The 144179-nt window shown below is 40.5% G+C and overlaps 1 protein-coding gene across 2 annotated transcripts; it reads right to left on the reverse strand.

Moving 5' to 3' along the window:
* Positions 1-4703: 4703 nt before the first annotated feature.
* On the reverse strand, positions 4704-115686 carry ZNF608 (zinc finger protein 608). Of its 2 annotated transcripts, XM_025389282.1 has the most exons (10): positions 114975-115686; positions 112856-113944; positions 70057-70312; positions 17439-17526; positions 14506-16960; positions 12043-12460; positions 11314-11486; positions 9060-9213; positions 6948-7029; positions 4704-5711 (listed from the first exon to the last, which is right to left on the reverse strand). In XM_025389282.1, the coding sequence occupies exons 2-10, from the start codon at positions 113759-113761 to the stop codon at positions 5705-5707; spliced, it is 4539 nt and encodes a 1512-aa protein (XP_025245067.1). In that variant the 5' UTR covers positions 113762-113944; positions 114975-115686; the 3' UTR covers positions 4704-5704. The 2 variants fall into 2 exon arrangements, with proteins under 2 accessions (XP_025245067.1, XP_025245068.1); XM_025389283.1 differs by lacking the exon at positions 114975-115686 and having other exon boundaries at positions 113185-113287.
* Between the last annotated feature and the right edge of the window lie 28493 nt (positions 115687-144179).

Genomic DNA, 144179 nt, shown 5'->3' on the forward strand with positions numbered 1-144179 from the left:
CGTTATTTGCCCCTCTGAAATAAGCACTTTAGCAAAGGAAAATCTTGTCGATTCCCTAGGGAGTGTATTATCCCTTCTCTGAAGCAGTATAGCATAGTGGTTACGGTCCTGTCACTCACATAGTGGTGTGAACTTGGGCAAATTACTTTAGCTTGGTGCCTCAGTTTTTCCAGCTCTAAAATGGGAATAGTAATTGGGTGGCTATGAGAACTAAATGAGTTGTCACATGTGAAGTGCAAAGCAAATATACTATAATTTTGATGATGGTCATTATACCAGTTGTAATATTTTATATTATACAGTAGAACTATTATACTATTATTATTGTGTTAATAATACTGCCCAGGCAGAAAGGAATTTGTGTTGGGTGGTGTGGCAGGCAGAGTGGTAGCCCCCAAAGATGTCCATGTCCTAATCCCCAGAATCTGTGATTCTGTTGTTATATGGCAAAGTGGAATTAAGATTGTAGATGGAAATAAAATTGCTAATTGGGTGACAATGAGACAAGGAGATGATACTGGATGATCTGGATGGACTCTATCTAACCAAAGATCATTATAAGAGGGTGGCAGGAGAGCCAAAGAAGACGTGATGATAGTATGAAAGTAAAAGAGAAAAAAATAACACTTCCATAAATCAGTAGAAATTTGGGTCAATAAGTAACAATTCTCATTCCCCAACTTTTCTGACTAAAGAAATCACGGTTGGTTGAAACACTGAAGGTAAATAAATAACTTCCAAAGTTTCCAATAGTTGAAAGGAGGAATAGTGCCATGTTAAGTCTCCTTGCCTGAAATTGGGGGGTGTGAGGGTGACACCCTTGAAAGTTCTAGGGGTCATGATTTAGTTCCATAAGAATTTAGTTTCTTGCAGAGGTGGCCAACAGCCTTCGTGCTGCATGTCAACTTTGGTCTGTTTTTTAGGGGCTACTGGGAAAGCTGTACTGAGGAAGTTAAGAGGTCTCACACACATTCAGGTGGAGAGAACGCTGCAATGATTAGCCACGTCTGTTATGGACACAGGAAAGAAGCTTTGTTCCATTGTACTACTTGCCATTCCAGGTATTACCGACAGGGACATGACAACAGCTGGCCAAGGGTCAGGCCAGTCTGATCAGACCTAAACCTAGACTTGTCCATGGGTGTTATCGTGCCATGTGCTCTTGATAGCCCTGGACACTTTAACTTTCTCCATATTGCAGATTTTGATGTTTCCTTTCATTTTATTTTCAAATGTCTAAGTGAAAAAAAAAAAAAAAAAAAAAAAAAACTTCACTGAAATGTATAGTGTATGTGAGAATCTCTCAAAATTTGTTCCTGTATATGAAAGAAATGCCTCTTCCTGTGTGAAGAAAATCTGAGTTCCATCCCAGCAGCTCAATTAAGATTTATCCATTTTTTCCACGTTTTCCACAGACAGCCTTCATTCCAGAAAAAATAATATGTATTTTTAGTGGGCTAGCGTTGCTAATTGACATGCTGTGAAATGAATCTGGCCCTCAGATGTGGTTTTAAAATTGAATTCATCTTCAACCTAAAAGAACTACTGATTATTATGTTAAAATCTGGGTCATCCAATTCTTTTTAAAGAGGTGGAGGTCTGGTCCAACTTTATCCACATTGGTCGAATGAGTATCCCCATTCTATTTACATTCTAGTTACAAGGAACCATCGATGGCTTTCCTATCTCTAAAAGCAACAAAGAACAATAGAACTCAGCACTCTACCTGTGGGGCAGGGCCTAGGCATGAGTTCTAAATTTCATACGACCTGTTGGTTGTCACAATTTGTTGGGGAGGTTGCTACTAGCATCTCCAGAGTAGAGGTCAGGGGTACTGCTAAATATACTACAATGCACAGAACAGTAAAGAATTATCTGGTCTCCTATGTCAATAGTGCCAAGGTTGAGAACTCATCCCTTGCTTAAAAGAGTGATTTTGTCAAGAAAAATGAAAAGTCAGACTGGGGGCTTTGCTTTGTTTTCTCTTCTAAAGTTAACTGAAAGTAAACAACATTTATGACTCAGGCTACTGCAAGAAGCAGGGAATGGATGACTGTGGTTAGTGACAAAAACAATAATAAATGGCTTTGCCTGTCTTGTCTCTTTTTCAGAGTCAGGGAAGGAATGAAATGACCAGTAATTATCATTTAAACTGCTGTTTTTATCCTGCATCAATCAGAGCCATTCATTCTGGTTACTCACAGACCCTTGGGCTGAAACCACACTAAATCAGGGTCACAGCCAGTGTGAATGTATAAGGCCACACTTTTTACTCTGCAAGTGTTAATGACCTGGGCTGAACAGCAATGGCAAGTTTCCATGAAAAAGCCATCTGAGATTGTAATCTAGGAATGAATGGTTCTATACGGAGCCTATTACCTGGTTTTTAATATTCTGTATTCAACGGGACCACAGCTGTAAACAACTCTTCACTCCCATTTCTCCATGAAGTTAATTTGCACTGTGTCAGCACTGCAGGCTTTTTGCATATGTTCAGGACAAGCTGATATGAGCAGGCCTGGAATGAGTAATGTTTAGTAAAATCAATAAACCCTATTATTAGTCACTAAAGGGACTGATTTTATGTCTATAAAAGTAAAACAATTAGAACGTATTAATGGCAGATTCATCATAGTAATATAATGGAGCCAAGTATGCTTGTCTTTGGGGACTCTTTAATTTACCATTCGGTACTGACTATATACTCAGCCAGAGAAATGGCACACATAATATAAATAAGCCCTGGCCTTTGGCAATTCATATTGCCATCAGTAAAGACAACACTGTAACAGTAAGAGGAAGAAACAAAACTTCATTTAGGGATTAATGTAAACCGGTCATGAATAATGTTCCAGTAAAAGCCTAGGGGAAGAGCCTATTCAAATTGCAATGTGCTTTTGGTCATATATCTCTTTGTATTTATCAGCATTCCTGTTTATTTTTTTTATTTTTATTTTTTTAAATTTATTTATTATTATTATACTTTAAGTTGTAGGGTACATGTGCATAACGTGCAGGTTTGTTACATATGTATACTTGTGCCATGTTGGTCTACTGCACCCATCAACTCGTCATTTACATCAGGTATAACTGTTTATTACAGTAGCAGAGTTAAACATGGTCCAATGCAGCTATTTATAACCTATTTACTTAACCACCTAATTAGAAGTGATTTTAAAAAGCCTGGTATGTAATAAACATACATCTAGTCATTTTGCAACTGAAAGGGAAGATTGACTTCCATATATATTATTAAGAGCAAGAAAATCATCAGGAGTCCAGAGTATCACCCAGCTACCAACAAGAACATGAAAATTCAGCTGGTGAAGATGTAAGTTGACCTTAGTTCTGCTTCTGTGCTTTGACAGTTAAGGGGTTGGTCAAGAACTGAATCAGCATGTAGGCAACCAACAGATGCCAACTATATTCTGAACAGAGAAAACATACTTGCTTAACTGGTATAAGAAAATTACCTCAAGTCTTCAAGGAGAATCAAGATGTCGTATAAAAATGAAAAAGCTTTGATAGCTTAAAAATGATGAAAAATATGTGAAATACTCTTATGTGTAGGATTAAACACCATAAACAATGTTCTTACAAATGACAACTTGGATGAAATTCAAAAGAAAAACTGAAAACTAACAGAAAAGTATCTTCCTCCTGAACTCTATTAAGAACATAGACTAGACGTGTAAGTCAAGCAGCAAAGGCAACACTTTAAGGTGGTCTTTCAAAATCAAGGGAAACATTTCTTTTTGATTGCAAAATTCTATTCATTTGCGACGCAAAGGCCTCTAGGTAGAACTAACCAAATTACACCAAGACAAATTCTGTCAGCTTAAAGAACTTTTTAGTAAACCACGTGGTAGCACTGTCATTAGCAATTACAGTAAAATAATAAAAACTTACAGCTGGAATGAAGCACTGAAATCAACCAGTCCAAACATACAACGCACACTCCCACCTTGGGGCTTCAGTAGTTGCTTTTCCACGTCACTGCAGTGATGTTCCCCCAGATGTCTGCATGGATCCCTCCCTCATCTCTTTAGTGGCCACTCTGTTTACAGTTACAAACTCCAGCACACATTCACTATGCCCCACTCCCATGCTTCGTTTCTCTTCATTGCATTCATCAACCATCTAACATGCTTTATATACCAGATATTTTATGATATGTTTATCCCACCACCAAAAAATGAAAGCTCCATGAAGACAGGAATTTGTGTCTGCTTTATTTACTGCAGTATGCCAGAACCCTGGGCAGTGCTTGGGATAAAGCAGGCACTCAGTAAGTGTTTATTCAAAGCAAAGAAGGGAGAGAAGAGGCAGTTAAAATTTGGCATAAAATATTCTAGTAAATCAATGTAATGACAGCTAACTAACTAAATGACTTTTTACATATTTTCCCTATTATCCACATGTCATAACATTTGCATCTTTGAAGTATCATTCCATACCACAGAAACCTGTATCTACTAATTTCCAGTGATATCGTACTCCATGTTTAGGGTAAATACCCTGTAAATGGGAATACATTCACCAAATTAAATACACTATTTGGTTGTTATACTTATGTATCCTATAAGAAAAGTTAATATCTGTTTACTGTATCTTATGCATTGGATATTAATAATATTAAGAAACCCTTTCTTGAAAATTAGAATGACTATCAGGCAGAAAATAACATGAGACAGACAAGAAGCCATTATTTAAAAAAAAAAAAACTTTTTAATTCTGATTGCCAAATTATTTAAGGCAGGTATAAAAAAGGAAAGCATTCAATATACATTTTACATAAAATAAACTAGATTACAGCATAAAACAAGTAACCAGGCAATGGCGTTAAAGTCTCTCTCCTCTAAAACTGGATAATTGTAAACATTAAAAAAAAAAAAAAAAAAAAAAAAAGACTGTAGAACTATTCAAGTAATAGAACAATCACAGATGTCTCTGGTACGCAGGCTATTGGGTTATTTGCCATTCAAGATTATCAAAAAATGACACCTCATTATTCACAGATGCTCATTATTTCCCCATTTTAATCTTTACATTATGTACAACACAGTTTTTGTGGTACTGGCAACCCCATGCCTTCCAAAAGTACTTTTTCCACAATACACAAGTACAAACAGTGACTACAGGAACATTTTACACTGATGCGTCTTTAACAGGAGCCACCAAATAGACATCTAAATTGTACCAAAGTGTCATCATCACAGTTAGCCTTTCTGAGGGGCTTATGGGAAATATGTGAAGGATATGCAAGGTTCAGGCACACTGATACATAACATTATTTATTTACAATTTTAAAGGAAAAGGAAAAGAAAGTAAGTAGCCTTTTGTGGCTAACACTTTTCAACATGACAAATACATTTTTAATTTCCTTTACTGAGTGGTTTGCGACATGGCAGCAGACCCTGTGTGTGCGAGCCTGGTTACTGATACAAAAAGTAAAGAATATATTTATATTTTTATATATATATATATGTATATATACAGATATGTATACGTATATATATATAAAACAGAAGTTTAATTACAGCAACATTTGTTACTCTGTGATAAAATCTGTAATTTACAAAAATGAAATGACTGGTTTTTGCCTGCCATTAAGGCATTTCAAATTAACACCATGGAACTGATGTCTGTATAAAGCGCTTCCCCATGTGATCCAGTCACATGACAATGTACATTTCCAATCTTGTTATTCTCTGCAAAAGAAAAGCAAACCTTAGCACACGATTCTATCAACACTTTGTTTGTTTGTTTGTTTTTTGAGTCGGAGTTTGCTCTTGTTGCCCAGGCTGGAGTGCAATGGCTCGATCTCGGCTCACGGCAACCTCCGCCTCCTGGGTTCAAGCGATTCTCCTGCCTCAGCCTCCCAAGTGGCTGGGATTACAGGCATGTGCCACCACGCCTGGCTAATTTTGTGTTTTTAGTAGAGAGGGGGTTTCTCCATGTTGGCCAGGCTGGTCTCGAGCTCCCGACCTCAGGTGATCCGCCCGCCTCGGCCTCCCAAAGTGCTGGAATTACAGGCATGAGCCACCGTGCCCAGCCAACGGTTTTGTTTTTTTTTTTTTAAATTTTGAGACAGAGTCTCACTCCATCACCCAGGCTGGAGTGCAATGGTGCAATCTCGGCTCACTGCAACCTCCGCCTCCTGGGTTCCAGCAATTCTCATGCCTCAGCCTCCCTAGTAGCTGGAATTACAGGCGCACGCCACCACGCCCAGCTAATTTTTGTATTTTTAGTAGACACGGGGTTTCACCATGTTGGCCAGGCTGGTCTGGAACTCCTGACCTCAGGTGATCCACCCGCCTTAGCCTCCCAAAGTGCTGGGACTACAGGCATGGGTCATCACGCCCAGCCTCTGTCAACATTTGTGACTGTAAGCCTGAAAACCATAAGACTAATAAGACTTATTTTAATTTCATTCAAATGTAGAATTCAATTCCAGAGAAAGTGAATAAACACAAAGTAATGATATGCATTGTGAAAAATATTAATTTTATAATACTAATAATTTAATTCCTTTAAATCATTTTCCTTCTTAAAACTTAGGGAATAATTTAAAATATCAAAGAACAAACATTACCTTTAGTATTATGAAAATAAATGTCTCCATTTGCGACTTTATCTTTAAACATAATAAAACAAAGGGAGTCATGGTGAATTATTTTAGCAATGTTGTAAGGATAACCCAAGAAAATTTCAACTGCCTAAAAAACTAATCAGTTAATTACTAATCTACGTAACCCTTACAGAATGGGGTTCGTGGAATTTAAGTTGCATGTGAAGCAACTTACACTGGCATAAACAAACACATTCATTACAAGGATATAAAACCCAAGGAGTTCAGTTTTTGGTCTAAAAATCCTGTACTTGCTTCCTCCCAACCATTAAGATATTTCTATCTAGAACTAATTAAAAATGTAGAGGATATTTACCTTCTTTGTCCAGGAAACATTCCAGATGCAGATGCCTGGGCAGCCACCTGCTGTGAGGCAACAAGGGCAGCAGAGGTCAAGCCTAATGGGGAAAAAAATGTAGAGTGTCTGTGATCTTTAGAAGGATAAGAGTAGATACAGGCCCGGTGGGGAAGGGCCACAGACCCAGTAGCAGCACGGTGTCCTCTCCTGAACACACACATGAACTCTTTCATGCAGCAAGGACACGGTACAAACCATGTGGTCTATCCGCTATCTATCCTTTCTTGAATACTCTGCAGTTTTCTTAATAGCTATTCGAAGGAGATACAGCATTCCATCTCTCCAGCTCTGCATGGTGCTAAATGGTTTGCATGCATTCCTGAATAGGAAGCTCAAGAGAAATAATAGATGCCAGGTAACAACAGGAATCAAAAGTCACAGTGAATTACAGAAGCGGCATGCTATTTGCCTAGAATACAATACTTCCATAATAATTGTTATCACTTTAACATTTTCCCCAGTGACTGAACACAACGCGTCCCATAAGATACACAGAATCAGTAAATCAAACTTAGAAATGCTCTTCACTTTCACCCTGCAAGATGAAGGTAGCAGTCAGAGACTTAATAGCTCCAAATGGCATGATGTTGCCTAACAGAGAATTCTTTTAAATTCTATAGAAGACAGTCCTGGGGAAAAATAGAGTAAACAAAGGCAAACCTAGGGAAGATAACTGTCTCTTTCTATGTCTTTTATTTGGATATATTTTCTTTTCCCAGAGGTAACTTAAGACAGTACAATAACAATAATATTATCTTAAAAGAGATAATTATTTTCTTCTCATCTATACTTTATTTACATATAGGTATAAGGTGTTAGACTAGAAATAAAACCTTTCTCTTCCAAGTACTTACCACACTCAATACAAACTGTTTAAGAAATAGAAAAGCTCTCTTTAAACACCATTAGTTGACACCAACTAAAAAGACTTGAATAAATAAAAATGACCCCTTCACATTTGTATATCACTTCTCAGTTTTGGAAACACTTTCAAACATATTATCTTACTTTCTATTCACACAGCAGCATAAGAGGCAACTTGGCAAGTGCAATAGACTAACTTATGTCTCCTCAAAATGTTGAAGCTCTAATCCACAGTGTGATTAGATTCGGAGATGGGGCTTATAAGGGGGTAATTAAGGTTAAATGAGGTCATATGGGTGGGACCCTAATAGGGCAGGATTAGTGTCCTTATGAGAAAGCACACGAGGGCTCCCCCTGCCTCTTCCCCACCCACCAGCTCATGCACAAAGAAGAGGTCATATGAGCACACAGCAGGACAGCAGCTGCACACAAACCAGGAAGACAGGCCTCAGCAGAGGCTGGCTGTGCTGGAACCCTGATCTTGAACTTCCAGCCTCCAGAACTGTGAGAAAATAAATTCCTGTTGTTTAAAGCCATGCAATCTGGGGTATTCTAGCAAATTGTAAAGATGGTGCCATCACCCAGCCCCTATGAGATGACAAAGATGGGACAAATAATACATGCTCAACTAATGAACCACAAGGTGAAGATTCCCTGATATCAATCCTATGGCTTAAAACATGTTTCTCTTTCTCAATTCTCCCATTTAGTGAAGTCGCAGCAGTGAAGGGCTGTGAAGAACCCTTGAATGAGGTTATCAAAGTGTTAAACCTGATCACATTACTCCCATGATTTCCATGGGAAAAGAGCAACTTAAAAGGCATGCAGAAATCAGAACAAGTAATTTCACCAAAGCCTCCCACCATCCCTCCCTTTTTCTACAATTTCCCTGAAGTAGATATCTGATCTTCTGATTGTTATATTCAGTGCCCCAGACACTGGCCACCACCCTCAGTCTGTGAGATAACAGTAAGCCACCGATAACATCAACTGGTGACAATTATTAAGTGGTAGCCATTTCATGTCTCAATAGAATACAAAGATGAGGGAATAGCCTTAGCTGTGTCACTAGGAAATAAGTGTTAAAAACCCTCCTGAGAGCTAATGTGAACTCAAAGCTCAATATTTTTAAGATGTGAAATGCAATTTTAGCAACCGTTTTCCAAAGCAGAATGACAAAGACACAATAATGACAGAGCTGCTGACCTTGAAAAGGGTCATATTGACCCGGGATTAGCGGGTAACCCATGCCAACGTGGGTGTGGTGATGCGTGTGCAGGTGCCGCTGGCCGAAGGGGGAGTGGCGATCCCTTTCCCTTTCCGCCTCCCGTTCCCGCTCAGCTGTAGCCTTTTCCACAGGCTGCAACAAAAAAGAGAAATTTTCCCCCTTCACGCTCTGAAAATCAACTTATAAGAGTACTAAACCACCTTTGTCCCTTTGACAATATTGTGTTAATGTTTAAAAAGTAAATATAAAGATACAATCTTTAGTAACTAAAGAGAATTTCAAAAAAACATGCATTAGTTTCCGTCGGAATTAAGCCAACACAAAAAGAACTGCTCCACCCAAAATAAACCGAGTGACACCAATGTTTTCCTGAAATGACGGAAATAAGAGGGCTTCTCTCTATATTCATTCATAATTGCAGGTTAAGAATGTACCCAATTGCTTCCCATAAACAACTTTTAGAAAATAAGTAGTTTTGGAGATATCTTTAAGGTCAAGTTTTCTAATTACACTTGTATTTTATGGAGAGAACCTATCTCACAATTTTAAATGTGTCTGTATACATTTTGTTCTACTGAAAAAACATGCCCTAAAGTTATATGCCAATATAAAGCACAAGAAATCACTGTCCTACACCCACATTTTGAAGCTCTCAATTTTTGAACTCTCACAGAGAAGCTCCCATCTCCCCAAACCATAGTCTGGGGTAATGATGGTTTATTTCCTATGACTTTCTACCTTTAGAACCTAACCACCCTTTAACTAAAGTTATCCTTCTCACTTAAAAGAAATCCTTGTACTAAGAAGAAGGTCTCAGAAAGATTCCGAAATCACCTTTTCTAGTTTCTCTATAGAGTTTCTGGTAGACTCATACACATTGCAGATACTATTATTTTAATTTACTTTAAACTCTTTCCTAGCCAAGCACTATCCTATTTTTGTTTAGTCTCTCTTCACAACAGTCTCTAGGACTACAGCAGTCACCTTTTTTGGGGAACAGTCATCTTTCACAGACAAATATTTGTATTATTCAGCAGAGTTAAAGGGACATGACAAAGAGTTAAGGCCAGAAAACAGCAGACACAGCTCTCACCCCTAAGCCACATGACTTACTCTTGGAAATGAGCCTCACACTGTGCAAGGCTCAAATCTGTGCCTTATTACATGTCATGGGCACTCAGCTTTGCTCGTGATGAACCTCCAACCATGAACACTGGTGATGTGAATATGGAGGGTCAATTCAAGTAGGAGAAACCTCAAATCTCTCCAGAAGTCAAGCTAACAACAAAGACAAGCGATGCAGGTTGGGGAGCTTCTATTTACATCCATGCACATTGATGAGGAGCAGGACAGACTGCCCAGATGGGGCTACTGGCTCCCATCAGTTACTGCCATGTGATTTTGAACAAGATTTTCTATTGTCTTTTTTTTTTTTTTTGAGACAGAGCCTTGCTCTGTCACCCAGGCTAGAGTGCAGTGGCACAATCTCTGCTTACTGCAACCTCCGCCTCCCGGGCTCAAGTGAGTCTCCTGCCTCAGCCTCCTGAGTACCTTCGATTAGAGGTGCCCACCACCACCAGGCTACTTTTTGTATTTTTAGTAGAGATGGAGTTTCACCATATTGGCCAGGCTGGTCTCGAATTCCTGACCTCAAGTGATCTGCCCGCCTTGGCCTCCCAAAGTGCTGGGATTACAGGCGGTAGCTCACTCCCAGCCCAGATTTTCTATTGTCTTAAGAGAAAGAGGTCATCTGAATTTGTATGTAAAATATCTGATTTTTAAAAGCTGTCCCGCAAGAAAACACTTTTTGAAAAGCTTGATTTGCCCAAAAGGTCAACAGTTTGTAGCCTCTGACCTGCTTACTTACAAAAATTATATAAAATAGACTCCTCTGTTACCTAATTCCTCAATGCCTTATCAAACACATTTTACACCAAAAGTTGGTTCCTATGAATTTAAATTCCCACCTAACAACCATCCTCCTGGGTAAGCAAGGGATACTAGATTTCGCAACAGAAAAGCTAGCTACTGCCATACATGCTTTAACAATTTTCTCTCATGTGTGAAAGCATCTTACTTTTGAACGCTCCATTCTTTATGTATTAGGATAAAACAGCATCCTGAAATCACAGCTGGGTTCCGAAACCATTTATATTTCAAGACTGTTCTGTAGCTTGTTCCCCTTTCTCCCCAAAACACAGTACTTTTAAATAACAACAAAAGGAGGCTTACAGCAGGAGACTTGCTGCGGTATTGGTTAGCATGCTGCTGGAGCAAATCCAGTGCTTTAGATTCAGTGGTTGTTTTCGTGTTGATGCTAGGGCTGGTATTGACTTTCTCTGTCTCTTCTCTCCCTGACATCTTCCCATAAACAGGATAATGAAATCCTGGAGAGAGATAGGCCCCTGCAGATAAAAAACAAATGCCACATCAAGTTACAGGCTATATCTTTAAAAAAAAAAATAACTTGGGTTACATGAATTTGGAATAAGAGTCAAAGAGATCTTAAAATAGGGGGTTACATTAACAATGGGCTACATCATCATTAAACTGTATCTAGCTTCTGCAGTTTTCTTCTCCCAGTTAATTCATCCTGATGAAGGGAGGTTATAAACAGAATTGAGCTTACAGCCATTTCATACATTTACGTGTCTGCTTAAGTGAAAGGAATTGTAACTATAATGATTATGACAGTAAGTGCTTAGAATATTTTTATAGGCAATAAAGTATCTGTCAGCCTAACAGCTATAGCAGACCATCAGAGACTATGGAAACTATAGCTAAGGATTCCTGACATTTCATTTAAAAAACTTATATTAAATCAGTTTTATCTTTGGGACTTTAAACAGCATAAAAACAAGCAAAACAAATGTCACTCTTGAAGCTTCTAATTTGAGTTTTTAACAGCTAATATTTGAACATCGCCTCTTCCCTCCAATTGTCAGAACCGACAACACGTACCAGGATAACTGTGCATTAGGACGGGAGAAACAGCCCGGTATGCAGGATGGCTGGGGTCGTACATCTGTGGGTAAGGATAAGCATGCAAGTACTGTATGTATGACTGATGCTGACTCATGGGTGAAGAGACAGCCACTCTTGTTCCCCGAGAGTCCTTCCAGTTCACAGGAGTCTTTCGATCATCATTTTTCAGCTTGCTCTCCTCCATTGATTGAGAATCAGGACGCTTGGCCTCTTTGGGCTCCTCTTTAATGCTCGTTAATGATACAGGAAGGCTGGACACACCACTCTCTTTATTAGGAGTTTTCCTTGGACTATCCTCTTTTAATTTCTTCTCTCTATCAAGTTCTTCTGACTTTTGCTGATCCAGATATTTGGGCTGGTATACATAATGATGCCATGTTCTTGAATCTGGATCCTGATTTTTTTTTTTTTAAAGAAAAAAACCCAACAGATTTGTTTTAAAATTTCAATTTTAAAGAAAGCTTGTTAATAATCATGACAGGACTAGTACTCTTAATTTTAATACTAAGTTGACATTTATTTCTGTGCTAGACACTGTGCTAATTGTTTTACCTCCTTCTCTTACAAAGTAATAATGTCCCAGATAGGCGTTATTATTGATCCCTTGTACAGAAGACAAAACCAAGTGTTTAAAGTTCAAAGCAACGTCAAGGTCATGCTGCTGCCCAGTCGTGGAGCTGGGCTTCCAACTCGGGTCTGCTGAAATTCAGAGCTGGGCCCTTAATGTCATTCCTCAACACTAAATAATATCCTCAGACATATTTAATTCTACCTTCATTTGCCTTTTAATATCTCGCACAGGTAAAAAAGAATGTTAAAAACTCCAACTCAAGCTAATAATAGTAAATTTAAGTAATTGCTATAGCTATTAACATCACTTAGGAGGAAAAACTCTTGGTTTCCGAATACATTTTCCTCATCTACTGCAGCTGAGGCTTAATATATTGGCTCACTTCTCATTACGTGCTAACATCTTAATCAAAACAAATTTCAAAGTAATAGCACACATTATGGCTTCTGTATTGGAAAACAAAGCCATCTATAAAACCCCCAAAATTATATCATTCTTCTGTATCCCTGTGAAGTGACAGCCTGATTTTTGCCTCTGGAAGTGGGGAAACTGAGAATCCTAAATGGCCTTTGTGATCCCCATCCCATTCATGATAGAAACCCACTGGGGATTCAGGTTCTCAGAGAACATGCAAAGTTGTACCTAAGTAAATGTGTGTGTGGGTGGCAGTGGTGGGGGCTGGTGGTTCTTGCTCTAATGCACCAGGGAGTATCTAAGCATGGGGGTGAGGGTGGGAGTGGGGGTTTGCAGTGCTGGGAAATACCAGAATTAATGTTCACAGGGTTGCAGTGGGTCAGGATGTCTGAACCATGACAGAAGGTGCCAGTACATTTGTGGTTTCATGGTGACCAATTTTCAGGTGTTCTCAAGCTGACTGACCCCTGGGGCTCTGGGACAGCTGTTGAGGCCCGCCACCCAAACCTCCTCACCCTCCTCACAAACATTCAGCACTGAGCTCTGAGTTTTGGGGTACTCAACATAGAGAGTAAGGCTGAAATCTAGGCATCTCTGACCACAAGTGAAAGAAATTTGGGCCCCAAATTCTATTAAAAAGATTAATGGGAAATGTGAATTCAGGGACCCAGTTATTATTATCTTCCAAGAAGATGCTAGTAGAAATTTGAAAATGGAAAATAAATATTTTAGAGATGAGACTCAGAATCTCAGAGTTAGAAGGGAATTCAGCAGCCCCATTGTGGAATGCCCTCGCATTAGACTAAGAAATTAAGGGATCTTCGCCAGGCACGGTGGCTCACGCCTATAATCCCAGCACTTTGAGAGGCCAGCGTGGGCGGATCACGAGGTCAGGAGATCGAGACCATCCTGGCTAACATGGTGAAATCCCATCTGTACTAAAAAAATACAAAAAATTAGCCGGGGGTGGTGGCACATGCTTGTAGTTCCAGCTACTCAGAAGGCTGAGGCAGGAGAATCGCTTGAACCCGGGAGGCGGAGGTTGCAGTGAGCCAAGATCACGCCACTGCACTCCAGCTTGGGCCACAGAGCGAGACTCCGTCTCAGGAAAAAAAAAAAAAAAAAAAGGAAAAGGAAAAAGAAAAAAAAAGAAAGGAAGAAATTAAGGGACCTCATCAGAGTCACAGAGCAAGTCAGTGGCATGAAACACAAATCTGCAAAGCACATGTTCACAGTTCCTTTTACTATACAACATGACCAGAAAATAGTGATAATGCACATTTTAGAGCTACATAGTAACTCTTGAGAATCTTAAGATACTTTTCAAGAGCAGAGGAAAAAACTAATGTGGGTTTCTTTCCTGTGTCAGAAGTCTAACCAGATCAAGCCCAGACATGTATAATACAAGTCTCAGACTGCTCTGTCCCTGTTGGGGCCACGCTCCACAATCTTACTTGTTTAAATCTCGAGGTTGGGTCTACACCTGTCTGCTTCATAGAGTCCATGACAGACTTCATTTCTACAGCCTCCTTAATAAGCTGGTGGTTTTCCATCTGCTTAGCTTTGAAGCTGTCGGCCTGAAGCTGCTGCTGGTGACTGGAGAGAAGCTGTGATTTACCTGTCTCCTCAGTTTTATTAGGCACTGATGGCCCTAGTTTAGAATGGTTTTTGTTAGGCTCCGGAGTAGAGGGAGCTTTTGAGATTGTGGCCGATGGCATGTTTTTCTGTTTAGTTTCCTCCTTGCCCAGCTCTTTCAAGGGGAGCTCGCTTTTCCTTTCACAGTCTCCTCTCCCAGTCTGGGCCATTTTCTGCTCTGCCAGCCTCTGATCTTCATAGTACTTCTCATATTGCTGTCTATAGGCAGGGCTGGTGGCCATCAGAGACTTCTGGTCCATATAGAGTCCATAGGCATACTGGCCATAATAAAGTGACTGAGCCAGGGCAGGATGTCTTTGTGTGATCACCGATTGGTGCTGAGGCTGTAAGGATGCAGAATTGTGGTCCACTTTCTTAGAATCTAACTGCTCTGCCTTGTCTTTCTTTTCAGCATCTTCCTCAGACTCCTTCTTGATCTTCATTCCCTGCGTGCTCCCACTATTTCCAGCTGCAGGGGCGCCGACCTGCCCTGGATGCATGTAACTTGGAGAATAATAAGGATCATAGCCGTGGTAATAGGGAGAATGGGATTCTTTCAGTTGAGATGATTGTGCTGTAGTTGAAGAATGCCCTTTTACCACAGTGTCCTTACTAGAAATAATATCTGATGGGGAACTGGCCTTTGATCTCATGCCCTCTGACCTGCTGTCGGAACCACCATCGTCAGCAGCATCGGATATGTCTGAATAGGCCGGGCTGCTTGTCTTTGCAGCTGAACTCTCTGCCCCATTCTGGGTCAACACATGCAGAGGTGCGATTGGTGCCTGCCCGTTCACCAAAGTGCTGCATTCCATCCTCGAGGCGCTCCCTATGGAAGGGCTGGGAGCGTTGTCTGTGAAAGTGTAAACCTTATCGGCCTCAGCTTTGATACTGGCCATGCGGCTCTCCTGAGACTCGGACAGTCCATTTGCCAGCCCTTCATTCTTGTTGAGATGATCCTTTAAAAAATGCCCAGGTAAATCTTTGCTGGCCCCCTTGGAGTCCTCTAGTTTCCCCAGCTTGGCATCCATTTTTGGGCTTCCCGTCTCTTTCCCTTCTTTGTCCTTTAGCTTTCGCTTCTCCTTTTTCTTTTTGTCTTTGAGTGACACCAGAGCTGGGTTCACGGTGATGGGCTCTCCCATAATCGTGGGCTTTGGTTGAATGGGTTTTAACGGAGGACTCTTTGGTGTAGCCTGAACAACAGTTGTTGTGAGGGAGGGCAGTCCGGGTATTGTCCCAGTGGTGGTGGTTGTAAAGGTTGCAGTGGGTATAGCGATTAGCTGTGGCGGAGTGGGGGCTGGGGCAGGGGCAATGGGCCGGGCACTTTTCAGTTTAGAGAGGTTTTTGTCCATTTTGCAGTTGTTAGCCTTTTTGCCCTTTTCTTTATCTCCTAAACTTTTCTTGTCAATTAATCCTTCTGCTTCCAGCTTAGGCATCTCAGCAGCCAAACTGCCGTCTGCTGCTGAGCAACTGTCTAACGCAGCCGTCATGTTGGAGATCACTGGAAGGTTGTTCAGTTCATTGTTAAGGCCCTTCTTTTTGCCAGAATTCTTCCCAGCTTTAGCACCAATAATGGAACCTGGGCCATTGCTCATCAGCTCTCTCTTTCCCTTTGGGGTCCCAGGCGGGTTTCCAGCACCAGGGGATGCCGGTGCCTTCACCTGGTCATAAGCAGATACACTTGTGCTTGGCTCACTGCATTCAAGTGCCACATTACTCAATGCTTCCTCGCAGTCCGAGATCTTGTCCTCGCTGTCAGGCTCGAACTCCAGCTTGTTTTCTGGGTCTAAGTGTGCATGAGCCTGGTGGTACCTCAGGCCATTAATGTGCTTGTACTTTTTGTTGCAGTTCGGGTGGGGACAGTCGATTAACACTGGAGAAGAGCAGCCTTGGTCCAAAAAAGTAGTCTCTGGTTTCCCTTGAGGGGTAGTGGGAGTGCTTCTGGAATTTGTGCGGACACGCTTCCCAGGCTTATTGTCCTCAGAGCTGGAGTTCAGGTCCAGCTCCATTGGAGGCTTGTTTTTCCTTTTGTTGGTGGAGGAAGGGCTGGCTTTGATGTCCTCAGCAGCACAATTTGGGGGTGTCCTTCGTCCACTGGCATTGAGGCTGCCCCGCCTCCCTTTCCCATTGGCCCCCCCTCTGTTCTTGTTCTGCAGCCCTCTGGACTCCGTGAAGCTGGCCTCAGAGCCGGGGGCAGCAGCAGCAGACCTTGCTCTCTTCCCTCTGCCCCGGCCCCCTCTCATCTCCAGGTCACTTGTTGGTGACTCACAAAACCTATGGAAGCAAGTAACAGATGTGAAAATGAGCATCCCCAAAAGAGCCAAGTGAAATCACAAAGTACACAATGCAGCAAAGAGGAGTCAACACTCCAGTAGCTTAAGGGCTGGGCCCAGTCAAGGAAAAGACTGACGATTTCTGACACCTGCAAAAGAACAGGCTACCAAGGGCTTATATTCTTCCTCAGAAAAACCAAAGAAAAACAGCTCAAGTAGCTAGCTTCCAATCCAGTTCAAATTCCCACTTTGAGAAAAAAATGAAAACAAAGACAGGAGAGAAGGGGTGGGGAGTAGAGATCTTCTGACAGAAAAGAAATCTAGCATCTGCATTTTACTGCGTTCAGTCCTAAATTGCTCATTTCTCCTTTGCCTGGTTTCAATTACAGGCACACTTTTATGTATTATGAATCTCTCTCTATAGTTTCCCTGCAAAGAGAGGATGGGGGAAGGAGAGAAATAAAAGGCCTTGTTCCTACCTGGGAGGGGCCCAGTCGTGCTTGGTGCAGTCCAGTAGGGTTCCCACGTACGTTTTGTTCCTCCACGTGACATTGACCACTAGGACACCTGCAGGAGGCGGGGGATGAAAAAGGATCATAGTTACCACTGATTGCTATTATTTCCAGTTCACTTATTCATTCTTTCTTTCTTTCTTTTTCTTTTTCTTTTTTTTTTTTTTTTTGACAGCAAAGTTCTATTCTCATTTGCTTTCAAAAGCTGTGGTTTGCATTCTTCCTCTTTCTGGTTTCAGTGACCTCAAGTTAAAACCCACAGGAAATAATGTGTGTTGTGCATTCGTGCGCGTGCGCACGTGGTACAAAAGGGTGAGACTGTGTGTGAGAGTGTAATCAAGATACTGCTGACAGAAGGAAATGGTTTTTGCCATGTCCTGCTGTAAAACAGCAACACTCACCTCTTAATTTTTCTATTATTACACATAATTGCTTTCGTTTGGCAAGCAGCCAACATAAACTAGCGCCAGTTACCAGTGCTTAAACCAGAGGGTGACTGAAAGGAATCGGTTTTGTTTCCAATTCAACAATATAAAATGATGGTGATTTTTATTAAGAAAAAAAATTATGCAGGTGCATAAAAATAGGCATAGAGAGGAGAGTGGGGACTTAAGAGTCCAGATAGCAGACAATCAACTATTATTTCACTTCCCTAATCCTCCCCTCTTTGACTTTGTGGGACAATAATCAGCCTGGGTACCATATCTGTTTCAGTGTTTGGTCTTGTTTCATATTAAGGACTCCTAAAATAGCCCTCTTAAGAAAATAAATGTGCACAATAGATTTACTCTTGGGGTTATCTTTGGAATCAACTTTGGTAAGCATTTGCCTCAGAGGATTAGAAAAGAAATCTCAAAACTAACACACTTGTTTCCTGCAAGCCATTCTGCTTTTTCCAACTGCTTTTCAGACAGACAATTTAATTTAGCACTGCATCTGTGAATTACTAAACTTAAGTGTGCTTAGTATACCAAATGTCACAGAGAAACAAAATATAATATCCTCTTTATTTCTGAGAGGACAAATGTCAAATTTTAAAAAAAATCACTTCTTTAAAGCATATTTTAATAGAACCTTGATTTTGAGACATATATAAACTATCAGGGTAAAGACATAAAATATTTAATTGAGCCTTTGTTTTCTTTCTGCATCTACCCCTAGTCTTTCTTGGAAGCACCAGAAGACATTAGTCAAAGTCTATTTCTAGCTAGTTTGCTCACTTGCATGACCATTGCCATTGTGAATTTTACAGAAAACCTGTACTGGGTTCCTTTATGGTAAGGGAAACCTCACAAGGTAAGACTCATTTCCTTGGGAACCTTTTAACAGCAGGTAACATATTTGAATGGTTGGGACGCAGCCCCCCACGGCGCGCTGGAGAATGATTTCTTTCCAAAGTCTCAAAAGGAGATTTTAAAATTGTTTCCCATATGGTCTATGTTGCTATTACTTAGGCAACAGCTGAATTATTTACTCAGTGTTAATTCAGTCTATTGTAGCAATAGGCTAGCAGGGGAAAGGCTAGGATGGAGCAAAGCAAGTATTTCCTCAAATCATAGCTGATTCCAATGTAATTCCCTCAGGACATTTTTTTTTTTTTTTTAAGCCATTGAGTATAAAATTTCATATTGTGATGAGAATCCATGGCAATTAGGCATTTGGTCAAAATTTGCACAAGACAGAACAATCGGAGGAAAGGATTCTTTATGAGCACATCCCTTCAGGAAAGGGGAGGGAGTGGGAGAGGAGGCGAAGGGGAAGACTGAGCTGGTTTTCTCATCATCTGCTCTCTGGGGCACTGTGTGTGGTGTCAAAGACTTTTGCAGCTGCTTAAAATTCTTTAGCATGTCAGCTATATTTACAGTGCAGGAATAGATCTGTATTGCCAGAAGGTTACTGCATTTTAGCTTTAGATCCAATAGGCTGAATCACTGCGTTCCAGAGTCCCTGATGTAGCACAAATGTATAATTAAAATTGCTTGAAAGGAAACATGAAAGAAACAACAAACCCTCCATTCTTGCAGTAATAAAATTAAAAACAGGAAAAGTCTGCACAGACACTTAACATTTGTCTGCAGTGAAAGGCTTTTGTTATTGCTTTTCCCCTAAGGGTTTCGCGTTTCCAGCGAACGCTGGCCGCGGATTGGCCGGCGCCCGCTGCGAGCACTAGCGTCTGATTGGCTGGGACGAGGCGGCCGCCCGTAGCACAGAGGCAGCGGTCGGGGAGAGGCGAGCGTGGTGGAGGGAAAGGCACGCAGCCCCCACGGCGCGCAGGCCGTGCAGGGCGAGAGGGCCGCCCGCATTGCTCGGCTTCGTTGGTGCACGCGGGACACAGGCTCATTCGCATTAACGAGCCCGGCCGTGCCGTGAAAGCTTCGGTCTGTGTGACCATGCTGCGCTCCCCCCAGCACGCGGCTCCACACAGCACGCCGGCCCACGCAGAACCCTCAGAACGGAATTCACCTTTTCAAAACAAGCTCAAGGGAAACCTGGAGCCGGAAAAAGGGAAGGGACCCAGGGCAGGCAATTAATCACTGGCTATCTGGGACCACAGTTTGAAGCTGTCACAAAGGCTAATCTGCAGTTGCAACTTCCTCACTGTAAAATTATTCACATCTCCTGCTGCTCTTTCTGGAAGCCACACAAGCAGACCTCTTGTTGAGGTATAAGTGATGCCGTTGTTATTTGCACTCGGAAGGAATAAAGTCCTGGAAAGAAACGTCCATTTTCAACTTCAAAGGACCTAAATAAGTCACCCTTATTTTTCCAGAAGCACTCCGTATTTAAAATGCTAAAATTTGTTTTAAAACCCAAGGAGAATTTGAACAGTCTCCATCAAGCAGTGCTAATTAAGTATGTGTGCTTGTGTTTATCTTTCTTTATATGTACGAGCCGCTTCACAATGCCACAGAGTATTTAAATCTGCCTACAATTCATATCCGAATATATACAGGCACATGTTTACATAGCCAAATCTGCCACTCTATATTGGAATGAAGGCTTAAGGAATGTTTCTCATATAAACCACACAGTGTACTGTTTCTTTGTAAGAAGGTCTATGTTTAGACAACATCCCATTGTGAAGGGCCAAATATAAAGGTGGTGTTTAAGTTCTAAAACATGTAAATGATTTATCATTTTGCTGAAATCTCAAAATCTTGAACATTTTGTAACCCACAGTCATATAAAACAGACTACAATTACTGAAGGCATAAACGCCCATGATGAGAATCAGTTCTTTAAAAGTGCAAATTTGAATTTATAAATCTGGGCATAAAGTTCTATTTCTCACATATAAATTGGAAATAAGTGTACATTTACTCCAGAAAGATGAGTTTCTTTTCATGCACACTTACTCAAACATCTAGCCTGTGAGCTAGGTGTTGGGAACACTCTATACAGGTACTTGTCATCTTTATATTCAAGTATTCTACCAGGTTTATCATTCTCCCCTGTCCACCCATGGACTGGGCCTGGTCTTTGTCAGAGAGCTAATGCCCTATAACATGTTATACTTGAAAAATATCTGAGGCTTATTACTAATAAAGAATACAGCTGAAGAGTACAGTGGATAGTTTGAGTGTGTGCTGACCACACACAGGTTTCTTCTTTGTATTGTTAATACTTTGTCTGAGATGCTGCCCCCAAAGGCCTATTACCTACAGAACATTTAATAAGAACAAGGTCTTTATTATAAAACCTGAGCCTCTTACTTCCTCAAGCCAAAGAAGCCTGAGACCTCATAAGGATTTCAGTCAGTGTTCTGTTATGTAAAGGGTTTCCAGGAAGATATCAAGCTCAACACTTACTGTGTGTGTCTACAGGGTACACATTAGGTGCCTATTTGGTGCTATGGAATCAACCATGTTTTACTTGGAACTCCATCCAAACTCTGCACTTCAAGAGTCTGTGCATGAAAAGAACAGTACACAGGCATACACTGATGCACAAGTGGAAGTATAGTTCTGTCTATTACCTGCATTTTTACAGTAGGCCTCTTATGCTATCACATCAGGCTAGATCCTGGATTTCATGTTCATGGTGCCCACACCTAGACCAGTGATCCTAACCCTGCTCCCATCTGACTGGACCAGTGATGGGCACCTGGAGCAAAGGCAGCCAGCCCAACAGGGGCTTATGTTGGGAATCTGAATGAGAAATATGGAAGTTCCAGAGAATTGGCAATAGGAATAGAAGCCTAAAGCTTGAAAGGTACTACGAGGCGTAGAGAACCATTATGGGCCAAAGTTCCAAGGGTGCAATAGCTATGAGACCAGGAAGCCAACTGCACTGTTGGTGCAACACCCTCAGGACTTCGTGTGTGTGTGTGTGTGTGTGTGTGTGTGTGTGTGTGTCCCTTTTCCCTCCAGCTTCATCACTGATAGAAGATTTCACCAGCACCCACCCAGGACTGCCTAGTTATTTTCCAGCCCTCTTGTTAAAAAGTTGTTCCTTGTGTTAAACTAAATTGGTCTTTGAATACCTTGGTCCTGGCTGTGCCTCCTGATACCCTGCAGATGCAGTCCACCCATCATCTACTCAACAGCCTTTCATCCAGGCAAGGATAATGACCATGTTGGCATTCTCCTCACCTTCTGCTCACTCTCTCTCTCTTTTTTTTTTTTTTCCTATTTTTTTTTTAATGAGATGGGCTCTCAGTATTTTGCTCAGGGTGGTCTTGAACTCCTGGCCTCAAGCGATCCTCCCCGCTCAGCCCCCCAAAATGCTGGGATTACAGTATGACCCACCACATCCAGCCTCTATCTCTCCTTTACTCTCCAGCCTAGACAAGTTTCTTCAACCGTTCTTCATGTCACACTTTTAATTCCCCTAAAAGAAACCTTGAAGACGCCTTAGTCCAAATCCCTAGGGAAAGTTAAAGTTCCTAATGAATCAGAAATAAATGGAGACAAATGCAAAGGTTCTCACTTCTGTGAATCCTTGCCCTAGACACACACATACCAGGCACATGGCCAAAAGACGGCCATTCTCTCCTGGATCCCCACAGCACTGCATACACAGTTCTTGCCCTGATGGAAACTTACAAGCCATGTTTCCCTCCCCTTTCTGAGCCCACAACTAGACACCTTCCCATCCTCCGTATCAGTCTGATGCGGTCATGTGACTGAGTCCTATGGAAAGCAAGTGAGAGACCTGATCAATGTGGGCCACTTCCAGGCCTGGCCCATAAGAACCTCTCATCCCTTTCTGTCTGGCTGCAATGGAAATGGTTATTGTGATCTTGAAGCCCTCGGGATGAAGGTGGCAGAGTCTCCTTCATCTGGGATCCTGAATGACAAGGAGAACCTCCCAGGTCTGAACTTGAGGCTATTTGTCCTACTGTAATACATGGCCCCTATAATATTTTACTCTGCTTGTATACACAGTATGCCTATCTCTTCCAACTAGATGACACTCCTTGAAAATAGGAGCAGTGTCTGCATCCACAACCCCAGGCGGCACAGTGGCTACCTAACTGAGAATCATTAAACACCTAGGAACTAACTACACAGGGACCGACGAGAGAGAGTCTAGACTGAATCCTATTCAGTGACTTCCTTTTAATGCTAACTACCATCCTTTTCCAATAAGCATAATCTCCCACTAGTTTTATAGATGATAGACATTCTCTGCGAAGAGGCTTTGCTCCCAAGATGTTATAAATGTGGTTTATGAATTATTATTTCTGGTATTTGTGAAGCTGTTTCCTCAAGAACGGGGCAAATGCCTGATTTCCCAGTGGATCGACATAATTCTGTTTGTATTGAGTTTAAAGACTGTTTCAGAGTCTTTAAAGTGCCTCATCCCCGGGACAGAAGTCTTTGCCAAGCATCGCAAATGCTGAGTTTGGAATCAGACAGAAGTTTTTTTGAACTCTCTCAGACTACCACATCTGGATGGATTTGATGTGCACCCAGGCAGAAAACAGAAACCTCATTCGAATAACACCAAATGGTAACCCATTCATGCCATATGCCTTTAAAAAATAAAGTTTACACATTTCTTTCCTTTTGTATATATTTTTTCTAGTGAAACATTAGGGACAAAATGTCACAATATGCTGATTTCATGAGTACAGGATAAAATTCATATATTTCAGATATCATATTACCCTACAGTTTTACACAATGTGACTATTGTACAAGGTATGATTTATCACCATTTCTTTGTTCAGGACTCTCTGCCCCCATTATTTTGTTGTTGTCACTCTGTGGTATTCAATACTGGTACTTTTTAAAAGCTGAATCTTGTATAGTACAAGCTTCGCTGTTCCAGCCTCGAAGCTTAGAACCTTCAGACAGATCCTTCTTCAAATATAATTATTTGGGAAGATTTTAAATGTACAACTAAGGTTGCTCATAAAATACCTGCCAGCCAAAAATCATAGGGACTTTCCCATTACCTGTGCCAAGTATATATAGAGCACTAGGACAGGAAAAGTAAGTGTTGTCACATGACCATAAAATGCAGTATGTTTTTTTTAAAGAGCCCTACTGCTGGGCTGAATGTTTGAAGAGTCACTTTAACCACATCCTGTAATCAAACCATCTGGAACACAGTGCTGCGATTAGTCACCCTGAACATAGGGCTTTATCTGAACAAATAGTGTATGGCAATGGAGCTTGGGAGATAGGGCAGTACTAACAAAAGGAAGTGTAATGAAACACTTTATGCCCTAGTGTGCCGCCACCCCAGTCATAAACCCCAGAGACACACTGCTCTGGTGTTAATGTACTACTTTATGAAAGCACAGTGAGCTTAAAGATTAAAGGACTGAAGGACTAAAAATTGCTGGTTTGGATAGATCTTCTCTGTCAGCAGCTGGAATATGTTGGCATCACTCTATCTGCGTTAATTTTAACCTCTCAGATGACAGTTGAGCATTCCTATTAGGAGTTGGTGTTATTTTCAGGGCATTAGGAACAGGGTTTGTTTATGGGAGGGTGGTTATGATTCTTGATTTGCCAGAGGTTAATCTGAACACAGACTTTTTTTTGGTTCATCTAAACCCAATCCATATATAACAACAACAAAAGATGAAACCTTAAGCAATACCAAAAAGCAATGGGAAAATGCTGTTCTACTCTGCATTTTAAAACATGATAGTCTTTCTTACTTGAGTGTACTTATCTCTTTCAAAAGTACATTTGATCATTGGTATACAATCTATGGAGATCCTTTTTTAAAAAAAAACTGAAAGGATTTCCCCCTTAAATACACAGAATAAGCCCTAAACACACACACACACACAACACAGCTAAAGAAACCTTGTTTCCCCCACGGGCCTTATGGTTTAATACACAAAAGAACACAGCGCCACTTCCATCACTGTCACCTCCCCCGCAGCCTTTGTTCTGAGGCCTGATGAGCTGTATTGATTTGGGAAAATCATTGAGCTTCTTGGAAAACTAGACTCTCGCTTATTCACTGCCATCTATTTCTTTCCCATGAAGACAGGTGGTCAATATCCAGTTGACTGGTCAGCTAAAAGAAGCCCTAGCTGCTTTTTTCTTGCTTCCCTAGTAACATTATCCTTTCCCACTTCTAGAAGATATAATGGCCTGTTAAGGAGTCTTGTAAGAAAAGGGAGCAGAAATAAGACTTTAATAAGGCACCACTGGTAACACTAAAACGCTGTCCCATACGTTCACACGGGAGGCTGCACCGCACTTATAGATGGTGACAATAGTTTCACTGACCAAGTTTAAGCATCAGTGAAAACTCAGAGGGCCCAAGATATAACATGAAAAAAAATACTAAATCAAAACAGATCATTAGAGGCTGGGTGCAGTGGCTCATGCCTGTAATCCCAGCACTTTTGGGAGGCCAAGGAGGGCAGATCACGAGGTCAGGAGATCGAGACCATCCTGGCTAACGTGGTGAAACCTCATCTCTACTAAAAAATCCAAAAAAAAAAAAAAAAAATTAGCTGGGCTTGGTGGCGGGCACCTGTAGTCCCAGGTACTCGGGAGGCTAAGGCAGGAGAATGGCATGAACCCGGAAGGCAGAGCTTGTAGTGAGCCGAGACCGCACCACTGCACTCCAGCCTGGGCAACAGAGCGAGACTCCGTCTCAAACAAAAAAACAAAAAAACAAAAAAAAAACAGATCAGTAGAAATCAATTAATGTTTACTGTGGAAAGACATGCTTTACTTCTTTTAAATAATCAAAACATATGTTCCACCAAGCAAGTGTCCTAGTTATAAAATGTCACAGGTGTAATTATAGACATTTTAGGTAACAAAGAGCATCATAAAAAAAAAAATCACATGAAGATCTTTAGAAAGTAACTTTTAATCAGGAATTTTGATCAGTAACAAAAATATTTGCTTTTAAGTTAGGCAAACATGCATATCCTAAAGCAACATTGCCGTTGATGACTTGAGGCTAGCTTTAAAATAAAATAAAATATATGTACCGCACCATTCATACACAATATGTACCCCTTATTGTGTAGGCCGCTCCTCTAGTAGTTTCTGCTAAGGTTCACAGACTCCCTACTTTGGGGGCAGGCAGGCATAACAGGTTTGAGGTGATAGCGTTGGGGGAGGAGGGAAGAGGACAAGACTCCTGAGCTTGCTTCAACAAGGTCAGCAAGTCAGATATTTAACTGGGATGCATCAAAAGCCACCCCCTGTACCCCAAAAGGGATGGTCTTCATGCTGTGGTCCCTCAGGGCTCAGTCAACACACAGCCTGATGCAAGGGACAAAGAAGGACAGGAAGATGGAATCAAATAAAAAAATACAGTCTTCTGAGTCAGACATTTGGGGCAATTCAAATGCATAAACTGAATATGTACATGTGTAGAGTGTGTGTCTGTATACATTTTTACCAAGGGGTTTTATTTCTTGTCTTGAAACTTCCTAGTAAGTAGCTGCCTCCTCTGAGGCTTAGTGCCACCAAACTAAGCAACAGCATCACTCTGATTTCTAATGCCAAGTTTGAAACTTAATTTTTCTCCTGCTCCTTGTCAGGCACCACTGGTTGGTCTGAAATCTGATTAGTTTGGATGATGATTTCTCGTGTGGGGCAGGTTTCTCAAACCACCTCCTTTTTTAAAGCCAAATTTCCTCATTAGAGTAGCAGAATTCTTTCTCCTTCTCTTCCTCCTCCCTCTCTTCGTGGGAAGACAAAGGTTCAATGCCCACTGTAACAGAATTGACTCCCCTCCCCCAATCCAGTCTCACAAGCTTGTATCATTAGCTTGTTAAGACATATTTTTCTTCCTTTAAGTAAAAGTGTCAAAAAGTTTGGGAAAGGTGTTTTGTAATTATTGAACTAGGACTACTATGAGCCGTGATAATGACACAGATCTTATGGTATTACCCCCTAATGGTCGTTCCTTTCCTAAGAGTGTTATTTTAGGAGACAGCGATTACAAGTGGCCCTGGGCACATAGCACCGGGCCAGGGTGTCCCAAAATGAGAGGGAAACAGCTTTCACTCACTACCACTGTCAGACTCAGGATGTCACTGAAGATAAGCAACTGAAAGAATGCAGCCTTTCGAATCATTGGTCCCAGTCCTTTCCTGCACTTAATATTAATTACAGGATTTTTTTTTAAGTTAACGACTCAGATACCCAAGCTCTCCACGATGCCATTATTTCAACTAGAAAAAACAGGTAAAAAGAACAGCAAAACCAGACAAAAATAAATCATCCTTCAGGCAAAAAGTCCCCCTCCATGCCACTCACCGAAAAACAGAGTACTCTAAGGACCAAAAGCGGGTAGAAGGGTGTAAAATGCTCTGAAGTTGAAAAGTCATTAACAGCTATCTGCCACTTCCCTATTTTCTGTATCTGGCAGCATAGTCTGTTTCTTGCCCAATTTTTCCCCAGTGGCAGGAGCAAAGGAAGGAGGAGCAGGCAGGAAGGCAGAGTAATTACCAAGATGAATGAAACTGAAAGATGCAAAGGAAATAAAATGTAAGAATGAAAAATCTCATGCCTTGTGGGGAGGGATAGGCAAGGAAAAGGGAATAGGAGCTATCGTCTTCCGAACACCTCTCATCACCTAGTTTTCCTCACAAACCCACCACCTCTTGTAGATCAGTAGGTCATGGGTGATTTGCAGAATTCCAGGTTAAATGCTATTGAATTGCTTGTCAAAATATGTGTAATACAACTGTAGATTATAGGACTGTGTCTTAAAGTAATTTCTTACCATCCCCAGTCCTTGAGCTATAAGGAGACAGTGGGAACCAATTGACAATTATGCTCCACATCAAAAAGCTGCTACTGATCCATGTGTCTCACTGGGATTGAAGAGCCAGGCTTCCTATAAATTATGATGCTTTATTTAAAGTCAGAGCGCTTATTTGCTTTTGTGCCAGCTCTGGGCCCTTTTCATCTCTAGCTATACCGGGCCCAGGAGAGCACACATTCCTACCGCTCTGCTGGCCACCAGCTGTGTCCTCTGTAAATCATAAAACCTCTGAACAAGCTATTCTTTACAAAGGCCAACAACATTTACTGGAGATGATCACTCTGCTATTATTCCACTCACTGAAATTTAAAATAGCAATTTACAACAGCAGCCGAAAACAGAAGAACTGCCTCTCTTAACTCTGTGTGTGTGTGTCTGTGTGTGTGAATGGGAGGGATCTGCATGTATATGGCACACAAAGGGGTACATTTTGTGTGTCACCAAAAAGCCACCAACTTTGCCAATCTAGAAAAGAAACAAGGAATATGAATGTCAGAGAAACCAGGCTGTTTCACCTTTGGAGACAGGGTGAATGAGGCTTATGTTGTTGGCGAACCTCCCTGTTCTTCCTGGAGGTGGCCATGCCCTGCAGGCAGTGTGGGAAGTAGTTACCACACTCTGGTAGAGAAGCCACAGCATGTGGCTCAGGTTCAGAATGCAATAGGGAAAGCCGAAAGGATGAACTCTCATCAAGTTTAGTCTGCAGTCATTTCTGAGGAGTAGGAAGGAAGAAAAAATAAACAGTGGTCATCAAATGGCACACCCTAAGCACCTGAAAGCATGTCTCTGGAGACAGAGGCAGACCCACCTGTTCACAGCCAGCTTTGTAGCTGCTTCATCTTGAGCTGACCTAAACCTACCTGAGCCTCAGTTTCCTCATCTATAAAATGGGAATAATATGAATATTAAATAAGATGTGATTTATGTAAAGTATTTAACATGAGCATAAAGAAGCCACTCAGCATATGTACTATGGCGTCCTCATCTTTTAAACTCTCCTGTAATTCACCCAGATCTAAGCTGAAGAAGGGAAGGAGATGCCAAAATGCTATGAATTCCACACTCAGAAATGCAGCCGGCAGCAAGCCCTCCCACATTCCTTCCAGGTGAAGCAAACTCAGTTATGCGCATCTACACTAATTATCCCACACTGCTGGTGACCAGGCTTACTATAAAGGTGGCCTATCTGTCTTTTAGAATCTTAAGGGCTACCAATTCCAACCTGAGGGACTTCTTTTATTATTTCTATACCCACTACCAATTTCAACCCATGTAAAAGTTATCTTTCCTAACCCATCCATTGTTTAAAGCAAACATTTCCTCTGACTACTCAATAGTAAAGTCAACTGAGAAATGCAGTTCTAAATCACTGAAGCCTCATCTCTGGACTGTTTCAGGGTAAGGAAACCTCATTTCATGTTTTCAGGAACAGCTACAGCTAACTGAATGCCTGACATTGGTCTAAATTACAAAAGGCAAAATTAAAGCTCCCCAGTACCGTGACAACAGAAACGAGACCCTGGCTCTGGGGATGCAGATGGACGGAGCAGGTTAAACGTGAACTCATCTTTCCGGTTCCCACCTGGACCCACCAGTTTTCTTGACAGCACTCAGAGGCTGCCTTCCCACCCTCCCCCATTCCACATTCCAAAGTTCTTATCTTTCAGGGAAGAAAAAAGAAAAAAAAAAAGCCCCACAGAGTTACAAGTATTTCAATAACGTGCTTAGAGACCAGCTCTTTTCTGTAAACAAGCCTAATGAAGTGTGACTAATAGTGCTCTCCTCCAGCACAGGGAAGGTAAAAGGGCCTTTGTTAGCACTTACTGGAGCAAAGTCGTCATTTTGCTGGAGCAGAACAAAACTTAGCTGGTTATTGATTGACCAGCCTGCTCGGTGTCACTGCTTTACTGTCTATTTCTATATACTCTGTGTGTAAATACGTGTGTTTACGCAGACACGGAGATCGTCTGTACACACACAGTCACACACAGCCAGCTAACCGTTCTCTGCAAACAGGATGAAGGGTTCAAGGCATCTAACTGAAATCTAATTCCTCTCCGATATTTGTATCTCTTCTAGTCCTTGGTATCACCTAACATTTCTCTCCATGTTGTCAGTACCATGAACCTCAATTTCAGGGCCCGTAAACCGATGCTCCCCATGGACACTTAATAGTTTCCGAAGTCACTCTGATTTAACCTGACCTGGTTATTACATTCTAGAGGTGATTTTGTTTTTTCATGAATTCAAAATCGCTGCTGTTTCCTTTTCCCATTTCACTGATCAATTCCGAAACTCCTGAAATTTGGCTCCAGATGTTAACTGTTAAATAAATATTTCATGATTAAATTATCTTCTTCAATTAACATTTGTCTTAAGTATTATTAATATACACAGCAGCGATGTTAGCAGGAAGATCTGAAGTTGGCTCTGACTTCTTTCTTGGATGGCTGAGGAGGAATTCAAGTCAAAACCTGCTTTCCTTGCGAATCTGAGCACAAATTTCCGTATAAATTATTGACTGCACTTTGGCCTTGTCTGAAACATTAGCCCCACAGGCTGATAAGTTCTGACCCCAGGTGGCACATCAGCCCTCTCAGAAGAGGCAGGAACATTAGTGCTTCGCACTGGGGACTAAGGCGTGTGAGCCAATCAATCACACTCTCTGACAGCTTTTACTGCCTCTGTGCATTAGGCCCAAGTCAACCTCCAAGACTCCTATTGTTCACATTATTCTCTTATTCTCTGCTCTGATGAAGTTAGGGTTAAGTCCAAGGCTTTAGCGAGAGAAAGGCTATTGTTAGTAACTCAGTCTTTATTGACTCTGACCTGTAGGGCAGCCGACTTCAAGTCTTTTCCAGAAAGTAATGCACTGTTAATTGCTGCTCATTGTCAGGGTGTGTCTTTTACACCTCTCTTCACTGAAAGAAAACCTGACCAAATATTTCAGCATCCTCGCAGGTTGCCTTGTAATTCTCTCAAGAGTTACAGACACACACAGACACACAGACACACACACACACACAGACACACACACTTCTAGACAAAAATCTGATTTGTACTTGCCACGGTCCCTGAACCAGTAAATCTAATACCAATGCAAACAGAATGTTTGGCTGGACAATGCTAACACTTGGGGGTTGGCACTTGGAACAATAAATAAATTTTTTCATGGCAAATATCTGTGGGGATTAGTATATAGGGCAGGAAAATGCCTGATGGAAGAATGAGGTAGAAACCTATTTTTCCTTCTGATGTCCTTTGCTTAAAATAACTAAAGATCTTTTTCAGCGGAAACTGGTAGCTCTATTTGTGAGCAGCCAGCAACAGACTGGATAGCCTCAGGGTGAAGAGTACAGCATTCCACTCAGGCTTCCTTTGAAGAAATTCAGCACTCTAAAGGGGTGGCAGAATTATTGGTCCAAAGGCTTTCCGGTTTTCTTTGAAAGCGAAAACAGGCAGCCCATTATCTCTTCTTACCCAAACAGGCCTCTCAGGCGAGACAGGAGGGAAAGGCCAGTGGTGTGGCTGTAGAAGGTACACACCAGAGCATCCAGGTCTGTTGCTCACTGCACCAGGGACACAGACCCGGCCTACCACACAGCACGCACCAAACCCGCCCCACCCCACAAAACCTTGTTGTTCCAAGTGGTGAACGACAGGCTAGAATGTGAATGCTTCAAGGGCGAAAGCACATGTTGACATTTTGGAAATCAAATTTCTTGGGTTCAGGGAAAAAGCACAAAAATCAAATGATTTGGTTTTATACACAGCTTTCGATTGAGAAATTTTCAGCCACAAAAGACTGTGACATTTAGCCAAAGTATTATGCTATTAATACTTTATTTAGTACATCTCAGCATATGAATTAGTATATATGAATTAGTGCACACTTTCCCAAACCAGTGAGCAGAAAGCCATTTTAAATTCTGTTCCATTTGTGTGCTGGATAATGGATTGACTCTAAGATATGTGAAAGTAATACTAAATTTGATAAGCTTTCCAAAAAGGCGCTGGTTAGGAGAACAATGCTTTCTATCTTGATAAAGTCTCCTGGTGCGGCCGATTACATTTTCTGGTGCCATTCAGTTCAACTTAATTTTAATATTAGAGAGAATTAGATCGAGGAAACCTAAAATTTGCAATTAACCTTTTTCCTTTACATTGTAGTCCTGTATCTGCAGCTTAAATTTTTAACAAATCCTTAATTTTTAACAAACAAGAATGCAACATCACAGCACATTAAGCTCATAAATACAATGGGCTAACAGGGCCAAAACATATTTTGTAAAGTACGCAAAACAAAATGGAATAGCCTGTTCTTATATAAATGAGCTTTCTTGAGTAGTCCTATTTCTTACAGCCTAGAAATAAGTTAGGAAACAATTCAGAGGGAAAAAAACTAAAATATTCAAGTAGCTGCTGAAAAAAGACAGACTACAAATTTTAAGTCTTGAATTAATAAAGATGGAAACTGCAGGGGGTCAGAATTGAAATCACTAAAAATTGTAAGCCTATGGACAAACTGAACTCAAGACGTGCTCACTGAATCTTGGTAGAGTTGAATTTGGGGCCTCCTCTGAATCTTAAAAGAAGGCAATTTAAAACTAATAAGCATTATTTTACACACTAGGCAGTTAACATTTTTGTTACTGTCCCCAGGGGATAAAGACAGAAAGTAAATATTAGGAACATTGATTGAGTGCTTTGCTACATGTAGGTCGCAAGAATGAGTGTTTTTATACAGCTTATCTCATTCATTCCTCAGAGCCTGTGTGTCAGGTTCTTTTATTATTGCTGTTTTACTGATGAGCAAATTAACTCTTGGAAAGCTTAACTGGCTGACTTGCCCCAGGTCAGAAAGTCAGAGATTTGGAGCACAGGCAGTCTGACTTCTGATACCATACTTCTAAATGCACTGTATAAGTTTACATAAACGTATTTATAAATAACACAGTGTCATGAAGGAACTATTGTGCATGTATGGATGGGGACCCACACGGCTAAGGTCTTCTCAATGATGACAGTGGTATGCTGGAGGCATGTGCTGCAGGTGGCAAGCATCTCTTCTCAATATCATGTTCAGTGACATCACACTGGAAACTTGAAACTGACCACAGTGGTGATATAATCACCACAGAAAACAACAAATGTTACAAATCAGGGCTCTCCCACTGCAACTCCCACCCAAGTCAGTTGTTAAATACTTATTGGCACACCAATGGTTATAAATTTAATTTGCTGAACTGCCATGCTTCAATCACATGAAATATTAAAATAAATAAAAGTACAACAGAGTCAAAAGAGCTCCTGTATTATAATTATGTTCCCCAGTCAAATATAAAAAGAAAAACTGGAAAGGTGAAAATTGTTCATCAGTTGATTCTGATATCGCCTAAGTGAAGGAGCCCATCTCAGTTGGTTCTTTCCATTTTTAAAATAATCTAATAACGGTATAGCTGTAAACAATTTGGTTTCATGTATTTCTGTTTTTTATTAGAAATTTTTGTGGATAAGTAATCTCACAAGTTAAAGAAATCAGGAACCTTCCTCTGAGATTTCAGTAGCTATCCAGTTTTATTGAACTATTACAAAAGCAATTGATGAGGTACATTTGTCACTCACCTGATGCAGAAGCTCTAAACACAGCCCATAACGTGCCCAGCCACGGCAGATCCAGACTGTTGGCCTCTCCCACTACTCCTTGCAGTTTAATGAACAGTCATATCCAACAAATCTCCTCCCAATAGCCTGCCAGTGGTTATTCTCCCAGACTCTGGGCCCCAAAGAGAGATTTGTCATTGCTTAAAATAAATTTTACAGATGTAATAGATAAAGGCAATAAAGAAAACAGAGCTTTTATAAAACAAAGTTGACAGAGCAGAAAGCTCTCTCTCCATAATGGGCACGTACATTTGTGCGTACTAGGTTGCTTGTGTGTACCAAAGGGAAATAGACAATGAAGGTTAGGAGGCATGAAATGACAGCCTTCTTTGCCTTTCAGGGAACGTAAATTTTATTCACTGAATGTAAATCTTAAAGCCATAGTTTTCAATCTGCATGTGTGATCACCAGAAATTGATTTCAAAGAGATATAAAATTATTTAACGTGTTGCTTGGCAATGCAAATCCCAGGCTACATAGTCAAGATTGTCAATAGTAGAAAATTCAGATGATGTTTCCTGTTGTGATCCTTGTTGGGACAGATTATTTTCATCTGCCTTTTGGTGACTGCGCCACTACTGGATGCAATCCGTGTCCTCAAGTGGCCCATTGCTTCTAATAGGCACTTCCCTTGTACTAGCTGAAATACTAAAAGATAATTTTCTTTCCCAGTGTGCTTTAGGGTACCCTCATGCTCTCCAAATAATACAAATAGAGTAGTTTCTTTTAAAATGCCAGTTCTTTTTTTTTTTTTTTTTTTTGAGACGGAGTCTCGCTCTGTCGCCCAGGCTGGAGTGCAGTGGCCGGATCTCAGCTCACTGCAAGCTCTGCCTCCCGGGTTCACGCCAGTCTCCTGCCTCAGCCTCCCAAGTAGCTGGGACTACAGGCGCCGCCACCTCGCCCGGCTAGTTTTTTGTATTTTTTTTAGTAGAGACGGGGTTTCACCGTGTTAGCCAGGATGGTCTCGATCTCCTGACCTCGTGATCCGCCCGTCTCGGCCTCCCAAAGTGCTGGGATTACAGGCTTGAGCCACCGTGCCCGGCCAAATGCCAGTTCTTTAGGCTACTAGAAATCATGTACCTGGTTCCTAATACAAGGGAAAGAAATGGAAAGAAAAACACGTCAATTTTCTTGCCTTCATAATATAGCAAAGGCACATTCCCCACCCCAGCCCCGGAAGACTGGTAACTCAATTTGACTACTTTTATCACAACTCAAATGATCAAAATACAAACTGGGTTTACTCTGTGTGTGTGTGTGTGTGTGTATTTAATCTGTTTAACAATTTTGGTCTTTAATGCTTAACCCTAGTTAATTAAATTAGCCTATTTTTATGTAGAGATATATTTTAAAATAGAAACTTGGTAAATATGTAGAAATCCCAGTATGCAAACATATGTTCTATAAAATAGAACACAAAATATTAAAAACATTTAATAAAAATCGTCATTCTAAAAACACATGGTCACAATAACCAACAGTGTAGGTGCCTGGAATCAACATATGAGTAAATATGGTCAGTGCAGATGCAGAAGGTATCCTCGCGAGCAGCAGATTACAGAGATGTAAATTTTCATCTACTTAATATAAATTAGCAATTCAATTCAAAGTAAAAATGAACTGCCTGATCGCTGAGTGCAGGAAGTATTTAATATCAACTCTTCAAGATAACATCTACTTAGACTATATTCACAACCCCAGTCGTTACCTTCAAGATATAAACTTACTGGTATGGGTTTGGTAGTTAGTATGGCAGGAGGAATGGCAGGGGGCAAGAAATATCTTTTACAAAGCATTTATACATAAAGCACTGATTCCAACTACATGTCCTGTAGTTTAATTCCATCTGACCCCAGAGGAAAGCGGCTTCTGATAATCAGTGAAACTGGGCTCCTGGGGACAGAGTGTTCATTCTGTGCAAGCTCTGCACTGCATTCATCCCCTGAACACAGCTTCCTCCCACCCCCATCGTCACTGTGGCTGGAAGGAAACAAGTGGCAACATCAACACCATTGTTGATAACTGTGAGAAGATCCACAAGTAGCAGGGTCTTCTATGTTGAAATTCCAAATTATAGACAGCATGCTAATGACAGACACCCCTCTGTCTCTGCCTAGAACAAATATTACAACACTGGCAATTGTACTTTTGTTTGTTTAATTTAACAAGTGCATATCGTGCTACGTTAGGCACTACTCAAAATGTCTTCCGAATATTAACTCTTTTAATCCTCCTAACCACCCAAAGAGGAGGTACTATATGAGAGTATCTCTACTGTACAACCGAGGTACAAAGAAGGCAATAAGTAACTGCCCAACATCACATAGGCAGTAATCTGTGGAACTGGGAAATGGAACCAAGGGTGGATGGCTCCAGTTTGTGACAATTACCCAATGTTCCCTTGTAGAAGACACTGGTGCAAAGAGAGTGAACAGAAGACTCCTGGCCCTCAACTCAAGAGGTTTGCCCCTTGCTCTAGTTGGTCAGGGTGCTAAATATACATGACAAGGTATGTAAATCACACAATAAGCTTCACCGTATCACATCTAGAACTCATATAAAATAAACACCAACAAACAAGCAACAAAGGCCAGGCATGGTGGCTCATGCCTGTAATACCAGTACTTTGGGAGGCCGAGGTAGGAGGATTCACTTGAGGTCAGGGGTTTGAGACCAGCCTGAGCAACATACAGAGACCCTGACTATGCTTAAATATGTGTGTGTGTGTGTATATATATATATATATATAGCCGGATGTAGTGGCATGCACCTATAGTTCCAGCTACTTACAAGGCTGAGACCAGAGGATCGCTTGAGCCTTGAGGCGATCGAGGCTGCAGTGAGGTATGATAATGCTACCCTGCCTCAAAACAAAACAAAACACCACACACACACACACACACACAATCACGGAATTTTCAAGCACAAAAGAATCTTGGAGACCACTTATTCCATATTTGTCCTCCTTATCAAGAAGGAAACTGGGGCCCAGAGAGGTTAAATGGCTAGTCCTGGGCCCTAAAACTAATTGGAACAGAGCCAAAAACAGCCCAAAGCACACTTGGATCTCTAACTTTCTTCTCTTCCAGTGATCCTTTGCCTCCACCCAGCAGCCTCTGGGGTAGGTGGCCATCAGGACGCCAGTTGCCTGGCTCTCAGCACTTCTCCAGTGAGCATAATGTTCCTTTAACGCCCATCACACAGCTGGGAGGCCTGGCCCACACCCAGGAGCCTTTCAGGAATTTTGCCCCAGTGAGACTAACACAAAGCTAACTGATTAGAAACTGCTTTGGAGAATAGGGAGTTCAAGACAAGACTTCCTTGAGGTCTGGGTAAAGAAGGGGCCAATGCACTGAGCAATAACCAAAGTCCCGCAGTTGGTGACACAGGAAGCAATTCATTTAATCAATCATTCAACCAATTCATTTAATCCTAAACTTCCTAATTAGCAAGACAGCCAAACCCAAATGTCTCAAATTTATGGCACATAAAGTAATTGAAGAGAATGAACCAGAAGACTACCTATTGCAAAGGGCATACTGCTAAAATATAACTCATTTAGCACCACATTTAGTGCACCGAGAAGAAAAAAAAAATCAGATTGAGCAGTACTGACTTTACTGCCTCTGGTAAATATGACCATAGACTTCCCGGGATAGCACCTTGATAAGACAGGGACAAGTGGTAGACAAGAATGAGCCTGATGACTCAGCATCCCTCACCGAAATCACATTACAAAATAGAGTTTATCTAAACTTACATTGCAAGCCTCTTGCTCTACTTGCTTCATTTTATCACAAGGCTTACGTAGCCACGCTGGCTGAAAGGTTGGGGGGCTGCATCCTCAGATGCACACTGTCTGTGCTTTCCACAATGGAAGAAGAGATGTTCTCAGGATGGCATCAGCCACCACATGGACTACTCTCATAGAGATGGTTCAGCACCCAGGGACCTGACGGGAACAGTGGGCGGCATGTAATACAGTACTCAAACCAAATGGGCTGTCCCTGCCAAGTGAACGATATAGGCTGCAAGGTATTAGCTTGTTCCAAATGTTAAGAATCAGGGTTCCATTTTTGAAGGAACTATAGCGTAGGTTTCAGAACCTGGGTCCCTGGTTCAAAAATATCCATGAATCCCTTCTCCCAAACACACATACACACACACACACACACACACTCCTGGAGGATGGTATAGATGGGTTTCATATCCAGGCTTATCAGACTCCTCTGTTTTCCCAAACTCACCAGATGATAAAAATACCCCTGAGTGCTTATTACAGATACTAATCCCTAGCTCTCCCCTAAGGATCCAAGGTGATTCTTATCAGAGCCACTAGGCTAACGACTTTAAAGAAAAATGTGCATCATACAAACTAAGATATACATGAACTGCGTTGAGTTTTTCCAGGAAAGAAATGGGGAATGATGAATTTGATTAATTACTTTCCAGTATTTTGGGGACTGGGTTGCAGGTGGGAGTAGGGTGTATTTGACTATTCCTTTAGAAGTCACTAAGGAGCCTGGAACAAGGCTGAGAGGCTTCTTATCTGCCTGAGCCCTATGACAGGAGTATTAATACAACAGCTTTACTTGGTTTAAAGAAAGAATTATTTCACCACCCACACTAATCTCTTCTGGCAAGAAGCAGTATTCTGCTGTGGCTACTCACAAAAGATGATGGAGCCCAGCAATCCTTTCTTTGTAGAGATAGAGGGGAATCTGGGACTTTTCAAAATATTAATATAATCTCACTTATTAAGATAAAATGATGTGCTAAATAAAGCACTGGAAATTTTCAAGTGCAGCTATCTATCCTTTTTTTTTTTTTTTTTAATGGAAAAGCTCTATAAATAAGAGTGCCCATTTTCACATCATTGCCTAAAATATGAACATCTTGATATGCTATGTAATTGTGTGCTATTTTACCAGAAGTCAAATAACTGGACCAGTCACCATGCAAGATAAAATAAATTGTAGCTTAGAGAAAAAACTAATAGCAAGGCTAGCTTCTTCCTTGTCGTAGGCATGGATCCTCTGCCAAGGATGCCTGTGTATGATGGTAAGTGTGCCTGAGGGTAACTCCTAACTCCATCTAATCACCCTACTTTAGAATCAGTTAACCAGTACACTTTTCATTAAGTTTATCAAAGGCCCTTTCTTTTCTTTTAAAACTATAAGAGACAGAGACAGAGAAAGAAAGGAACAGAAGCAAACACGCTTGCCTTTTCTATACCGTTCCATCACACAAAACCCTTCTTGTGAGGTCTTCAAAAATAACAATTCAGCAAAAAGTGACAGCAGAGCAACCACTGGGTCAGCCCTTATAAGTCCTTTTCAAAAAGCTGCTTTCAGTGAATCAATTTTCAATGTTGTTTCAGTTATTCTTAGACAGAAAACTTTCTACCCCCTCCCCTTCTCCTTTGGAAATTTGGTAACCATAGTTTCTGTATCCTGCTGAGACTTGATATGTAGAGCTGTATTCTACCTGCTATTAAGCTGCTGATAGCAGTGTTTCTCTTGCAATTTATGAGCAATGTCAGCTGAAGGCAGAGAGTATTGTACACACTATATTTTCCCAGCTGGAGATCTCCGTGAATGGAAAGCAAAAACATGAATACACATGCACTGTGGGCTTGAGGGAATAAAACGGCAGAAAAGAGTCAGCAGGCTAAAATCAGGTGGGTGGTCCTGATTACAAACCAAGTAGATAATAAAATATTCAAAGGAAGCTCTAACTAAACGGTCCAAAATAGAGACACACAATATAAAGAGAAGCCCAGAGAGGTCTCTTCTTGGCTGTGTATCTCCTGCCCAATTCCTGGATCAGTAATGTGCCAAGATTCACCTTGCCACCTGGGATTTTAAATAACTCACCATATCCAAAAGGTCATTTGAAACCACAAAAACAAATCCCATTCCACATTAAGTTCCTAATAACTGCTACAGCACATGGTGAGAACACCAGATTTAATTTCTCAACCTTCTCTTCTAAATGTGTCTACCCACACAATACCTCAAGAGTCAAATTTATCTCTTTTCTCTTAAACAAAAAGATTTTCTATGGAGAAAGAAACTAGGCTTATCTTTGGGGCTAAGAAACAGGCACATCATACTGTCCTGGGGCTTCTCTTTTTTTTTTTTTTTTTTTTTTTCTGAGACAGGGTCTCGCCCCAGAGTGCGGTGGCAGGATGACATCACAACCCACTGCAGCCTCAACCTCCTGGGCTCAGGCCATCCTTCCAGCTCAGCCTCCCGAGTAGCTGGGAGTACAGGCATGAGCCACCACACCTGGCTAATTTTTTTTTTTTAATTATTATTATTTTTTTGAGACGGAGTCTCACTCTGTCGCCCAGGCTGGAGTGCAGTGGCGCAATCTCGGCTCACTGCAAGCTCCGCCTCCCGGGTTCACGCCATTCTCCTGCCTCAGCCTCCCAAGTAGCTGGGACTACAGGTGCCTGCCACCTCGCCTGGCTAGTTTTTTTTTTTTTTTTTTTGGATTTTTTTAGTAGAGAAGGGGTTTCACCGTGTTAGCCAGGATGGTCTCGATCTCCTGACCTCGTGATCCGCCCGTCTCGGCCTCCCAAAGTGCTGGGATTACAGGCTTGAGCCACCGCGCCCGGCCGCCTGGCTAATTTTTAAAATTTTTTGAAGAGATGGGGTCTCCCTATGTTGCCCAGGCTGGTCTCAAACTCCTGGGCTCAAGTGATCCACCTGCTTCAGCCTCCCAAAGTGTTGGGATTACAGGCGTGAGCCACTGTGCCCAGCCCCCTTGGGCTTCTTTATCATGAAGTACACAGAAAAGGTAACAGGCCTCAGAGAAGCCCAATTCTACAGAGAAAAAAATAATCAAATAATGAATCAAGAAAGTATCCAACAAAAGCATTTTTAAAAAGTCATTCTTTTCCTAAGAATTCTACTGAGAAATACAACATAAAATATTAATAGGCACCTAGTTAAATAAACTTGATTTAACTCTCTCTCAGCCAAATATAATACAGAACTGGTTTGTCTGTGTCAGTGGTTTCCAATCCTAGTGCTCATTAATTATAAGGGAGGTTTTATTTCATTTTGTTTTTAAATAACCACAGCATGGCTGACTCCAAAATATTGTGATTTGGTTGATCTGGATCCCAAAGACCACTTATTAAAAAAAGGAATTCTTATGTTTAACCAGAGTTGAAAACCACTGGCCTATGCTCTTCCTCCATGGAAATAATGAATCTCTAAAGAACTAATAAACTAATCTAACTATGCCCTTGATTACCTCAGTAAGGCTAAGCTGACTGGGAAACAGGAAAACTGTCTCCTGATATTAAATGAAAAATGCATACAAAATGAATAATTACAAAAAAAAAAAAGGGCCTTCACTTATTTTCACCGGAACACAGTTTAAGATGTTTCTCAAGTAACACTGGAACAGATCTTCAATCTAGGTGTTCAACTGTATTCCTAATCAAAATTTAGTGTTTTGATTCAGACACTCATCTCATAGTACCAATATAAAATAAAAATACTGAGCCTATTAAATTTACCAAGCACAGAGCTAAATCAGGGGAAAAGTGATTACCAATTAAATAGCAACATAAAGTTCTTTGAAGGAACAGCCTTTTGATGTTACCGTCTCAAATGCTAAAAGGCAAAAATCTCAGATCTTAACCTTGTTCAGAGAAAGTCCAGAGAAAACAAGTATGTCTCCTAAAACTTCTTTCATCGGAAAAAAGTATGAGCCCAAGTCAGTTATCATAGGCTTGTAGTGAGTATGCGGTGACAACAGTAAGGTCCTACTAAATTAAGGTGACTCTCAAAGAAACAGGAAAAAAGGGGAACTGCAGTGGACTGGCTATTCTCAAACTGCAGAAAAAAACATAACCCGAAAGACTGGGTACATGCAATTAATACATTTCTGGAGCCTCCAATAGCCAATGAAGGGGCCTAACTTAACTGTGAGGTCCCAGCACCCACCCTGCATCCCTACCATCAGTATGAGCATAGTTTGTGCATCCTTTCAAATGGATTCAGCACAAAGCTGCAAATGCTCGTTATTATTATACTCAGTGTACTTAACTCATACCAGGAGAACTTTCTCCTACGAGAGATTGAAATCTTACAAATTATTAGAAACACCAGACCATATGATGGTTATAGATAGAAATACAGATATGCAGATCTCCCCCACTCTCAATTATTATGCAATTCGTTAACCAGTTGGTGGATTAAGCAGTTTGTACATTTTTTTGGACACTGTAAAACATTTATACTTATCCTCCAACCACAAGATGACCTTAAACTTTTAATTTCTTTCCTAGTAAAAAAAATGTATAGACATTCTTACACAATGCTGGGCACATAATAGAATTCGATAGATTCTATTGAATAAGCTCAGTTTTTCATATTTTTTTTTTTAAATTATTTCTCTTTTTTAATATAATACTATATATGAGTATGTCCTTAAAACAAAACTCACGAAAACAAAAGAGTTAAACACAAACCAGACAACAGCTCAAAATTCAAAAAAGCCTAAATAGAATATGGAGTAGGGGGGAATAAACCGTACATATAATAAGACTTCTCATCAGTTTTGACGCATATTCCTATTATCAAATGTCTCTAAATCAGCTATTCATTTCAAGGATATATATACAGCCTGTAGTTTATGATCATTTAACGATAGAAAGAAATTATAATTGTTTCTTGACATGGCATAATTTGATGCCTGTTGCTGCTTATATACATTTTCCCTAAATATGAAAGTTTTTTTTAAATTATTCAAAAGATAGTATGTGCTTGCAAAGCAAGTTTCTCTGCTCAGAGGCAAACCAGGTAAATTATGAGAAAATTCACTCATAAAGATAATAATTCTAGAAGTGGAATATTTACTGGGCCATGTTCTCCAAACTTGTATTATCATAAAAATCATTGTGGAGCTTGGCATTCCTCTAAACAGTCTTCTGTAGATTCTGGTGTGGTATCCAGGAATCTGCATTTTAGCAAGCACCACACATTATAGGTAAATTGAATGATCAGGTAAAGTCAGACAACGGCTAACCTATCTGTGTCTGGTACTATGTTCAAAGAGCCCACAATTTAGTGTAATGGTTCAAAAACTGCTGCACATTGGAATCAACTGGGTGGCTTTTAAGCTTTGATGCTCATCCCCATTCAAATCAAATCCTGTGGAAGTGGGGCCCAAATATCAGTACGTTTTAACCTGCGTAGGTGATTCCAGTGGACGGTCACACTGGTGAACTAATCTTCCAGCCTAGTTTAGTGGTTCTCAGTCCTCACTGCTCATCAGAGTAACTTGTAGGAAGTTACAAACTAACTTATTTAAAAAAAAAAAAAAAAAATGCATAGACTGCACATTAAACCAATTGAATCAGAATATTTGACCATTAGGACTTAGTCAATGCATTTTTTTTCCCCTAAGTTCCTAAAATGATTTTGTGTGTTTGTTTTGCTTTGAGACAGAGTCTCCCTCTATCACCTAGTGTGGAGTGCTATGGTATAATCATAGCTCACAGCAGCCTCAAACTCCTAGGCTCAAGCAATCCTCCCACCTCAGCCTCCTGAGTAGCTTGGACTACATGTATGCACCACCACGCCTGGCTAATTTTTTTATTCTATTATTGTACAGACAGGATCTTACTTTGTTGCCCAGGTTGGTCTTGAACTCCTGGACTTAAGTGATCTTCTGCCTCACCTCCCCAAATGCTAGAATTACAGGGGTGAGCCACCACACCCAGCCCTAAAATGACTTTAATATGCAGTCCAGATTGAGAAGAATGGGCCTAATCGATTCTAAGGTTAATCAAAAGTATTTAAAAGTATTTACCCAAACACGCTTTCTCTGCAAGGCACAAGACTATGTTTGCCAAATACAACAACAAATTAAAAACAAATAAATTAAAAACAAAACAGTCTCTCCTTTGAAGGAGACTGCAACTCAGCTGGTCAGATAATAATACACCCTGATGAAAAAACAAGAGGATATTACAGAGTATCAGCGAAGGTGAAATTTACAGAAGGCTGAATACCTAAGTGCTAAGGAGAAAACTAAAAATGTTATTAGTAAGTTTCTAGTACACGTTAGCTAAGTGACTAATCATTGAAACGTGTGCAAATGCTTGAGAAAAATTACTCAAGCTGACCTGGAGGTCATGGATTTGAAATACAAAGTCTTCCGGAGCCTTCCAACCTGACTGATCCTTTTCTATTTGAAGACTATTTTCTACCTGCAGGAAAATGTATAAAAAACACTTTCAATCCACCTTCCCTTCACAAACATTTAAGGCTAGTACAGCCAGTGGCAGTTTAGGTATCAACACATTCTCAAAATACTGTTTCCATTTTTTAAAGCAATATTGTATCCCTTAACATTTTGTGTTTATCAAATCCTTAATTCCATTTTACAGACAGAAAAATAAGGCCTAAGGAGTTTGATCACTTGTTTAAAAGACTCTTGTCCCTATCAGGATTCATTCCATGAGACTACAGCCACCGTTTTTTTTTGTTTTTGTTTTTGTTTTTTTTTTTTTTTAGAAATACCCTTAATCTATCTGTTATTTAAGGGAAATTTATTTTCTCCATCCATTTTTATGCTCTGTCGCCTCACAGCGTTAGGCACTTCTAGGTGCTTGGAATACATTAGTGGACAAGACAGACTCCATGCTCACATGGGGCAAGAGAGATAATAACCAAGCAAGCAGCTATAATTTTAGGTACTTAATCCTTGATGAAAATAAGGCAAAGGTTTAGGGAGTAATAGGAGAGAGACTATTTTAGAAAAGGGAGTCAAGAAATGCCTTTCTGGGAGGTAGTGTCTGTGCCAAGAGCTGAAAGACATAAGACAGCTGGCCACGCAAAGGCCCGCTGGCAGCAAGGAGACGGGCTGCAGAAGTAGAGATGTAGCATTCTACTTGTTCAACAAAGCCTGTCTCAGAAGACATACTTGAAAAATGGTACATATTTATTGAGAACTTAGTGTGTTCTCAACATTAAATGAAGTCAACGAGATGTCATCAAAGGCCTTTGGTGAATGCTACTGGAGAGAAGTAACCAGAGAAGCCTAGAGCCATCTGAGGGGCGAGTGCACACAATAAACAATAAATGCTCTGTGAGCCCAAGAAGGAGAGGTGAATGCAGCATATGGAAATGAACTAGGCACTTCTTGGAGGTTTTCTTTTCCTTCTGTTTATCTTTCTGATCTTAAAATTCCATTTGACTCTTCAAGCTGTAGTTTTAACAAATATGAATGAAATGCATTTTGCAGAAGCAATGACTTATCTAGACTGCTATTAAGAGCAGACAAACAAAGCTCCTGTTCCTTTACACTATTGCGTAAATATGGAACTTTCTTTGAAGTGTGTAATAAATGGTCATTTTATAATCTATAATACCTAAAATATTTTGACGTACCCTGTTAGCAAAACAAATCTTTAAAAAAAAAATAGCAGTACACTATTTAAAGTAGATTGGTTTGTTTAACAATTGGCTTAGATATCAGGAGAAAGTGTGTGAAATAGTAAAGAACTGGCCACAATCCAAAAATCCATGGGCACAAGAATGGATAAATAATAATGGTATATTCAAACAACGTGATGCAGCATTGACAATGAACTCATGCTTCATGTTGAGTGAAAAAAGCAAGTTGGAAAATATACTATATATGATTCCATTTATGCAAAGTGCAAAGCCATGCAAAACTGAGCAATGTATTATTTAGGACTTTAGAAGTATATGATAAAACATGGGAATAAAAACCATAAACTTCAGGATAGCAGCTATGTAGGGAGGGCAAAAAGCAGAATAGGGTTAAGGAAGGATCACTGAGGGGTTAAAAAGGTCCTGAAAATGAAATTTTCAATTACTTAATCTAGTGATAGGAAATATATGTTTGCTTTCATGCTGTTTTTTATATCTTATGCATATGTTTTAAAATATTATTTTGCATATATATTCAATGCTTAATGAGACAAGATTTTAACTGATTTAGGAAGAACTCAGATCTGTACCCAGATACATTCATGCTTGTTTCACATTTGTCTATAAATTCCTTTTCTTAAGCTTAAATTTAACATCCTTTCTTGCATTTATTTTGGTGAACACAGCCTGAAGAAAAAGAAAAGTAATCCCCCCTTTTGAAAGGGAAAACATCTTAAAACACAACGTAGATTGTGAATGAAAACAGTTTTCCCCTGAGGAGCCATGGGAAACTGGAGCAAGAACTCTCCTCTTCAACTGAACAGAGTCTAAGGTGTCCTGATCTGTTTGACATAGGACACAGCACAGGGTCTGTAAGGAACACTGAAGCAACATTCTCGTACAAGGGTGTACTTTGCAGGAAACCAAGGATTAATTTTCCCAAGGCTCACAGGCAAGTACTTCCAAAAAAGGGAAAAATACAACTATTACATATCTGTGCAAATCAAAATTCATAGAACAGTGGCAGGCAGCCAACCCAACTATTTCAGGTCTGCTCCCCCATCTGCTTGGCCTGTTAACTGTCGGAAAATACAAGCAAATCGCTTCTTCTGCAACTAATTCTCAATAGGGCTCCTAAAAACCAGACTCCATGATGCAACTTTAATAAGACAGAACAGCTTATTATGATCAATAGAGCAAAGCCTTCCAGCAGTTGCAGAGCCAAAAGCTAGCTCAAATGCCTCTTCGGTGGACACGGAGCACGAACACCACCCTTGCCCAGCACTGCAGAAGGCCCCGAGCCAGAAACACTCAGACACCAGGAAGCAGCTCTCAGTCCTTATTCCTCTCTGCAGATGAACCCAAAGGCATTCTCATCCGGCTAGATTTTATTAGCCCCAATATATGGTAATTAATTTACTGCAGGCTCTTAATTCATAAATGGATCAAATAAAGCCTTACATGGCTTTTGGCAGCCAACCCTTACTAAATTATGGTGACTAGAAGTTTGTTCAAATGCTGCCCGTAAGTCAGCCCCTTCAGCTTGTAAAGTTCAATTAGAGAGTTCTTAGCTTATTGTGTGCCTTAAAGCTTCAAAGAAGGCATTATTCATGCCTTTTCCACTGCCAAAAAAGGAAAGCTGGCAATGAAGCAATTCCTAGAATGTTGATCCAGGCATTACCAAGAAATCTTAAGACTTCAACTCTCAGTACCCAACACTTTGAGACAAAAATCCCAGCAAATTGTAATAGACTAAAATTAATCTAATTAACTATGGAAATCCACAAAATAATGAAACGGCTAAGAACGCACAAACAGAACCACCTGGCAGAGTTTCTTTTTCTACATTCCCCTTCTAAGTGCCACCGATAGGTTCCTGTAATTGTAGTCTAAACAGACGGGAGACTTAACCAGAGGCCAGAAAAGGACAACTTGGAACTGTCATTCCCACCACAATGGGCTGCCATTCCGTTCCCATGCTCACATCTAGACTGGCAGGCAAAGCCAGGGGTGTCACTTGCCAAAGGTTTGAGTCTGACGAGCATTTTCTGAGGGTGCGTATGAGTTGATGTGTGTTTCCTTTGTATGCTGTCTACTTCTGCCAGGGCTAATGACAGCTCTGCCCAGGGCCCATGAGCCAAAAGCTTTCCCCTCTGATTCTTCCTTTCCCAGCAGGTAAGTGACTGGACTCTAGTGCTCCTTCCTGTGGGCTGTTCTGTGGTTGCCCTCAGATATGAAAAAAGATTGGTGTATTTTCCCAAGAGTACACCATTAAGTCAGAAAAGTCCTGGGCAACAAATCTCCAGGTCTGTCTGCAAAAAGAAGAATTTAGTCCTGCCAGCTCAGTAAACACCCTGGCCCTTCTTATTCCTGTGCGGCAGACTTACATGAAGGAGGAAGAAAACAATTCCACTGCGAGCTACTGCCGGGGAGGCCAAGGCTCTAAATCTCCTTGAAGCTGAAAACAAATTAGCAGCTTTGCCTGCATCAAGCCGGCCATCTGAAAGGAGGCTCCTTTTCACTCCAGCATTACAAACTGTGCTTCTTGAAGATAACACTTTTAAGGATATAAAAAGGTTTCCTTCAGTTTACTGCCTGTCACCTATTGACTCAACTGGCAGAACAGCACGGACTCCATGCAACAAAGTCCCTCTGAGTGTCTGTGTAGGACTTGAGCAACATGGGAGGCAGTGGGGACAGAAGTGGCAAGATTGTTTTCAGTCAGGCTGAAGTCAAGTCATGAGTTCTCTTGACTTCCTTCTCTCTCCCTCCCTCCCTCCCTTCCTTCCTTCAGACAACACATATTTATTGGTAATTGCTAACGTGCTGGGCACTGGGGCTACATTCATGGACAAGAGAGAGAAAAATCCCTGCCTCAGAATAAGATATCAGTCTCCACTCAAGGAAGGCAGGCAAGTACCTTTTATTATTCAGAAGTAGGTGGACTAAAGGAAAAAGTACCTTTCTAGGCTGAGAAGAAAAACTTGAAAATACAGGCGACTGAATATGCTTTGGTTAAGTGAGCAGAGTGCTTTGGAGCTCTGGGGAATACACCCTGCCCCGTGGCTTGGTTTTACCATAGAACATAGCAGTGTACCTTGGTTTTAATGAGTGTCTTCCACACATCTGTCCCTTGTAGAAGGAAAATGCTTATGAGATCTGTCATTTCCTAGGACTCTGATTCTTAGAAGTGCAGGTATTAAAGGGCTGGTCAACATTGAAAGAATTTGTGAAAAATCAGCTTGGCGAACAGCTCATGTTGATAAGTAAAGATAAAGACAGAGCTCAAGCCCAAGATAATGATCTGGCAAGGACCCATAAGGGAGGGAGGTAGGGCTGGGCTGGGGGGAGTCTGGCCATTCATATGCTGCTGATTTAAGTCCCAAGCTTATAGTCTTCTGAAAACCAAACATCACTAAAGCCACATTTGGGGGGAAAAAAAAAAGGCCAAGCAAACCACAATAATGATAAACTAAATGACTAGATCTCTGTAGAAGGATAATAATGATGGCACATTCCAAACTGACTGAAATTATCTCAATTTCAGGTCATGAAATAAATGATGGCCATGAAGAAATTACAACAAAGAAACTTAAAGCTCTAAAAATTTTCTCATTTGTAAAACGGGGATGATATTATAGCCACTAAAAAAAAAAAAAAAGAAGATTTCAGTCATAGTTTATAAAGTTTAGTTTATAAAGTTTATATAATGAAGACTGAATGCTTCACTCTCTTTTTTTCCAAAATTGGCAGCAAGAAAGTTGGTTGCCAGGAAATCAGTGAAGTCTTTTTGGGGGAAAACTGATAAAAGCAAGAGAAAAGGAATATGGGAATTGCAACTCTACAGAATTCCAGAATATGGGAATTGCAACTCTACAGAAATAATTGATCCAGGTCTTCAGTTCTACTGAAGCATGTAGAAGTTCAAACTAGCTTCTCAGCACACCACTCATAGAAGCAGACAGCCAATGGTCATAGGCATTTGAGGAAAGTCTCCAACATAAAATACAGATGACAAATCACACACATACACAAAAAAGAGAGGAATTAAAAGCAATGCTGACAATAAAAAGAAGAAAGAAGAAAAGCTAATTAAATATCTGCAGAGAAATAAGGAGATGCTTCATTCATGAAACTAGAATAGAAGGCTTTTTAAGAGAGCAATGCCAATAACCAAAATAGAAAATAAAAAGCTTTGAGAAATTAAAAACGATATGGGGGAAATGAAAACACAAAGATAAATGCAAAAAACTCTCCCAACAGAAAATACAAACTGCATATAAACCAGAGTTTTGAAAAAGGAGAAAGATCAGAAAAGAAGAAGATTGGTACAGGAGGTTCAACTTCTACATAAAAAGAGTTCCAGAAAGAGACAGCATGGAAATGGAAATTAATCCTTTCCAAAGAAATACATCTATAACATTTCCAAAACTACAGGACTTGAGTTTTCAACGAGAGGACCAAACTCAGAACAACAGATTAAAAAAGAATCCTAGGCCGGGCGCAGTGACTCACACCTGTAATCCCAATACTTTGGGAGGCCAAGGCAGGCGGATCACTTGAGGTCAGGAATTCAACACCAGCCTGGCCAACATGGTGAAACCCCATCTCTACTAAGCATACCAAAAAAAGTTAGCCGGGCTTGGTAGTGGGCACCAAGAGGCTGAAGCAGCAGAATCACTTGAACTCGGGAGGCAAAGTTGCGGTGAGCCGAGATTGCGCCACTGCACTCTACCCTGGGTGACTAAGACTCCATCTCAAAAAAAAAAAAAAAAGAGAGAGAGAGAGAAAGAAACCTAGCGACTCCGGAGGCTGAGCTGGGAGCATCACTTGAGACCAGGAGTTCAAGACTACCTTTAAACTCCTAGGAAGATCCCATCTCTACAAAAAAATAGAAAAAAAAAAAAAAAAAAAGAGGCCGGGCGCGGTGGCTCAAGCCTGTAATCCCAGCACTTTGGGAGGCCGAGACGGGTGGATCACGAGGTCAGGAGATCGAGACCATCCTGGCTAACACGGTGAAACCCCGTCTCTACTAAAAATACAAAAAACTAGCCGGGCGCGGTTGTGGGCGCCTGTAGTCCCAGCTACTCGGGAGGCTGAGGCAGGAGAATGGTGTGAACCCGGGAGGCGGAGCTTGCAGTGAGCTGAGATCCGGCCACTGCACTCCAGCCTGGGCGACAGAGCGAGACTCCGTCTCAAAAAAAAAAAAAAAAAAAAAAAAAAAAAAAAAAAAAAAAGAAAAAAAAAAAGAAATGAGCCTAGCATGTTGGCACATGACTGTAAGTCCCAGATACTTGAAAGCCTGAGACAGGACGATCCCTTGAGGCCGGGAATTTGTGGCTATAGTGTACTAGGACCATGCTACTCACTCTAGCCTACGTGAAAGAACAAGTCCCTGACTCTAAAAAAAGACTCATGCTAAGGGATTCCATTGACATATGTCAGCATACTGGAAACAAAGAAAAGATGAAAGTTTCTGGGGTGGAGCAATAGGTATCAAATACAAGATCTGAAATCAGGAATGGCATTGGCCTCCTCAGAGACAACACTGGGGAGCTCAAAGCAAAGGAGCATAATCTTCAGAAGTCTGAAGAAAAATGATTTTCAACCAATTCTTCATGTAACCATATTATCAATCAAGCATGAAGGTAGACAGAAGAAATTTTTATGCATTACATTTTTTAAGCATCTGAGCTTTCAAAATTTTTACTTTCCATGAATACTTATCTTTTCCTTTCCTTTATTTTATTTTTATTTTTTAGACTGAGTTTCACTCTTATGTCCCAGGCTAGAGTGCAATGGCGCGATCTCGGCTCACTGCAACCTCCGCCTCCCGGGTTCCAGTGATTCTCCTACCTCAGCCTCCAGAGTAGCTGGGACTACAGGCACCTGCCACCAAACCCAGCTAATTTTTGTACTTTTAGTAGAGATGGGGTTTCTCCATGTTGGCCAGCCTGGTCTCAAACTCCTGACCTCAGGTGATCCACCCACCTCGGCCTCCCAAAGTGCTGGGATTACAGGCGTGAGCCACCGTGCCTGGCCTACCATTAATCCTTTTTTAGGAAGCTATTGGAAAATGGGCACCACCAAAATGAAGGGATGGACCAACAGAGATGAGTCAGGAAATAGGGTATCCAACATAAGAGGCAATGACATCTTCAGAATAGTATACAAGAGAGATTTCAGATTTTTATAGCTATGAATAATGCCTAAGCAATCAGTCCAGATTGGAGAAGGTCAGAAAACTCTGGGAGAGGCCGGTCGCGGTGGCTCACGCTTGTAATCCCAGCACTTTGGGAGGCCGAGGCGGACGGATCACGAGGTCAGGAGATAGAGGCCACGGGGAAACCCTGTCTCTACTAAATACACAAAAAATTGGCCAGGTGTGGTGGCGGGCGCCTGTGGTCCCAGCTACTCGGAGAGGCTGAGGCAGGAGAATGGCATGAAACCGGAGGCAGAGCTTGCAGTGAGCCGAGATCTCGCCACTGCACTCCAGCCTGCGCAACAGACAGACTCCCGTCTCAAAAAAAAAAAAAAGGAAAAAGAAAACTCTGGGAGAATATATTCCAAAAGATAAAATATATAGAACTTACACTTGGTGTATTTCAATATACTGAGACGCAAATTTATAATTCTGGCATGACAGTTAATGGTGAATCAGTGTGGATGCACAGAACACTAAGCCAACAAAAAAATAAGTTAATTATTAACTCATGGAAAAGAGTTGGATTAGAAAAGGTAATCGTAGAACATGGCTGTGCTGTAGTCATAATGTAAACGCTGAATAGTGACCTAACCATAATTACTTGTGGTGGGCAGTCTCATAATTACTTGTGATGGCCCCTAATGACACTGCCTCTTAGCATTCACACTCTTGTGTGATGCCCTCCCCTGTGTGTGGGCTGAACTTACTGATAATGAACATGAGTATAACAGAAGTAATGAGCTATCATTTCTAACATTAAGTTATTCAAAGACTGAATTCCGTTTTGGGTGCGCTCTCTCTCTCTCTCTCTCTCTCTGATCTTGCTGGGAAGCAAGTTGCCATGTTGTGAGCAGTCCTATGGAGAGGTCCACGTGGCATAGCACGTCGAGTTGCCGGTGAGGAATTAATGCCTGCCAAAAACCATGTAAGGAAGCTTAGAAGTGGCTCCTTCATCTCCACTGGACGGTGTCTTCAGCTTACAGTAGCACCTACAGCTTGACTGAAACCTTCTGAGACAATCTGAGCCAGAGGCACCAGCTAAGTTGCTCCCAGATTCCTGACCCATGGAAACTGTGGGATATGGTTGTTGTTTTAAGGTACTGTTGTCTAGAATAATTTGTTACATAGCCATGAAGAGCTCGTAACTCATAATTATATTGGAAGTATGGGTGGTGGTAAAATATATTTGTGTTGGAGGAAAGGGTGAGTAAGGGAGCTAAATCATTACCTTCCATAATAAAAAGTTACTATAAAATACCTAAAACTGAAAAATAAATCAAGAAACACCCATATAAACATGTGTTTTCAAAATATAGAGGAAGATGCCAGCCCAAAGGGTTTTGTGAGTTGCCTCTGGAAAGTAGAAACTGGGTGAAGGGAAAGGTGAACTATGAAACTACTGTTCTTTGTTACGGGCCTTATAGAGCTATGTGGCTCTTTAAACTATATACACACATAACCTGAATAAAAGTTAAAAAGAAAATTCAACTACATTTATGTGTTAACTCTCGTGCATCCAATAAATTCTATATTTCACAGTGGTCTTTTGAGCATTCTAAGAAATCTTAATACAAGGTATATATAAGTGGCACTAGAAGTCATTGGATCTGGTACTGGCACGTTAGACCAGGGGTTCCAAAACCTGTTAATGAAACTGGTAAGACTCTACCTCTTAGGAATCTTATTACATAATGTCTTTAATGGGTTCATTCTTCTTTGGAGTGTATCAGAACATAAAATAAGTGTCAGCCTACTCAAACCAGATCCCGCTTTACCTGCAGAAGTGCTACTAGTTTAATAAATGATGGGAGTAAGTAGAGTCCTAGAAATAGACCTGTTTTTGGAGACTCAAGTCACGGCTACTCAATCAACAGGACTTCGCACTGTGGGTTATGCCATCAGGGCTGACTATTTGCTAAGAATTTTGTTTAGAATCCTTTAAGTCTGAAATGATGCTGGCATGAAGAACACCTTAAGATCTTTACCACTCCTTTGCTACCTGATTCTGCCATGAAGAACACTGTAATATCTTAATACTCCTTGGCTACCTGAATTTCAGGTATCTTCAAGAGATTATGTAGTCCAACCTCCACCCCTTCTCTGTACACCTGAGGAAAGTGAGGCCAGAGCCAAGAAAACACAGCTAGAGGGTGCGAAAAGGGAGGTTACAGCCCCGTTCTCTTGACACCTGATCCAGTGCTTTTTTCCAGGGTTCTTCTTTTCCCTTGTACCTTATCAAGCTTACCCATTAAGTCCTAAGGTATTTCCGAACTACATCATACTTAGCTTACATATAAGGCATTAGTTTTCACAGTGAATGGGGGATATTGTCACCAAAAGGAGAGGACGCAACAAAAGTACTCTGAAAGAACTTCGTTAGGTCATTATATATACATATATTTTTGTAACAAATGGGTGTGGTGCGAAGTGAGAGTTCCCAACAGAAGTTCACTAGTTACTTAGTTTTCCTTTTCCTTTTAACTGGACTCCTTTTTCCCTTGTTTTAAAACAAGTACACTATAGTAACCTCAAAGTTAGAGCAACCACGCCATTTTGTTTTAATTCCGTTTTTCTCATGGTTTAGCTACAGGTCTTTTCTCAAACACAGTTTGTCCAATAGTAGTCATAACTGAAATACCAAGAACTCTTGATGATTCTGCAACAATACATTTTTAAAATCTGCTAAGTGGATAGATGTTAGACTACTGCAGCCAAAAGGATAAAGAAGAATTTTTAAACAAAATATTGCAGATGCTTCTTGATTTATACAATTATGTCCTTTCAGAAGGTCTTACTGAACACAATATTTTGTATGAAATATAAATGCACTTTTTGCTTAGTTGTCATGAGGCATTACAAAGGCAAATAACTTCTCACATGCTTTTGCAGTCATGTACTGTCAACTCCAGATACTCTTCACTATTCATGTATCCAAAAAAGAAGTTCATATGTAATAGAAGTAAGGTTTTGGCTGCCTTCAAGTGATTTTAATGTTTTCATTTTGGGCTCTAATCAATCTTATTATGCCTACCAACTGGCCTGGCACTCTTGCTACACTTTTGTCGCTTTTCATTAATGATCAGAATGAAATAAACGGGGGGATGACACAAAATACTGAACCATAGCAAGTTGTACTGCCAGAATTCACAGAGCGAAAGAACAACACAAAATTAGGCTCCCTGACAATCCCCTAATATTCCTCTGTAAACACCAGACTATTCTTTCTACTTTCCAAAATACACAAACAATTTACCCCAAGGAATGCATGAAGTTACAGTTGCATACCCGCTGGTAGAGTATCTGCATCTCCTTTGGGTAAAGTGTAGTGTAAAACCTGACTCTCCTGATCAGGCATAGCCAGGGTAGAGTCAAATCTAGAGTAGAAATAATAACAAATAATAATAATTTAAAAAATAATAAAACAACAGCAACTTATCAACAGATCCCAGGGGATCTGACTTAGCTGCCAGCCTGATTCTCCAGAGGAAGAACTCAGCACGCGGCCAGCCCACCTGATCCTGAAACCTTGAGGTGGGTATATGTGGTTAGAACAACTAGATCCCTCCCAAGCCATCACTAGAGCCACAGAACTCTGTGCTTTTAATTCTCCTTTGGACTCTGCCTTGATTTCTATGCAATTCATAGATTCCCCCATACTTCATTTTCCTCACTGTGAGAAAATAAAGATGGTGATTCTAAATCACAGCCTCAAATACTTAACAGTCACACTCAACATATGATGTGCTTTGTTGAAATTCCATACTTGGAAATGTGCTACTTGTAAGAAACTGCAAGCTAAGGAGGACTGGTATGGCTGATGATATTTATTTTAAGAAGACATTTAATTCAAATGCCAAATATAAAGTGAGATTTCCTAGAGGGTGTATACTTTAGGGATTCTCTAGTAACTGACTGGGAAATTTAAGGTAATACTCCCCTTCTGAATCATTGAAGATTAATGTGTAACCAATATAATGTTAAGTAGCTCACTCTATTCTGCTTCTTTGAAAACTGACCCTCCATTTCCTTAATTCCATTAGATTCTCTGTCCCTGTGAATGTGATAATGCCCTTCGGTCACCGTATCAGGCAGGAGTCTATGGAAGAGATGAGTTCACCATGGCGCTACTGCTTTGCAATGAAGATTGTCCTGGTTCCTGGTCTATGGCCTCCTAATGTGTCTGCCCTTGAGTATTCAAAGACTTTTTGAACTGAAAGTGACTCTCACACACTTGCTTACTGCAGCCAGCTTCAAGAGTGAGCCAAGCCAATGGCCCAGTCCCAGTTGTGGTTCTTCTGTGCTTCTGGTACCCACCCGCACATGTTTGTCTGGACAATAAATAATTTTATATGTGTACTTATGTGCACTGTCTGGAACTGGCTGGCTTTTCATATTCCGAAAAGTGATAGGTCTTCTTATGAAGCTGAGGAAAGCAGTGGAAAGCAGCTTTTGCAGGTTCTCTTTAAACAAGTTGGCCTCTGCTGCTGCTCAAGTGAAATAAGACACATTAAATGTTCTCAGTCAGCTCTGTCAACTTGAGTTACTTCAAAAGTTGTCTGTCAATGTGGATATGAGGAAGACATCTACAAGACAATATACAAACTGTGCAAATGTACAGGTAAGTCCTCGAAGAGCTGGCAGGATCAAAACTGTCCACTGGGCCAGGAATACAAGGCATTGACTCTCTGAGGCACAGGAAGTGGTGGGCCATTTTTTTTCCTTGTTATGAAATATATAGTTGGAAACTACAGTTGAGGTGTTTTTGTAAAAATATTTGGTGAATATCAAATTTTAAAAACATTTCACTCAATAACCCGAATTAAGTTTCCATATTTCAGTCAAAACCTCAAACGGACAAGCAAATGTTTATTTATTTCTCTCACAGCATATTTTTTTAAATAGTTGGTTATATTCATACACACACAAACAGACTCAAAACTACGAAAAGACTAATCATATTAGATAAAACTAGAAATTCAGAAAGAAGGCACTTCCCACAGTCATTTTCTTTGGGTGGTCTGTACCTTACTTTTTCCATAAGAATAATGGGCCTGATTATGGGAATCGTCTCCGTAAATGAGAAAATGCTAACTAGATGGTGTTGACAGAGCAACAGAAGGTTCTCCAGGCAAAAGTGTTTAATTGTTCAGACACACCAAATGTGCCTTGTGTCACATAAAGGAAACAGCCACATTTCTAACATCCAAGGTTGGAAATACTGTGAAGGGGTCTCATATATACATTGAGTCTGAAGACTTAATTATGAAATGAATATATATGGGTATAATGTGTATGTATATAATAAATGCTCAATTTACTATTCAATTCCAAGAAATTATCAGATGAGCAGTAAGCATCCTGCCTGCCTCACAGCATTTTTTTACCTTCCTGGGTCTCCTGACTGGGTTATGTCAGACTTTGCTAGATACCCCCTGCAATTGTGCCCACGAGCCGAATTCCCCCTACTTTTTTTGTTAAGGACAGCTTTTGAAAATCTGTGATATGTCTTCTCTCATATTACAGCTTATTTTTCTTTTGCCAGGAAAATACCAGCCAAAATTATTTGAGATCAGAAAGGCCCCAGAAGGGCATATAGGAATGCTTTTGTAGATACTACTTTTGAAAACTACCTTGATGGTTCTTCCTCCTGCTGTAGTTATACACAGAAGAAGCCAAGGGAAAAAGAGACTACGAGAGGAAATAAAGTAGCAGGGGGCAGGACAGCACTCGGGCATGTCAGGGAAAACTGCACACTGCATGCATCAAGTGACAAATTATATATTATAAACAAATCATGAGACGCAGAAGGTTTTCTAGAAAACCCTGTCCTTCATCCTTCTTTATTCTGAAAAAGCAGAATCCAGAAGAAAAATGTTTGCAGAGACAGCAACACAAGTAAATCAGATTCCTTCCAGTTCAGAATGGATGCCTGACAGACTAATTTTCTTCCTTGAGTGTTTGAATTCTTCATATTTAAAAGTCTCTTTTAACTTTCTTCACTTGGGAGAGAAAGAGCTGTAAAAGTCATTCTAGACACAAGTCGAAGTTAAATCCAAACCTTTCTGACATCCAGAGCAAAGTCCTCCATTGATGCAGAGCCCAGTCGTGTGGTCTCTTGGGAGCATCGTTTGTACTCTTGCAGATTCCTCTTGCTGAACAATTTTGGGTTTTACTATAAGGAGAAAGTCTCATTCCCTTTCTATGTAGGGTAGGACCCTGGGTATGAATGTTGAGAGCTATACATTTGACTTACAATTTCATCCCTTTGTCATCAAAATGTCAGCAAGTCCAAAGTTGGAAAGGATAACTGAGATGGGCACTCTCATCCAGGAAATATAAACTGGTACAACTCTTAGGGGAAGTAGTTAGGCAATATGTGTTTCTACTACATTAGAAATGTTTGTGTACTTCAACTCAGCAATTCAGCTTCCTGAAAACTAATCCCAGCATAAAAATTCCAAATTCACAAAACAAAACAAAAAAACTTCATACACAAAGACATACTATGTAATGCTATTTATATTTATCTAAGAAGTTGAAAGCAATGTAAATATCCATTCTTAATGGAATTTAAATTAAATTAAGCTTTGGTGTGTCTATACCATGGAATATTTGATATTTTAAAAAATGCTTCCTAGAAAGTGTTTTCCTAACACCAGAAATGCTTGTGTTTTAATGTTAAGATTAAAAGAAGGCAACATTTAAAAGTGTATCTACCTAGAACTACTAAGAAATTATAGCAAGGTTGCAGGATGTAAGGTTAATATACAAAAGTCAATCAATTTTCCATACACCAATAATGAGTAAGTAGAATTTGAAATTAAAAATACAATAATATTTATATTAGCAATGAAAAAGATGAAATACTTAGGTAGTATAAATGTAAAAGGAATATGTGTAAGATCTATATGAGAAAAACTAAAGACCAGGCATACTGGGTCATGCCCATAATCCTGTGCTTTGCGAGGCCAAGGTGGGAGGATCACTTACGCCCAAGAGTTAAAGGTTACAGTGATATGCTTGATATGATTGTACTACTGCACTCCAGCTTGGGCAACTGAGCAAGGCCCTGTCTCTAAAAAAAAAAAAATTTTTTTAATTAGCCAGGTGTAGTGGTGCCAGGTGCACACCTGTAGACCCAGCTACTCAGGAGGCTGAGCCGGGAGTATAGCTTCAGTCAAAAAGTTCAAGGCTGCAATGTGCTATGACCACATCACTGCAATCCAGTGTGGGTGACAGAGTAAAACCCTGTCCCCCCCGCCCCCCCGCCCCCAAAAAAAGAGAGAGAGGAAACTATTCTCCAAAACATTCAAAGACCTTTTCAAATTCAATAATAAGAAAACAACTCTAAGAAAAATGGGCCAAAAACCTTAACAGTCAGCGCATCAAAATAGATATACAGATGGCTGATAAGTACCTGCAAAGAGGCTCCACATCATAAACTGTCAAGAAAATTCACATTAAAACAATGAGATACCACTACACACCCATTAGAATGGTCAAAATCCACAACACTGACAACACCAAATGAACTCTCATTCATTTCTGGTGGGAATGCCAACAGTATTACCACTTTTCCAGAAAACAGTCTGGCAGGTTCTTACAAAACTAAACATACTCTTACCAGATGATCCTGCAATTGCACTCCCTGGTATTTACCCAAAGCAGTTAAAAACTTTATGTCCACACAAAAACCTACAAATGGATGTTTACAGCAGCTTTATTAATAATTGCCAACCTTGGAAGTTACCAAGATGTCCTTCAGGAGTGAATGGACAAATAAACCATGATACATCCAGACTCAATGAAATTAATATTCAGCACTCACAAGCAAAGAGTTATCGAGCCACGAAAAGACATGGAAGAAACTTAAATGCATATTGCTAAGTAAAAGAAGCCAATCTGAAAAAGGCTACAGACAGTATGATTCCAACAATATGACATCTTTAGAAACAGCAAAACAATGGAGACAATTAAAAGATCAGTAGTTGCCCGGGATGGGGGAAGGAGAGATGAATAAGTAGAGCACAGAAGATTTTTAGGGCAGTGCAAATACTCTGCATGAAACTACATGGTGAATACAGCTTATTATCTATTTGTCTAAACTCACTGATTGCATCACACCATGGGCAAACCCTAACATAAACTACGAGCTTTGGGTGATGGCGTGTCAATTAGATTCATCAGTTGTAACACATGTACCACTCTGGTGGAGAATGTTGATAATGGAGAGGCTATGCATGTGTAGGGGCAAGGGTATATGGGAAATTTTTGTACCTTCTTCTCGATTTTTTTGTGAACCTAAAACTGCTCTTACAAAACAGCCTTTTAAAAAAGTGTATCCAGGTCGGACACAGTGGTTCATGCCTGTAATCTCAGCACTTTGGGAGGCCAAGGCAGGAAGATCGCTTGAACCCAGGAGTTCAAGACCAGCCTGGGCAACATGGTGAGAGCCCACCTCTACAAAAACACAAACAAAGAAAACCTTATCCACTGAATGATCTCAACTAAAGACACTAAGACAAAGGCAACAAAAGCAAAAATAGCCAAGTGGGACTACATGTAACTAAAAAGATTCCGCACAGTAAAAGAAACAATTAACAGAATGAAAAGGAAAAAGAATGGAAAAATATTTATAAACTCTGTTTCTGACAAAAGGTTAATATCCAAAAAAAAAGAACCACACACAAAATAACTCAATGAAAAAATGTGCAGAAATTTTTTACACAATTTTTTACACAATTTTTCATTGGGTTATTTGTTATTTACTATAATCTCAGGAACTCAAGAGGCCAAGATGGTAGGATCACTCGAGGCCAGGAGTTCAACACCAACCCGCGCAACATAGCGAGACCGTGTCTCAGTCAGGTATGGTGGCACACGTCTGAAGGCCCATCTCAGTTACCTGGGAGACTGAGGCAGAAGGATCACTTGAGCCCAGGAGTTTGAGGCTGCACTACAGGCTGGGTGACATAGCAAGACCCTGTCTCTTTTATTTTTTTAAAAAAAAAAAAGGAAGAAGGTGAGGGCTGGGGGACACTTGAATAGACTTTTCTCCAGAGGAGACACACAAATGGCCAAGTATGTGTGAAGATGTTCACAGTGCTCAGCATCACTACCCACAAAGGAAATGCAACCAAAACCATGAGACAGCACCTCGTACCTGTTAGGAGAGCCATTATTTAAAAAAATCAAAAGATAACCATTCCACTTCTGGGTTGTTTATCCAAATTGAAGTCAGGATCTTGAAGAGATGTCTGTATTCCCATGTTCATCACAGCATTATTCACAATAGCCAACATATGGAAGGAACCTAAGTGTCCATCAGTGGGTGAATAAAGAAAATGAGGAATATACACACACTGGACTATTATTCAGCATGTCAAAAGGACATCCTGTCATATGTGACACTGCGCATGAGCCTTAAGGATATTACATCAAGTGAAGTGAGCCAGTCACATAATTATTACACATATATGATGTATCTAAAGTAGCTGACCAGACAGAAGCAGAATGGAATGGCGGTTCCCAGCAACCGTGGGTGGGAAAAAGGGGAAATTGCTGCTCAACAGGTATAAAGTTTTAGTTGTTCAAGATAATTAAGTTCTAGAGATCTGCAGTACAACACTGTACCTAGAGTTAAGAATAAAAAAAAAAAAAATCAAGAAAATGAACTAACATATTTATTAAGTCATCACTAAATTGTGAGATTATAGAGTTTTTTCCCATCTACATTTTTACTCTTCTTCCCAAATCTCCTAAAATGGCATGTATTCCTTTTATAATTGAAAAATGAAAACTGTATTGAGGATATGTATGATTTGAGGGTAAAAGTATGTCAAATATTTTGTTCCTCCTTTCTTGTGCAGATTAATCTTACAATAACAAGGATGGAAGCTGAAATATAATAAAATGTAATGAGATTTTATAATGCATTTTTAAAAATCAGTGACAAAGTAGATTTCTCTATTTTCAATTGTCTAGACCAAACTTAATTTAAAAGTAACATATTCCTGACTAGAAAGCTACACTACTCAAACAGGTATCAAGACCGTATCACTTTGTTCCACGAATTTATTCAACATTCAACAAATATGTATGGCGCACTTACTCTGTGCCAGGCCCTGAGGATCCAACAGTGAACAAAACAGATGGAATTTGTGCACTTAAGAAGCTTGCAGCATAGTGGGACTGAAAGTGATGGTTTGTATACATCAACCCAGCTGAAGCTGATTCAAATACTACTGCCAAAATCAGATGCTAGAATTATAAAGAAATTCCTATCATTCCATGTTTAAAAATAAACTCCAGTTATTACATCACATTTGACTCCCTTTCCAAAGAGCACTTTGTAAAATAGACAGGAACTTTTGTGAAGGGGTAGACAGAAATCCAGAACACCCAGGAATTGTATGAAGAACAAGGACTCTGAAAGTCCAACCACAGTGTGTTCAAATCCAGACTCTCCCCCACTTGCCACGTGTGCTGCCTGGCACAGATGAATCCCTTTTTAAGTCTCCTGTATTAAAATATAGATAATGACAGTGGGTTTATTTTGGCTTTTGTTCTGAGGATTAAAGGAAATCATGACCTGACAAGCATGCCTAGCACAATGCCTGGCACAAAGTAAGTACTCAACAAGCCAGTCCCTTCTATCATCCACACAACATACATGTTTGCACATAAAAACAACAAAGAACCAAGGACAAGGATGTAAAAGTCAACAAAATGGGGGGATTGGAGTAAGTGGTAATGACTGTTGACGGATACAGGGTTTCCCTCAGGGTGATCAAAATGTTCTGAAATAAATTGTGGTGATGGTTGTACAACTCTGAATACACACACACACAAAAAACACTGAATTATACTCCTGAAGTGGGTAGATTGTAAGTTATGTGAATTATATCTCAATAAAGCTGCTGTGAGAACTTATTTTTTAAATGTCAGTGGAATACTTTAATCAAATGTCCACCTAGGATAACAAGCTATTCTTTGCAACCAACGAGACCATCTCCATTTTGTAATTAGAAAATACCTCTTCAGCTCAAAGTCACTATAATATTAAGACACTCAAGATTTTCTTACTAATTCCTGACCAGGCGCGGTGGCTCACGCCTGTAATCTCAGCACTTTGGGAGGCTGAGGCGGGCAGATCATCTGAGGTCAGGAGTTCGAGACCAGCCTGGCCAACATGGTGAAACCCCGTCTCCACTAAAAAATACAAAAATTAGCCAGGCGTGGTGGCAGGCGCCTTAATCCCAGCTACCTGGGAGGCAGAGGCAGGAGAATCGTTTGAACCTGGGAGGCAGAGGTTGCAGGTAAGCCGAGATAAAGCCACTGCACTCAACCCAAACCTGGGGGAAAAGAGCAAGACTTCTCTCTCAAAAAAAAAAGATATTCTTACTAATTCCTTCTTTACAGGAAGAAGACTAAAAAGCGGAACAATACCACATATACATACAAATATTATAAGATAGCACTTACATCTTTTACCATAAGTCCTAAGAAAAAATTAGTTTTAAAGTTTTCCATTATATATTCACATATAAGAATAAACCTGGCTATAATATCAACCAACACAAAAAAAGAGGTAACAGTGTCTTTACATAGTGAGTTTTAAACCTATTGGTTCATTACTTAGCACCTAATGTCACCACGAAAATATATACACAAATGACACCAAAAAACAAATATTTGATCTAAAACATTAAACTGAATCCTACTCAACAATAGCTTATTTTTCACATTGACAAGAGTTAAAGTGACGGTCTATGTTGTTGCTTTCCCACAAAATACACAATCACTCATCATATCCAAATTTGGCTGCAATCCCTCATCAGGAAAAGCATAAAACAAGTAGGTCCACAAGTAAAGCAAATCCAGGAAAATGGCACAAAACCCGGGACAATTCCTTCCTTTCTCTCCATTCAGTACACCTTTATTGACTGTCTATTGTATGCCTATGTGAAGACCTGTCTTTCGTTTTTTTCTACCTTCTGTATTTTTCTATGAAGCTGCTAACATTTCATGAATCTTTTTATTTTTTTTATTTTTTTTGAGACCGAGTCTCGCTCTGTCACCCAGGCTGGCGTGCAGTGGTGCCATCTCAGCTCACTGCAAGCTCCACCTCCCGGGTTCAAGTCATTCTCCTGCCTCAGCCTCCTAAGTAGCTGGGACTACAGGCGCCATCCACCATGCCCGGCTAATTTTTTTTTTTTTTTTTTTGTATTTTTAGCAGAGACGGGGTTTCACCATGTTAGCCAGGATGGTCTCTATCTCCTGACCTCATGACCCGCCCGCCTCGCCCTCCCAAAGTGCTGGGATTACAGGCATGAGCCACCGTGTCAGGCCCTCATTAATCTTAAAATGAAAATACCCTGATAAGTTTTGTTGTTTATTATGTATCCTTAATTCGATTTTATTTTTACTAAAAAAATTTTTTTTCATCAATGTACTCAGAATAATCAGAGGTAACTAAGATGGTAAATATACAGATTTGATTCACTATTTGGGTTGCCTTTTCCATATGAAAGTGGGTAGCACTTGTGAACTTCAGAAGTGACTGCTACCCTGAGCTGCTGTGCTGACAATGGTGATGAACCTCAAGGAATCATCCACACTTTTTGGTTTTTTTTAATTATACTTTAAGTTCTAGGGTACATGTGCACAACATGCAGGTTTGTTACATATGTATACATGTGCCAGGTTGGTGTGCTGCACCCATCAACTCGTCATTTACATTAGGTGTATCTCCTAATGCTATCCCTCCCCCTCCCCCCACCCCACAACACTCCCCGGTGTGTGATGTTCTCCTTCCTGCATCCAAGTGTTCTCATTGTTCAATTCCCACCTATGAGTGAGAACATGCGGTGTTTGGTTTTCTGTCCTTGCGACAGTTTGCTCAGAATGATAGGAACCACCCACACTTTCACTAACAACTTCCATGGCAAGATGGCCCAAGAAGCTGAGGGGAATGTTCACAGCCAATACAGAGTGGCACTAACTAGTAGTTCTTCCAGCCCCTCAAAACTTCTGTAGAGTTCACCACTTGGCCCTTTTTCTCATTAGCATGGTAATTAAACAACCATGTTCACCTGCCCAACTCACATACTGGGGGCTGATTTATCTCCATTTAGCACAGGAGTCATAAGAAGCATGCGCACTAGACATCTCAAGTTCCCCATCATTGCACTGTTATAATCGCCACTGATTTGGATAGAGGTAACGAAATACAGACATCTTATTCCTCTTGGGAGTCAAAGTTGAATTGATAAAGTCACTATGAAATACCTCAATAAATAGTATTTCACTCTGTAAAGTACTATACCAACTCCATGCTGTTACTGAAAATACAAAGTAAGCCTGGATTAATGTTTAATCTTGCCTCAAATTTATCAGAATTTCAAAAGAAAAGTTCTATTTTCAGTTGTAAGATTGGTAAGCAAATACTGCAGAACAGGAATAACAATACCACAGATTCATTTTCCATTACATAGGATCATTTACCTTTTAAATTGATTAGCTTGAGGCTGAGTGAGATACCTCACTATAATCCCAGCACTTTGGGAGACCAAGGTGGGTGGACCGCTTGAGTCCAGGGGTTCGAGACTAGCATGGGCAACATGGCAAAACCTCGTGTCTACAAAAAATACAAAAAAAAAAATGAGCTGGGTGTGGTGGTATGCACCTGTGGTCCCAGCTATTTGGGAGGCTGAGGTGGGAAGACCACCTGAGCCCAGGAGATCAAGGCAACAGTGAGCCATGATCACAACAACTGCACTCCAGCCTGAGCGATGAACTGAGACCCTGTATCAAAAAAAAAAAAAAAAAACCAAGAATTAGCTCGAACCTCCTCCTGCATTGCACACTTAAACACTATCATCTTTATGACTTTGGAGATACAGGAGCACCCAGCCCGAAGCAGAAGAATTTAAGAACATCTCTGGTGATTTAAAAGAGAATCATTTCGGTCGGGTGGGGTGGCTCAGGTCTGTAACCCCAGCACTTTGGGAGGTCGAGGTGGGTGGATCACCTGAGGTCAGGAGTTCGAAACCAGCCTGACCAACATGGAGAAACCCCGTCTCTACTAAAAATTTAAAAATTATCGAGGCGTGGTGGCACGTGCCTGTAATCCCAGCTACTCAGGAGGCTGAGACGGGAGAATCACTTGAACCCGGCAGGTGGAGGTTGCAGTGGGCCAAGATCGTACCACTGCACTCTAGCCTGGGCAACAAGAGCAAAACTCTGTCTCAAAAAAAAAAGAAAAAGAAAAAGAAAAAGAAAAGAAAGAATCATTTCTTTCTCCAATTAACTACCCTGAAAACACTGATTCCCAAAGTCAATTTCCTTCCTTGAAAAATGCATCAGGTGAGAAGGTCCTCATACAAACAAGCATTCTTCCTCTCACACCAGGTGCTGAGTCTTCTCATTAAAACAACAGTCACTATGGTAAGTTGCCCTTTGTATTTCCATTGCCCCCACCCCCGAAAAATCTGATTCTCCGAGCACAATTCTATATTTGGTACATTAACAACTTTCCTTAATACTATGGGGTTCTGAATCATCTCAAAAATAATTCAGCAGAGGCCACACAGAAATAGAAGTATTGCATCTGGCTCACTTGAGAAATCAACAGTAGGGTCCACTCTTCCCATATCAATAACTTAGGAAGACTGGTACCACCAGTTCTTTGTTAAGCCTCTTAAATCCTCTGTGGAGTTCATGTTGAGGAACAAAGACAGACCTCTTCTTCATCAGCACAATGATTAAACAACTCTGCTCACCTGCCATAGCATCCTGATGGACACTGTGAGGTAAGCAGGACAGGTGTCCCTATGTCCATTTTATATCTGGGAAAGTGAAGCAATAACACATGTGTCTTCCTTACAGGGAAAAGGTCAAGGAACTTGCAGAGGGCTAAGACATAAACTCTTTGCCACGAGAGTGGTTCTCAACCTTGTTTGCGCATTAGAATCACCTAGGGAGCTTTGACAAAACACCAATACCAAACCAGACCAAAATGCCAACCCAGACTAAAATGCCTGCGGTGGTGCCTGGGCATCAGTGGGTTTTAAAAGCTCCCAAGGTGATTCAAAGGCACAGCACTGAGAACCGTCTTTGGCAAGTACCAGTTTTCTTTCTCTCACTTTCTTTTCTTCTTGGCTTTACTTAACCAGTAAGAAAGTGAAAGGGTCGTGAATGACAGAGTGGCAGAGCAGTAGTAAATAACAGTCATCACAATGGCGACAGATGCAGCTAAACCAAGTATGTATTCAGGTAAGGCAAAAAAAAAAAAAAAAGCCAATAAGAAACATGATTCAATAAAAATCAAAAGGAAACACATTCATAAAGGCTAAAAAGCCAAGTTCAGCACATATGTATTACACATATTGCTATATACACTATGTTTTTTTTCTGGTGTTTTTTTTTTTTTTTTAAGAGCAAATTTTCAAACAAATGACTATACAGAGGCATGTGTGTCCCAAATGGCAGGAATAAATGCTAAGGAAATTCTTTCCAACATCTGTGAGTAATTTTGTACCATACATCATTGGTCCTATGCATTCACCTTAAAGAAAAAAGATCAGAGTAGAATTACCAAACATCCAAATGTAGTAATAGTTTTTCTCTCCTATTAGGCATGATCTGAAACCCATTAATTTTTTCCAGAGGGAACTTCACTAGTAACACTTTATTCGTGAGCACAACTTGGTACTTAGACAACCAGTACTTCATGTACTGGCAGTAACACTAGGGGAAAGACTATGACTAAAAGAATCCTCCTCTAATGAGAAACTCTAAACACAAGAAACAATTAAGTATTGAATGGGGATCCTCCTAGTCCAGTCTTGCAATTCCCAACCATCCAAAGAAATCACAGTAATATTCAATATTCCCCAAAGAGTGCAGACATGAACTCTTAAAATTCTAGGATCTTAAAACACACGCATATATATGACCTTCACACACATATGATCGCACGTAACAAATTAGGTTTGTGGAAAACACTATCAGTTACACAATACTCTCAAAGTGAAAATACCAGGGACAGGATTTTATTCAACTCCATCTACAGGACATTAGTCAAAGGCACCTGACAGTTTCATAAATGCTCAACTTGAAGCTCTTTGTTAGTGAAACCTCATACTACAAAACTATTGTAGCTTACTCTCCCCTCCCCTTCTCCTGGAATCCCTCTCTTTCAGCCCTGCCAAATAACTGGCTCCCAACGTGTTTGTTCTGTGTCTCTCTTTGTTTTTCCCAAAAGGAAAAAATTAATGGTCAAGTGGGTTTAATTTTTAAATTGGTACAAGAGCTTTAAACACGCTGTAGTGAGAAAAATGCAAATGGAACGCTCTTGCAAATGGCTGCACATTAAACATACATCTTATGACCCAGGCCTTTACTAAGACGAGTTCTTAAATTCTTTGGAGGTCAGAAGTTTAGTTTATTCAGCAAGAATAACTCTATTAACAGCTCCAGCTCCTTCTTGTCACCACAGTAAACATCCACACATTCCAAATCCTGGAAAATGTGAGGCAGTAAAGAGAAAGCTGGAGCTGCCAACAGCCTGAAAACCTTCTAAAGCTATCAGTCCATTGTACGAATGTACAAAGATATCCACAGAAATGGATGGATCGGAGCACATATAAAAGCAGCTACATTGGACTCAGGAGACCAGTTTTTCAGAGGACAGAGTGGAACTGGTGAGGCTTTATGTATATCACTATCAAATAATAATAATAATAGTAATAATATCTTACAGCTCTTTAAGCAGATGCCCAGAATTCCACATCAACTTATGTACTGCTATAGTTTTCAGACCCTGATTTTTTTCCTAAATAATCCTATCTTTGAGAAGAGGCTGAGGTTAAAAGTCAAAACTAAGCAGACTTCTAAGCAAAGTGAAAAATAACTCAAGCTTTACAGCTGTTCCAGAAAGTCTGTGGCTAATTTTACAACATCTACCACCCAGTGAGGTCACACTGCAGGAACTTAGTCCTACTCCACACTTGAATAAATAAAATCATGACAAGCAATAAACTGATGGGAGTGCTAAGTCATAGCTAAGAAATGGGAAGACAGCATTTCACCCTAATGAGTAAATTATCCAAGTACAAAAAAATCTGATGTTCAAGTTTAGGGAAATTAACCCTTACACTTTCCAAATATTTTGCTGTTCCTGATAATGTGCGCACCTAAACAAATTCACTGTGACCTTATTAAGGTCTTGAATCCTTTTTTGTACTTTTCACACCGAAGTGTCAGTCTGAAAGCCTTATCCACCATTTCCCTTAGAGAAAATGAAAGGGAAGGCAAACTGCACAACCCAAGAGAATAACATGATAGAAGCTTGCTCCCCACATGGGACCCCTTGAACTGGAGGGTGACTGAACAGACAAGCAAGATGAGACAAATTCTGGCTCCTCCAACATCAGTTCCTCCCAATGTGGTTCCACGGTATTGTTTCAAATGGCTTCCCAGAATATCTGAAAAACCCAAATTAAAAGTACAAAAAGAAAGAAGAGACCCCAAACTCAAACATTTCTGAAGCCACAAAAGTAAATTTTAATCACTTCCCTCTGAGCAAACAAGAACTGACCATAGTCATACTTTCAGACCTTTTCTCTGATTCTTTCTTGTATACTCTTTATTTATACTTACCAGTGCCATCTATAAATATTTTTTATTTAATTATGAAACATATCCTACAAGAGTATATTTAATGTAAAATGTAGAATTCAGAGTTCTCTAAGAACCTTTGTTTTTTACCTTGAAACAGCTTGAGCCATTTTCTACCTTTTAAGAATTATACTCAACACTTGTCATCTGATTTTCATTTATTTTTATTTTCTTCTATCATTCCCCGGTTTGTCACTATCCTTAACTATTTTTTCTCAACTACTTCTTGCCCAGCAGTTACCCTCAACATTCCCCATTCACTCAATCACTTTTGTATACATTTCACCTTCTCCCTTTGAGTTTTGGCCCTCAAATTTTCCCCCTTGATTCAGAGGAATCGAGTGAATAATTGTGACTCTCAGACCCTTCTTGTTACCCTCATCCTGCCCTTACTCCTCTGGCAAATGACCATGATATCAACAAACTGTCATCTCCTTTATCTTTGACCAATCTAACCGACAGGGGAAAAAAGTTCCCCACCCCTTCATTTTTCTTTGTTCCCTGGTACACTCTGAAGCACCCTGCAGCATGCTTCTTCCTTATCCCTTCTACTCTACTCATTCCCCAATGGAGCACTGCAGCTCGTCTTGGTACTTAGTTTTCAATTATTGGTTGGCTTGTTTTGGTTGGCTTGTTAATGACACTGGCCATATGAAACACGTTGTACCTGGTGGTCATGTGCTATGAGACATGGCCAAGATTTGGATCCACTATCGGCATGGCATATGCTCTGATGTATATTCCAATAGCAATGATAGATTAATCCTGATCCATTTCCTTTGAAGCTTGTTTCTCTTGTGGCCAATGGACTGCATTTGCCAAATGGATTGCCGAGTTAAGGAACAGAAAAGGTTTTATGTCTCTGGCCATAGAAGAGAAGTGACCGGCTTACTAGGGCTTAAGTCTTTGGCCCTGGCCTCATTACTTCCAAGCACCAGCTGGCCACAACCACATCATGACCATGATCCTCACTATGTACAAGAACCTTGGTTCAATTCAGAAAATAAATATAAGCCTCCATAACACAAAAACAACCATGTCAAGATAGACACATTGGTTGGCACCCTAAGAATTACATAAACTTGAGATCTATCTCCCTTCCCAATTTCCACAATACCTTTTAGGGGCAGAGTAAACCCTAACCCGCTTCTCACAGTCCTTCCATGTTAGCACTTAAAAGAGGAGAATCACTTTTCGAAACACCTGACTCATCCGCAATGTAAAAGCAGCCATGCACAAGAGGACAAACACAGTTCTTCCTTCCAACACAAATCCAGAGAGCGGAAAAAAACACTTTTCATTCCTCTCTGAATACCGCAAAACCAATTCTCCTCACAGGTGGACATAAATACATCGTGGGGAAGAGGGCATGGGGAAATATACAAAAATAAATTGTATTTACCTTCTTCTGTTTCATGCCACACGATCCCTTCCAAATTCACACTGGTCCCAGGTTCACAGGGCCCAAGACACTCTGGCTCTGTCACTACTCCAACTTCACACGTATTGACACCCACAGAACGAGTCCGAACCAAAAGCTGTTCAACCGGTGCTGCAATATTGGATGAAGATGGGGAAAAGTAGGAGGGTAGAATCTGAGGCGTGAGACTGCTGGAAATCGGCGGTGGTGGCGCTGGCACTGTAAACAGGGGATCAACCTGAAAGACAGACAGGCTTACTGCAGTAGGGCTGCATTCCGTGCATTCCTTTTAATGCAATTTGCTTATACCACTTCTAGAATATATCACCATTCCAAATTCCATTTGCAATTATAATATGCTTTGAGTGCTTCAATGGTGCCAAAATATAAAGTAGAATAGAAATGAGCATTTTGTTTTTTCATGCCAAATAAGGTAAACATGAGCGCGCTAGCTCCCTGAATCATAAGCAGGCCTTCAGTGGTCTTCTAAATCCATCATTGGACAACCGTTAGCCTCAGCAGACGTGAATGAAACATGTTTTGCAAAATTAAGGCTACTTCTGACATGTAATGAAATCTCATTTTAAAAATGATAACATTTTCCAAAGGCGAAACTCCAATAAACACTAAAAATTTAAGTATAAGAGATGAACTAAAATTGTTTTCAAAGCACTTGATAAACCATAATGAATTAAATCACTACTAAAATATATTAGCTTTGCTGAACATATAAATATATGAACTTTACAATCTACACCGAAACATAAAAACTGGATATTGTTAGCATGTATTCAGAATCAACTCCTAATTAAGTGTTCTATTGCAAAGTTTAGCAGAATTCATATCCGGGGGAGATAAATGTGTGTGCCCCACATCAACAGAACTTGAGTTTCTCCAATGCACAAATTCTTCCGTGGTTAAACTGGTAAAGATCCTTAATGAGCTTGATTAAGGCTCAGCCACCATCTCTCTAAATAGAGGAAATGTAAATCACAGCCAACTACAAGATCTTGTGGTGCAATGACATCCCCTTTGCACCGCTATCCCCAGGAGAGCAGCAAAGGAGTTCTTCATCACAAAAGTTTAAAAGTCTGGCCATAATGAAACCAAAGGCTATGCATGTACTAAACAGTACATTCATTTGGCCCATTGCTAGGACTGCTACAGATACCTCTGACCCTGATTATTGGTTGTGAAAATGCCACACACAAAGCCCATTTGTACCAGGACTCCAGATTATCTATGTCTTTGTGTTGCACATAGAAACGGCCTACATTTAAGGGATGACACCTCACAAGTATTATCAGTTGGGCTAACAAATCCTGTATGTAAACAGGACAGATCGAAGATCATTCTGGTAAAAATGTTATCTTATTCTGCTGTTCATAGATTCCCAGTTATCCACTGTAAGTTATCTTTTGTAGCCACTTGGCTACAGGCGTGATAGTATATAGTCTTTGTTGGTTTTTGGTTTTGTTTTTTTTTTTAAAGAAACAAAACAAAAAGAGTGTATTTCAAGAGTCATATGAGGAAGTGTGCTCCTAGTTAAACAGCTGAAGCAGTCATCTGTGTGGGCTCCTTGTTCATATGACTGTAGGAACTATTTCTACAGTTTGCATTTCACTAAAATGATAAACTGACGTTCACTTGCCTGAGTGATCCAAGATGCAACAGAACAGCCTTTCACCCATCTGCATGTTAAAAAAACTTAATTTCCTGCTCTCAAAGCTGCCATAAAACTTCTTTTGCTCCATGCTTTTTATTATTCTGCATTCTTGATCACAGAGCCCAGGAAAGAAAAGCATTTAACAGCCCCAAACCCCAGGTACTGTGATTTATGCTTTTGTGTAAATGTAGCTTAATATGGATCAAAGTTCACACTGATAGTTCTTATTTTAAAACTGAGCTGACAAATGAACAAAGGGGTTCTGAGAGAGGAAATTTAAGGGGGAAAAAAACAATGCTACCTAGTAGTCTTTATTACAACTAAAAGACTGTCTGAGATTAGAATCACTTTCCAGAGTCAAAAATAGAGACCAAAGAAAATTGGGGGTTTTTTTGCAGGCTTTCCAGCTTCTTAATTTGTAGAGTTAGTTGTAAATTGACTGCAATTCGATGTCACATGTATAAATTGAAAAGAAAAAATAGAACATTATTCTGAAAATATTCTTCATATTACCTGATCAACAGCCTACATTAATATCAAGAGAACAAATGTAGCTTGAATAGGATGTATAAGAAAATGAAATAAGGCCGGGTGCGGTGGCTCAAGCCTATAATCCCAGCACTTTGGGAGGCCGAGACGGGCGGATCACGAGGTCAGGAGATCGAGACCATCCTGGCTAACACGGTGAAACCCCGTCTCTACTAAAAATACAAAAAAACTTAGCCGGGCGTGGCGGCGGGCGCCTGTAGTCCCAGCTACTCGGGAGGCTGAGGCAGGAGAATGGCGTGAACCCGGGAGGCGGAGCTTGCAGTGAGCTGAGATCCGGCCACTGCACTCCAGCCTGGGTGACAGAGCGAGACTCCGTCTCAAAAAAAAAAAAAAAAAAAAAAAAAGAAAATGAAATAAAATTAGAGATGAAGAGTCTTACAGCATATCAATTCTCTGATTTGGAGGTGAGAACACAACGGGGCAATGAGAGTTATGGTGGCAAGATATACTAACACTAGGACTGGCACCAACTCTGATATTAACTAGCTTATGACCCTGGAGAGTCCTTCAACCTCTCTGAGGCCCATTTTCCTCAACTAGAAAACACATTCTTGGCCAGGTATAGTGGCTCACACCTGTAATCCCAACACTGTGGGAGCTCCAAGCAGGAGTATCACTTGAGGCTGGGAGTTGGAGACCAGCCTGGGCAACACAGCAAGACCCCCTTCTCTGCAAAAAAGAATTTAAAAATTAGACAGGCACGGCTGGGCACAGTGGCTCACGCCTGTAATCCCAACACTTTGGGAGGCTGAGGCGGGTGGATCACGAGGTGAGGAGATCGAGACCATCCTGGCTAAGACGGTGAAACCCCGTCTCTACTAAAAATACAAAAAAATTAGCTGGGCATGGTGGTGGGCACCTGTAGTCCCAGCTACTGGGGAGGCAGAGGCAGGAGAATGGCGTGAACCCAGGAGGCAGAGCTTTCTGTGAGCTGAGATCTTGCCACTGCACTCCAGCCTGGGCGACAGGGCAAGATTCCGTCTCAAAAAAAAGAAAAAAAATTAGCCAGGCACTGTGGCATGAGAGTAGTCCCAGATACTAGAGAGGCTGAGGTGGGAGGATCAATTGAGCCCAAGAATTCAAGGCAGCAGTGAGCTATGATCATGCAATGGCACTACAGCCTGGGCAACAAAGCAAGTCCGTCTCTTAAAAACAACAGCAAATGCATTCTTCAGTCACCTAATATTGATGACAAATCCCATCACAACAGAGTTTCTAGACTAAAGCCTTATTTCAACATAACTCCACCTATAGATATCTATTTGCATGCAGACACACACACACACACACACACACACACACACACACACCTCTCTCTCTCTCTCTCTCTCTCATATTTATGTAATTTCCAAGTTCAAATTTCTATGGAACCGGGATGCCTTGAGGGGAGAAGCCAGAGTACTTTGGGCCTACTTGTAAGTTAATTGTGTTTGTTTCCATTAACACAATCCAAATGCAACCATGAAAGTTCAATTGATATTTATAGCAAGAACATTTGAGCCCAATTCAACATGTTTTAAAATGAGAAAGACAAGGTTCAGAGAGTTTGACTAAATATAAACTTAATCATAAATAGTACCCCAACGTGATAATAGTCTTTAGACTATTTAAGGCTTTTAAGGCTTAAACCCGATAGTTACTATTGTTTTGAGGTTCACATTTTTGACTTGCACAAGTGAACTTCTCAGTTCGTTTTTCCACTGTAGTATCGGCTTTTCATGGTGACTCAGAACTGCCACTCCCATAGGTACCAGACCAGCACTACCAGTGAGAGGAGAAGCAAATGAGAGGAGAATCGCACCTTCCCCCCATTCACTGTGAGATGTTGGGATTGGGGAGGAGGCGGAGCACAAAGTCTACCCACGTGGTCTACCATAGGCCCCTCTTCCTTAGAGGTAGCTAACGAGAACAGGATTTGCAGGTGGGGATTACAGCCACTCCCAGAGGTGTTTTTATTTGGCAGGTATGTTACTTTTTAAAACATTCCGATTTTTTTACCAACACTTTAATAAATTGGGGAAGAATTTAAATTTCTCCTCTTTCGTAAAATAATAATTGAATAATGTGCTCTCCTGGGCCCACATTCCTCATGGCATCAGCTGACAGGACTGAGCTTCACTGCAGCCTTGCCACGTGACTTGCCCAACCAGAGAATGCTGGAGTTTGTGCTTCTAGCCTCTCCCTGAAACAATCACAGAATGTCGCCTAGCCCGACCCACTCAGTTGAGAGAAAACTGTGACCCGTATTTGTACAAGTGTAATAAGCTATCTCTAGTGGCAGCCCAGGTACACATAAAACGATGGCATCCCACAAGCAGAAAATTGACAGGAGTTCAACATACACTAGGAAACAGAAGAAGAGTGGAAGGGAAGTAATTCAAAGAGTGTGGCCAATTCTTTCTGCTAGGTAATGCACTCAGCAGGAGCTGCTCCCCCCAAAAGGTTTCAGTTCTCTTGTGTATCTCAGTGTCAAACGTGAAGTCACATGTATCATATGTAAAGCAGGATTTTAAAGCATTTTCAGTAGTTATTTTTGCCTTATACAAAAGATCAAGTCCACTGCACCCTGATTTCTCAGGTCACTGATCCATACACTGAACCATAATTTCTTCAGCCAATGAAGGTCGTTAAGGCAGAAGGTGGCCACAGTTGCCACAAGGACTCCCTGCAGTAAGGAGGCAGCATACCACGCCTGGAGCCTCTGGTTCTGTTAGCAGACAGAACTGGGTTCAAATGCTGACCCTGTCAGTACCTGCTGTGTGGAACCCTGAGCAAGTTACCGGGCTTCTCTTCTCTAAGACTCAGTGTCTAGTTCTAAGAAATGGGAGTAACAGTAACAATTACCCCCACAAGAGTTGCAGTGAAGACTCAGTGAGATAATCCGTGCAAAGTGAATGCTCAGCATAGTGCTTAGCTCAGTAAACACTGGCTTAAAAGTCCCTGGTCTGATATTACAGTTCCCTAACCCTGCACACAACCTTCCAAAGCTCCTTTTTATATCCTACTATATTTAACATAAATCTATAATCCCCTCCAAATGCATGGTTAAGTGCGGTTAAAGTATGTTAAAAATATAAGAAAGGGGGCTTAACCTTGAGAAGCTCAGCCTGGGGAAATACTGCTTCTTTCATACACTGGCATCTGGCAGCAGTCGACTGGCTTAACCCACCCCCATTTTACAATTTTATGGCAATGATGGGATCACCATGAAGGTCCTGATGAGTCCCGTACTACTACAGAATCTCCTCCTCCTAATCTCTAGTTGCAGCTTTTTTTCATGCACTGCTGCCCTAACAGTCAGCTCACCTCAACTCTTATCACACATCCACCCAATAATTACTACCTGCCGTGTGCCAGGCACCGTGCAACCTGCTAGAACAAGAGTGGCCCAAACAGACCAGGTCCCTGCCCTTGTGGACTGACTGTGTGGTGGGCAAGACTGTGCACTAGTCAAATAATCATACAAATACAGCAAAATTACAAGGATAATTGTAGAACTACAACCAAAGGACCTTTCATGGTGGCCTGAGAGCAAAAAGTAGGGTGTTAATGGAAGACAGGGTGGGGCAGGGATCTGTCTTCATTGGGAGTTGGAATCCCAGCTCTACTGTTAGCTACAAAACCTTAAGCAAGTAGTGTGATCGCTCTGGGGAATCACTGCCTTCATCTGTAAAACGGAAATAACCCCTGGTTCATGTGACTACTACATAAGATCATACAAATAACTTTAGCTCAGGGCCTGGTAGAAGGTAGCACTCAGTAAATAGGGGCTACTGCTATTGTCAATATTAGTATCATTATTACAAATATATCTGAGACCTGCAATCGATAGGTGGTTTGGCCCTATGGGACCAAATGCTAGTATTTGCTGCATTCAAAGGCAATTCACAAGAGGCAACTACAAATCCCTTTCTGAGGGGAGTAACACAATATAGTTCTAATCAGATACTCCTCATTTAAAAATCAGTGTGGGGGATTGTTAGTCTAATAATACTAATAACTGGAATAAAATATCAGAGTAGAGAACTGGCCTGTTTCAGCAATGGTTTCTTTGTCAAAGCTCTTTTCTGTCATCTTGATAGGACACTGATGTAACCTATTAGAGCCCAAAAAAAGAGGAAAGCAGGAAAGCAGCCATCTCCACTGGAAAAAAAAAGACCCATAAGTCTAACAGCTGGTGGTGGCAGCCTGTCAAACTGAGGAAAGTTAATGTCAAGAACAGACGTGCGGCAGTCTCTCACTGTTATTTTTGCATGATTATTCCCAGGTGTTGGTGCATGCTGAGCAGTAGCCTGGCTATTTATCACACGAGAGAGCCTAAGAGCATGGGAGGAGGGAACAGGGAGGCTGAAGGGAGACAGGGAAGAAAAGGTTATTTACACAGATAGTGGCACTTAGTGCGTGTAATCAAAGGGCTGGGTTAGGGGCGGGTAATCTGCAGGGAAATCCTGGCAATGTTGTCTCAGTTCACCTTCTTTCAAAGGCTTCCTGAGTGCTGATGGGCAAGGAAGGATCCAAAGATGGAGTGTTGGTGGGGACAGCTTTTCATCACTGGGACATTTCACTGTGTTGGTCAGTGATGCTTTCAGTACCAGGAAACCGACAGCCCGTGAGGATAGGTGGCTAGGGCAGGGCTGGAGAGGGCTCCCTCGAGCACTCCTACTCCACCTAGACCCAACAAAGAGACATTGAGGTGGCTCTGCTGCCAGGTAGAAGGAGAAGGTGAAACCCAGGACTGCCAAGAAGCAAGCCTCCAGAAGGCAGAGAGATTTCCTCCTTTACCTGGAATCAGGTCTAAACCCTGACAGGGAAGCTTGCCACAGCTTTCTCCCATCTGTTGCCAAAAATATCCACACCTATCCTGCTATTAACCCCTCAATCCCAGGATCGCCAACAACCAGAGGGGGAATGGTGTTTTACTTTGCTCAGAGCCAATATTTTTACAGTCTGTAAGAATGCTGGGGCACGATTACTTAATGCTCATTTTTTCTCCATATCCTGGTATTGGGCTGTTTTACGAGATTGCCGATAGTCACCTCTTCATTTAAAAAGCATTAGAAAGAGACTCCACTACCATATAGGGGAAATCACAGCTCTTTAGAGGTGACCACTGCTGCAGTCTCTTACTTTGCATTTTAACCACCCTTTTTCTGCCTGACGTCACTGCTTCATTAGCAAAGCAGGAGAAGCTTAAAAAACCATTTCCTTAAATTAGGCACTGATCTTTTCTCCAAAACGAATCAGCAAGGCTGAATTTCCATCCCTAAAGGACAAACCTGTAACAACTGAATTTTGGTCACTTCTAATTCCGCCTTTCGTAAATGCGATGGAGACAACTCTTCCTTTCAGAACCATGATCAAAGCCATTTACGCTTTGCAGCTTGCTGAGAAAACAACATGGGCAAATTCTCAGAGGGTCTAAGGTACCAGACTTTTTCTATCTCCTTTAATTCTCACAAAATTCCTATTTTATAGAAGCAGAAACTGAAGATCTCAGAGGATGGGCAACTTTATCCAAGGAGCTGAAATTCAAGACCAAAGCTCTCTGATCTTAAAGTCCATGGGCTTTCTCATAAAAATAGTAACATCAGCAGCTACTTTTTAACACACACAACATAGAGGGATTATAACTGTCTTACCACATATAGTGTAGGAGGGATTATACTGTGCATTCTCTCTTTTGATCTTTACAAAATTGTTAAGGGAAGTATTTTACAGATGAGGAAAAGGAAACGTGGGAAAAGTTAAGTAACTTAAAAGGTCACTCAGGGTCGGTGGCTGAGCCAGAATTTGGCCCCACATTGGTCTAACATCAAACGCAAACCCTTCTAAATGTAAAATAGAAGATGAGATGGAAAGAAACCTTTCTCCACGGGTAATTTCTGACCCTTTTCTATATGTTGGAAGCAATATACCTGAATCACCCTTTATTACCCATAGTTCAGAATAGTGAATCTCAGGCTTGCAAGAAAATACTACAATCCCTTCAGAAACCTCACTTTAAAACCTTACTGAAACCAAAGCTCAGCTTTTGTTTTATTGTTATTGTTGTTTTAAATCATCCAATTCTAAAATTACCACTATGCACAGACTGGGAATTATACTGCCATTTCCACTTTCTCATTACCAGGTATGAAGACCAACCCTGCCCTCAAGTGCTGTTCAGGCTTAGCAGCTGATCTGGTAGGACTTGGCCTGGGGATAGACCAGGGCTCTGGCCCCAAGGCCATCGGGGCCAAGATGGATGCTTCCACCTCCAGCCAGAACCCCCACCATGCCAAAATTCTAGAATGCCAAAAATCCGAGGCCGGGTGCAGTGGCTCACGCCTGTAATCCCAGCACTTTGGGAGGCCGAGGTGGGTGGGTCGCCTGAGGTCAGGAGTTCAAGACCAGCCTGATCAACATGGAAAAACCCAGTCTCTACTTAAAATACAAAAATTAGCTGGGCGTAGCAGTGGCACCTGTAATCCCAGCTACTCGGGAGGCTGCGGCAGGAGAATCGCTTGATCCCAGGAGTCGGAGGTTGCGATCGGCCAAGACTGCACCGTTGCACTCCAACCTGGGCGACAGAGCGAGACTCCGTCTCAAAAAAAAAACTCTGGGGTCTGCATGGCACCGCTTTGGGATGGAGAGGAAAGGGGGTCACTGACTGTTCGTGTCTGACTGCCAGAAGGGTCCCTATATGCAGGTCTCAAAGCAAGAGAATGTACACGTACACAGCTACATGTGTAAAATATGCTTTAGACAGCCGGGACTATTTTTAACTTCATTCTCTAGTCATGACAGTTTTCAAAGCAAAACAGAAGGTACTGAGTATGTAAAGATGGAATATAATTAAACCACTCTACTCAATGTCTTAAATTTCTTTTGTTATGAAGCCAAATTAAATTCCTCCCTCAAAGACCTTGAACTGTGTAGCGTTCTATAGCAAAGTGATATTGGTGGAGGGGGAGCAGACACGGGGACTCTTTTCTACCACACCACATCATTTGTCACATACTTAGCCTCAGTTGTGTTCTTTGAAAACCTGTCCTACTGCTGAGCCACAGATACTTAATCTGTTTCAAAAGTGCCGCTGACATCTTTCACTACTCACAGAGCTGTGTGTGCTTTAAATAGTAGCAGTAAATGATCAGTGTTTTCATATCTTGTTCATAAGAGTTCTCTGATTTCCTCTCATCCTATTTCCAAAGACACTTAAAGCACAAAAATAAGCCACAAAGAAAGGAGACCATCGTAAAGTTACTAAAAAAGTCTGTGTTCTTGGATTAATCCTTTTCACAAGGCCCTTTGTACAAAGCTGAAAAGTTCCACGCAAATTCCATTTCTATCAATTAGATCTAGCTCCCAATCCCTTAAGAGAGAAACTTTTTAAAAAGAAAGTTCAATGGAAAATTCTGGATGTTCCTAAACATGGTTGTGCCTATATTAGCCAATAAATCAATTTCAAAACACATGAATAATGCATGTATCTTAGTTGATATTGGTCACTGATAAATACACTGTCCTTGTGTGACCCTTATTTCTCCTTAAAATTAAGTTGAAATCAGGGAAAGGTTAGAAGTCTCTCATCCTTACGCTTCTGGATGCAGACATGATTTTAAGAAGAAAGAAAGGCAGGGAGAATAAAGAAAAGCCCATTTTGGAAACCACCATATTCCGATTTCTCTCAGCTTAACATCAGTTATTTTTCTTATCTTCTTTTAGGGAATCTCACTTGCAACCACCTAAAAGGAGTGTTTTCAACCAAAATTTTACACATTTGAATTACAAACTGGAAACATGCTGGTCATAACAAATGAAATGACAAGGAAGCGCCTGAGTCACACTGTATGGGAGCTATGTGGTGTCCTATAAAGATTGCGGTGAGCTGAGATCCATATAAAGGGAAGGCCACAGAAGCATCCAAAACATCGCAGGTCGGTCACAGAAGAAGACAATTTTGACTCCCTGCCCAGGATACTAACTTGGTACCACTCACTTTCCTCCCTGCAAAATCTGAGTATTGCTCACATATATTCAACATATGTCTAAGAAGCCTCTTATGTGTGTCTCCTGCCTCTTTTTTCCATACCTCCCAAATGTTGACCCAAAACATTGATCAATTTTAATAAATTAAGCAAAGTTTTGGAAATGTAATTTCATTCTGAATCACAGTTAAGCAACTGGGTAAAGCTCTCCATAGTTTATCACAGAGATGGAATGGTTAGAGAGAACATGACAAAGCTTCCCCATATACCATCTCTATACATGCACGTATACTATATTTCCATCCATATGTAATACTTAGCTACATATCTATTGTCAAGGACTCTTTAAAGAAACATTCATTCTTACTACACATCTAGAGAAAGGCAAGGGTGGGTTTTCTCATCTGATTGTGTAAACTGAGGAAACTTAGTCTTAAGAGATAAATTACTTCTCAGGGTCAGGAGCAAAAACAAGAGGCCATAGCCTGTCCCAATGGGGTCTATCATGCCCTCTACCAAGTTCTAAACCTAAACCACTTTTAAAAGTTTCTTCTCACAGAGCCCTACACACACACAAAAAAAAAGCTGCTTGCTCACAGGTCCATAATTCGGTTTCCCCACCTTGAGAACACAGCAGATTTTATTAATAAAAGTCAACAGATCACTCTCCAGAGAGAACCCTCTTCTAACAGTTTCTTGTGTGTTCTTTCAGAAATTTTATCCATATAGAAACATACAGAGGAAGAAGGAATCACTTTTCATTGTATAGCCTTCTGTGCTGCTTGAATTTTAACATGACTGTATACTATTTTATCATTTTTTAAACTAATTTTTTAATGAAAAGATGCTAGGGCGTTCCACTTTAGAGTAAAAGTAAAGCAGAGAGGAGAGGGTAGATGCTTGGAGACTATTATTTCAACTCCTCATGCAGAGGTCCTGAAATCCACAAGTGAGTCCAAGGTGGCATAAAGACCTAGTTTGTGTGACAGGAATCATGTATTAACCCCAGGCCCTCCCGTTTAGATGGGTTGCCATTTAAGCTGCCTCACTGTTGGGGAAGTCATTCCTCCATCCAACAAATTATTGCCAGGTGCCACAATATGCCAAAGGTGAGGAGATGAGCAGTGGTCGAAGAGCCAAGTATGGTCAGAGCTGAAGATGGTCAGTTAAGCCCAGGGCATTGTGGGAGCACCAAGGGGGTGGGGCAGGGAGTGTGCTGAGCTGTGTGTTAAGGAAGTGGAGGACTTAGCCTGAAGGGATGGGAGGTGGAGTGGGGCTGGGCAGCTCTGGATGGTACACTCTGGGAAGGGGCTGGCAGCTTAGGGGGTGGGGGAGCAGAGAGAGCTAAGGCTGGAATACCCGAGAATTCACAAGAGCCCAGGCCAGGCTAAGAATCTGAGGGGTTACTGTGAAGTTGGAAGTGGGCACTGAGGATTTTAAAGCAGGGGCACGGGAGGATCCGATTGTTCATGTGGTAAAAAGCACACTGGAAGCCACGGGAAAACAGATGAGACAGGGCAAGACTGGAGGAAGGAAGACAAGAAACCATTACAAATTAGCCAGGTGTAGGTGCGTGCCTATAATTCCAGCTACTCGGGAGGCTGAGGCAGGAGAATCACTTGAACCCAGGAGGTGGAGGTTGCAGTGAGCTGAGATCGCACCACTGCACTCTAGCCTGGGCAACAGAGCCAGACTCCATCACAAAACACAAAAAGAGAAGCTATTACAGTACTTCAAGAAGACCTGGCACCTGTGTTGGGGTGAGGGGATAGGGAGGAGGGGTCAGACTCGGGAAGGTGGCAGAGGAGGGCAAACTCAAAGATGTGCCCCAGGGGTCTGTTTCAGTTGGTGACAGTGTCATGGCCTGGGATGGGGAGGATGGGCAGAGGATCGCCTGTTGGGCAATGTCTATCAGGCAGATGGATAGAATTAGATCATCCTAGATCAGCTCTGTGACTCCTGGCAGAGAGAAAGTAATGAAGCCAGTGGAGTGGCTGAGATGGCTCAGGGAAAATGCAAAGAATGTAAAGAGAAGGGGCGAAACCCTGTAGGCCTCCATAGTGATGGAGCACAAAGAGTGAGAAGGAGCAGAGTGGCTGGAGAGGTACCGGCAAACCTGGAGAGTGGGGTAACTAATCTAAGGAGCGGGGCTCTAAGAGTAGGGAGGTCTGGGCAGTCTGGTGTCCAATGACGCCATGGAGAAGCCACGAGAAGACGCTGCCCGCCCATGGTCCCTGCTTTCCTTCCAGCTACCAGAAGAACAAAGCAGCTGGCTTTTTAAAAGCTGTAGATTCCTAATAATTCCCTTAATTTTACCCTAACAGCCACTGGCAGCCTCACAGTGTTGCCCCTACACCAACCTGGAAACTTTTGTTTCAATTTAGGTGAAGAAATGACTCCACATCATGGCTGCAGTCACCTATTTTTCCATTAGATGACGCATGATCTTTGAGAAACCAGATCCCATCCCCAAATGCCATGACCCTTAATCTTTGTGTGTCACGGACAGCCAAGATAATGAGCCCTTCATTTCAGGAAGCTAAATCACAAAAGTAATATGTATCCTAAATAAGCTTTTTCAAACCTCTATCCCCACCCACCACCTGATCCTGGCCTTCCCAGAATGACGTCCAAGGCACATGCCCCTTAATCACCATTGGTCCCTGAACAGAGATAAACTCTCTCTCCTTCCCTTCTCTCTTACTACTCTTGTATCTTTATATTCACTAGTTCCCTAAGGTGGTTCTACTCTACAAATCCCATTTGAACATCCTCCCTTTCCAGTCTTAGAGCAATGAGCCTTTAAGAGAAGGAATATCGAGGGCAAGTGACCCTGCTTAGGGATTTCTCAGTCCACAGTCTAGTTAAAAGGTCACCAAGGCCGGGCGCGGTGGCTCAAGCCTGTAATCCCAGCACTTTGGGAGGCCGAGACGGGCGGATCACGAGGTCAGGAGATCGAGACCATCCTGGCTAACACAGTGAAACCCCGTCTCTACTAAAAATACAAAAACTTAGCCGGGCGAGGTGGCAGGCGCCTGTAGTCCCAGCTACTTGGGAGGCTGAGGCAGGAGAATGGCATGAACCCGGGAGGCGGAGCTTGCAGTGAGCTGAGATCCGGCCACTGCACTCCAGCCTGGGTGACAGAGCGAGACTCCATCTCAAAAAAAAAAAAAAAAAAAAAAGTCACCAAATGATGATCCATGGTCCACATCTGGCCCACTGCCTGTTTTCCTAAGGCCTGAAAGCTAAGAATGTTTTCTACAGATGAACTTTTGCAATCAATGTAATGACAGCAAACATTAACTTTGAACACTTATTAAGTGGAATGTTATTCTCTCCCACAAGAAGAATTTCATTCTTCTCATCAGTAGATCTGTATTACCGAAAATTGTGCTCAATAATTGTCATTGGATTTTAATTTTTGTCAATTAAAAAATTCTGTGGAAATCTGTTTTCTCCCTTGTTATCCAAGTGCCTACATAATATACGTGATGTTGCCTCTTGGCCTGCAAAGCCTAAAGTATTTACTATCAACCATTTACAGAAAAAAATTTGCCAATCCTTGCTCTAGCGAATTCAAGAGCTCATTTAGGTTCACTCTTGGACGTTAATATCTGTTGGTGGAGAGGGGGAGGGGGAGCTAACAGTATGTTGGAAGAAGGCAGGAAGGAAGGGAAAAAGGAAGTAGGGAGTGGAGGGAAGTGTAGGAGATTTTAAAAGTAAACATCTAGATCCATGTCTGAATGAAAAATAATAATAAATGTACTTACTACTACCTAACTCTTAAAAAAACCTAAGAGTCATGAACCAAAAGAGATACGAGGAGCCACATTCCAGTTCTAACTTAAGCAGTCATAACGTAAAACATTAAATATTTATTGAACATCTTTTTATTATACTAGCCATTGTGCTGGGTGCTAATAATAACCAGGACAGACAAGATCCCTCCCTTCATGGAGCTTACATAAGAAGTAAACTTTTTAAAAAAACAACACTGTCAATCTATGATAACCTCTCTATTCCTAAAAGAAGAAACTTAAGCATCCTATGTAATTGCAATGTGTTTTTGGTACATTTTTAGCTTGAAAACCAGGATACTTTATCTTAATTCCCCCATAAGTGAATGAAGTAGATGAAAAAATCAAGTTCTCAAACACATTCTGTTGAGAACTAGAAATGAAACAAGCCCTCCTAGAAACCTGGGGTTCTTTCATCCAGAAGTCTAGTCATGGATGAACAACGAAGGCCATCAGTCCCAGAAGCTGCTTCTCACAGAGTATGACAGGTCAATGTCACATGTCACATGTCTCACTAATGCTTTTGAACTGGGTAATACAGTGTAATAAATAGGAGTGTGGTCTCTGTGCTTCAATCTCAGATCATTTACTTACTAGTATAATCTTGAAAATTTACTTAACCTTTCTAAGCCTCAATTTCCTCACCTATAAAGTGGAGATTATAGTATTACCTCATTGTATTTAATGTAATAGACACATCAAACGAGAGATCCTACATAAAGCCCTCAGTATCTCTATCATATAAGTGTTCAACAATGTTAGTTATTACTGTCCTTGCCCATACCAATCTCAATAACAAATGTTCATAAGCCTTTCTTAATTTGTCACATGGCTAAACCAACACATTAAAAACATACTGCTATAGTCTCTGAAAACCAGAGGACAATTTTCAAATTAAATGAAACACTTCAAAATACCTAGGGATGAATTTATAATTGAATATTTAAGGTTCTTTAGAACCAACTACATAATAAGATTTTATTTGGAGAGAACAGTGATTTTTCCTCTTCTAAAAGCTGACATCCTAAGAGAAATCCCAGGCTAAGAATGAAATCAGGATCTTCTACTTCTAGTGTCAACATCCATGAGAATTAAGAATGTTTGCCTCCGCTATTTTATAGGGGTACTTCAAGAATTAAATGAAACAAACTCTGTGAAAATGGTCTCAAAAGAATGCACGAATTGTAAATAAAAATAAATGTTATTAACCATTTATTCTTGCACAGTTACCAAGTCACCTCATTTACTCTTTAACACAAAAAAATGATGCCACAAAGAAATGAAGGATAGCAGGGGTGGTAAACAGGACCACACTCTCTTGGCATCACATTTCCAGAATATTCATTATTTATTTCTACAAATGTGTCTAATATCCAAGTACGAGCACCCCATGGGTGACAGAGCTTACCATATCTGCAGCAAAATAAATATTTCTATTATGCACTCCCTTAACCATTAAAATAATTTCTAGCTAGTTGACAAACACCTGCAATATAGCTTTAGCAATATCTAGACTACATTTAAATCAAGTTGATTTGAATCATGATTTAAATAATCAGTCAAGAAAAACTATTATCTTCTAAAATTAAAAAGTGCATGCTTATTTTTTGCCATAATGGTAATATACACACTTCATAAAGCTCATAGATATATGTACGTATACTGCTTTTTAACAGAAAATATTATTTTTAAGTGGTGTAAAAAAATCTTTTTAAATGTTATCATTATTTTTATTTTTAATATTACCAACCAGCCCTTACTTATGCATACATATTTTACATAATGAAAACCATACTCTATACCTTTAATGCATTTATCTCATATTTTATAGCTGCATTAGAAACTCTAATATAGTTGCTTTAGGTATCAAAACTAAATGAAGCATCTATTTAAATCACTGAATGGCTATCTCCTCTAAGTTACTCATGGGTATTTTTCCATAGTGCATTAAAATCTAATAGCCATCACCAAAACAACTTAAATTGTTTCATTTAATAAAAAAAAAAAAAAAGGAGGGGATTTCCTTCAACCACAAGTCATTTAAATAAGCAGCTTGGTTAATTACCTTTGTTCATCAATGTTAATACTTACCAATAAACATTTATTCCCTGACTACAGTGCTTATTTTAATTACAGTCCTAAAATATACCAGGAAAAAGTAGTGCTCATGTCAAAGCCACTCTTAGGAAGTTGGGAAATAAACTTGCCACCTAGACTTAAGGTCTAAAAGTACTGGATATAACAGGAAGTACTCAGTTAAATCTTACATGACTTTTGTTTTGGTGGAGTGGGGGAGGGTAGGATAGGTGAAATTTTTTCAGGTAGCTTTAGTGTTAAGTGCATTCTTCTGCATTTTTGCATTCTAGAGCTCTAATAACTCTTTAAACTTTAATAAGTTATTAACAAAAGCCCCACTCCCAATCTTTGTCACAGAACATAATTTTATTCTGAATAAAAGTTGTACATTTTGGCTGGGCATCATGGCTCAAGCCTGTAATCCCAGCACTTTGGGAGGCCGAGGCAGGCGGATCACCTGAGGTCAGGAGTTGGAGACCAACCTGACTAACCTGGAGAAACCTCATCTCTACAAAAATACAAAATTAGCTGGGCCGCGGTGGTGCATGCCTGTAATCCCAACTACGCGGGAGGCTGAGGCAGGACAATCGCTTGAACCCGGGAGGCGGAGGTTGCAGTGAGCCAAGATCACACCACTGTACTCCAGCCTGGGCAACAAGAACAAAACTCCGTCTTAAAAAAAAGTAAATTTTGATTAAATATTTAGCCTCTGACACATCTTAAAATTATATAAACTTCTCTTGAAATGTGATTTTTAAAACTCATTTTTGCTGGCCAGGAGCAGTGGCTCATGCCTGTAACCCCAACATTTTGGGAGGCCTAGGTGGGCGAATCACCTGAGGTCAGGAGTTCGAGACCCGCCTGGCCAACATGGCGAAACCCTTGTCTCTACTAAAAATAAAAATAAAAAGAATGAGCCAGGCATGGTGGCAAGCACCTGTAATCCCAGCTACTGGGGAGGTCGAGGCAGGAGAATTGATTGAACCCAAGAAGCGGAAGTGGCAGTGAGCCAAGACTACGCCACTGCACTCCAGCCTGGGTGACACAGCGAGCAAGACTCCACCTCAAATAAATAAATACATAAATAAATTCATTCTAAAAAACCAGTTTTTTAAAAATCACAAACCATTCTGATTTAACCATTTCTTTGCAATCTAATATTTGATCTCAAAAATTAAGCAAAGATTAACTAATATTAGCAAAAAGGCTTTTTTGAGGCTCTGGAACAATACAGTCCAAGGACATGCAAAATTAAAAGCAGTAAAATCACCTTAGATATTATTTAGTCCTTTTGTTGTTGTTGTTGTTTTAGTTTTATAAATGAGTAAAGTTAACTCAAAGACCACAGGAGTTTGTAGCCAACAAAGACCCAAAACTTAGCAGAAGTTCTCAAAGCCCACCATGTGCACGCAACATGCAATCTGGTTTCATCTCTGCCGTACACAAAGTTCTGGGCAGATGGGAGACTCTGGGTGTGTCTATGGCCGGCTGAGTGTCCCCATAGGGCAGCAAAGAAGGAAAATGAATACTATGGCTGGTACCTTTTCCTCTTATAAATCCTTTTTGCTTTCTCTTGCCTGTCTATAAAGGAGAATCACACCTTGACGCATGGGCTCAACACATAACATGGCTGAACAATTAGTGCTATCTCACTGCTCCACCCTATCACAATCTGAGCACAGGCCCGCATTCTGCAGACTTCCTCCCTGGTGGCCTCTTCTCTTCTTCTTTCAAAGTGGCATGGCACCAGATGCCATGGCCCCACTCCATTCACCTTGAAGTAGGTAGCAAAAGCAAAACTAGGACCTGCCATCCCAACTTGTACATCTTCCCACTGAAAGCAGGTCATCTTTCTCTGCTTAGCACTCTTTAAATACCTTGTTAGGAGAACAAAAAAATTCTCTTTCACATGCGTTAGAAAGTCTAATATTTTGTCTAACAGAAATGAAAAATAAACCTAATCTAAGCTGTCAAGGAATCATGAAATGCCTCTGGCACTTCCATCAAAGTATGCAGAATTGTACGAACTCTTTGAAGAAATGAAACTGCAGTTTATCAAGTGTGATTTATAAGCAACACTGATTTAGCTGGTAGATAACACTGCTGTCTAATCATTAGTAGTCAGACAACAGCCATGTGAACACATCAATTATGGGCCACTGCCAAAAGCCCTTGAGATCTTGGAGATTAACAGCCAATCCTCTGTTTTACAAGCTCACATCAAAAAGAATATTAATAAGAGGAGGGGCGATGTGAAAGCTTGTCAGAGTAATTCAGCCACTAAAACAAGGCATTTTTTTTTTCTCTCTTCTCTGTTGAATTGGCCCAAGGAAGAAGCTGGCATCAGCTACAAAGTGCAATGCTGCCAATTTCTTGGAAAATGTTTTTCACTAGCATATGGGAACTTGTAAGGGTCTGCAAAACTGCTATTTGGTGAATAAAGACAGGCAAGCCTTCTCCATGTCCCTTTTTAATGCTGGAATGAAACAAATGGAGTCATTATTAAATTATTTTTAAATTAACATGCACAATAGGAAATCCACTGGCTTTTTCTCTACCCTCAAAATCAGAAATTTTGTAAAATCTCATCACATATGTGCCATTTTTAATACTTCTGCCATCTACCAATATGTAACAAAGAGAAACTACTAGTACTGACCTGCACATTAATGAGTTTCTTGAAATTAACATAGTTCTTTACAATGTAGAACAAAAATCAAAATGCACTAAGTGCTTAAATTTCTTCTTTCCAACTATTTGAAGAAGACGGATATAAATCCCACTGATATTTCTGCAATTAGAATTAAACTAGCTCTGACAACCCATATATAGAAAGCACTTGCAAAAATGTATGTCACAGGCACAGCATTCGTTTCAGTGATGTCTGTATTTAACATACACACCAGTGAGGATTGCTATATTTTTGTAAATGATCAGATTAAACCAAACAGCTGGCAACTAACAGTTTAGTGGGGTTCCAGCAGGCTCCCTAATATATGAACATAAGCCACACTGCAAAATGTGTGGTCTGGGTTTCCCTGCCACTTACAGATTTGTTTGCATTCATATCTGTAGAACACTACATTTACCAAGTGTTTTCCTGTTATTTCATTTGTTGTTCACCACTTCAAAATCAGCATGGGGTGGTGGGAAAAACATTAGGGGAGGAAAAAGAAGCATGGGGTTCCTGTTGCTTCTCAGTAGTTAAGCTATTTGCCCCCTAAGTCAGTCACTTAATTCAAGGGCTTGTTGACAAGCAATGGATAAATCAAAGATGCCTTATGTGGGGATCAAAGATTCTTAATCTGGGGTTCAAAGATTTGTGGAGCCCCAGAAACCTTGTAATTACAGAAGCAAAGGTTTATACGTCTGTGTACTTTCTCTCTTCCTTTTCCTGTAGAGAGAGTCCATAGATGCCCAGTAAAATCCTAACCTACCTAGGAGATGAGAACTGACCCAGTGGTAAATTCAAGGGCAAGAGCTGTGCCTCTTCTTCATTACAATGCATGCTCAATAAACATTTGCTAGACTAAAAGCACAGGCATCATTCTAAACCTCAGTTTCTTCACCTGGGAGCCAGAGCAATAACGTACTCTCTTATGATCTTTGAAGGCTGTCAAAACAACAACAACAACAACAAAACAACCAACAGGAGTGTGGCTTTGGAAGTACTTAAACATAATTTAAGGTGCCACTGAATTCAACACATGTTCCTTGGGTAGCCACATGCCAGGCACTGTACAGAGATTACAAATTATTGATTGTACTTTTTATTTTAGAAAAGAAATAGCCTTCTCAGTAAGTAATTTATCTGAGCAAATGTATTTGGGGGCAACAGGGGTGTCTCAAAAAGGAAACCCTTCCAAGGCTTTGTTGATACTGTATTAGAAGTTCACTCCAAAAGATGTTAGATTTCTCATTAATGGTTGCCATAATCTTCTTTTATAATATATCTGACTATGAGGTTTCTCTATCACCTTTCTGATTATGAAGTTTCTTTTTTCTACCACTTTTCTGGCAAAAATTGTGAATGGTAAGAAAAATAAAACTTAGTAGAGGCTCTATGAAAACCATGCTATAGCTACCTAACACAGCAACACCGGAATTCATTCAGGCGAAACAGACTTTCATGGTAAACATGTATAGCTTCAATCTGTTGAATGTAAACTGAAAAGTACACTTTTTGGAAAAAATAAATTTTAATAACATGTTGTGTTTGATGGGCAACTTCCAGGTGAAAATCAATCAAACCACTGTTCTTTTCAACAACAATTATGGCTATGAATGACCTATGATTAAAGTGTCAGAATGGGCCGTGCTTCATGTTCTTATACAAATTTCAATAGAGAGAAAGGGGCCAAATTCATGCCTGAGCTCGTAATATCTAATTACACTCCAAACTCCTGGGCTGGCTTTTTTTTTTTTTTTTTTTTTTTCCTTTTACTTTCTCTCTTTTTTTCCCACAAATTAAATCATTAACTTGGTTTAAACAACTTTTCAAAGGTCACACCTAAGCTATATGTTATAATAATCGCTTCTCTCTTACTTTTGAATAACGATTTAAAGAAAAAAGTAGCACTTCATTTTAGCCCTGAAAGTCATGTGGGTAACAAAGAAATCATCAGACAAAAATCTGCCTAATGCAGATGCCATGACAGTTTGTTATTCTGACAGCATGACCCTTCTGAATAAATCATCTTTATTCTTTAAAATTCAATAGGCATGCTCTACCAAACCTGGGAAACCAGGTGCTGCAGTATAACTGATTATACAGATGACAATACTGTTAAAGAATTAAAAATGTCACATAAATGCAAGATAGAAGAAAATCCAGATAATTCCCATCAATGTTTTTGCCAACGATCTCTACATGGAAGAAAAGACAAAAAATGTGGACCCCATCGAGCCAGTTTTAAGGCCCTTTTTTCCTCTGTAACCCTACTAAAAGAGAATCCAGTTCAACAAATATTGACTGAGCATTTCCTGTAAGAGGGCACAGTGCTAGGCGCTGGGGAGATAAAAAGAAATAAGATGGCATCCATGCCCTCAGGGGTCCTAGGGTGGCAGGGGAAACATGCACTCACATACCACAGAACAAAACAGCAAAAGTGTAGATAAACGACATGTGTTTCCAGAGCAATAAATAGAAATGGGGGAAATTACAACTGTTTTGGAACAGTAAAGGTAGTCAGACAACATAACCAAGAAGCAACTAAGGCTCAGAGACAGTGGCTGTTGCCCAAGGGTCATAAAATAACTCAAAGCCAGGCCGGGTGCAGTGGCTCATGCCTGTAATCTCAGCATTTTGGGACACTGAGGTGGACGGATCGTCTGAGGTCAGGAGTTCAAGACAAGACTGACCAACATGGTGAAACCCCATCTCTACTAAAAATATAAAAATTACCCAGGCATGGTGGCGGGCGCCTGTAATCCCAGCTACGTGGAAGGCTGAAGCAAGAGAATTGCTTGAATCCAGGAAGCAGAGGTTGCAGTGAGCTGAGATCACGCCACTGCACTACAGCCTGGGCAACAGAACGAGCCTCTTATCCCCAAAAAAAAAAAAAAAAAAAAAGAACTCAAAGCCAAATCATCAAGTGGGACCAGTCCCCCAATTCCCAGTTCTAGAGCTTCTCTCCCTGGATCATGACCCAGGTAGAAATCAAGAATAAAAGGTCTGCAAGAGGGAACAATCTGCCTAAAAGCCACACGTGGCCAACATCAGCAGGACTCACTGGCTACCCTCCACACTGAGAGCACGATAGCAAAATGGCAATTTTCTGAAGCCCAGCTGACCAGAAGAGATGACCTGCATAGATCAGACCTACAGCAGTAATATTTCCAACTTCATGTTTTAGACACTCCCAAAACGTTTCCCCTGCCTCCATGGCAATTATCCACATTCTACTAAACCAAAATGGCTAACTAAGCAAAGCTACGGCTCTTCTTTACTACTTAAGCAATTCATTTGTGCAGCGATGTCTCTGCCCTAGGATTCTGGGAAACACCAGTAAGTGTATTTACTGGCTGTAAATGTTCCTAGGGCTAGAGCTGCAAATCATTAGTCCCTTTGCCTCCCATTTGACCAAGTACACTAATTAACCACCTGTAAAACACCTCAATGAAGTCATATTGAAAGCAATACTGTGATGATATTTCTAAAAGAAGAAGCCTTAAAACATACACACACACACGAAATTCTAATAACCATTCCTAACATCTGCCCTTTGAGAAAGGACGGGGAGGTGGGGGTTGCAGGTTGGAGAAAATACCTTCAAATAAGTTATCTGAAGCATTTGCTAAATGCACACAAAGGAGCCAACCTTTAGAGCTGGAGAATCAGAATAGGGGTTAGGGGACCTGAGACTGGGTATTTGTGGAAATGAAAACAATTAAGCACTCCGGGTAATTCAAATGCACAGCTATGATTAAGAAAGAATATTTATATTACGAGTTCAACAATTCTGTATACTGGATCAAAAATTATTTAAGTAGAAATACGACCCCCAAAACCAAGAAGGTGTGTATCATAAATTGCAGTTAAAGACCATAAAAATAGTTCAACTACCATAAAAGCAGTAGGAGACTTAAGACACAAGGTCTTTCTGTGTTGCCCAGGCTGGAGTGCAGTGGCACGATCTTGGCTCACTGCAGCCTCCACCTCCCCAGTTCAAGCGATTCTCGTTTCTCAGCCTCTCAAATAGGTGGGATTATAGGCACGTGACACCACTCCCAGCTACAAGGTTTCCCCATGTTGGCCAGGCTGATTTCACATTGCTGGCCTCAGGTGATTCACCCGCCTCGGCCTCCCAAAGTACTGGGATTACAGGCGTGAGCCACCAGGCCCTGCCTTATAGTCAGATTTAGAATTCATTGCCTTTTATGGCTAAGGGGTTTTGTACTGGTTTAGGGAGACATTTCCTATTCCAAGGTTAAGAAATAAAAATTTTTGGCTGGGCACAGTGGTTCACACCTGTAATCCCAGCACTTTGGGAGGCCGAGGTGAGCGGATCACCTGAAGCCAGGAGTCGGGACCTGCCCGGCCAACATTGTGAAACCTCATCTCTACTAAAAGTACAAAAATCAGCCGGTCGTGAGGGTGGGCACCTGTAATTCCAGCCACTCGAGAGGCTGAGGCAGGAGAATCACTTGAACCTAGGAGGCAGAGGTTGCAATGACCAGAGATCGTGCCACTGCACTCCAGCCTGGGTGATGGAGTGAGACGCTGACTCAATCAATCAATCTGACTATACAGTTTAAGATATTCGCACGGGGTAGGGGGAGGAACAGCATAAACAGAATCAAACGACAAATGAAGAGATGGGAAAAAATATTTGCAAAGCATGTAAAAAAATTTGCAAAACACATGAAAAAATTATATATTTAATAATTATACACTGAAATACTTAAAAGTCAGTAAGACATGGCCAACAGCTCACTAGAAAATTAATCAAAGGTTATAAGTTATCAATATTTAGGAAAATAAATACAATGGCTTGTACACATGAAAAATGTAAATTAAAATATATTACTATCACATTAGCACAGATTAAAGCCAGAAAATTATAACTCACAGTGTTAAATTGTAGAAACTTTTAGAACTTAAGTCACAGCCTGTCCCTCCTCTGCTCAAAGCCCCCCAGTCCCTCCCACCTTTCTAAGTCTTACTTGGTTCTGGAAGGCTCTTGGGAGCCTGGCCTCAAGCTCCATCTTAGATTTCATCTTCTGGAACTCTCCTCTCCCTCTTATCCAGCTTCAGTCACTCTGGTGTCTCCTCAAACACACCAAATACACTCTCCCTCTCCCCCACCCCTAGGGGATTATGGTACACAAGCCCTGAGTCTAAAAAGTTCCCTCCACAAGGGGGCCAAATGGCTCCTAACTGTACTCAGGTCCCTACTCAAACATAAACAAATAAAATTCTTATTTTCCACTGTCTCTCTCTACCACATTCTCCTGCTTGATTCTCCCTTAGAGCACGTAACGCCAACCAAAATATATTTGTTTGTCTGGAATAAATTTTAATATAAGCGTCATGAAAGCAGAGTCTTGGTTTCTTCACTACTGTACCTCCAGGACCCAGACTGTGCTAGGCATATAATAGACATTCAAAAAAATTTTTGCTGAGGCAATATTTTTACTAGGTATTTTTGCTGGGTAAACAAAGTAAGGAATGAATAAAGGAATGAACGAATGAACAAATGAAAGCACAGATTGAGACCTGCTTTTACACCTCCCCCATTCTAATTATTTTTGCTGTCAGAATACAAAGTGGCCAAAGCTTCTAAACTGTAGGAGGAGGCAAGGAAATGAATATTTAACTGCTGTCTATGACTTGTGTATTTTTTTAATCCCTTAACATAGCAACAATACTCTGCACAGTGATAAAATGAAAACGCTCTAGTACTGTACCACCCCTAAATCTATACATATTCTCTGACTTTCTCCGTTAATAATGGTGGACTGTGCTAGCTCCAGAGACCCATGGATGCACCCTATTCCAGGACACTGTCTCCTCTCTCTCTAGTATGGACAGCTCTTCTCAATCCCTCTCTCATCATTCCCATCAGCATACAAACAGGCTGTGACAGTTCTCCACTTTTAAAAAAAGTGATAGATATTCCCTGATCTCTTTGCCTCTTACAGAAAAAAAGAGTGCTATATTAATAGTGTCCTGCTTTTTCTCACCTCCCACAAAAAATCCAAGCACTCTAATCAGACTTTTTATTTCCCCATCACTACCCTTTACCCCAGAAGCCATTTGTGCTAATGTCACCAAGAATCAATTCTGAGTCTCATTTTAACCTGACTTCTTGGCAGCAGTTGACACAGCTGATCACACCTTCCTTGCTAGAATTTCTTCAATTGCTTTCCAGAAACACCAGACTGGCTGGGTTTTCTTCCCCTTCAATGGGCGCGGCGTTGGCTCCTACTGCTCCATAGCCCACCTCTGGGCCCTAGCCTTTTCCATCGATACTAACTCTAGAGGTGACCTCTTCCAGCCCAATAACTTTAAAGCCCACCTATTTGCCCATAGGTGTCTACAGCCCTGGCCTTCCTGTGGACGGACCATAATCACTTGGCAGCCACAGGATATATCAAATATGAGTCACAATTCTTGATTCCATCCACCTCTAAAATCCAGATATTTTCCTTAATTCTCATTCTTTCACAACTCCACATATATCCATATCCTCATTATCTCAAGACGATGTGACCACTTCTTGCCACCACTCCCATGCCTACACCAAAGAAGCCTATCTTCTCTCAACAGGACCACTGAAAAAGTCCTGTAACTGATTTCCCTTGTCCACTTCTTGCCTCTTTACATTTCATTCTCCACACAACAGTCAACAGTAAGATTTGCTTTAAAAAAAAAAAAGTCACTCTCTTGCTCAAAATTCTGAAATGGTTTCTCATCACATTCACGCTAAAATCCAAATTCCTTACAATACAAATTCCTACAAGGCCCTGCAATCCAAATTCCTTAAAATACAAATTCCTACAAGGCCCTGCATGACCTGGCCTCTGCCCAACTCCCAGTCCAATCTGGATATGGTCTGTGCGCCCAACACATTGCATGTGTGTTACCTGAATGGATTTAACAGCATGTGCAGTCAGTCAAGAAACAGACTAGGAAGCACCTCTAGAAAAAAAAGTGCAAATATCCAATCATTTGGGATTCCAGGCTTTAGATCCTCTCTCAATTCAGCATCAGTTGCTGAATCTGCTCTTTCTCTCCCATCTCAAGCTTGTACTTAACAAGCTTTCTACCCTTGTAATAGAGCTTCAAAATCACAGTGAGATCCCACACTTCAACTTCATCCCTTTACCTATAGTTTCCAGCACCAAAGGTCTTACAGTGACAGCAACAGAGTTTTGCTACAAGTAGGCAAATCTCCTCCAGTAAAGTTCTTCTCCACTGTGTTCTAAATGTGCCAGGATTTTCAATAGAAAATTTCACAACCCTGTGCTCTGTCAACCCTAAAACCCTCTCCTCTCCCCAAGTCAAGGCTTCAGAGGAAATAAAAAGTATCACTGCTCATACAAGCTATATTGAGTTTATCACATCCATTGTCTTTCCGACTTCTGTCCTTGGGATTCCAGTGGCCTTGACCTTGTATAGCTGCCCTCACGGTATCTTTGTCAGTTTATGCACACTACTTCTCTTATTTCTATTTCTCAAATCAATTTCATTGGGTATGTTAGAAATATGCAGAAATTCTAGAAATGAATGTATATGTAAAAATATATTAACAAATATGGAAAAAATAACTATATAACATTTACACTACTCTCAAGATGGTATCAATCCTCAGGATCTCGTTTTCTTACTAGGTCCTTATTGAACTTCACTTCTTAGTTATAAAAGTCCCTTAAAAAAATCAGACCAAAAAAAAAAAAAAAAACCTCACACACATCAGATATAGCTTTAACCTCATCAGTTATATCTTGTTGCCAGCTCCTAGTATCTTTTTTTTTTTTTTTCTTAGACGGAGGTTTGCTCTTGTTGCACAGGCTAGAGTGCAATGGCACCATCTCAGCTCACCACAACCTCCATCTCCCGGATTAAAGCGATTCTCTTTCCTCAGCCTCCCGAGTAGTGAGGATTACAGACAGGCATGTGCCACCACGCCCAACTAATTTTGTATTGTTAGTAGAGACAGAGTTTCTCCATGTTGGTCAGGCTGGTCTCGAACTCCCAACCTCAGGTGATCTGCCCACTTGGGCCTCCCAAAGTGCTGGGATTACAGGGGTGAGCCACTGCACCTGGTCCCAAGTATCTTAAGAAACATCTGTAAAGGAGGTTCTCTCCAAACACAGTTTTATAAATAGGCAGAAGAGATGACTGCTCAAAGGTGTGATTTAAGACACCAGGAAAGCTCTTATGCCTCTCCTCCTATCAGACCAGTCCCTGCCTTTGAATTCCATACCTTGGTCTTGAAAAGTCGACTCACGATGGGATAAAGGTGCTATCTTAAAATCACCTTAAGGGTCATTCAGTAGGTTGGTAGTGGAGGGCAAAGTTCTTAATAAATGGAGAAAACAAGAGGCTTTAGGTGGATAGGAACATATCCGAAAGATATTTTCAGAAGGAACTTAGCCAAGGGGATCAAAGCAAAGATCACCTCTGCTTTGCAGTGGCTGACCTTTTGTTTATCTAGCTCTCCCATGCTACTGGCAATAATAACAGCCTCACAGACATGTACAGTACTCACTCCTCCACAGGAAGCACCTTCTCTTGACCTATCTTACACAGATGTTCCATAATCTGAAAATCACTGTCCCAACATGGCTGGCCTTCTGCTTATCTTCCTTACCATGCAAGACAACCTCAAACTCGTTCCTTAGCCATGTTTAAATGCGAGGACTCAATAATCAAATATGACAGCAATTGATATATGATAAATACAAATACATTTAGCTCATTTATCTATACTTCCTGAATATTATTCAATTATGTTGATTTATAAATACTTGAGCATATTTCCACTCTAGTACAAGAAATATATCCATGTTGCTTGCATTGTAGACTATAGTACCATAAACCCCACCCACTCAAACAATGCCGACTTTATCAACAGCCCTATAGCCTCACCTTCTGTCCTGCTATTTCCTAAACCCCATGACACATCACTCTTCTTTCTCTTCTTATAATTCCAGGTAACACAAATAAAATTCACTATAGAACCCTATTAGCCCACCAACTTCAAAGCTAATTTATGGGCCCAAGATTTAGGTCAGCAGTATTCTAACTCTACAAAAGGGGAGGGAGACCAATTTCTGTCCTTTGAGCTCTCATCTGCACAGGAAGCAACCAGAAGGAGGAGGTCCTGAGTCGCTTCAAAAGCATCAGTTCTGATTACTGTACTCATTCTGGAATGGCCATCAAATGCAAGAAGTGTGAAGAAGAAATGGATGCTGTTTTAAAAGAAGGCTCATCCTGACACAGCACACTAATCACCATCTCACTGTCCCTTTCACAAGCTTACTCCCTCTTTGAGCTTACAGCTGCAGTTTGGGAAGAACAGGCTGGCCCAGTCCTCGGAGAACATCCCAGAGAGGAAGACAAGCCAATGGAAGTCCTGAGTGAGAGGGACATTTTGCCCTAATGTTTGGTGAGATACCTAACAATGCCCCTGAACCAAGGATAGCCAGTGGCAGGAAAGTGGTATCTTAACACACTGGAGGGGAAACCTATTCTGAGCCCAAGAGAGGCAAAACACTCACATTTAGGAAACAAGAATAGAACATAGTAAATCCTTAAACATTAAAAATTACTCCTCTTGTAGGTTGTATTGGTTCAGGCTGTTAAACAAATTCTTTAAGCTGTTCCTTGACTGTAAATACCGTACTTCTATATGCGTATATGTTTAAGTATATATGTCTATGTGTGTTTATAAATATAAAATATACATATATGCTATATTTAGTGATCTGTGGTTACTTTTATTTCTTTTTTGTTGTTTACTTGTTGTTTCCCGCACTCCCCCAAAGGGTACTTTGAAATCTTTCCAGTTTTTACAATTAAACCTAACCATCTGGACAAAAATCTTCACATTCACTAAATTAGTCACAGATTTTGTGGGTAAGCTGAGAAAGTAAATGCTATGCTCAGTGCTAGGATTTAAACCACATCTACCACAGCAAAACACTCTCTCTCCAATAATCTCTCCAATTATGCACGCACATTCAGGCTCAAATAACATGGAAGCAACTACACCTCACTGCACAGATTTGTACAATTAGCATTATTCCTTAGATCCCGAAGTAACAACAAATCCAAAGTAAAATTATTCAAAAAGCTTTCAGAATTTATTTTACAGACAAAAGATAAAACAGTGCCTATTTTTTCACCACCATTTAACTTCCTCCTACTCCTGGTGTGTGCTGGCAAGCTGCTCACCAAATGCACAAGTGATTTGAAGAGATCTGTGTTTATGTGTTAAACACTGGCAAAAATGTGATTTGAATACATAGGGCATTTTCTAGATGTTTCAAGTGTAAAAGCCTTTGACCCTCTTCAGAGTTTACTGTAAGTATCAAAAAAGGAAAATTTAACATGTTTAAGATCCAATATACTTAAAGAACCAAAATCCAACAAGGGCAAGTGATTTCGTGTTGTCATCCAATCACCGGTATAAAACTATAGATATTACAGAATTTCTATCAATCTAAAACTAGACAGGATTATCTGCTGGAAGTAACTCTCGCAGATGCACTGACTCCAGGTAAATGGGAAAGACTGGTTTTTACAAGGAAATAATGTACAGAAATTTATAGCAGGCTTACGGATGCAAATGCTAGTGTTTCAAAGGAGACTTTAAGCCTTTAATATGAGCTAAGAGAGACAGTATTAGACTTTGGTGTAAACAGGTTTATAGAAATCATTTTCAGAGTGTCTTAGGTTGGCATTTTTCCTTTCACATTGTATATGGGCAACAAAAAGGATCCACATCTGTAGTATACAGAACAGGTTAGAGAGGAGAAGCAAGAGACAAGAACTCTTTGTTAATATTAAATTTTGAGGGGCTGAAAGCTCAGCACTTACTCTCCATTCTTTATGCTACATGTAAGCACATATTAAACTTACTGAAATAAATTGTGTATTACAGGGTGGTGTTTTTTAAATCCTCAGAAGCATTCATATAGTGGAGGCACCGACAATTTGATAAAAAGCTTTCTTTCCAGGAAGGATTAAAACCGTAGAGCAATTTCAAGATTGCAAAGCCTCTAAGCTGTCACAAATACTAAGAGAAGCCATGTTTATCTTTGCACTTTTGTTTTGGTTTGCTAAGTAAACCTGGACTGAGCACATGTTAACATTCAAACAACCAAAGAAATCACAGGTAGGTGAGCATCTGCAGGTTTTCCCACTGGTAAGATATGATTTTTTTTTAATAACTTTTTAAAAATGTGTTTACACAAATTTGGTCTGCTTAGTGACTACGGCAGTGTTAAGTTTTTGGTTTTTGGGATTTTTTTGAGACAGAGTCTCGCTCTGTCGCCCAGGCTGGAGTGCAGTGGCGCAGTGTCAGCTCACTGCAACCTCCACCTCCCGGGTTCAAGCAATTCTCCTGTTTCAGCTTCCTGAGTAGCTGGGGTTATAGGCCCGGCCAAGTTACATCATACTTAAAAGTTTGGAGTTTTAGGCCAGGTGTGGTGGCTCACGCCTGTAATCTCGGCACTTTGGGAGGCGGAGGCGGGCAGACTACCTGAGGCCAGGAGTTCAAGACCAGCCATGGGCAACATGGTGAAACCCCATCTCAACTAAAAATATAAAAATTAGCCGGGCGTGGTGGTGGGTGTCTGTAATCCCAGCTACTGGGGAGGTTGAGGCAGGAGAATCGCTTGAACCTGGGAGGCAGAGGTTGCAGTGAGGCGAGATCGTGCCACTGCACTCCAGTCTGGGTGACAGAGAGAGACTCTGTCTCAAAAAAAAAAAAAAAAAAAGAGTTTGGAGTTTTAGACATTAACAGAAGTAAAATCCAGTCTCTTTCCTCACTAATATGGAAAATATTAACAGGAAAGAATCAGGAATGAGCAATTGCACATTAAAAAGTGAGTAGCAGTTTGACAAGACCGAAACTACTTAGACCTAATTTTTTACACTCTCTTTGCTCCCCAATTCCTACAATCCTTCTCTTGTTCACTGCCCCTCAGAAGAAACAGATCTATATAATGAAGCTATCAGCCATTATTTGGACTCAAAAATCATGCCATTTCAAAAGGATACCAAAATAATAAATAATAGCAGAACTTAAAGCTAGGAGAAAAACAAAACAAGATCACTTTAAGCCAAGTAAGGTATTTAAAATTTCAATGTATCAAATATGCATTAATAAACAAATGATTTTAATGTTATAGAAGAACATGCTTTTTCATGGCATGCATCCTGAGCTATCAAAAAGAGACAATTTATATACAAAAGAGCAGATTAAGATAAAGGGTTTCACTCCCAAGATTAAAGTAAAAATAAGAACAGTGAGTTGGGGAGTGTTTAGAAAGATACTTCTAGAAAACAACGTTAGATCTTTCCAGAAACCTATTTATTCATAAGAAGATTAGAAGGACAAACTGCAACTACAACATGGACAAATGCCATGATTTCTGGTCATCCAGTCCTTAGGAAAAGGGTTTTTTTGTTTGTTCAAAGAAAAAAAAAAAAGAGAATGACATTCAGGCTGCCAGGCAACTGCTTTTCCCCCTCCAAAACTGCTGTACCACTTCACTGCTGTTGCTGGAGAGTCCCTTTCTATTCAGAAACAGGGCTAACTAATGAAATCGTGGGGAATTTCTATAAACGGTCCCAATTATTCAAGAGAATGCATTGTCTAGGGCCCTTGCAACAAAAGCTCTACCACAACTACCCTCTTTCCCACACACCTTTCTTCTACTTTTTACTCCCTACCTCCACTACCACCATTCCTCCCTAAGTGAGCAAAACGGAAGATTCACCAAGTTTTCTAGCCCCTCTCTCAGCTAAAAGAATCTTAAGATTTTTGCTTCCTGACCAGGGAGCACAGAAATAACCTGCCTCCCCGCACCCCCCCGCTTCTTCCCTGCCTCTATACAGCTTAAAAAATGCACTTGGCCAGGCAGTTCTCTCCATTAAACAATTCATTCTTCTTTTGCTTTCTTTGTGAAAAACAGGGTAAAAACAGCTGAGCATGATCACAAAACATAACATTGGGCATTCAATTTCTGTACCTTACGGCCTCATTCTTTCACCTCATCCATAGGATTTGGCAATGGAGTAAATCTTAATCTGCAAACAAATGGTTTGCTCTACAATTAAACCATTCATTCTCTCTCTCTTTCTCTTCCCCCCCCCTGCCCCCCCCCCCCCCTCCGTTTGGCCGCTGCCCAACCCAAAGTCTTCTAGGTTCTTCCATTATTTAGCTCTCCCAATGGTTAAAAAGCAATAAGCTCATTTGGAGTTTATAAAACTATGCACCATCAACAAAAGCATGTAATGCTTCCAAGATGCACAGTGGCTTCTACAAGCACAATGAGGAGCTGTGTATAGTCTCCCCCGAAACAAAAATGCCCAGGCCCCAATTAAGCACCCTGGGGGCTTTCAAAGCAGTTATGCTAAGTTGCAAATACAGCAAGATCCACTTGAACTCCAACTGTCTTGTGTGCTTTTCCTCCCAAGGTAGGGAAAAAGCCGGGGCAGACTGACCTCATTAAAGGGTAATTAGTGAACCCCAGGACTTGAGGGGCTACCACAATCATTGCTATTGTGAGCATTTCACTCCGGGGCCACTATTTTTTTCTTTTTTTAACCCAGGAGGTCTCTGCACTCTGAAGGCCCAACATTTTAAATTTTTAAGGATTTCAATCTGGCTGCTTTTTTTCTACTACTAGTCATTGAGTAAGAAGAAAGGAAGCAATACAAAGAGCACGCCAACTTCTTTTGTGGGATTCTGGCATATCTAAAAATAAGCTTTTAGAAAAGCATTTAAATAATGTATACTCTATATATCTAAGAAATAATTTTGAATAGGTTTTGTGGAAACAAAATGAAATAAATTCTCCACCTCCTGATTAGAGATTGAAAGTGGTACATAAAAGAGCATTAGAAATCAATCAATATAGGGTTTTATGACTGTATATGATAAAGATGTTTTAAAAAAAACTCATGCAGCCATTTACATGCGCAGTTGTTACTCAGAAACTAATACACAGTGATGTGATCAACATAACCACTTTACCATCAATAAAATCCTTCACACCTCTTTAAAGCCCATTATTACTGTTGATATCAATCTGCCAAGATGCTTGAAGACTAAATTCTACTATAAAATGCACCAGTAAATTTCGCTGTTTACATTAAGAGTAGCACCTTTTCACAAATACTAATCCAGAGATCCACTGCCTTGGTACTAAAATTCTCCAGTACTTGAGAAAGCAGTCTTTAAGGCAAGTAATAAAATGGTTGTCTTAACTTGACATTCTCAGCAACCAAGATTGAAACAACTCTAATATTTACATATAACCAGGGGGATCAACATCTTTGTTAAAAAAAAAAAAAAATTCACCGAAAGAGAGGAAATGGAATTGGGGTGATGGGTGATGATCACCCTCTAAACAGAACAATCCCAGAGCTAGGTCCATTCTCCTAACATTGGCGTAAGGAGGGAGTGGGAAGACCAAAGTCACAGGAACCCACCTACTATACTGATCTCAGCACAACCGGCCCAGCCACTCACTGAGGGAGGGTGTGCTCCAGAGACCTACACAAAAACTTGGGTACACATTAATGCCCACAGTAACTTCTTTATTTTAGATTTGTGCCAAGCCAATTAATCACCCAATTCGTTTATTTGGCTTTACAGCTTTTGAATATTGAATGAAAGAATTTAAAAGTGTGGAACAAAAGTCTGTGTGTTTTGGCCAAAGTATACTTAAGCTATATTTAGAAGGAAATGTGTGCGTATATTTCTCTTTTATTAAAACACTGCATAGGGACCCTTCCTTAGCCAAACATCCTTGTTTTGTTTATTTTAGAAATACTACAAAATTTATTTGCATTACTTAAACATATGCAATACATTTTGGGAAATCTTGAAAAGATGGAAAAGGCTTATTAAGTGATGGGGGGGCAACATAGTTGCTTTGTTTTGTTTTAATGTACTCAGTATATTCGGCTTTCGGGAAAAAATGCAAACCCTGGAAGTCATTCCAAACAGTTGGAAACTCTTCCTCTTAAAGTAAATCCAAGGGCTCAAAAAATAAATATTCAAGAGCATTAATTTGTTTCTAGATGTGTGCGTGCAAGTAAAACAGCAGTCATAATGTGGAAATTTCAGTCACATTTTGCAACTAATTGGAAGCAGATTAGAATTCTGCCTCAGGGGAACGTTGTCAAACTAGAAGCTGGAGCAAATGAAGAAAGAGGTGAAGGCGTCGTGAAGAGCTGACAGATTTACAGCGCTCAGGGCCATAAACGGGTCCCCGGCGGGAAGAAGGGCGCGTCCCCGGCTGCACGCCCCCGCCGCCCCGTCGGGAGCGCGCAGCCCCGGGCCCGAGGTGCCAGCGGCCACGCCCCCAAGAGCCCAGGACCCTCCATCTGCTCCCATAGCGAAAACAATAAACGGACCTGCTGAAGTGCGAATGATAAGATAGAAAACCTGCACACTGATAAACTGGAGGATGCAAAAGTCAAAGGGAGAGAAGGCTTCTTTATTTTAAGAATGGGGGAAGGGAAGAGCAAAAGAAAGCAGATTGTGGAGGATAATACAGCAATGGAGTAATGTTTGGAAACAGCTGCTCGCTTTCTACTTCAGTGTCTGGCATCTGCTGCGGCATCATGGGAAAGGCTGTTGAAAGATTTGGGCAAGGAATGTAAATGGAGACAATTGACCAAATGGAGTTGGATGCGGAGAGGCTCAATTGCTCTGTTTTAACATCATGTTGCTCCCTTTTGGGAGCAGAAACAAACAATATTACTTAACTCAAATTACACCTTCAGAGAAGTTTAAAGATTTGGGAATACGAATCGCTTTTCAATTACTGAAGATGTCAAACGATATAGGGGGATAAAATCTAGCTGCAGCCTCCACTTCTCAAAGTGTTGAGCTCATCTTCCACACATCTTCACAGAAGCTAAATGGAAGTAGCTTCCTCTGTGTTTCAATTATTTTGAAAAAAAAAGATGTTTAATCACCACTGCTTACTTCTTAACTGGCTCAAGGGATAGTTTCTATTTGTTGTGCCTATTTTCCCCTTCGCTGCAAAGATTCAGCTCTAATTTCATTTCCATCACAAAAGAACTGGCAAATAACTAAAGCACGGGAACACATAACTAAAGTGCTGCTGTGCTAGTCATAAGCCTATAATAAAGCACAGATTTGATAGTATTATCCATGTACTGTGGTGAACCACACACAAATAAACAGTTCTCCATGAAGAATGAAAACCCAAGGCTTCAACCCTTCCAGTTCAAACATTTTTGTTGTTTTTAACATGGGCCATCCATAAAATCAGTCAAGGAAGTGACAGGAAATCCAGAAGTAATCTGGTCTGGCTATGCACACTTTGGAAAAAAAAAAGTTAGAAGATGCTTTCCAACTCATCCTGATGATGTTTGAGGTGAAGAATGGATAAAACTGTAAAATCTAGGCACAAAAACAAAAGGTACTTTTATGCCAGCTGAATTCAAACACATGATGAGTGTAGTTTAAAATTTTTTTTTTTAAAAAAAGTACATTTCCTCCAGCGTGGGGAAAATTTTCTAACCTAACTAGGAACAACTTAGACACAATCTTTGAACCTTCAGTGACTAATGCGAAGGACAAAAAGGTGTACCGAAAGCGGCCAGAGGGCCAGATGTGCTTTCCTAAGAAACTAAACCAGGAGTTTTCTTTAATCAAAAGGACAAACAGTGACTTCCAGGAGTTTATGAAAGTGTGACCAATTGGAACTTTGTCGTCTGTTGCTAATTGAGGCATATAAAAGAGTCCACTTCTTAAAACATACTACAAACACTTTTTAAAAAATTCTCTGCCAAATGACAAAAACCAGAATCGAGTTGACTGGTAGAAGATCAGTGCAACCAAAGACCAAGCTATTATTTCAAACTGTCAGGGGAAGGCAGTAAAATTGCTACCAGGTCTCCTTAAGTTACCCTTCAATAAAAAGAAGCCATCAGGGAAATAAGAGGAAAAGAAAACACATCAAAACCTTAAAAGTCCCTTTAAGTAAAATTATTCGTCTGTGGCACCATGCCATCTGCTCTCTGGTTAACATAATAAGCCAATTCCACAACCTAAATATCTGCTTTCTGAAATCATTATGTACAACACAAAATATAATCAATATATTTTTACTTGCTTTTTAAACTGTAAAAGCTACATTCATGTGGCATTATTGGAATATGCCTAAATGTCCCTGTAGACACATTTTTCTTAAGGTGCTAGCTGACAATGAGGCTTCCCTGGAGGCAGAAAGCTCAGTGGTTGGGCTGGAATAGTCACAGTGAATAATAATCAAACTAGGTCGGGGGGTGGAGATGAGAAAGAAGAGAAAGTGGCTTTGAAAAACCCACAGAAGTATTTGTTCATCATTTCAAACCTATTTGTTCTAACCGAAACACCCTTTCCTTTGTGTTCTCTATTACAATTATATATATTATATAAAAAGGTATATATTATACCTTTACATTTTCATTTAGTTTCACTGGGGAGAAAAGCCTTCTGAATACCAGATGGGATCCCTGTGGTTCAAAGCCTACTGACCTAGCAAAATACAAGTATTTGCTTTGTGATCATTTCAGTTCTTAAGGCAAAACCCATCATCTTTTCTACTACATTCCCAAAGGTATTTCTAAGCAAAAGTTAGCAAATATGCAAAATTCAGCTTTAGGAGCAAAGTGCCAAGTCTCACCCTCTTGCATATCCTTTGAGCTCTCAAAATAACATTACAAACAGCCCAACTGCTGGTCAATCAACTATGAATAGTTTAAAAACCTTTCATTCAGTTGCAAAGGCTTTGTTCCCATTGCCAAAACCTTGAGCTTAAATTAAAAAGAACTTAAGACAGGGAGCAAGTAGTCACTAGTGAAACTGCAGTTGGGAGAAAGAATTAGACACAGAGGCAGAGGTCCATATACTCTGCAGCACAGTTGAACGTAAAACCAACAGTGACCATTTTTTAGAGAATAAAGCTCATACTAACTAAATACTCCCAATCCAACATCTGTATATGTAGTTACAACATTTATATACACACACCTATGAAATACCAGTTACAGGGCACCAATATCATACACATATTACTTACTCTCTAATGACAACCTTAGTCATCACTGAGGCAAGGAGCTCGCCTGTTCTCCAACCCTTTAATCTTCAATGACTGCATTAGGAGAGGAGAGTATTATGATCATTTATCAACAAGAATCCTAGTGAAGAAGGATTATTTCCCCTAAGATGTTGCTAACAAGGAGAGCCCAGTATTTCCTTAGTTCTGACTTCCATATGACACAGGAATGTAATACAAGTAATTCAGGAATAAACTATTTTGTATTCAAGCAAAACCCTTGATGTTCAGATCGCTGGCAAGTTCAGAGTGCTGGCAATCAAAACTATGTTGCGCTGCAGAAGTTACTATGAAAAACTTCCAGTGCTTAATATTAGAGAATAGAATAACATGATCCTGCCACCTCTTCTACACCTCTAGAGTGTGTTCAACATGGCAATTATCTTCGTTCAAGAAGACAGAGTTTAAACTGCACTGAAACTCAATTATACTCATGACTTTTGAAAACATACACTCCAAAAGTCAGATTTCATCACATTCAAATCATTGCACAAAATCTTATGAAACAGATTTTATGCCCCTCCCACAAGACATCTTCAAGCATAAAAATGACTTATTTTCAGCTCTGTACCCACTTTTTCACTTTATTAAAGTAGAGGGATGGCTGAGCAATGCTGAAAGACAAAGAAGGATCTCAGCTGATAAAAACAATTCAATGTGCAGCTCCCCCACACGTCATTACCCAGGCAGCCTAGAACTGCCACCACGTTAAAAAACAAGATCACACACTTGTTAACAAAAAACACATTACTTTGCTACTTTTAAGAATGCAAAGAACTAGGAGTAGTAGATTTATGATTTAAGTGCTTGTGGCTAAAATAGCTTTCCAATTATCAAGGGCCTCTTAGGAAGAGCAAGAATGCATTATGTGTTAATGACCACAACCAGGGGTCCCTTTCTCGACTCTTTTGTCAGAACCCAAGCAGATCCTCCCCGCAGCTTCACCATTAACATGTCTGTTTCCTGTCAGGCCACTCAGAGATAATGTCATTTATCTCAGGGAGGCACAAGCCCAGTCATTAGCTTCAATAAAAGACCTCAAACAAAGGCCGGATAATGTTTTACCCAGGGCTCTAACTAAACCCAGAACCAAGATTCTTAGTGTCTAAAAGTCAAGGACTCAAAAGTTACCCTTCCTTAAAAGGATATTTTCCTCACTATCAACAATCCTAGATTACAGCTCTGAACAAGAGCAAGGTCTATGTATCCTAAACACCAGTCCACAGCAATATCACACACAATTAGATTAACTGATAAACGCTGACCAGAGTTGGCGTGAGAGCCTTTTCTCCTCCTTGCCTCCAGGGGGAAAATTGACAGAATAATTCAGGTACTGACTAAATAGTCAGATCTTTGGAAAAGCTGACCGCTCATTGTGATTGCCTGCAGGAACTGTATAACCATTATAAAGTGTTCAATGGCTGGGCTTCTGGAAATCTTTTAAATAAAAGTGGAACTGGTTAAAATAAATGTAGGAACACGTGTTTTCACAGTGTTGCTCATATTACTGCAGTTTCAAGTTTCTATGAAGTACCAGGTGAACTTTTTTAAATTAAAAAAAATACACGCGCGCACGCAGACACTGTCAAAATTGGAGCAAATCTCAGCCATTCAATCTCTCTTTTTCATGCTGAAAACCAAGAACAGATGGTACTTTCCATGTTGTTTGAATCTGGTTATTGAACACCTCTGTGGTTGGGGAGATTTCTGCTTAGCACTTTCGGCACACATTTCATTTACTAACTATAAAATGCTGCTTAGGAAAAATAAGTCTTTATAACAGTCTAATTAAAACCATCTTGCAGCCAAGCAATTTCACTTGAAGAGCATTCTTCACCTCATGACATTTGGACTATCAATCCCTCCCCCCACCGTTGTTTACAGACTATTTGCAAAGTTTTTAAAAGTTGCAAAACATTATTTATCTCCTATAGGACAATCTTGATCAGTTATGCATATTCCTTCCCTCTCCAGCAAAGCAAAAGGATTTCACACACCAAAGTCAGAATTCAGTGATGGGTCTGATCACAAAAATACCTAAGTTCCAAGCGTTCTTGGGGAAAGGGCAGCCCCTCCCTACCTCAAAAAGCCCTGTCACCCTGTAAGGAGAGCTATAGAAAAGTAAGGAGCTGGATCAATGCTGATTGGAAGCCACCCTTAGTTACCAACGTTTTTAACAGCTAAATCCCTTATGTAGCTTTCAAAACAGTTAGCTGTCCAACAACAATGGACTCTGTTCTTTAATTAAAGCAAGTGACCTTTCTGCCCTTTTATTTCACAGTAGATACACTAAACTCTAGGCAGAATTCACATGGGACACTATATTTGAAAAAAAAAAAAAAAAAAACAGCATAACGTTCACAAAACTCATTAATCAAAATATGTTCTTAAACTGCTCACACTCACTTAGAAAATGTGCCAGAATTCCCTAGTGAAGTATAAAAAGGCCTCTACAAAAGAATAAAATAAAATGAATGATATCCTTTATGGACAGGTCCATTTGTAGACACCACCTTTATGACCAGGGCCATCTTAATGAAAGCAATATGATATTACAGAAATAATTCTCTTCCCTGAATAGGTATTGAGACACAACTATATGACCTCCTGTGCCTTTCACTTCTGTTTAAGTATCAGCCACTTTTAGGATTTTTGAGTTTTTGTATATATTTTTGAATTTTCCAGAAATCAAATAAATCCATCAACTTGATATATAAACTGTTTGTTTATAAAGCCCAGCTGAATGCCTCCCTATCTGAGAAGTCAAAACTGTGAGATGGCCAGGAGGATACATAAAGAAGAGCTTCAATGCAAGGCTATTTTGCTTCACAAGAAAGGAGGGGAAGGTGGAGAGGCAGGTTTTAACAACCAAAGTCAACCCGTCAAATCTACTTATTCAGACATGTCACTGGTGGCTTAACCACAAAATGGGCTACAGAAATATAGCTCAAACATCTTAGAATTATGGCATGTTTTGATTTTGTTCACGTATTAAGGGAGTGGCGACTTTTACAACATACTTGTGGTTTCCACATAAAGGAGTAGAACACTCATTGATTTAATTAGGTTTCATAAGGTCCAATTTATCATGTTTTACATGACTTTGTGTAGTGAAGAAACAGAATAAACAGACCAAAAATAGACATTTAAGCATGCTGTAAAAATTAACCGGTGACAGCAAGTCTTATGAATCTCCTGTGAACCTTCCAACCAGAAAAAGAATATATACATATGCACACACACATACACTCCCCTTTGGTTTTCACACGTGGCCCCTCACAAGCCACATCTGATTGCTGAAAATTAATAATCTTCACTCTCCAGGCACTTACTCTTCACAAACCCAGATAATCAAGCAAGGTTGAAGGAAATTAAAACGTTGTATAAAATGTCAAAAAAACCTCAGTGTTGAAATATTTTTTCAGGTGAAGCTTCTTGTCCTACTAAATCTTTACTTCCTGAATAGGTATTCTCACATCAGTAGGAAGCATTTTCTAAATGGATGCCTAATTTGATGCAACCACTAGTTAGTGGAATTAAGAGTTACTTTCCTGTGTGGCATTCATACAAGGGAGTGCCATTTCTGTGTGCCAAGGATGAAAGCATTCTTAAGAGAAGTCATTCTCAGGATGAGGTGGGGGTGGGGAGGAAAGCCTTAAGGAATAATGTTTGAGATCCTGAGCCAACGCCCAACTTGACAGAGAATGGCCAACACTACAGGACCCAAGCCCCTGGATCCAAGCCTCTGAGGGGCCCCTGTGCCAACTCCAGTGGCTAAGATTGGTGGCACGGCTTCCTCTGGTACAGGACCAGAGGTGAATCTAAATTGCAATGTGCTTTCTTCCGCCCCCACCCCAGATCCATCATGACTTGCTTGCTCTTCATTTATGTAATTCATATTTATCACATTTATACTGCTGTAACTGAAGGTGAGTTGCATGTATATGAATAATTTAATTCTTCCATTCTTCACCCAGTTTCCTCTGTGACTGGAAAGTGAAAAGAACACAAAAACTGGAGAAACGACACCACGCTCTAATCTCAGTTGCCATGACAGCAGCCTTTGAGATACTGAAATGTTCCGATTGCCAGCTAAACAAAATTGTTGAATGTGAACATTTGGCTGGAAGATTAAAAGGCTAAGGGGAATGCAAAAGGGCAGTACCTCCCACATTCCAAGCAGCCAGTGAATCCAATCAAATGGCTCTGACTCCTTAACCACAGCCATTGTGAGCACTGGATTAGGGCAATTCATCTAGATAGTTAAAGCAGATTAGAACTGCAATTTGAAGACTATTGGCAACAAAAGTAAATGCCCTACTGTACTAAGTAAGAAGAAGATTTCAGAAAGTCTTTTAGCTGAAACAATGTGAAACTACACATTTAAACATAAGAATCAAAACCTGGAATTTTAAAAAATTCATTTATATTCATCAATGTACCTTACCAAGAGGATATGAATTTATAAATGTTCGGAGGCTTTTTGCAAATTTGGCATTATCTACACCTTAATGTGCCTCTATCAACTTTTAAAAATCAAAACTTTACTCCTATACTCCAACTTAAATCCTGAGCACAAAAACAAGAATATAAAAGTTTAAGGAGCAGTGAACCATTTTACACAGAAATAATTCTCCAAAGATATATTATCACCACTTACAATCCCAATCGCCAACTATAGCAAAAAAAAAAAAAAAAATCAAAATTATTTAATAAGCATGTTCCCAAACAACCATGCCACAACCCTCATGACAGAAATCTTGCTTCTGCAAGGCACAACCTGTAGAATTAATATGAAGACTAATTTCATAGAAATATCACACACACACCCCTAACTCCTTCCCAACTTGCCTAGTGGACAGAACACCTTCTGTTCCCAAACATTAGTCAATGTGGTCTATGACTAAGCAGCAAAACATGGGGTGGGTGTCAGAGCGGGCAGTTCTTCCAAGGCAATGTCTAACTATAGACTTGTACAAAGATGGGAGGAAGGGTCCAAATGGTCTAAATCAACCATCCACACCGTTCAAATGCAGCACATAATTCTATATTCCAATTCACTCAACCGTCTGCATCCCCTTTGGCTACATTTTCACATTTCGCGAGTATCAGTCCAGCAAGTCTGCTTTATTCTTCTTAGCTGCCGTGCAGCTCCCCAGTCAAGCTAGGTATCCAAGTGATAACACTCTTAAATCTCTAGCTAAGAACTGGAACTGGGTAAGGGAACAAGAGTAGAGTGCTAACAACCTCCACAACCATGGAGTTTTTCTGCAGTTATGAAACCAACGACCCAACACATCAAGCTTGGGGTTTAATTCAGGACCAATAACAAGAACTCATTCAAGGATATCCTTTCACAGTACTACTTTGTCGACAGTAAGGAAAAAAAAAAAGAGGGAGGATGAGGGTAGAATGTAAATTAGAATCCTCGACATTCCTCTCCAGGGAGGGAACTTAAACCTTACACCTAAGGACACATTACCAGCAATACTAGGATGAATAAAATAAAATAGAAAACTGTTCCCCTTAAGGAAGAAACCAGGACAAGAGTCAAGAGGGTGCATGAGCAAGTTTTCTATTAAAAGGACACGGCAACCTGCTGACCAGTGAGGAACCGATCTACAGGGCAAAAGGTACTTAGAACATTCAGGGCCTCCCACCTGGGAACCCAAACACTAGCATCACTAGCAGCAGCAGCAAGGACAGCAGAAGCAAGAGCCAAACACTGCACCCAAGTAGGCTCCCCCATATCAAATTTTAATATAAAGGATGCATATCATAGAAATCTCACAAAGAACCACAAAGCATAAAGAAGTGTAAGGCACACAGAGGCACACCCCCACACACCCACACAAATGCACACAGAGAAGAGTAGGACATCTAGGAAGGCGACTTTATCCTACCTTCTCAGTTTTCAGTTTCTTGATTCGCCTGTGGCTCTCCTCCTCCTCCTCTTCCTTCTTTACCAACATAGAGTTTCCCATGAGCCCTGAATCCGGGGCACTTTTGCTAACTTCCCCTGCAGCGGCAACGCTGCCACTCCCAGTGCCCCCGCAGTGGAAGGGGCTCGCGCCACCGCCATTGCTCTTGGCCCCAAAGCCATAGAGGTGCCCCCCGGAAGGGGCCTGGCTGCCACTGCCATTCTGGTGGCCCTGAAGCAGGTCGTGCTTGTCCTTCCTGGATTTCCCCGCATCCTTATCCCGCTTGGCGCCTCGGCTGCTCTGGCTTTTACCTGGCTTCTCCTCTTTGCTTTTCCCACAGGAGCCTGCCCCCGCGGTGGCGGCAGAGGTGCTGGTGCTGGTACTATTGCTGTTTGGGTTGCCGCTGCCGCCGCTGCTCACACTTTGACCCAGCGCTGAATTCATGCCAGTTGCCTCTCCAGGGCGCCCTTGGACTTCCTGCCTCTTGCCAGTGCTGCTGATCTCGGGAATCCCATACAAGGCAGCAGAAGGCAGAGATTTATTAGCATCCTTAGAAGTTTTACTCCTTTTCACTTTTGATTTGCTGGTCTCTTTGTGTGAATTCCCCTGGGGAGCAGAGGCCTGAACAGAAGCAAATTTTAGGCCATCAGCTAGGGCTGCGGTAGCACCAGCCCCACTGGAGGCCGGACCTCCACAATCCTTGGAGTTGCTGCTACTAGTGGTGTTGGTGGAATTATTCATCTCAAATTTCTGTCTGTCCTTCTCCAAATCAGCGTCCAAATCAATTATTAAATTTCCAACCCCGATTTCCCAATCATCGCCACTGTCATAAGTATCAACTGTATTTGGATCCACACCTTTTCCTGCAGTAGAAATGTTCACTGACATCCTGAAGATGAGCTTTCTAGAATAAAAATCCGATGAACTTTCCTTTGGAGATGAGGGGACATTCGTTTATCTCCGCTGGGCTTTCTCTCAAAGAAAAAAAAAATCTTCTAATCTTCCTCTTCTTTTTCCTGCCTCACGAATGTGTCCAGGGATTTTACACCCTCAGTCCAGGTCCACCTTTTCCTGTGAAGGGGGGAAAAGTCGAATATTTCTTGTCTGGGTGTTACCAGAATAAAAAACGATTAGTATTGGGGAATCAGTAAAGGGGACAGGGAAGGATGGAGAGTAAGGTGGCTCATGTATTGTCTCCACAGTCCAATATCAGGTTTAAAGGAAAATAACCAAACCCAAAAAATAAATCTGTGACAGTAAGCATCTTATGGTAGCTAAAAAGAAAATCCCTTTATCAACAACACAAGGATAATCACCTTTTTAAAAGCATTAAATTATCTTAAGGATCTGATTCAAGTCCAGAAAGGTTTTTGTGTTCTCTTTTAAACTTTAGGATTTCTGTCTGGCACATGTGATATCTCAACCCCAGAAACACAGCCTGAACACTCAGGCAAGAAGGAAGAACACAGCTTTCAACATCCCTAAACATGTCCTAGATCTTGCAATTTAGAAGACCAGACCCTGGAAGTTCTGAGGCCAGTTTTCAGAATAGAATGTTGCTAAAATTTCCTTATTTCTAATTTTAGGTTTCAGTACTTCTTTTTACAAATTGTCTGGGCGATCTGGTTTTTGTTCCTAGTAAGGAACAGAAAAAACAACCAATAACTGCCCCCAACACACACACATACCTCCCTCCTATCCTCTTTTCCCCAACAGCTTATACGATTTAAAAAAAAAAAAAAAAATACATGTCTTTTAAGAGCATTTCTCTCTAGAAAAGACAGTGTTATATAAAAAGTTAAAGATCTGCCTTTTGAGAAAAAAAAAAATACATTTAAACAATTCTACCGTATTCCTAGGTCACAGAATTGCTCACTCTGTTAAATATGGTGCTACTGACTGTATGGAAAACTGATTAAGACATACACTTTAAGTGATCTGCGCCAAGGTGGCCTCAATGACCGCAAATGAGTGTGTGTTTGACAAAGAGCAGTTAAAACGGTTTTTAAAGGGATCAGCCCCTTTTTAACAGTTGATTGTCAAGAAAAAAATAAATAAATATACATACACACACACATACACACACACAGACATTGCTTACCTTTTAATCCTTTATCATTTTTTAATTAGGCCAGCAAATCAAAATGCCTTTCCCACTCCACTCGGCAAACAAGCCTGTGCCTCATTTTACTTAAACACCAAATGATCAAGAAGGAAGAAACCAAATAACACATCTCAGCCAGAATAATCACTCGATAACATTATTCCACCTCCCCACCCCCCTTTTGGCAAACGAATCAGTCCTTTTCTCCTTAAAAAAATGTGTCACTGTACAGCTGGAAAATAATGTTTCACATTCACAACAGAAGCACCAAAGGTTTTTTTTTCCTCTTAACAAGCATCGAGAATAATAGTTTTTTAAAAAACAGAGAGTTTAGAGAAAAAAGTTTTCCCAACTTCTCATTCCGCCTTCAGTTCCAGACTTCAGAGTCACCGTGATCAGTAATGATCCCATGTAGCAAACCTACAGGCGTCCGCTAGTAACGAGACAGAATGTGCTAACATCGGGATAAATTAGTGAAAGGGAAGAAAGAATAAGAAGAAAGGACTGAAAATCTGGGCTGGATTCCGCCTGTTAGTCGGGAAGTGGCATTTTTCCGCCCGTCCTGACAGATTTGATTTCTTGAACTAACTTAAGAGAAAAGGAGGGGGGGAGTAGAGGGAGGAGGAGGAGGAGGAGGAAGAAAGGGTGGGATGAGAAACTGGGCAAGAGGAGAAAAAGAAAGGTGTGGAGGAGGAGGGAGCAGATGATTCAGTGAGCTGATAAACCAGTTATAACAGCATTCGCTCGGGGCGGGGGGCGGGGGGCGGTGGGGTGGGGAAAATAACGGCGTTTAAAATGGGCTCAGTCTTCGAAACCTAAAGGATGTGATGTTTTCCTGTCTTACGTTGTTTTAAGAAAAAGGAACTGAGTTCCTAGTTCAGTTCCCGAGGGGAGTGGAGTCCTCTGTCGCTCAGGTCAATCAGTCATGTGGTAATTCGATAATTAGAGTCAAAAAAAAGGTTTTTGGTTGGTTTTTTTTTTTTTTTAAGGCGACCTTTTTCGGGAGTTTTTCCCTCTGATACTCGCAGCAAACGGTGTGTCTCCCTTTTATTTATTTTTTCTCTCCTCCTCCTCCCTTCACCCACCCCCTCCTGTGTTTAGTCAGATGGCCCCGGAGCTTGGCTTAGTATTTTTAATTAGCTGGCGTTTGGAAGCTAAAAGCAGTAATGAATTGTTGATGGATTGGAAGTGGAGAGTCGCTTTGCTGGAAATGTCGGGGCTGGGAGAGGGGGATGGGCGAGTTAGTAACAACCAACCATCTAAAAGGAGCGATTTTGTTACAGTGCAAGCCTTTCACATCACGTGAGGATCAAGGGCTCAATTGGTTGTCGTGAGAACAAAAATGGTGACAAGCGTATCAAGAAAATACTGATCTGGTCTTTAAAAAAAAAAGCTGTAGGTCTCTCCCCCCCCCCCGCAAACACCCCCCCCCCCCCCCCCCCCCCCCCCCCCCCCCGCAGTGGGCGAAGCTACAAGTTATGAATGTGAAACATTTCTCGGAGATCTAGGATCTCCGAAGTTCGGAAGGAGTGAAATGTAATGAGCACAAGAGCAAAGCAGATGTTTTAAAGAAACACTTTATAAACCTTTCAACTTATCTCCAATTTGTCAGCTTTCCCAAGGGGCCAGGGACGGGGACGCCTGGGGGAGGGAGAAGGGTACCTCCGAGCTACTTGGATTTTAGGGACCCCCACTTCATGTATTAAACAAAGAAAAACCTTTTGCTTGCTCACCAGCCTGGTCCTGTAATAAACACACCATTGTTACTATTTGTGGGTTTGTTTGGGTTGGGTCGGGCTTTTATTTTTTCTCTTAATGATATTTTTGTTGCTTGCTTTTTCAAGGAGATGGCGAATGGTAATTATAACCATTACACGTAATGAGTGACTATTCCCTTGTTTAATATTAAATTATCGGGCACTGGGAGCTGACAGGAGAGAGAAATCGGCTTGTTCTGCCCTTGCCCCCATTTTCCTGGATCGGTTTGGGAGAAGGGTCTGCCCAGCTAGGACAGAAGAGGGAGGGAGTAAGGTGAGCTAGAGAATTGACACTGCAGACCAGGATATGTAACTGTGTCACTTTTATTCTCCTTTGGGTTAGAGCCCAAAAGCTAATTTACTCTAAGTTACCCCGAGTGCCCAGTCAAGCTTAATTTGTGTGAAGTTACAAATGCTTCACCCTCCACTGAATAAAATTCACCCTTCTTGGGTTGTTGTTCTAAATGCAAAAGCCAAACCCTGTAACTAGTTCCTCATTTCTATGCATAAAACTCGCACATTCCCCTGCATGAAGTCCCCGCTAAGTGCTATATAGAGACACACCACGCAACCGTACTTACGGTCTGTATTGGATGGAGTTGACCTTTTCCTTCTAACTGCATTGAATGTGTTTGGTTGCAGCCGCTTTATTTTGGAAATTATAATCTCTTCAACAAATTTATTATTAAAGAAGATGGACCATCAAATGTCACAGACCGTCCTGTGTATGTTTTATAAAAGCAAAAATTAAAATTTAAGAAAAGCAAAACAAAAATCCCCCTGGTGCACACACACAACAAGCTTGTTCTGCAACACTGAAATCAGGACTGAAACACAACACACACACAGGGGGAGTGGAGCAAAAGAAGCTCTCAGCCTCTATACCTGAAAGGGACTTTTCTTTGTTCCCAGTGCCCTTTCGCATCGGGCCAATCAGAGAGCAGCTTTTATGAAACTGGGCTCTCTCATTGGCTAGCTGCTTTCTCTTGGCTACTGTAGGGGGTTGAGATATACACACGTATAAAACACACACTGAGAGCGGGTGGGGGTGCTGTAGGGGGTGGTTGTGGAGACAAAGCGTTTTATTTTCCAACCAGATTGGGGTTGAGGAACCTCCCGCAGTAAGAAGGGAAAAAAAATGGTGCGCCCGTTTCAATTACTACATCATTCACATAAAACACTTATTTATTAAAACAAATCTCAAACAGGCTGCGAGGAGAGGATGTCGGTAAATACAAGTTTGATTGTGTTATCTTGGGGGAAATAATGTATGTGATCGCTCGGTGGCAGAGAGAAGCCAAATGAGCCACTAGCGCGAAGCGAGGAGAAAAGGGAGGCTGGCTGTGTGGAAATGACTGCGAGCATTTTGCTGGCTTCCCTTCCTTGTTCCAAGGACTCCGCAGTCCAACTCCCAAGACTGATTTTCTGTATTGCAGCTTCTGGCTTTCAACCCTCCCCCCACCACTTTGCCCTTCCTGCAATTTTTTTTTTTTTTTTCTTTTTCTTCCCTGTGTCTCTCTTTTTACTCGCTGATTAAATAAGAAAAATCGATCTGCGGGTAAAGGCGATGGTGGGGAAACAAGTAACCCTTTTGTTTCCAGGGCTCTGGTCTACAAGCCCTGAAGTGTGAATGCAGGCGACCATTTAACCAACACTATGTGAATGATTCTTCCCTGGAATTAGTAACAAATCTTTTCCACCTGGTGTTATTGACTCCAAAAAAGAAAAAATATTAAAATAAGGTCCTAGCTAATCATAGTAACACCTCGGGCCAGCCTCATCTTTTAAAAAATTGACTTGTGAAAGTTAAATATACTAGGAAGATTAACTGTTGAACAGCTCCAGTACACATCTTTAAACTGTGGAATGGTCAGAATTCCTCTTCCCCCAAATCTTTCACCCTACTGCTGGGGAACCGGGTGTCATAAATCTTCTGAATGCTACATCTACAATCCACAAACACAGAAATATTTTACAATTTATTGTAGGACAAATGCCAGCAACCAAGTTAATGAGACTCAGGTCACAGGATAAGAGAGGTTAATATGAAATAATAAGTTTAGTGTTTTACTATAACAGCTAACATATTTAAGCTAATGTATTTACATATATTAAGCCTTTAGAGTACATTTAATTTTGAATTTTTTTATTGTTACCTTCATTATTTTTAGAAGCTACAATATGGACATTTTAAAGTCAAAGGGTACTGTAAACTGAAAGCATCATGATCCCAAGTTGTAAAGATCCAGTACTACTGGAATTGTAATTTCCACATGACAATTGCAATTTAAGATTGTGTCTTAACTGAGTCATATGGACACATATAAAGTGAATGAGTGCTAGCAGAAGACAGCTTCTGATGTAAATATTCAGTGATGACTTCGTGGATCAATAAAAATATTTATGTCACATATTTTAAATAATGGCTATTGACTCATGTTTGAGCTTTCAGTATATTTAGTCTATAAAAAATTGCCAATTAGCTGTTTCACTACCATAAATGAACTAGATTTGAGGCTGCAAATAGTTATAAACAGCAGTTTCCACCCTTTATTGGGATATATAAACCAGAGGAATGCAATCTGTAATAGTCCTTAGCTCTCCCTAAGTCAATTTGTATTCAAATCAAAGCTGTACTTTAACAAATAAAATGGGCAAATTAGGGATCCATTTTAGCTTTGAGATTTGTTATATATGTTTGAATGTACAGATTTTACATTTGTGTATGCCCCATTGATAAGAATACAGCACCATACTGTTTTTTGACTTTTCTTCTTTTAAAAGAGTGATTTCTCAAAGGACCAGATCACTCTTGGGCACTTCCTGTGTCCCTGGGGTGCCATCTACATCTCAGCCTTTGGAAGCCCATGCCTACCCCATATGTTATATTAGTTTAGAAAAATCAATAGTTAGTTCTTAAAAGAATGGGACATTTAAAAATGAGACCTAGTGAAGCTGGAGAAGATTGGAGTTCCTCCAATACAAAACAAATTACAGCGTCTGCAGCACAGATGAAGTCTAACTAAAACCAAAGTTTAGGGTTCCTAATAATCAAATAATCTAATCTAACCCTAGCTTCAACACTTAAACCCAAACCTTAAACCTTTCTGAGAAACCCTACTGGCCGAAGATGAAGGCTTAGGCCCGACCCGACCACATAATTTAACCCAAACCATTTTGACAAATTGAAGTATTTCCTTCCATTCCAACATCTCCACACTCCATTTACACCCCACCCCCACCTCCTTCCTCCCAGGTTCTTCCAGGAGACTTTTGAATAAACCAGTGTTGTCAGACTGGCTTTTCTTGTGTTTGTTTTGTTTGACAAAGAGGCCAATCAAGAGGCATCAGAGGACCATCACCTAATTGGTGACTGAAACTAAGACAATTAACTACCAGCTTTGAAAATCAGAGCTACTCTTCTCACAAAATTGGGGAGTTTTCTGTATTTATAGAGATGAAAATGTTATCTTAATCTCTCATCAAGGTAACTAGGAACCTATTTATCTGCATTCTAATATCCACATGCATATACTTCATAATACCAATGCACTACTGTATAATATGCTCACTATGTAATTTTACACCTTAGTGTCTACTCAGAGATGTGGTAGAAAGGAGGAGATGTCTGGAAATGAGTATTTGGAACAGAGGGTGGAAGAAGCATGAGGATAGTGTAAAAGGGCATTTAAAAAGTATCATCCAGCTCTTTGGGAGGCCGAGGTGGGCAGATCACCTGAGGTCGGGAGACTAGCCTGACCAACATGGAGAAAACCCCGTCTCTACTAAAAATACACAATTAGCTGGGCGTGGTGGTGCATGTCTGTAATCCCAGCTACTCGGGAGGCCGAGGCAGGAGAATCGCTTGAACCCAGGAGGCGGAGGTTGCAGCAAGCCGAGATCGGGCCATTGCACTCCCGCCTGGGCAACAAGAGCAAAACTCCATCTCAAAAAAAAAAAAGATCATCCCACCTCCAGCAACCTCCACAGTCCCCTCCTTGGATCTCAAGATCAACTCTGCTTATATATCATTGTTAAGGTCATGAAAAGGTCCCTTTCCTCCTTTTTTAAAGACAGAAGATCTCAATGCTGAGGAGGCCAGGGGCTTCTAGCAGTAACACAGGAAAACATGGTGATCTTCCTCTGGTGCCTATTTCCTCTGATTTAGGGTATATTCTTAAAGATCAAAGATTATTTCTTGGGCTAGGCCTCATGCTTGTAATCCCAGCACTTTGGGAGGCTGAGGCTGGAGGATTGCTTGAAGCCAGAAATTCAAGACCAGCCTGCTTAGCATAGCGAAACCCTGCCTCTAGAAAATTCTTTTTTTTTTTTCTTTTGAGCTGGAGTCTTGCTCTGTCGCCCAGGCTGGAGTGCTGTGGCACGATCTCAGCTCACTGCAACCTCCACCTCCCGGGTTCAAGCGATTCTTCTGCCTCCGCCTCCTGAGTAGCTGAAATTACAGGCGTGTGCCACCACGCTTGGCTAATTTTTGTATTTTAGTAGAGACGGGGTTTCACCATGTTGATAAGGCTGATCTCGAATTCCTGACCTCATGATCCTCCCGCCTCAGCCTCCCAATGGGCTGGGATTACAGGTGTGAGCTACTGTGCCCAGCTGCAGAAAATTTTTAAAAAGTTAGCCAGGTATGGTAGTACATGCCTATAGTCCTAGCTACTCTGGAGGTTGAGGTGGGAGGATCATTAACGGCCAGGAGTTGGAGGCTGCATCATAACACTGTACTCCAGCCTGGGCAACAGAATGAGAACATGTCTAAATATATATCTATTTCTCCAGTTTTTGTGTATTTGTAAGGGAGTCTATTCCTAGGCCTACCTTTTCTATATTTATGCCAACATTGACACTTGAGATCTACTTAGGATCAAGGGAAAAAGTGGAAAGCAAAGTTATAAAAAATAAAACCTACATGGAAAAGGGGTTAATTTATAGGAAAAGGAACTTAATTTAGACATAATGAGAAACTTACTGGCTATCCCAGAGGATTATGGAGAAAGATTCTTATCTTTCTGGGTTTGCTCATGAATAGGATGGCCTCAAGGCAGCGGGCAGGTGTCCTGCCCTGGTTTCTAGGCAATATAGTTGATGACTTATGAAACACCTACACAAACACTAGAAGGTCTTTGCTTTTTTCCCCTACAGGTAACATCCTGACTTGCTAAAGGTCCTCTAGAAAAAACACTGTCTCTACTTTTTCACACCTGCATGCTAAATCCAATTCAAGTTTCTGGGTAGTACTTTTAACAATATCCATTTCCCAGGCTGGATGTGGTGACTCATGCATGTAATCTCAACACTTTCAGAGGCTGGGGTGAGAAGATGGCTTGAGCCCAGAAGTTCAAGACCAGCCTGGGCAACATAGGGTAACCTCACCTCTACATAAAATTAAAAAACTAGGCCGGGCGCGGTGGCTCATGCTTGTAATCCCAGGACTTTGGGAGGCTGAGGCAGGAGGATCACGAGGTCAGGAGATCGAGACCATCCTGGCTAACACGGTGAAACGCCATCTCTACTAAAAATACAAAAAATTAGCCGGGTGTGGTGGCGGATGCCTGTAATCCCAGCTACTCAGGAGTCTGAGGCAGGAGAAAGGCATGAACCTGGGAGGCAGAGGTTGCAGTGAGCTGAGATCAGGCCACTGTACTTCCGCCTGGGTGACGGAGCGAGACTCCATCTCAAAAAAAACAACAACAAAAAAATGAGTCGGGTAAGATGGTCTATAATGCCAGCTACTCAGGAGGCTGAGGCGAAAGGATCACCTGAGCCCAGGAGGTCGAGGCTGCAGTGAGCCATAATCATGCCACTGCACTCCAGCCTGGGCAACAGAGCCGGACCCTGCCTTTTAAAAAAAATCAAAAAATATCCATTTCTAGGTAACTGTCGCCAAAAAGAGAAGAGCAGTGTTGTTCTTGGTCAAACATTTGACGTTTTCCATTATCCTGAAATATCACTGGAACAAGACAAAGCACCAAGAGCCTTGTCTACCATGGAAAGAGGGGCCCCTACAAACCATAACACTTTAGGTCCTTTTGGGGAGCAAGGTTCTCAGAGAAGAAAAACATCAACAGTCTTCTCCCTGCCATGAAAGACTGTGGGACATTTCCAATATCCATTTTGTAAATATGGCTACTTACACACATCGTATAACTCTGCTATGTTAACTTTTCAAGATACTCCTATGCCCTATTAATTCACCTTCTGTTTAAATTCCTTGGAGTATAACAAAAGATCCTCCATCCAAAGGAGGGAAAATAATGACTGTCTTGACATGTCTTTACAATACAGGTTACCTTAAACAAGTTGCGACGATATAAAGCAAATATTACACGAATTTATTTAAGACTACAATGCATTTAATTAGTAAAGCAATATAAAGGTGAACAACTTTATATACTTATAAACCCTCTATGTTTATGTAATTCCTCATACAGTCTCCAATCCTCCATCTTAAAATAATCAAAAAGCAAAAGCAACAAATTGGATCTTTTTTATGCCTTGCAGCTATGGAGAACCTAGCAAAATATTGCAAAACAACGTGGTCTTTAAAGGAAAACATTTGTATACTGCTCGCATTAAGAGAACTGCAATGTAGGTCAGTGTTAAGTGTCTGAAATTGTACCTCCGCTTGGCTCAGGCTCTTGTGGTGTGGTGTGTGCAGCTATATCTGAGTGGGTGCCCAAGCAAGGTCTGAGGATCAGTTAGCAAAGTAAGGCAATTTACATCTCATGTAATGAAACCATTTCTGGAAAAGGATTTTTCTTTTATGCCAGTGGAGACTGACTGCATAAAGAAGATCAAAACACAAGCTACATTAAAAAAAAAAAAAGAACTACTTATTGGAGATTTCTGTTGCTGGTTTTATTACAATATGTATTTTACAGATTTAGGTAATAGCCCTGATTTTTCAAATCGACCTCTGTTTAGACACGTTTCACTTTGGGCTGTTTCTTGTCTGTAAAATTACAGTCATTTGCACGTTATTACAGTGAGTAGGAGACAGATTGTATTTAGCACTGGGTGGGGGAAGGGTTATTATGGGAAGTGATCTGCTAAGGTCAGCACATAATTTCAGCCTGAAGAAAATTGCTTCTGAATGGCTGGTCTGTTAGCTAGCCAAGGAATAGTCACTGGGAGAGACTGCAAAATACTTCTGCTTAATCTGCATTATAGAGTTATTCTCATTTCCAGATAGATGGCCTGTAGATACAATGTCTGTAAAACTAAATTTAAAAACTTGTAGAAGAAATGTTGTCACTGCTCTATTTGAATTCAAAACAATTATAACAAATGCAATACGACCAAGCACAGGAAGATCAAGAGGCAGCAGGATCCAGCCATTACGTTCCACTCCATCTTTCTCCTTTGCCTCCATTTCTCTGCTTCCTCGTTTGTCATTTTAAAAATCCCTGTGACTTAATGACAGTAGATTTTTACATATGTGTAAAAATTGAGAGCAATACCAAACACATTGATAAATGTATCTCCAACTTTCACACATATATGACTGCAGGAAAAAAAAAAAAAAGAATGCCTACATTAGCTTCTTTTTGGAGAGTGGCAGAATTCCCTCAAGTGTGAAAGCATTACATACACTTTTGATGCTAGAATTTAAGGATTTTTTTTCACATTTGATAAAAATACATTCTATTTGTGCACATTTTCTAAAGCTGACAGACTAAAGCAGTGATACTTACCAGAAACAGTAACCCCTGCCTAATTTTATGATTTAAATCCAACCCTCATGCATCATCTAGGAAGTCTTCACATATTTGGTTAGATGAAATCAGGAGACTAAAGTTTATTTTAAAGAAGAATAAAAGAGTTCCATTATACTGGGCTCCTTTGACTGTTGAATATCACTTTCGTTGTGAACAACTGTGCCTCTTTTGTTTTCAAAACAAGCTTTCCTAAAGAATGAATCACTACAATCATTTGGAGACTATGCGATAAACAACAGAAAGCCAGAAAGTTGTTTTGCTATTTTCTCAGCAGAGCCTTTCCTCCCCTTCCTCACAGCTCAGCGGAGCCTCCAGTCCACCAGCCAATCATCATTATGGAAATGTGGTTCTCAGCCCCCTGATTGGCTGACTTCTGGTCCAGGATGTTTAAGGTTTCTACAGCTCAACACATGCATTGCATGCCAGACTGCTCTGTGGACCTTTTCTTACTATGAATATTTTAATTACCTTTTATTTTCCTTTCTTTTCTTTTCTGTCCTTCTGTCTTTTTTTTAAAGATTTTTAAAATCATTTAAGGAAGCACCTTGTATTTTCTTGTAAATACCTTTAAAATGTAATGATCTGTTAAGAACAGAGTAGAATATACGAGAACATGTTTTCTAACCATATTTTAATGTTTTCTGTTTATTTGGGTTCTAATGGTGTCTCTTTGGATTTTAGAGGAGTCCCATGAAAGTTAAATGAACAAACATATGCTTTAATTTTTATAATTCTAAACATAATGTCTCCGAAAAAAGAATTTTCTTGAGATTTTTACAATTCAAAACATTACATTAAAAAACCTTTAATACTGAAAAGTAATCTTTCAGGCAAAGGAGACAATGTATTTTTTCATAATTAAAACATTGCCTTTTGTTTATAATTTTAAAAGATGTTTTAAACGTCAACACTCTTGGCCAGGTGCCGTGTCTTACGCCTGTAATCCTAGCAGTTTGGGAGGCCAAGACAGGTGGATCACTTGGGGTTACGAGTTTGAGACCAGCCTGGCCAACATGATGAAACCCCATCTCTACTAAAAATACAAAAATTAGCCTGGCATCGTGGGGCGCCCATAATCCCAGCTACTCAGGAAGCTGAGGCAGGAGAATAGCTTGAACCTGGGAGGCAGAGGTTGCAGTGAGCCGAGATCACGCCACTGCACTCCAGCACTCCCGTCTGGACAACAAAGAGACTCTGTCTCAAAAAAAAATAAAAAAGAAGTTAACGCTCCTATAGTGTCTTAAGGATGCACAACTCTTTCAAGTTTGCTGTTGTTATTGTTGGGTTTTGTTTTGTTTTGCTTTGCTTTTTTTGTATTTTTGGAGACAGGGTCTCACTCTGTCGCCCAAGCTGGATTGCAGTGGCATGATCAAAGCTGACTGCAGCCTCAGCCTCCTGTCAAGCAATCCTCCTACCTCAGCCCCCTGAGTAGCTGGGACCACAGGCATGCACCACCACACCCAACTAATTTCTTTATATTTGTAAAGAAGGGTGTCTCCCTATGTTGCCCAGGAGGTCTGGGCTCAAGGGATCCTCTGGGCTCAAGGGATCCTCTTGCCTCGGCCTCTCAAAATGCTGGGATTATAAGCATGAGGCACCTCACCTGGCCTGAAATAGGTTTGTAATTCAAATGAGTAATAGTAGGAAATATATGTGTGATTTACCATGTTCCAAAAACTCTTCTTAATTCTTTATACGTATTAATTTATTTAATCTTCATAGCAGGCAAGTGAGATAAGTAGTATTAGCATCAGAATAAGGAAACTGAGACACAGAAATGATGTAATTTGTGTAAATTTTCCAGTCAAATCTTGGTCCAGCCAAGATTTAATATAGGAAGCCTGTATGCTTAACTACTGCACCAGGACTATCAGAAAAAAATAAAACTCCAGACAACATTCATTGCTATATTGCCATTCTTTTTGTTGAGCACAGAATTTTTTTTTTTTTTTTTTTTTTTTTTTTTGAGATGGAGTTTCATTCTTTTTTTCTTGTTGCCCAGGTTGGAGTGTAATGGCCTGATCTCGGCTCACTGCAACCTCTGCCTCCCAGGTTCAATGATCCTTCTGCCTCAGCCTCCTGAGTAGCTGGGATTACAGGCGCGTGCCACCACGCCCAGCTAATTTTTTGTATTTTTGGTAGAGATGAAGTTTCACCATGTTGGTCAGGCTGGTTTCGAACTCCTGAACTCAGGTGATCCACCCACCTCGGCCTCCCAAAGTGCTGGGATTACAGGCGTGAGCCACCGCGCCCAGCCGACCACAGGAATGTTAACAGGTGACCAAGGACTTCGTTTCCTGAAAGAATGCAGTTAACAAGCAATGTGCTCATTTTTTTCCAACATAGAACAACTCTATGCCAAACCGAAGATACTGCACATTTGATCAGATATATGCAAATTATGCGAGAAAGTGTATCTCTTCTGGTCCTAAGACTCAGGATATTTTTATAAAAATCAGTTTTCTTCTTATCACTTAATTGAAAAAAAATTGGGGGGTCAGATCTTTGGATCTGAGAAAAATTTTAAACATTTAAAAAATATTCCCATAATAGTGAGGCAGCCAGGTGGGAGGGGATCCCTGAAGAAACTCCAACCAGCCAAGCCAGTGAGGTGGAGCCTCGCCAACGCGAAGTTCAGGACATTTGCGGCAGGGAGGAAACTTGCCCCACCTTTTCCTGTGTGGAACCTGAGATTCAAGCTTCTGGTGGGCAGCACTCTATCTGGCCTTGCCAGAGTCCTTGTTTCCCCCTTTTCTTCCTTTTCACCCAATAAAAGCCTGGTTCACTCACCCTTCAAACCATCTGGGAGCCTAAATTTTCATGACCGTGGGACGGAGAAGGACCCCGTCGTTAGCTGAACCAAGGAAAAGTCCTACCACAATAGGTGGCGGAGTGAGGTTAAAAAATGACATAAAACTGGCCATTATTGGGACTGGTGGTTTGTTGACTGGGATCGTAATTTTCTTTTTTTTTTTTTCTTTTTTTTGAGACGGAGTCTCGCTCTGTCGCCCAGGCTGGAGTGCAGAGGCACGATGTCCCCTCACTGCAACCTCAGCCTCCCAGGTTTACGCCATTCTCCTCCCTCAGCCTCCTGAGTAGCTGGGACTACAGGCACCCGCCACCTCGCCCGGCTAATATTTTGTATTTTTAGTAGAGACGGGGTTTCACCGTGTTAGCCAGGAAGGTCTCGATCCCGTGACCTCCTGATCCTCCCGCCTCGGCCTCCCAAAGTGCTGGGATTACAGCCGTGAGCCACCATGCCCCGCTGGGATCATAATATTCTTTATGTAATACATGTGCTCACATACACACACACACTTTTGAAAATTTCTATGTTAAAAACTGGGGCCAGTTGAGAGGCTCATTCCTATAATTCCAACACTTTGGGAGGCCAAGGCGAGAGGATTGCTTGAGGCCAGGAGTTCAAGACCAGACTGGGCAACATAACGAAACCATGTCTCTACAAAAAAATTTTAAAAATTAGGTGAGTGTGGTGACACATGCCTGTAGTCCCAGCTACTTGAGAGGCTGAAGCAGGAGGATCACTTGAGCCCAGGAGTTCAAGGCTCACTACAGTGAGCTATGCCACTGTACTCCAACCTGGGCAAAAGAGCAAGACCCTGACTCAAATAAACAAACAAAAAAAGCTACCGTGCCTTGGAGAAGGAAGGAGCTATTCAGAAACACAATTTATCCCTTGGCTTTAGAACAGTTTTTGCATTAATCCAATAGGGTAAAATGACTTTACTGTATATACAAACAAGCAGCAGATTATGCCTGTAGCCTACCCTTTGTTTACACAGGTTTTTGTTTGTTTGTTTGTTTGTTTTGAGTCCAATTTACTTGCAAGGCCATATACGTTGAAAATCTGTAACATGCTATTTATGTTTTCTTTTTTTTCTTTTGAGACAGAATCTGTCTCTATCACCCAGGCTGGAGTACAATGGCGCTATCTCGGCTCACTGCGACTTCTGCCTCCTGGGTTCAAGCGATTCTCTTGCCTCAGTATCCCAAGTAGCTGGGATTACAGGCATGCACTGCTACGCATGGCTAATTTTTGTATTTTTAGTAGAGACAAGGTTTCACCATGTTGGCCAGGCTGGTCTCGAACTCCTGACCTCAAGCGATCCACCCATCTCAGCCTCCCAAAGTGCTAGGATTACAGGTGTGAGCCACCGCACCCAGCCACTATTTATATTTTCAACATGTGTCTAGGAGACTCAGCTGAACAGTTTATAACTTCCTTGTATAAGCTTTTTTTTTTTTTTTTTTTTTTGAGACAGAGTTTCACTCTTTCACCCAGGCTGGAGTGTCATGGCCCAGTCTTGGCTCACTACAACCTCCACCTCCCAAATTCAAGCAATTCTCCTGCCTCAGTCTCCTGAGTAGCTAGGATTACAGGCATGTGCCACCATGCCCAGCTAATTTTTGTATTTTTAGTAGAGACAGGGTTTCACCACCTTGGTCAGGCTGGTCTCAAACTCCTGACCTCGTGGTCCACCTACCTTGGCCTCCCAAAGTGCTGGGATTACAGGCGTGAGACACCATGCCCAGCTCATTCATTTTCTTTAAAATAAAGAAAAAATTTGGTAGTTTAGATTTCTTCAGTACATGTTTTCTGTCTTATTCAAAGAAATAGAGCTGTAGAAATGAAACACAGAATTCAGACACAGAATTAAATTACTTTTTTTTTCTAAGGTGGGCTCTTACTCTGTCACCACAGCTGGAGTGCAGTGGCATGATCATAGCTCAATGTAGCCTTGAAATCCTGGGCCTAAGCCATTCTTCCGCCTCAGCCTCCTAAGTAGCTGGGACTACAGGTGCACACCACCACACCTGGCTAATTTTTTAATTTTTATTTTTGTAGAGATGGGGATCTTGCTTTGCTGACAGGGCTGGTCTTGAACTCCTGGACTTAAGCAATCCTTCTGCCTTGGCCTCCCAAAGCACTGGGATTATAAGGATGAGCCACCATGCCTATCCAGAATTAAATTCTTTAAATAAAATAGCAGCATACAGTGAAAGACACTATATAATATAAGCAAAATTGAACAGAATTAGACTAAATGAAGAGAAAAATGTTTAATCTTTTCACAAAGAGGTCTAAGACATTGACATTAAAAAGGGCATTGAAAAAGATAAAATCATGGTAACAGTTACTATTCTTAACAAATAGGATATAATTTTGTGAAATAATGAGATTATAACACAAGGAGTCACTGATAAAACTGTTATAGCAGAAAATGGATAAATCATTAAATATAATGAGATTTAACTATCACTGTAAGAGAAATGATATGTAATTAGAAAAAGGAACAGAATATAAAAAGAAAGCAATGTTTCTATCCATGGTTCCACATTAGTAAAAGTCTAGTGATAAAGAGGAAAGTATCTCTGAGTCTATTAATAAATTATAGACCCAGTTTTCATTAATTATAATAACAATGGTTCTTCCAAATTCAAACTCATCTCCTATCATCTTTTCATTTTATTTAAGAAACACCTGTATAGCACTTACTCAGTGCAAGGCACTACACTAAACATTTTACAAATATCAACTCATTTCCTGTGATTAAGTTTGAGATATCCATGTAGTAACTCAACAAACCTCTATTGTGTTATGTAAGGTTCAAAGAAGATATGAAAAGGAAAAGACATCATCTCTGCCCTTGAGAGGCTTCAAGTTTCCTAGAGGAGATAAGACACTAAACTATGAAAAGAATGTGATTTATGATAATAAGTAGAAAGAAGCATTGCTTTGGGGCAAAAGGAAAAGCTACCTTTATCTGAGGAGTCAGTATAGGTTCTAGAAATAAAGTAGGTTAAATTGTTAAACCACATTAGAATGGAGATTGTATTTCCAAGCAGAGGAAATATAATGACCATACATGTAGGGGCAAGAAAGAATGGGGCTCCAATGTTGTCCAGCATGGCTAGATCTTAGGGGTCTTAAAGGGAAGGAATGCTGGTCAGGCTGTAGGCGGAAGTCTTATTGTAGATAGGGTCATCATGAACCGGCACAACGGTGTTCTGTTGAGGGGACAATGGACGCTGACATCAGACCATGCTCTGCTCACCAGGCTGAGTGCCTTGGCTCTGTGCTGTGTCACCCTAACGAAGGGCAATCTTTTGTAATGTATGTCAAACTGTGTTCTCATCCAGACTGGATTACACAGTTGCCTTTACCGCCTTTAGAGGGGCGTTTGAGTTTATCAGAGGACAATGGCCTACCCCAGTAGGGACTACGGAAAATTCTTTAATTTCTTATCACTTACAGTTTTTTATTAATGTATATGAAAAGAAAAGATAGAAAAGTTCCAGGAGATAGTAATGAATCATACCATATATGCCTGGGCACATTCTTGAAAATTGTAATGCTCAAAACATTTGTAAATTAATGAATCTATATTGAACTTCTATATGTATAAATAGTAGAGAGAATGGATTCCCCAAAAATGTAAGGGACGGTAATGAATCACAAGCAGCTCAGGATGTATGGAGATATATTGAAGCCAATGAGTATATTCACTGGACAAAAGATAACAATAAACATGTAGTAAGACAACTCTGAATTTAGAAACCCTCAAATTAGAAAGTGCAAATTCTGCAAGAATATTTTACAGCCAAATTAAATAAACTAATGGAAGCAGAGAGAGGTCTTTATGAATGAAAACCTGTTGAGAGACAGGTCCTTATGAATCGAAACATGTTGAATGAAACAAAAGTTAATGTCAACAAACGGAACATAGAGTCACAAATGGGATCCCTAGAGAAAAACAATATCTAAGTTGTCAAGGAAGATCTTCTGGATAAATAAATAAATATCTAAGTATAGGGCAGAAAGTAAAAGGGCTTGAATGAGAGAGAACAGAGATTTTCTGAAACTAGGGAAGTGACAGGTCTGAGGAGAGAGTGACCAACAATTCCAAATGCATCAGGGAAATCAAGTAAGTTTCAGATGGAAAAGCCTCCGTTGGTTTTTATTTTTGGAGAGTCATTGGTGATCTTAGAAGGAGCAATGTCAGTGAAATGGTAGCAACAACCCATTGACTACAATGGGTTTGGGACTGAAATAGACAGGAACAAGTAGATCAAATGAAGTCTACTCTTAGAAGCTTGTTGTTGAAAGGGAAGAGAGAGCATCATTTTTAGAAAAAGAGTCTGGGAAAAAGACTTTTGTTGTTGTTTACCTACTATGAAACAGCCTTCAACATTTTTTTTTTTGAGACAGAGTCTTGCTGTCACCCAGGTTGGAGTGTAGTGGCATGATCTCAGCTCACTGAAACCTCCGCCTCCCAGGTTCAAGCGATTCTCCTGCCTCAGCCTCCCGAGTAGCTGGGATTACAGGTGCACACCACCACACCTAGCTATTTTTTGTATTTTTAGTAGAGGTGGTGTTTCACCACGTTGGCCAGGATGGTCTCAATCTCTTGACATCGTGATCTGCCGACCTCAACCTCCCAAAGTGCTGGGATTATAGGTGTGAGCCGCCGTGCCTGGCTGACATTCTTAACATGTGGAGAGAAAAGAGTCAGTAGAGAGGGGTGGATATGGGGGCTCACGCCTGTAATCCCAGCACTTTGGGAGGCCGAGGCGGGCGGATCACCTGAGGTCAGGAGTTTGAGAGCAGCCTGGCCAACATGGCGAAATCCCATCTCTACTAAAAATACAAAAATTAGCCGGGCGTGGTTGTGGATGTCTGTAATCCCAGCTACTCGGGAGGCTGAGGCAGGAGAATCACTTGAACTCGGGAGGAAGAGGCTGCAGTGAGCCAAGATCGTGCCATTGCACTCCAGCCTTAGGGACACAGTGAAACTCCGTCTCAAAAAAAAAAGGACACAATGGACTTTGGAGACTCGGGGGAAAGGGTGGGAAGGGAGTGAGGGATAAAAGACTACAAAGTGGGTTCAGTATATACTGTTCGAATGATGGGTGCACAAAACTCTCACAAATCACCACTGAAGAACTTACTCATGTAACCACAAACGACTTGTTCCCCAATAACCTGTGGAAATACATTTTTTAAAAAAATAAATGCCTATTCAAGGTTTTATCCTAGTAACAAATGCTATGCAAAAGGAAAGTAATGCAGCTGCATACAGTGTGAATATATTCCCCACTCCCAGGTCCTTTGGCAGACCTTGCGTTACCTAGGGCTCCTCTCCAACTTGAACTCACAAACTAGAGGTCATCTTATTTTGTTTGGAAAGAAGTTAGAGCGATAATCTGGAGGCAAAAAGCCTTTGTTTCCTGCTGGTCAATTGATGTGGCAAAGGAGCAAGCAGTTGGACCCTATTAGTGTAGCTCTTTCAAATGTGGTTCTTTGGTACTTTGAGGATTACCGTGGGTCCTCTATTGAACTTCGCATATGTTAGGTTATTGTTGGTATTACTGATATCACGTTTGTGATAGCTTTCTTCTGTTCATGTTTTTCTCTACTGCTTTTTCTCTTTCAGGAATTTCTCAAGAGAATATGACGTTCTTATGGTAACCCATGTTGCTTTGTAGCAATTTTTTTTTTTTTTTTTTTTGGAGATGGAGGCTTGCTCTGTTGCCCAGGCTGGAGTGCAGTGGCATGATCCCAGCTCACTGCAACCTCCGCCTCCTGGGTTCAAGTGATTCTTCTGCCTCAGCCTCCCGAGTAGCTGGGATTACAGGCTTGTGCAACCATGCCCAGCTAATTTTGTGTATTTAATAGAGACAGGGTTTCACCACGTTAGCAAGGCTGATCTGGAACTCCCGACCTCAGGTGATCCGCCCGCCTCGGTCTCCCAAAGTGCTGGGATTACAGGCATGAGCCACAGCGCCCGGCCAATATGGTGCTCTTATGGTAACCCATGTTGCTTTGTAGCACTCTTAAAGGTTATTTTCTGTCATCTCAGTGGAGTTTGGGGTGTTAAAAAAATTGTATAGGCATGCTGAGGTCATTATCTTGATGTAATCCCTATTGGGTTTTAAATTGAAGAAATAAGTAAAAATAATTATGTTTGTCTCATAAAGTAAAACTACTACTACTAATAAATGCAATATTCAGGTGTATATAAAGCAAAAAAGAATATGTTGTCTTCCAAATCTCCTTCTAACTATACTCTCTTCTCCAGTAGAAACGTTTCTCTGTGATTTACTATATTCCCTTGCATATTTTGTTTCCATGCATTTATAAGTTTATACATGATATGCAGTTTTTTCTTGCAAAAACTAGAATTTCACTATTATAGCTTTTTCTGCAATTACTTTTTCACTTAAGAATATATGATAAACATCTTCCCAGATCAGTACATATAAATGAACTCATTCTTTTTATGGCTGCATGATATCATTGGGATGGAAATACTGTAATTTACTATATCAGTTCTCCAAGTGATGAATATTTAGGTTGTTTCGAAAAAGCATATGGTTTGATTCAACATCTCAAATAGTTATTAAGGTGTTATATATATCAGAGGTATCAAATAACATCTTATACCATAACAGAAAATATTATTAAACTATTCAGTATGAAAAATGAAGACTATTCCAGGAAAAGTCATTTAGTTGTCTTTCTTATGCTTAGGATTAAAATTATTAGGCAGAAAAAACTAAGTAACAGTGGCCATGGCTGAGCATGAAAGCAAGCATCACATTAAATATTTGCTTTCCATGGGTCATTTGAGGTTCTATCAACTCTAAACCCATTGCCTTAAACTGTTGAAAATCTAAAAATAGTTGTGCTACTGCTTTCCTTTTTGTTCCTTATTCATCTCATATCAGTTTACCTGATGTGAGATGTTTTCTTCTAATATTTATTTAAGCACTCTCTGTGTGCCAGGCATTGCACTAAATCTTTAGCCAGAATATTTTGCTTAACCAATATACCAACCAAGAAAAGTGTTATCCTTGTTTTTAAATTAGACAGATTTTGTTCAAATCTTAACTCTGTTCTTTGTTAGCTGTGTGGCCTTGTGCCAGTCATATAACTTCTCTGAGCTTTGTGTTCCTCATAGAAAAAAATGAGAACCATACTCTAGTACTAAATCATTTACAAACATTTATTGAGTTCCTACTGTGTATCAGGGACTGAGTAACAAGGTTGTTTGAAAGATTCAATGAAATCATGCTTGTAAAATTGTACCTGGCACAAGACAGGCTTTCAAATGATAGATATCAGGTTGGTGCAAAAGTAATTGTGGTTTTTGCAATGTAATAGTAACACTATTATTTAAAAAATGTATTTATTTATTATTTATTTTGAGACCAGGTTATGAAACTGGCTACTTTTCGTATTTTTGATAGAGACGAGGTTTCACCATGTTGCCAAGGCTGGTCTCAAACACCTGGGCTCAAGGGATCCACTCACCCTCGGCCTCCCAAAGTGCTGGGATTACAGGCATGAGCTACTATGCCTGGCCTGTAATGGCAGTACTATTATTGTGACCAGAAAGACACCAAGCTTGAATTTGAACTCAAGTCTGTATGAGTCCAAGGCCTCCTCCATGTTTCTTCATGACTCCATGTTATCTTCCTGAAACCAAGATCATGTGACTATACCTGTAATTCACCATTCATTTCACTGGTTTTTGTAATCTAAATCATACAGTTCTTTCAAGGCTAAAAAGTAAGTCAAACTCACCATAGTTTTTATGTTGAGGAATACTACCCCAAATCATTTTTTACTTCTCTTATTTGTTGTTGTTGTTGTTGTTGTTGTTGCACTGTACACTACATGATCTAGTTAGTTCTCCATAGGTTGTCATATATTTTTTTCTCTAAGCTATAAAAGTTAGCTTGGGCTAGCATAACAAACAAGATACATTGGGAGACTTAAGCAACAGAAATTTATTTTTTTCACAGTTCTGGGGGCTAAAAGTCTCAGATCAATGTCTGGTATGGTTGGTTACTGGTGAGCATTTTCTTCCTGGCTTGCAAATGGCTCCTTTCTCCCTGTGTCTTTATGTGGTGAAAAGAGAGAGAGGTAGAGGGCTCTGTGGTGTCTCTTCTTATAAACACCAGTGCCATTGGATCAAGGCCCTATGCATATGATCTCATTCACCCTCAGTTACTTCCTTAGAGACTTCATCTCTAAATACAGCCACGTTGGAAGTTAGGACATCAACATATGAATTTGGGGGAGACACAAACATGTGGTGCATAAAAAGTGCTTTCTTAAATGTATCTTGTCTTTCAAGACTTCAAGCAGACAGATAGTATTGTATTTTCAACTTCTTTTATGTTTCTTGCAAAGGGCTTAGCTGTAACTAGAAATGTAGTAGACTGAGCAATATACACATGAAATCTATTTTACAAAATTTGCAAATCAAAATAAATGGAAGGACAACCACTAAGACACATGAGTTCATGGATACTAGTGTGAAAGAAGTCAGTGATAGAAGACTGAAGAAAGGGCAAACATTTAAAACTTCTAGGCTCTTTGACATTGAAAGATATGTGTGTGTATATATATATATATATTTTGAGATGGAGTTTCACTCTTGTTGCTCAGACTGGAGTGCAATGGCACGATCTCAGCTCACTGCAACTTCTGCATCCCGGGTTCCAGTGATTCTCCTGCTTCAGCCTCCCAAGTAGCTGGGATTACAGGCATGTGCCACCATGTCTGGAAAATTTTTTGTATTTTTAATAGAGATGGAGTTTTTCCATGTTGGTCAGGCTGGTCTTGAACTCCTGACCTCAGGTGATCCTCCCACCTCAGCCTCCCAAAGTGCTGGGATTACAGGGGTGAGCCACCACATCTGGCCTGACATTGAAAGAGATTGATGCCAATACCCATGATGTTACAGTAATAAAATGGGGAAGGTGAGTGTAAGTCAGCAAGAGTAAACATCGACCTAATAGTTTATTTAGAGTAGTAAATAGCAGGAACATTACAGTTCATATATATATATATATATATATTTTTTTTTTTCACTAGACTCTTGTTATTTTTAATTGATTATCAGATGGTTTCCTCACCAGGGCCCATGTTGGCAAAGGCAGTAGGACACTAAAGCCAAACATAACCAGAATTTTTTTTCTTTTTTCTTTTTTTTATTTTTTTGAGACAGAGTCTCACTCTGTCACCCAGGCTGGACCGCAGTGGCGTGATCTCGGCTCAATGCAACCTTCACTTCCCAGGTTCAAATGATCCTTCCACCTCAGTCTCCCGAGTAGTTGGGACCACGGGCATGTGCCACCACACCTGGCTAAATTTTTTTGTATTTTTAGTAGAGACGGGTTTTTGCCATGTTACCCAGGCTGGTCTCAAACTCCTGAGCTCAAGCAATCTACCCGCCTCAGTCTCCCAAAGTCCTGGAATTACAGGTATGAGTAATCACACTGGTCAGGATTTTTATCTTCAGCAACACATCTAAAACTGTGAACTGCAAACACCTACCTGTATAACTTTTCATAAGAATATAAGCACATGTATATACTTTTCTATTTGTATTTTTATATAACAAATTATTTGACTATTTTGCCCAAACAAAGCAATGTGGTCAATGGGTAAGAGATCTCTTACAGCAGTGAAGAATTTGGTGATGGGCACCTAGTGGAGTGAGTGAGCTGGCTGAGAATGGGGGCAGGAACCATGGAAATAACCCTGGATTTAGAGTTAGAATCCTGGGTTCTTGTCCTAGTTGTCACTAATCAACGGTGGTGCCTACGGCAAGCCACTTCAGTTTTCTGCTGTGCCCTAGTTTTTCTTGTTATAAATTGGGACAATAAGGCTTGCCCTACTTATCTCATTCATTTGTTGTGAGCGTCATACAAGTTAATGTGTGAATGTGCTTTTAAGACAAAAAGCCATCCACAAATGCAATGCATTTTCATTTTTTATGTTGTCTAGTGAAACTATCAAATAAACATGTAGTTGGATGATACTCCATCTTGACGGCTGTGGATTATACAAACAGACATAATAAATTGCTAATATTATACCCCCAAATTGCATTTCAAAACAGTATGAATTGATAGAGGGATAAAAACAGTTGTATACAGATGAGGCTAAGAGTATGTTAGAAAATGATATATTAGACACTGATAGCTTTAGGAGATGTTGAGATAAAGATATAATAGCAAATATGCAATCTAGATAAGTTGGTCTAGCATTTGATAAAATAATAGTGAAGTTGAATGCTTTGCTACAGTAGTTATTTTTAAAATTTAACCTGAGGAGTTATGAAAGTAAATAAAATTTTTCATCATTAGAACTATATCCTTCCTTCCTTCCTCCCTTCCTTCCTTCCTTCCTTCCTTCCTTCCTTCCTTCCTTCCTTCCTTCCTTCCTTCCTTCCTTTCTTTCTTTCTCCTTCTTTTTTTTTTTTTTCTTCGAATACAGGGTCTCACTCCTGCTACTCAGGCTGGAGTGCAGTGGCATGATCACAGTTCACTGTGGCCTCTACTTCCTGGGCTCAGGTAAATCTCCCACTTCAGCCTCCTGAGCAGCTAAGACTACAGGTGTGCACCACCACACTGGGCTATTTTTTTGTATTTTTAATAGAGACAGGGTTTTGCCATATTGCCCAGGCTGGTCTCGAACTCCTGAACACAAGTGACCCGCCCTCCTCAGCCTCCCCAAATGTTGGGATTACAGGCATGAGCTACCACTTGCAGCCAGAACCAACATTTTTAATTAGAAAAGATCTTAGAGAATATTCTAACCCAAATTCTTGTAATTTGGCATATGAAAACATGGAAACTCAACTTGCTTGTTCCTTGTCAAAGGTCACACATCAAAGATAGTGGCAAGATTAATCTAATATTCTGGATAATCAGAGCTATCTTTGAAACCATTTTTCAAGGCCAAAGTGAGAGACTCACTCAAAGTGGTAGCTAGATTAAGAATCTGGGATTCCAAAGATGGACAAGATGAACAATGCTGGCATGGCTGGGCTGGGAGAAAAAATGAAGCTTATGGACAGCCAGGAGTAAAGACAAGTTGGTTGAATGATCCACTCCAATGAAAAGGTAGAAATGGGTCAATTAAACTCTAAAGGAAAGAATAAAGTATCTGAAGGGAGATCTTGAGCTGAAGACAATGTAGAGCCAAAAAGTAAATACTCCAAGTTAGGACAGGCTAGCCAAAATAGGTTTGGCAACAACGGCAATAAGAGAATCATGACACTACTTCTAATGAGTCTCGCTCTGTCACCCAGGGTGGAGTGCAGTGGCACAATCTTGGCTCACTGCAACCCCGACGTCCTGAGTTCAAGTGATTCTCCTGCCTCATCCTCCCAAGTAGCTGGGATTACAGGTGTCCACAGCCATGCCCAGCAAATTTTGTATTTTTAGTAGAGATGGGGGTTTCACCATGTTGGCCATGCTAGTCTCAAACTCCTGACCTCAAGTGATCCTCTGGCCTCGGCGTCCCAAAGTGCTAGGGTTACAGGCATGAGCCACTGTGCCTGGCCTCATAATTTTGTTCTTAAAATATATTTTAAAAAAGAAGATAGAAACTGTTATCCCATATTAGGGAGGAGGAAATGGAGGCGTAATGGGAGAGCTGGAGCTTAAGTAACCTGCGTAAGTCTAAAATCCACATTCTTAACTACTATGGTCTATGACCTCCAAAATAGGAAAAAAGAGAAGACATATACTGGATTTGGTAAGGCCAGGCTTTGATCCATAGGCTTGTTTTTAAGGGTGCAGTGTATGGCTCCCAAAAACTATCAATGTGTTTGAATATAATATCCAGAACCTACATCCAACTCTTGTTTCAAAATTATAGCTTAGCTTGTAAGTTATCATCTTGCACTAATTCTGGATCATCATATGTCTTAGTTTTCTTTGTAATGTAGATGTGATAAAGTGGCAGTAGAGAGTCACAGGACATTGGCTTGCAATTAATTCCAGTGGATTGACATTTATACCAAACAGCAATCAAAATAATCAGGTCATTTGTATACTAGTTAAATATTTACAAAATTACAGAATCAGAAGTCTATCAAATGTTGATATATGTGTTTAGAATAACTGATACCCATTCTTAATTCTTTCGACAAATATTTATTGAAAATCTACTGTGTGCCAGGCTTTGCTCTAGGAACCAGGGATACTAAAGTTCCTGCTTTCATGAAGTTTATATTCTAGTGAAGTTGAGAAATAATATGTAAACAGGTAATAACATATAATAACTTTAGATAGTAATAAATGCTGTAAAGAAGATAGAAAAGGATGATATGAGGGAATGTGATGGGAGCAGGAAGAATTTTAACCCTCTAACTCCCCTCCCACCACTTCGTCAAAAATCCATGAGGGGCTTCCTTTCGTAACTGTAGAATATTCCTCTGAATTGGGTTTAAAATAAGCCTCAAAAAATATGCTTGCATTAGAGGGAGTATTAAATAAGCATTGCCCATATGAAATAGGACTAGTCCCAGAAAAACCACGTCGTGGTTCTGTGTGACCGAGGGACCCACAGGAATAAAGTGCACTTGTCATTTAGCACTTCTTCATTGGCCATTTGCTGCATTCTCTTTCAGGGTAACACAACCCTGAGATCCCAGTGAGCTTTTGAAGACTGATGAAATAACTGACTGCTGTGGTCTGGTTAGTTCACAAGGAAAGGCACAGGACATAAATTTTCCTTGTTTTATTATATCTATCCATAAAATTAGGCTAACGAATTGGTAATATAAACTGGCATTCTGAAGTTATCATCAAGAAACTCCCAATATTGGTTGGATCATTTTCATAATATTGCCATTTCATTTTCATAAGCAAAGAGACCCCATTTGGAAAATAGTGCCTCTTATGCTTTATCATGTAAATGCAAACCACTGTTGAAGTTTAGACACATAATGCTATGGAAGTGAGGAGACCTTGTTTTGGCAAACTGACAGCTCCTATTGTGTCTCTCTGATTAATATGGAAGTGATGCATGCAAATCTTATGACTTCATTTGATATCAGAATGGTAAAAAATTGACTCATAATATTGTTTTCATAAAAAAAATCATTAAGAATCAAGTTTGGGAGAATAGGATTGGGAATGGGGAGAGAAGTTGTGAGGTAGGAAGGGAAGAGAAATGTGAAGAGGAGTCTTAAGAAAGTCAGCAAAAAGAGGGACCTGTTAGGAGGTTATTCAACTTTCGGGAATTGATTATGTGCATATGTATCTCTCTTATAAAGAGTGGTCTTTGTATCAGATTGACAGGGAAACCTGGATGGATACCACACTCTTCTGCGGAAGGTGCTTCTCCTACAAAAACAGAACCAGCAAGGATAGTCTACTTTGAAAGATGTCATTTGGTTTGGGCCAAAATTACCTAGGCTTCAGTTGGGAGAGCTGTCCCGAGTGTTTTTTCTTAGAACCAGCACAAGAAATGCATTTTCTTTTAGTTGGTTCAAAATCCCTGTGGGATACAGGCACCATCAAATGTAGATTGACATCTATTTGTAGCACAACCAGAAAGGCAGTTTCATTCTGAATTATTTAACACGGCAACATTTTGCACATATAAATCATGTCCAGCTTTATTAGATTAGGCCAATTGAAGAAATATATACACCTGCCTGTCATGTAAAGCCCTTTATCTTGGGGAGTAGACTTCCCAGGGGGACATCCCAGGAAGTAAATTGAATACTGAGTGGTTTATTCAGTGATGGGGCCTGACTTGAAAATTGAAATTCCTGCATGGACATCAAATTTCACATCAAAAATGAGAATCTAGTTTATCTCTTTTGGTTACCAGGGTACTAATCACTCTAGAAATTTAGATTTACATGACTATGGCCCTTCTGTGCCCTTTATGTTGGAGCTGGGCCCTGTCAATGTGATAATGTTCATAAGGCCCTTTGAGGTCTTCAGATGAAAGGCATTCTACAAACACAAACTATCACTTGCATAAATCAACCAAATAGCTTGATATTATTCTCTCCATCTTTGGGTTTGCCAGAATGAGACAGGAGATAGCAAATGCTATACAGTGAGATGAAAGCATAGAGATTAATAGGCGACTGCTTTGTAATCAGATAAGGCATGATGATGCACAGTTGATAGACTTGATTTCTATTACAGGAAAAAAAAATACACCCAGGGTTGTTCTCATTGTAGTCACAAAATCTCAGAGGGCAATCTCTTTCCTAAAAACAGGCTGCATCTTAAATAACTGCACCATGTTAAAGCTCTTCCTAATTTAAGTTCAGAAAAAAAAAGAAATCACTTAGTGCCACATATGGGCACAGCATTGAGAAAATGGGATTGTATTTCTTCTCCCTCTCACTCCCCCTTCTTAGACCCAGTGCCATTATTTTGGAGAGCTGAGAGGTGGAGAATGAAAAAGCCATTGGTCTCAGTTTTCCTGCCACAATGGCCTTTTATGAGAGGGATTAGATACGCCAAGAACTGGTGCAGCATTCACTGGTGCCCCGAACGACAATCTGGAAAAAAGACGATAAAAATCAGTTTGTCATAAGGTTAAATCACCAAAGATTTCCTAGATTGGTTTTTCAGATTGTTTTTTCTTTGGAAAGGAGATAAAAAAAAAAGAAAGAAAGAAAGAAAGAAAAGAAAGAAATATGGGCTAAAAGCTGATTTTTTTTTCTTTTCCTTTTTCCCCCTCAGTGCAAGATGTAGCATTCAAAAAACATGTTGAGTGAGTTGAAGCATTAAAAAGATCAGTCTTTGGCTGTTGAATGAAAGGCTGTTGTGTGTGTGACTCACATACTAAATGGAAACCTGCCTTCAAAGCCTATTTTACTGCCTAATTATATATACACAAAATGTAGCTGTCTGTTTCAATCAAATCATAGGAAAAGGAATAAAACTCCCCTAAAGATGCAATTTTCATGGTTTGTCATAACCTTAGAAACACTGCTAATGTAAAAGGAGGAAGTACAGCTGCATGGTCCAGATAAGGTTCCAGTAATTGTTTTTCTTTTAATTATTACTTTATAAAGACATTATACTTCCTACTCCGAAGAAGAAAAATTAGTGTCCTCTGTCTCTTCTGTTTTTTTTTTTTCCTCCCTTTCCATTTTCACACCAAGCTTGTTGATATGCATTTGAGCTGTGGCTAGAAGCCAGTGTAGCTATGGAAATAATATTTAAGTAACTACCATAACTACAGGCTTTTAGAGGGTTTCAGGGAGGAAACCTTTTCTAAATTTATGTTTGAATTGAGTAGAGCTTTCCAAAGCACAAAATAGAGTGCCAGGGATTGAGATAAAGTGCTTAGACCTAAACAACTATTTGCACTTGGCTTTCATGGAAATAGTTTCAGTTCATAATAGCTAATGTGCTTATTTTTAAAAATTAGTAATCGCATGGGCATTTTTATTCTTGTCATCTTCACAGAAGAATAATGTAATAAAATGCACAAAAGGCTCCCCCCTCAACATCTTATAATGTACAGATCTTTTTATACAATAACCAGAAATTGTAAAGTTTAATAAGCCATTACTAATTTACATATTTTCATAGATTCAAATCATTAAAATGCAATGATATTTTAATGGCTTAATAATATATCTAATTGCAGATTAAAACTTTCTAACACTGGAGATGGCATTGAACATACCACCAAGGGACTCCAAGTGCGTAATTCAGTAAGCATTGACAGCGTCTGATATTTCTTAGGGAAACAGAGTTCATCACTGAATGAGTAAATTGATTATCTTGCAACATGCACTTTTCAAAAAAGTTATAATTTTAACTACACGTACCACCCTTCCCCTCAATCTCTTCCTGCCTACCCCCAGTTCCGTCTCCAGCCGTATTGAGTTTGGGACCTGCCATATGAATCCACAGAGTAAACAACTTAGCTGAGAATTCTGTGATGATTAAGCAGACATGATCACAAAGCTACTCTCAATTACTCTGAGAAATCCTGGGGTATGAGAGATATGCTAACAAATAAGAAAACGCAAAAACTGAATGAGTTTATACTCTAGAAATCACTGGCTACACCCCAGATTCCAAAATGGGGTTTGGGACCTGTTAGAAGGAAATATACAATGTTCATAGTAGCAGTACTCACAATAGACAAAAGGTGGAAACAATCCATGGCCATCACAGACGAAAAATGGCTAAAGAAACAAGTATGTCCATATAGTGGAATATTATTCAATTGCAATAAGGAACAAAATACTGATACATGCTGCAATGTGGATGAACCTCAAAAACATTATGCTAAGTAAAAGAAGCCAGAGAGAAAAGGTCATATATCATATGATTCAATGATATGAAGTATTCAGAATTAGGTAAATCCATAGACACAGAAAGCAGATAGGTTGTTGTCAGAGACTAAGAGGAGGAGAGAATGGGATGTAACTGCTTCATGGGTATGAGGTTTTATTTTGGAGTGATGAAAATGTTTTGGAACTAGATAAAGATGGTAATTGAACATTGTGAATGTACTGAATGCCACTGGTTCTTCACTTTAAAATTGTTAATTTTATGTTATGTGCATTTCACCTCAGTGAAAAAATCCATGGTCTCATCACTCTCATTCACTCACTCACTCACTCACTCACTCACTCTTCATTGACTTCAAGAAGCATATATTTACTACTGACAATGTGTCAGGCACTGTGGTAGGCATGGGGGGAGTAAGGTTGAATCAACTAAGAAAGCCTCATGTAGCTTGCCTTCTGGTTGGAGGAACAAAGCAAAAAAAAAAAACAAATCAAACAAATTTGATCATTATAAATGCTTATGTGAGAAATAATGACTAAGTTGGTGGTCTGGGGCACATTAGCTAGAGAGGTCACTGAAAACCTTTCTAAGGAAGTGAT

This window comes from Theropithecus gelada, chromosome 6, assembly GCF_003255815.1.
Source record: "Theropithecus gelada isolate Dixy chromosome 6, Tgel_1.0, whole genome shotgun sequence".
NCBI classification, from domain to species: Eukaryota; Metazoa; Chordata; class Mammalia; order Primates; family Cercopithecidae; genus Theropithecus; species Theropithecus gelada.

Excerpts from the sequence above, each read along its gene's own strand:
- ZNF608 (XM_025389282.1), bottom strand. The coding sequence starts at position 113,761 with ATGTCAGTGAACATTTCTACTGCAGGAAAAGGTGTGGATCCAAATACA. Across the intron at positions 17,527-70,056 it reads GTGGCATGAAACAGAAGAAG|GTGTCCTAGTGGTCAATGTC; the intron begins GTAAATACAATT and ends CGCCTCCTGCAG. Across the intron at positions 12,461-14,505 it reads CAACCTCGAGATTTAAACAA|GATCCAGATTCAAGAACATG; the intron begins GTAAGATTGTGG and ends AAAAAAAATCAG.